The sequence below is a fragment of the Lytechinus pictus genome, chromosome 16, assembly GCF_037042905.1.
Source record: "Lytechinus pictus isolate F3 Inbred chromosome 16, Lp3.0, whole genome shotgun sequence".
NCBI lineage: Eukaryota > Metazoa > Echinodermata > Echinoidea > Temnopleuroida > Toxopneustidae > Lytechinus > Lytechinus pictus.
Genome location: NC_087260.1, coordinates 6677972 through 6822150, shown reverse-complemented (window position 1 = coordinate 6822150; position 144179 = coordinate 6677972). Strand labels below are relative to the sequence as shown.

Below are 144179 nucleotides of genomic sequence, written 5' to 3'. Positions count from 1 at the left end.
AAAAAATAAAATATTGTATAATTCAAACAATAAACAACAAAAAAATAGTGAGTGAGGGACATCATCGACTTTCTCATTTGAGTTGTGCATATCGCTGTTTTGTAAAAAATAAGCAAAACTTTAAAGTGTTATAACTTTCTTATACCCCTTTCATAAACCCATTAAAACCCAATTATGCGGCTAATAGCAGCATAATTTGGTCATAAAATCAGAGGAGGACAAGAGTTATCCGCATTATTCTGATGCTGCTTTTATCCGCATAATAGCGGCATCGGGACAAGATTTTGATTTTATGAACGTATTTCCAAATAATGCGGATAATTGCCATGGTGCGGTCACAAGGTCACCCTTTTCCAACACAACCGCATCGGAGGGGGCGTGTCCAGTTGTCATGACGATTATCCGCCTTTTTCAGGACGGGCGCTCGTAAAAATAATGCGGATAATTTTCGGAGTTTGTGAACGCAATTTTTATTGAATTATCCGCATTACTATTAGGCGGCTAATTGGAGGATAGGTTTTATTGGGTTTATGAAAGGGGTACAATTTTACATCCGATTTTGATGAAATATTCAGTGTTTTGCTAGCTTAATTTTTCTCTATTTATTCAAATCAACATTTCTCTGGGGTGAACTTGACCTTCAAAAGGGGAATGGAACTTTTGGAACAAATGGGCTTGTGTGAAAAAAGAAAAATCAAAGAATAAGGCCAAAGAAGGTTTGAGAAAAATCAGACAAATGATGAGAAAGTTATGAGCATTTGAATATTGCAATCACTAATGCTAGGGAGATCCTCCCATTGGCAATGCGACCAAGGTGTGTGATGACACATGTGAACAACTTTCCCTCTGATGGACTATAAAATACACCTCAAATGCCTCCTTTTGCTCTTTCTTATATTGATTCAAACTCTTTTTTTTTAATGTTTTCCTAGAAAATCTGTAGTACAAGCCTTCCTATAATAAGAATACATGATCTACAGAAAAAAGGGGTTAAAGAGGTAGTTAGAAGTGAAATATGTACAAATGTATTGCTGTACACACGTGTGGCCAAATTATTTCCAAACACCCCCTAAACAAGTATTTTCTCTGTGTGCAAGATAACCCCCTAAACAAGTTTTTCACTGGCTTTATTTACACAATTTGGCCCCTAAACAAGTTGTGCCAAACTATGACCTTAGGGAAAAAGCTTGGGGGAAAAAAATACCCTAAACACGTTTGGCTAGTCTTTAAAAAAAAAGCTTTGGGGGAAAAAACATACCCTAAATACGTTTGAACCCCGAGATTTACCATTGACCAGTCTTTCAAAACCACCCTTTTTCTTGAAAATCTGTGTTTTTGATACCCTTAACGAGTCCACGCGCGGACCGCGTCCAAAACTGAAAAAACACCCCTTTAAATGCGTTTTTTTGTTGTCATGCGTGTGTACAGCAATATATTTGACTGGCCATTCCGGGTGTTGTCCCTGGAGGCCCTACAACAAAAATACAAACATAATTTTGAAACTGTAAAGAAAAGAACAACACAAAGGGCCAGTTTACAAACGTAACTCTGTGAAATCTTGAATTCTGAGCTGAAAATGACCACACTGAAAAATGACCAACATGGAATGATAAGCACTAGTGAGACAGTGTTTTATCATTGCTTGGAAAAATACCCAACATCTGGCCAGAATGTCGCAATTATTTGGTAAATTTCTCAGCAATTACTCATTTTCTACTGCAATCATTTGACCCTTATTTTTAATCATACATACAGACTCTTTGGTAGTAATTCTATTGTATTCTGTTTGAACTCAATTTTGGACTGCTACCACAACTTGCATTCATGTTAAAGGATGTTGAGCTTTTAGTTTTTCAGGAATTGAAAAAAAGTATGTGATTGTTTTAAAAACTTTACCATAGGTATACTATAGCAAAGATGGACAGGTCAATGATAAAAGTAATCTGCTGTTGTTGTTCAAATCCCTTATTATGTTAATCTTCTTCTTAGCACTTCATAGGCATACTCCATGGTAATCAAAGTCTTTTTATTTTTCAGGGAATTCCCCCTTCTATGAGATTTTATTTTATTGAAAAATGATTGAGTGATAATGTTGTCCATATTTCGAGTGATAATCTACTCCTCTGGTAGCTGCAGGCATGAATGATCGGTCGCCAAGATCATTCAAATTCTTTGCACATTTACTGATTACTAGTGCTATATTCTTTGTGACTAGAGATGTGATGACTTGAAACATAATAGTTCCTACATTTCAGTTCAACATCTCTCTACTATAGTCATTTCAGTATGAGTGATTAGCCTACGGCCAGACAAGAAAACATCAAAACTTTCACTTTTCATCAAACCCTTGTTTGCTCGCTTTCCCCCGAAGCGGTACATCTTCATATTAGCCGACTGACGCAGGAATGTTTGGAACTAATTTGGGTACCAGCGAGCTCGTTGATGGAGAGATTCAGTCTTTACCCTGCCTTATGCCGACCAGACGAATACTCTCTTCAGCGTTGACTTCTTGGTAATGTCAGGGAGACTGGAATAACTTCCATCTTCGGCTCTCCTGCTTGATTCCTTGGCGCTTCTTATCGAATTCCATCACATTAACGGCCTGTAAACATTGCAGATTGAAATGTAAACGTTCGTGCTCTCTCGCATGAAGCTCGTCCGTTGCCGTGGTCTAATGACAGGATTTTAAATGAAGATGTATCTCTTGTGTAATTGCAGGAGCTCCTCAGGCCTCCAAAGACGACTTCCAGAACGATCTTAACCCACTGACCCCCCTAAAGTCTTTGCTTCAGAAATTCCCATAAGCTTAGTACCTGGTAACCAAGTCCCTGTGGGTATTAGGTTAACTAATGTAAAAGATGGTAAGGCAATAATGTCTACTGAAGATAAAAAAAAAGTGATTCTTTGATTGGGTTCTAGTTGCATCAAGCTTTATCTCTGGAACCTATCACTTTCCTTTGCTGCTCAATGTTTGTATGTATGTGTACCCTGCAAAAACGCCGGTGTTGATTTAACACCAGCCCGGAATCTATATATGTCCACACCAGAGAAGTGTTAAACTACACCAGTTTGGTTTCGGTCAAACACATAGGTGTTTATACAATACTGTTCAATACTTCTCTGGTGTGGACATATATAGATTCCGGGCTGGTGTTAAAGGACATGTCCACCCCAACAAAAAGTTGATTTGGATAAAAAGATAAAAATCCAACAAACATAACACTGAAAATTTCATCAAAATCGGATGTAAAATAAGAAAGTTATTTTTAAGTTTCGCCTAATTTCACAAAATAGTTATATGCACAACCTGGTCGGTATACAAATGAGACTGATGACGTCATCCACTCACTATTTCTTTTGTATTTTATTATGTGAATTATGAAATATTCTAATTTTCTCCCCATTGTCAAGTGAAACAAAGACTAATTCCTCCCTGAACATGTGGAATTTAGCATTGTTTAATATTATATGGTTTAGTCAAGTTGGTCCTTATTGTCAAATCTGTAAAATATGAAATATTGTATCATTCAAACAATAAAAAACAAAAGAAATAGTGAGTGAGGGACATCATCGACTGTCTCATTTGCATGTCACTGAGTTGTGCATATCATTGTTTTGAGTAAAATAAATGAAACTTTAAAATGTCATAACTTTCTTATTTTACATTCGATTTTGATGAAATTTTCAGCGTTATGCTAGTTTGATTTTTCTCTATTTATTCAAATCTTCATTTTTCTGGGATGGACTTGACCTTTAAATCAACACCTGAGTTTTTGCAGTGTAATTGAGTTTGTACTGATGTGTATCAATTAGAAATGATTATCTATGTATGGGATCAACCTTTATCGACTGTCACCATCCCACACTGGAAAAAAATTCGGTGTTAATTTAACACCAGCCTGGTATCTATATCGGTCCACACCAGAGAGGTATTGAAACAACACCGGTTTGGCATTAGACTAACACCAATTCATCAGGAGGGACTTATCCACACTTTCTTTAAAATTTTTTTGGGTTTTTTTAATTGCTGAAATGGAAAAAGCATGTCATGAATTTTCTTCTGGTACCATTCTTGATCGTAAATGTGACATCGTCATGACGTAATAAACGAAAACATTCAAAGGTGCTTTGCGCACATAGATGTGTCCTTTTTCTGGGAATTGGATAGCGCATTGTGTATTTTTCTTCCCGGAAAAGGGGTGTAAGGTATTCATTCTTAAGATTAGAAAGCATTTAAGCTGTTTTGAATAACATCACAAAATATCAATTAAGAAAAAAATGTTGCTTTGTCAGAAAGTTTTGAAATTAGGACAGAAAACAATACACTAGCTGCTAAACAGAATTAGCATTTTCTCAAAAATGTATGTTTTGTGCTGTGTGCGCTAAGTCCCCTCTTGCTGGAAGCCGACGAATTTGGCATTTAAGCAACACCAACTAGTGTTAAACCAATATCGGTTTGATTCTTAACTGATGTTGTTTCAATGCTTCTCTGGTGTGGACCGATATAGATACCTGGTATTAAATCAACACCGGTTGATAGCTGGTGTTAAATCACCACCTGTGTTTTTGCCGTGAAGAGATGTGACTAGGGCTTGAACCTTGAACCTCTGCATCAATACATATAACTTCTCCCATGTAGCTTGGATAACAGGCACATGCCAGAATGCCCTGCCATTGTGGATTGCTAGCTTCTTGGGCAGGGTTATACACGTGTATCAAACTTATTTGGCTTGTTGTGGCAGCGGTGGGATCAAATAATTTTTCACTTTATTACAAGAGCGAGTTGGCTCAGACAGTAAGGTGAAGTCCCAAGCCTGTGCTTCACTCGGGCAGAGGTATAATATCAAAATGAAAAAAAACCCCAGATATTTCAATTTCATATTAATCAGGCACCTGGTCAAAATATACTTTAAATGTAAAATTACAAAATTTACCCATTAAAATATGTCTTTATTTTTTATTCTTCACGTCATATATTTTTAGGCATAATACATACTATTCATATAATCTAGTAATTAATTCAAATAATGACTGCACTTTAGTGGGATTTAACAAATTTTAGAATAAAATCTAGAACGGCTCTTCCCGATGATGGATCTGATATCAGGGCCATTGCTGTTTTTAGAAAATTCATATCAGTAGTGATAAAAAAAGAAAGTATCTTTTTCAGGTTAAAAAAAAAATCAATAATAGAATAGTGACTGTCTAACCATTTGATATTTCTTGCTACTTAGTAATTTTGCCTTGTTTAAAATCATGTACAGTCTTATATTCTTGGATTTAAGGGTCCGCAGTATGAAAGCAATACAAAGCCCCATTAACCACTCAGTCACAATAGTAAAAGCATACATGTCAAAAATACCCTCCATACGAAATTACCTGATAATGGAGATGCATTAATCAGCAACCTTGAATAATATACTCTGATAACATTGTTGTGGAAAACTCCATAATTTGACAGTTATTAACTTGGATTGCCGCCGAACAAAACAACATTGCGCACTGGCATTGCATATCCACCGGGCCCCCTCAGGAGATACTGCTAATTTGATAAGCTTTTTTATTATATGTTGATTGCTCAGGATTTGATGATGTATTATGAGATTGTAAAGAGCCATCATCTGTTGCTTCTCACACATAAGGGGTGGACTTAAACTGGGTTTATCCTGGAGTTTAGGCAGTTTATTTATTTGATTTAGGGTGTGTTCAATGTCGGTTTCCAAATTTAAATGGCAACATGGATCATGATTAAAACTGATTACAAAACGCAGATATAATAAGAAACAAAGGGTGTGTTCAATGTCGACTATTCCTGGTCGTAAAAGTAAACGTCTTTCAAATCACAATACGGAGGAAAATTTAAACGTCGAAAAAGATGCGTGAATGCGATCAGCTCAAATTTACGACCTTGAGCATCGCAAATACGACAGTGAACACAATTGCATTTTGAAACGTCTTTAAATTTTCTCTCGCAGTGGAAGGCTGGAAGCCTACACAAACAGGTGCCACAACTGACCTTTCTTGTGACTGGTCAAACTGAGCTCTAAAGCTGCACTAACGAAAGCGGGAAATTTAAAGACGATCAACATATTAACAGCTTTTTATTTTCGACACTGAACGGTGCACTGCTGATCGTGTTTGGGTTCGGTGCTTTGGAATTCATTTTTCAATCACGATTCATGTTGCTGTTTAAATTTGAAAATCGACATTGAACACACCCTAGACTGGGTTTATCCCGGAGCTTAGGCAGTTTATTTATTTGATTAATTTTGGATATCATTTTGGCTGCTGATAGCTAACTTTGGACTCTGAAATTGAAAGTTGGCCTAATATCTAATCTCTTTGTAATGTGCTTTGCTGATCCGTAATTCATGTGGCACAAAAGAAAATTTACCCGTGGGGTTCTTTTCTCTAAACTTGATATCAATGACAAATACCAGAATTTTGTTGCAAATTTGCTTTGACGTAATCAAATGGCTCATTTTAGTAGCTTATAAGAGTAGCTTTTAACTTGTCGTTGATGATGATCTTTACATTGTGCATTTTGGTAATGTTATAGGGCCTTTTCACACGTGAATCTTGAGTCATCATTGTAATGATGATTGCAATTCGTCTTTAGAATCATTGGACCTTCCACACGCTCACTTAAAAACTGTGATTTGAATTCGAATTCCCAAGCGAAGGCGGTATATGTTCTTGGTGACTGTCAATCAAAGCACAGCATCGATACGATGAGTGCATGACAATTGTATTATCTACGAAAGTGCTTGAAAGATCACGTAAGCTCCTCCCCCAAAAGATGTTTTGGCGGTCAAGCCTTTCACACGTAAAATCCATCCCGTAATTTGAGTGAAACTTAAGTGGAATTCACTTCCGGAGTAGAATTTGAATTCTTGATTTTGATTAGCGTTCATGATTCTAGTTTGGTTTCACACGTGCTAAAAATATGTCATTAGCCTTATTTTTCACTGGAATCATCATTCAAATTACGATTTTTTTTACCGTGTGAAAGGGCGGATAGTCACACCAATTATACTGACTCCAATCCGACCAATGATTTGTCATTTGAAGTAATGTAATAGCTTTTGTCACTCTTTGTATGAATGAACTTGCAGTGTGTGCAATTCAGACACAATCCACATACACACTTATTGATTTAAAAATATGCAAGTACTACATCATGAAGAAATGTATCAAATTTATTATACAGTTTTAGCATTCCTCGATAAATTTGTGATACCTCTCAATATCGTTTCTTTTTTTTTCTGGCAGGAATTGAAATTAGGACCATATACTCTGTTGTCAAGGAGGACTTTGGTGGAATTTCTTTCAAGGTAAGAAAAAAAAACTATTAAAACACCTACAAAATACTGAAGAATACTAAAGACAAAAATACAAAGGGGAAAAACAATTGAATAATTTTCTTAAATGGGCTGTCACGTACATGCAATTTTTGCCAACATAATTATGCTGACAGTTAAGATAAAAACCATGTCATTTTCACCTAAACATTCAAAATATGCAAAAATTAACATGGGTTCATGTACTTGATTTTTTGCTATCAAACTCGGGTTATATGCAAAAAATAATATTGCATATTTAGACCCCACGAGATCACAACGTTCAGAAGCCGCCCCGCTCGCAGGACCCCAGTTACGAGACATGTCAGTTCCCCAGCCCTGCCAAAATTGTCAAGCACGAGCACTGCATGCGAGAGATGCACGTACGGCTTCGCAACTCCCTACATAACTAGTAGCCGCTCCATGCATGGCTAGCGCATTCACAGCACTATGGTGCACCGTATCTACAGTGCCACGATCCCGTTCCGTAAACCCTGTTTTTCACACTGCGCGGTATAAATTTAGTTCCCAAGACACCGTACTTTAACCTTTTAGTCAGTTCCTTAGACCCCCGTTTCAGAGTTTCGTGAGGCACACCCCCATCAAAAAATAATTTGAGTGCCCCCCCCTAGTCTGCAGGCACAGACCCTGATTGAAACTTTAATCAACAAGTGTGCCTCCATGCAAAGACTAGCACATACCAAACTTGCTGTTCCAATACTGAGTGAGTGGGCCTTCAGTACACAAGGCATGAGTAGGCTGCACATTCAGACCCTTACCTCGAATGAAGGGTTTGCCCAGCAGACTACGCCCCCCAGGGCATGGCACCTATTTTCAAGTAGACAATGCTGTCCTTATTGACACATTAATGGATAATAGCCTTTACCTACACCATCTCATAATGTATGATGTAGATAGTGAAAATAACCATGCTTAAGGCATTATACAGTGCGTCCCAGAAAAAACGAAACCGAGATTTAGCGATGATTTATCATAACTTAACCACAAATACAATAGACAAATGACCTACCATTGTAAAGCTTAGAATCTCCTCTTTCATCTGAAATTACTAAGATTATTTCTCATTCACGGATGAGTGAGCAAAAACAATTTGAAGAGGGGATACCAAAAAGTCATTTGGCGGGCTGTATCTGGGTTTCATAAAGAAAACCACATTTCTAAAAAGTTCAATATCTGCTGGGACGCACTGTATAGGGCACACAAGAGTAATTTATCCATGCGCAAAGCATGCCAGACAGGCGTATGTAAAGATCACATGACTTTATTGATTAAAATGATTTATTAAAAATGGACAAAATGTTTGCATATCAAAATAAAAATGATAGAAATCATGTCATGTTCATACTCTTTCAGTATTAGGGCCTTTGGGGAGGCTAGACTGCGTTTTTGTATTTCATTTTAATTATTATTATCCACAACGCAGTTCCGGTTTTTCTCGCAGTGAACTGAGCAAAATTATGGTTCATCATATTTCAGGCCATTTAACTTTCGTTTGAGCTGGACAAGTCAAGATCAACATATCTAGTTTTGCTGTACTGTTCATTGTGACTGATGTCGATGAATTAAAGCAAAATCTATCGTGGGATTGATTTTTGATGATTTTTTGATGATTTTTTTATGAGCTATGATTTAACACGTGAGTGAAATGGGGTCTGTAATACTCAAGTGTGTCCTATAGGGAGTGGGGATGGGTCGTTATAATGCATGGTGTCCCAGAAAAATTAGAATGGTGGATTGAATGTATTTGGCCTTTAAAGAGTTTGATTTTTTTTGTACAACATTGAATAAAAGCATCTGCTTTAAAGAACGATACCAAGATTATTGAATCTGGTGCATTTATTTAAAATCCTGTCATTTTCAAAATTTATTCTTTATGTGATGGAGTGTCAATCAAAATGGCTTTTTAGATAGATTTCCAAGGCCCTATATAATTCAAGTAACTTTTGCAAAACTATTACTTAGTATTGTTTTTTTTTTCATTCTGTGCAAAAATTAACCCCAAAATGAAAAAAAATTAAAAACTTAATTTATCTCATTTTATGTACAATTATTACCATTATCAGTATTTTTTGTCGAACAACATCAAGCTCATTTGCATGTATGGACATGTAAGAGTATGAAGTGGAAAGTTGTATGAAAATATGTTTGAAAATAGGGTTTAAGGCACAATGACATGTCATACAAAATTTCATAGGTCATTCTGTCAAGTTATATGTGTTGACTAAGAATTGGAATAGACATACTCTTGTCAGTATCAAGTGAAAAAGGAACACGCTTCAAACGTGACAAGATAATGAACACAGAGCAAGCAATTGAGATGAGATAAGAAACCAAGAAGCGGTTTATGATTTCATACGAGGATACTTTGCGTGTGCTTGTTACGAAACCATACATGATAATCTAATTGCACAGCTCAGCTAAGATTTCAGACATGACGATTCAACAATGCCCGCCTGTCACGATGACCACGTTTGCAAACAATTGTTTCTTTGTATCGTAGAGATGGGAGATCGTCATGAAGATGGAGTTATAGTGCTGGTGATTGATGTAAATTGTCATGTTTTTTTTTCTGCATGTCATCCACAATCCTGCATTTACTTCTTTATAAATCTTACTGGATTAAACCATTTTGTGTGTATGAAATGATAATAGTAATGACATCTATTTTTTATACATTGACCTTTGACACATGTGGTTATAATGATAAATAGTATGGTCCATTTCCTCTTATTTGGTTTAACTCTAAAGTTATGGTTTATTTATTGATAACCAATTGTGGCACAACTATCCATGAGTACATGAGTACAATTTATTATCTCATTTGACATTCCGATCATTCATAACTCTTTGGGTATAATAGTTTTATTCACCATTTAATAATAATAATATAGAATATTTCTAAAGGCGCCAAATCCACATTGACTGTGGCGAAAGAGCATATATTAAGCATAGGAAACATACAATGTGATGAGAATTGAACATTTTTGGTTTCCCGTAATTTTAGCACATATTTGTACAATTGACTTTCGAATACTGGCGTGTTTCTTCAATGCATAACAAATTATCTAATTCCGCCCCTGTTCATTTTGGCTACAAGAGATAAGCAAGAGAATCAAGATCTCATCACTTGGCTGTCTGAAGGCTACATTCAAATTATGGTTGCATCAAATGTTTTGAAAATGTTATTTTTTTTTGTTTCCCTGTAGAACTCATCTGAGTATTTCCTTTCCACTTTGGGAGTAAAAGAAGACAAGCTTGGCAGCTTTGCCCATTTGTGAATATCTGATAAATTAGATTGATTAATGCAAAGAGCAAAGTGTAGATTTGTATTCAAAAGAAGAAAAAAAAATGGACGAGAACTTGTTACTGACTAATGTGAACATTTGCAAACTCTTACCAATCAATATCTCCTTTAAAAAAGAAATCTTTGTTTTTTAAACTTTCAAGAGAAAGGGGCTTTTGTGTATGGCTGAGTGACAATTGAGTATCTGAGTATAAAAACAGCCCACGTCCAATTTTGGCGAAATTGAGTTACATGGGGGAAATTGTTCCTAAATACAATGACTCATCTTGTTTATAAATGATAAATCTGAAATCATCTCAGAAATGCCTTAAATAAATGAGGAAAATCTGGTATGATTTTAAGAAAAGCCCAAGTCCAGGACTTGGGCTTTTCTTACATTCATATAATAGCGCCCTCTCTCATTGCTTCTACTACTCACTACACAAGTCTACCATGTATATGAATGTAAGAATGACCCAAGTCCATATGATTAAAAAAAACGACCCAAGTCCACCAGACAAAAGGCCCCGCCCACAAGTAATGTGAATATTAATGTTCATAAAAAATGTACACTTTAATTTGTTTTATGATGTTCTCTGATGTGCATACAACTTTTAATATGCTTGTTGGATTTTTCTCTCTTTAGTTTTATCAACTTTTTGTTGGGGTGGACTTATCCTTTAATGAACATGCTCCCCATCACAAAATTAGTCCTGTCCTGATTAGGTCACAAAGTGGTTCTAGAATGAAGCGCATCATTAGGTGGTTTCAAACCGCCTCGATCACAAGAATCCCCATTAAATTACGAGAACATTTTTAGGCTAAAAAATACCCATTAATTATTCCTGCATTCACACCGCCCCGAAACATACATGTACCCTTCGGGATAAATTCCTGAAGTTAGGAGCGTGCGCAGTATGGTCTAATAAGCAGGCAAGGCGCGAGATTCAAAACCACTAGCCCAGCAGCCACCCATGGCGCCTGCGCCCAACGACACGTTGGGCTAAAAGTTCTCGTAAATTGCTTTCACATTGCCAAAATACCTGCGACCTTGGAAAAATCCCCGCGAAAGTTCTCGTAATTTTGCCAAGTACCTACTATTTAGCGGGTATTTTCTTTCGGGGAAATTACACGTAGTTTGCTTTCACATTACCAAAATACCTGGTATTTTCTGATCGAGGTAAATTTCCCGATCAGAGAATACCTGGAACTGACGAACTTCGAGGCGGTCTGAAACCACCTAAAGTGGTTCTAGAATGAAGCCCATCATTGTCTAGTGGTTATGACTCCCATCTTTCAATCAGAGCATAGTGGGTGTGAATCCCTGACATCGCATGTTCAGACCTGCTAACCAGTACGTTTTAGCCGTATTTAGTACGTTTTTGCAACCAAAATACGGCAGTACGTTTTTTCTTTTTAACTAAATCGTAATTTATTGAGAAAAATAATCTCTTTATGTCTCTATTTCATAAAACGTGCACAAATATGGTTATTAGATCAATGTAATTTCAGGTAACTTGTTTTTTTTTTCAATCATTTTGTTCAAACCAGGGTGAAGATATACACATGTTTTAATGTTTTTTTTTCATCTGCAAGAGCAGTGCGCATTTTAGACCAAAAGCTTCAGTCTCTGTATTTTGGTTGTTCCGCTGAACTACGTTGGCTCCACTCACCATACATAGACTGAAGGGGATGGGGCCCCGTACCTACAGCCAACGTATAGTGAACTAGCGTTTTATAGATCGCGATTTAAAACTGTTTTTTAAGCAAAATTGAAAGTTTCATGGTTTCCATTATCGGGGAAATATAAATAACTTAAGTAATTGCATACCTTGGGCCGGAGTTATTGAAAAAAATCATCTGGATGATTGAGAAATCTGTCATCTAAGACATTTTCACCTGACCTGACGGTTTTTCTTGCAAGTTGCCATCTTGAATGACGTCATTATTGTTATTAACTTAATGTCTCGAATCGATATATCGCGATTATAACTAGTACTAGTACTAGTATAACTAGTATCGTTTATCTTCGGTTTCGTTCGCATATGGAGCAGATCGTATAATATCGAAAGCAATATCGATATCACATTCGTGATTGTTGACGTTCGTTTGTAAATATTTTATAGTTTGGCTGCCATTTTGACCATTTTTATCGTGTTCAACCCAATTAAACATCGGTAAAGTATATTTTTCATGCCTTTTTCATCTATATCGTTTAAAGTATTTAAACATTGAAATATCAAGTGTTAAAAGTTTGTTGTTTATACATCCTTAGATTGTAAATTCGATGTGTAAAATTACATCAAACTTTGGACTGTGAATTGACAAAAGGGAGGGAATGAGAACACATGCGAGCCCACACGTACACCCTACTGTCGGTAAATGGGGATTACAGTAAAATGTCAGAAATTGTTGAATAAATCCCCAGAAACGACGGTTATTCCTGTCTATGCGCATTTTAGCTTGCATGCAGCGTGAGCGCCGCGATGAGCGAGTGCGCCAAGCATTTAATTATGAAATACACTTTTTTGGGGAAAAATACAGTTCTTTTATCACAGAATACAGTTTTTTATTCCCAGAGGTTGGCAGGTCTGCATGTTTTCCTTGAGTGAAGCAATGAATTTACCCACATTCTGCTCTTCTCAACCCGGGGGGAGGTGGCAGTACCTTGGGTGAACTAAGTGCTTGAAGCAGCAGCTCCAGCCAAAGCCGCTCCTCTCAACCCGGGTGGAGGTGACAGTACCTTGGGTGAACTAAGTGCTTGAAGCAGCAGCTCCAGCCAAAGCCGCTCCTCTCAACCCGGGTGGAGGTGACAGTACCTTGGGTGAACTAAGTGCTTGAAGCAGCAGCTCCAGCCAATGCCGGGGTAATATTAGAATGCATCAGATTAGATCTAAATGTAGACAAATGGCACTATACACCCATTTTAATTATTTACTAATAATAATAATAATAGGCATTTATATAGCGCCATCTATCTAGAAATATTCTATTCCGCGGCGCGTTGTTATTATTATTATTATTATTACCCCGGCTTTAGCTCGAGCTGCCTTTCAGTGCTCATGGATGCAAGGAATTAATCCTGCCGGGTACCCATTCACCTCACCTGGGTCGAGTGCAGCACAATGTGGATAAATTTCTTGCTGAAGGAAATTACGCCATGGCTGGGATTCGAACCCACGACCCTCTGTTTCAAATTCAGAAGACTTATCCACTGGGCCTCAACGCTCCACGTTTTCATTACTTATTTTTTCTTACTTGTACATATATCAATTTTGGTGTTACAGACTTAAAAAAAGTAACAAAAAACTAATATTTAAGAGATCCATCAAGAAAATTGTTGACGTGAAAGAAAGAAATTATCTCTAGACCTACAGAGACAAAAAACACTGGTAGCTGGTGAGAACATTCTTATAATCTACCTGTGTATGTAAAGGGTTCATCAGACATTAAAGGTATGATGAATGGGTGAGGTCCATCATGATGGAAATAGTTGATGTGAAAGAAAGTCTTTAAAGGTAAATGCCAGTTGTGGTAACGATATCAAGATGAGTTCGTACAGAATCCAATGAAATGACCACCAAAGTGTCTGTATAAATAAAACATATGTGCCAAAGGATTCTGGAAGAAATTGTGTAATTGCTGAGAAATCAGCAAATAAGCACAAGATTCGGGTCGAGCGTCGGGCCCGACATTCAGAGCAATAATTATATACACTGTCCCACGTGCGCTTATCTGTGTTGGTGATCTTCAGTGTGAACATTTTTCAGCGTAGATTTCAAGATTTCACAAAGTTCAGTTTATGTAACTGTACCAGATCTATAGATCCTTGATGATATACTTACAATTAAGCCTTGTTTTACAGACTTTCTCATGAAATCAGTGTTTACTGCAACTACTGGCATTTCTTTTTAATCTCCACACAACCGGCAACCGAGGAGCACTTGTAGCTGGTGAGACGGATCCTGTATATCGGACAGTCGAAATGTAACGATGCATCGGAAAGTGTGCCTGAAGACGTTATGCTTGAATGCATAGATAAATGGGTTCATTATTGAATTACATAGACTCAACTGAACTAAGTATTCTACGTATACACCTTCCACAGGAGAAAATGTTATTTTGATGAAATAGAATATGGCTGCGAATCCCAAGCATATGAAATATACCACCACCACGAGTGATAGTGTCTTTGTGACCATGATGTCCCGTCCAGCGGCAGCGGCCGGTGCTACCTGACGGTTCCTCATCCGGATGAACAGGGTAATTTTGACGGAAATTACTGTAATTGTGACAAAAACAAGTAAGACAACACTTGCGAGTATTGAAAAAAGTGAGTATATTGCTCTTGGCTGTGCATGGATAAAGCAAATCTTATGAAAGTTGCCATAGCCATAATAAACAAACCCAAGACTCCGTAGAATGACCAACATCAGAAATGGCAGACCCCAAGAGACGATAATCATCAGGACAATGTTCCTCTTAGTATATACCCGATTGTAGATGGTTTCCGATCGTGTGACTTTTAACAATCTATTCACGGCGATAAGAGCTAAAGTAATGACACTTGCCAATATTGCCAGAATTACGATTGCTCCTGCGGATGCACACAGCCACAGAAATATTTGGTTAGTTGAACCAGTCAGTAATGCGAAACCCTGGATAGGAAAAACAAAACAGGCTAGGAAATCTGTCACGGCGAGACTTGTGACAAATGCATTTGTTTTTGTACGAAGTTTGTTAGAGAAAATAATCGCCACAACAACAAGGCCATTTCCTGTAAAGCCAATTATTGTCATAGCAAAGTATATACACACACTGAGCATATTGATTGCTGATAGTTTTTCGTTTGACTCTGTTGCTGGTGTGGTTGCCATTGTTTTACTGTCAATTTAGTACAAAATTACCAGCAGTTTCGGTAAATTACACTCAAGCAATAAGGTGTTCATCTATTGGTAGACGTAGGAGAGACAGCGAAGAGACACTTGTTTTATTGTATGCTGCTGAAGTGAAAATAAAATTGTGTTCACCAATGCAAATATTTTATTGTAAATCATTCTCCTGAACTATGCAAGACCTTTATTGTGATACAAAACTCAACAACACCCACTTGAAAAGATAATTGTTGTGTCATTAACTGATGCCAACTCATAAAGCTCAATAACTATACAACATTGACTGAAAAATATAATTGATGTGTCATTAAATGCAGAAATCAAACCTTGTTTATGTTGATACATACAGCTCTAAAAACATTGACCAAATAAGTTAATTGTTGTGTCATTGAGCTCTCAAGAAGTATAATAACTTCCCCTCTCATGGTCATATCATCATGAGGACTTTCAGGACCTCTTCCAACCTGGTACTAACTTCAAATCACACCAGTTGGAGAAGTGCTTCATGAAACAAAATTAGGTGGTTTCAAACCGCCTCGATCATAAGAATCCCCGTGAATTTACGAGAACTGTTTTAGGCTAAACAATACCCATTAATTATTCCTGCATTCACACCGCCCCGAAACATACCCTTCAGGATAAATTCCTGAAGTTAGGAGCATGCGCAGTATGGTCTGATAAGCAGGCAAGGCGCGAGATTCAAAACCACTAGCTCAGCAGCCACCCATGGCGCCCGCGCCCAACTACACGCTGGGCTAAAAGTTCCCGTAAATTGCTTTCACATTTCCAAAATACCTGCGACCTTGAAAAAATCCCCGCGAAAGTTCTTATAATTTTGCCAAGTACCTTCTATTTAGTGGGTATTTTCTTTCAGGGATATTACGCGTAATTTGCTTTCACATTGCCAATATTACCTGGTATTTTCTGATCTTGTAAATTTCCCGATCAGAAAATACCTGGAACTGACGAACTTCGAGGCGGTCTGAAACCACCTATTGTCAGTGATTTCACTGACAATTGTTTTAAGCTACTGAAATCCTTGTATCTGATTGGCTCAGAACAAATAAGAAGGCGAAATCACAATCTGCAGCTTGCTTCGCATTGTAATTTTTGTTGACCAGGAAAGTGAGGTCAAATAGGGCGCAGCTTTTTCCGAAAGTTTTTTTTTTTAGTGTTGTATGATCGACTTTCATTCCAACTTTGAACAGCTTCCAATCTTTTAGTAATTCAATTCAATTCAATTCAATTCAATTCGGTTTATTATGAAAGACATTGTAAAACAGTCCGAAGACTGACACATACAAAGTTAACAGAAAAAAAGGAAAAATACATTAAATTATATACCTACGAATTAACAAAATATAATAAGAACATAATAATAAAATTAAATATTGCACTCGAGGTTCTACACATTACAGAAATGTAATTAAGGGGATAATGCTATATAAAGAGAAAATAGAAAATAATTGCATGGAGCTTCTTGGCATAGCCATAGAATTTCCACGAAGGTGAGGATAATATTAGACAAAATAAAGTATATAAGACATCAGTTATGGTTTTTGTTTCTGCTACTTGGTCAGCGATGTCTCCTCACCATAATAATAATAATAATAATAGTCAGTTCTTGTATAGCGCATAACACATAATGCATAACTTCTCTATGCGCTTCCAAAGGACTTGGATATTATTACCCTGGCTGTAACTCAAGCAGCTTTTACGCGCTCGGCATTTCAAGGAATAAATTCCTGCCAGGTACCCATTCACCTCACCTGGGTTGAGTGCAGCACAATGTGGATTAATTTCTTGCTGAAGGAAATTACGCCATGGCTGGGATTTGAACCCACGACCCTCTATTTCAAAGTCCGGAGACTAATCCACTGGGCCACAACGCTCCATAATCATGTTCCGTTAGATTGATCCTTCAACATTCGTTTTGATGACAGGAGTGTTAACATCTTTAGTACTTAATTTAATAAGAACACATGCAAATTGTTGACTGGCCATTATTAGAACCAGGGAGATGGGAGGTAACTCTTGTTAGAACCATGCGACTTTATTTGCACGTGGGAGCATGTACCAAATGATGTCATTTAAACGTGTTTATGATTGTGGTCTTGTTTATACTTCCTCAGAAACCCTGATTCTGGAAAACCAATGTTTTGAAATGTACCTTTTTATAAGTTTATGATCAGTGTTCTGAAACGTTGTTTAAATTAAAATAAGCATGGACGCAACCATGTTTTAAACCAATCACGTATGAATATACTAATTCTGGTCTGAAAAGTGGAAGCATAAACATGCCCTACGTCAGATACTATTAGGAGGAGGGGCAGTGGATGCTGAAGCAGTTTGTTATAAATTGAATTGTAAATGAATTGTAAATGAATAAGATATGACAAGAAAAGATGTTGGGAGAGGGAGGGGCGGGAGACAAGGTGAGGAGAGAGATGAAGAATGAGGGAGGTGCAAACAAACTAGGGGTTGAAAATGAAAGAGGGGGAGAGAGAGCGAGAGGGGGTGGGGGTGAAATACATGGGAGAGGGAAATGTGACGTCACAGCTCTTGTCAGCTTGAGAGTCACAGACCAGTCACAGACAAATCGCAAGGAAAATCGTAAAGATTTGACATGTCAAATCCTTACTACTTGATCGCAAGCTCAATCCAACTACCAGCCAATCAGAGAGCAGAGTTGCGACGTGTACTGTTCTACGACTGGTCTGCGACTGAGTGAAGGGAAATGTGATGTCACAGCTCTTGTCAGCTTCAGAGTCGCAGACCAGTCATAGACAATGATATGCAACGCGTATACGCAGTAGTAAGCGTCATTTTCTCAGCTGCTATGGCAAAAAGCAAAGAGCGCATGCGTGGGTCACAGACCGGATGGAAGTCGGATCACAAGGTTTGCGGTGTCGAGGCTTATGAATACCTTGCGATTCATCTCCTCTTTACTCAGTCGCAGACCAGTCGTAGACCAGTCGGATCGTAAGGTGTGCGGTGGCCTTTAGAATGGGAAGGGAGAGAAAGAGTTGAAGGTGTGAAGGAAGAATATGGACAGATAAGTTTGAAGGAAAGATAGAAATATGAAAGGTGTGGGGGGGGGGGGCAAAGTGAGAGAGGGAAAGAGAGATTGAGAGATGTGAAGGGGGGCAAGAGGGAGAAAGGGACTGGAGACAGAAAATTTGAAAGAGAGAGAGAAAGAGAGTGACAATTTTATTGAAACACCTGCAGTAGTGGTGAGCATGTAGCGATCCAATTTTATGAGTTGGTTTGATATCGTTACAAATGTCAAAGGTATGACAGATAGTAATATAAGTGCTGTATCATTTTAACATGGTATCTTTATATGATTTTAACATGTAAGTCTAGATTTGTCCCCTCCTATTGGTTAACTGAGCATATGAATGTTAGAATCCGTACAGTTTAACTACTTTTAGGGAGAATATTAACCTGTTGGCTACAGTAACCGGATGATCCCTGTACAAACTCAATGGGAATTACGGAATTTAGTAGTCAACAGGTTAATCTGAAGTTAACTGGAATCTATTGGAGTAGGAGTGGGGCACTCGGGGGGTGGTATGGAAAAGATATGTCACAAATAATAACACTTCTTACCTTTTATGAAGGAATGTTCTGATACTGGGCATCAGCCAACACAAATGAAAACCAAGAAAACTTTTTCTTTGTAAATGATCAGTTACACCTTGGTAGTAACTTTCATCAAAATACCTGTATGTTCTCATTAAGATACAACTAATGATTAGGCAGCAAATCTTATTCGATTAAACAAAGAATCCCATTGAATACCCATCCTCAATATGTCCATGCTTATTACAAGGGAAATTTGTTTTCTATGAATATATGGGTGGTAGGGAATGTCCTTGTGGCACTCCGCAGAATTAATGGGGTGGTAAGGAATGCCCTTGTGGCACTCCACATATAATATGATTATCACAGGAGTGATTTTATGTAGCATTGCTACAAGTTTCATGTATTTCTTAATCCATGGCTGACATATCTTCCTGATTTACCATGTATTAGTGGGTCAGTTCCTCTCTTCTCACCTTTCTTGTGCCCCCTTTTACGACAACAGCCAGTTCCTCCAAGGACTTGGTGACGGTTTTCTTTCAATTACACAGGAAAACATATCACTTTCAGCAGCGGTGCTGAAGAGCTGGAAGCGCAGAAATGTGTCGTGTTGACAGGGAGTGCTGAAGAAATAAAGATGCGGATATAAAGAGAGAGGGGTGAAAGAAAGAGATTAAAAAGGCAGAGAGAAGGAAGGAGAGAGGGGGAGGCACAAAAGTTGGATTTAGACAAAAAGGATCCTCTTGAAGGTCTTTCAGTCTGACCTTGTGATAGCCCAGAAAATGTGATGCTATCAAATATTCCAGTGTAAAGAACATATTCTTTAGCGCTTAAGTCACAGATTATCATTGTATGTTAGAAAATGAATTGATCAAATTTGATGCTGATGACATAAATAAAACATTGCACTAAACCGTTCATTCTATTGAGTTTCACAAGTCATGGTAATTACGATTAAGTCATTAGAATCCTAATTTTTTTTTAAATGTTGGCATTAATGTTCTAATCCTCGATTGGATACCATGAGGGGACTGTTTCATGATGCTAGTCATCGGTGATTTCTCAGTGATTTTAACTGACTAATTTTTTCTGAGACAACCAGATTTAATGATTTTTTTGTCAATAAAACAGAGACTATTTAGTTTCATTCCTGGGTCCCGTTGTACAAAGATTACTATTATGGTAACTGTGCCATCTAATGGTAGATTCCCATAGTAACGATACTCAACAGTCAATCAGAATCAAGGATTTTATGGAAGTTACCATTTGAAAGCTGCACAGGATCCAAGTAGCATATGCAATTCTTTTTTCTTTTATGCATTTCATGATCCAGTGATACGATATTGAATACCGAACAAATAACAAAGAAAATTTTTTCAAGATTATTTTTACTTTTTAATTATTTACACAGAATAAATTAAACAAAATAATACATGTTACATATCTTGAAGATTCAGTTCGGAGTTATTCCAAATGGTATATATATCCAAGTCACCTGGCAAAGGTTCCTTAAATTAAAGTCCACAATGGTGGCGATGATGAAATCTATGTTGAAATACAATGAATAATGTTACGAGTTGAAATGTCCGTTAAGACGAAGTTGATGGTGATTAACATTCAATTTCAGCAATCCATGGGTTGAAGCATGTTCTTAACAGGTCGATGATCTCGATGAGAACTGAGAATTCCTCTCTCAAAATAATTGCAAACAGTTCATTGATGGTGTGCGAATAATTCCACAGAAGATAAATGTTATATTCCAGTTGGAAATAAACTATGCTCTGATATAAAAGTCTGGTGTGAAACTCTGAGTTCTGATCTGATGTGATGATGTCCTTGAAGAAACTGCCATCTCTATGTAATGTATATAAGTTTCCACTATTCTGGAAGCTTCTAATATTGTCTTTAAAAAGAACATTCTGTCAATTTCTAGAGCAGTCCAATTCTAGAAGACTCTTGAATGACCTCAGTGAAATTAACAGTGTAAACAACATAGCTAATCCTAATACCCTTTTCACTGCAGGGTCTCTATTGCTAGCAGCCTCTATTGTCCAATACAAAAATATCCAAATACTAATCATTGCTTTATCTCATTAAATATGAATACCTTGCAAAGCTTAATTGAAGCATTCTGGAATATTCTTATCATGCAATGAATTTCCTTAGAGAAAAAATAATAAAATGACTGAATGTAATTTCTTCACAATTCTAATATATAACACCAGATATTGAAGATTTTGAGACAAACAGTCTGCAACAGTTCTTTTTTCCCTAGTACTCCTTCTCTTACTCTATGTAAATTACTCTGCAAAACCCTTCAAGGTATTCAAAAGGGTTGAAGACTTGAACATTAAGTGTATTAATTCTTTTGCCTAGTGCTATTTCTTGGGTAACTTTTCATGTTATTTGGTGGAAATTATTGTGCAAACCCCCAAAATGTGTATATGCAACGATTGTGGAAGGGTTAAAGACTTGTACATTAGAGCAACAGTTCTTTTTGCCTCGTGCAACTTCTGGTGTTAAGTTCTCCTTCAATTACCGGCGTAAAGCTATAGTTTCTCAGCTTGACTGGAATCTGCTAGAGGCCTTGCTATGTATCCGTGGTGACAGGACACGATTCACATTATCTTACTTTGTATGTGTAATTCAAGATAAATGGTAGTCTGCTCTCCTAGACCTTCAACTATAATGAATTCGCATGACTGGTTGAGTAGTAGCAATTTCGTAATTCTTTTTTGCATGAGCAGATGAAGGTTATTGGCCACAAATCTGAATAGTGCTTTTCAAAACATTGAGACGAGCATGATTGTTCATATGTTATTCAAAAATGTACTTGTCATACCGTTTAAAGAAAATCAAAAATTTGCTTAGTTGTGTGTGGCATTTGACATCAGGTCAATTGAAAGCCAATAGTTTAAAGTGGATGATGTAAAAAGAATATTTTACGATTGTTTATGAATGTATCATGCAAGTCATGCCCCCAGGGGAGCGTTTCATGAAAGGACTTGTCAGACGTTTTATCCTACAAGTCCCGTTTTATCTGCTAGTTACCATGGGAACAGTGACTCTCATCCAATCGAAGTCAAGAGAAGTTGTCAGATTTGCCAAAAAAAAAGGAGAAGATAATTTGTGAAAATTTTCTTTGGAGCTAATTATAAAATGGCTTATTCTATTTGACGAATTAGTAGCCATAGGTTTGATCCCTGGCTGAGTCATAACAAAGACTACCACCATGGCTATGACAAAATCTGACAACTTGTTGGACAAAATTGTTGATGAAACGCTGCCCAGGTCTATGCAGTAATTCGCTTATTAGAGTTGAATATCGATATATTCCTTTAAAGATAATAATTAACAAATAATTGAGTACCTGTCCAATTGAAAAAAAAGAGAGAAGAAGATCATTTGTGAAAAGTTTCTTAGGAGCTTATTACGAAATTCCTTATTCCATTTGACAAATTAGTAGCCATAGGTTTGGCTGAATCATGGCTACAAAACAAAGCAAAACAAAAGAGACACGTCATTATTCATTTTACTTTATGGTAATTTGAGATTTTATCAGCTTTTTTTAGATGCATAAACTGTATCATTTCCATCATAAATATCATAATCATTATTTTCATCTCCATGTTAATCGTAACATAGATTTCAATTTTCAGTTATTTCCATTCTTTGATTGCGCATCATGATTGCTGGTAACAGTTCCACATGCCGCGCGATAGCTTTTCATTATTTGTATATGATAAGAGAGTCTCGTGATGAAATTCCTTCTTATTACAGATTCATTGAATTCATCCATATTTATAGATTTGTTGTCCCTGAAAAATCCAGTATATAAATTCAATTTAGTTTTCCATTTTTTTAAATGTCTGTATTCAATGAGGGGAGGTTAGAAGTCAAGGTTACCAGCATGTCTAGCTTGGCTCCTAGCTTACCAAGCTCCCTTTGGGGATGACAACCCTAGCTTGCATCCGTACAGGCTGTGAGGGGAAACCCTGCTTTAGTCCCAGGAGCAAGTGGCTTCGGTCCCTGGTTATAATTTGTTTGGGTTGACTGCCCATTCCATCTAATTACTATTGTCACATTATTTAATTATGGTATATTATGTGGCAGTCATGGGCCATTTTTCATCATATCATGATGGCAACATCAGGCCCAAAGAACAATGTAAAAAAAAAAGAAGAAGAATTTTGCAACATTGGGTGATAACTAGTGTGGTATGCTATCCAATCTGTGCTTTAATCTATAATACTAATCTTTGCTGTCAGCCCTGAAGCTTCCATATTCTGATTTACTCTTTGGGAAGCTGTTTTCTCCTTGATCCTATATTTGATGTCAATTATCAAATATTCCATCCATGGTATCAAGAATTGCATTTTGTTAACAACCCAAAATATCAAGAATTCAAATTTTTTATATGAAGAGTAATTTGTGAATTTTGATATCAAGAAATAATAATAATATGCAACATTTACATAGTGCTTAATACAAATGTTTCTAAGCCCTGCATACTATTACCCTGGCTTTAGCACGGCTACCCTGATCGGGCGCATCGAGCATTCAAGGAATTCCTACCGGGTACCCATTTACTACACCTGGGTCGAGAGTGGCAAATGTAGATAAACGCTTTGCCAAAGGACGATAGTGCTGCAGTGGGATTTGAACCCGGACCTTGTGGTTCAAAGTCCGGAGACTCATCCACTGAGCCACAACACCTCTGGATGTAGAGATGTAGAGGTGGTTTGTTTGAAGTGGATTTGAGGAGATGGCTTGACAGAGCCATGCTAGTAGGCATACACTGGATGAAATGATCAGGTGTGACGGCACTGTGTTCTAATTTTTCATTTCCATTGTTGTTGTTTATTTCATTTTGTAATAAAGACTATACTCTTCAAACTTCCAGGATCTAAATACAAGTGAAAATGTTCTTGAAACTTTAGCTGAGCTGTACTGCCGAGAGCTAGCTAGCCGTGCACTTTTTGGCGGAGTCTTGCTTTGAAGTTTTTCTCGCGATTATTGGTGAGGAGGTATCGGTTACAAGGGAGATGCTTGAAGGAGTGTGGCGTGGTCGGAAGAAATAGCAGTGAAATCAATATAATAGATTGCATTAACCCTTCACCTTTTGATGGGAATCTTTCATCTATTTATCTTTATGGTTCATTTTCCCTTAATCTTTCCTTCTCTAGTCTACACAATATTTTTTTTATTTTTTCATCCATCTAAGCCTAAGATTTGTGTATTTTCTTTGAAATGTTTTTAGTGTTGATGATGATGCTGATGGTGATCAGGAAGATGATGGTGGTGGTGTTGATGGGAGTGGTAATAATGAAGAGCATTAACATCAACACTACCACCGCCACCACTATCACCTTTGTCACTGTTATAATCATCCTCCTCGTCATCATCATCATCAACACCACTGTCACCACCATCACTATCATCATCATCATCATCACTATCATCTTATCATCACCAACATAATTATCATCATCATCATCGTCATCATCATCAACATCACCACCACAACTGCCACCTCTACTTTCACCCTCACCACCATCACCACCATCATCATCATTATCATCATCATCATCATCAACATCATCATCATCATTTCTATTCATCATTTCCGCCGTTTCTCTTTATCTTACTCTTTTTCCTTGCCATCCTGCTTCTTACTCCCTCTTATCTTTAGGTACACTCTACTAAATCACCGTCCAATCTTACAACTGATGACCCCGACATCATCATTAGATATGAACTCCTCCTCTCACCCCTCCTCTTTCTCCTCTCCTCTGGTCATGAGAAAGTCCCACAGGGTTATCATCTGGGCCCTGTCTTACTTAGCATTACAATTGATCCACTCAATCTGAACTATGGAAATCCACATATCATGGCCCCGATGGGTGTTTCATAAAGCTGTTCGTAAGATACAAATGACTTTACGCACGACTGGTGATCCTTTCTTGTGCAAAATGATATCCCTGTATAATTGATATATGACCTAAGAACATGTTCCAGTCGTGCCTAAAGTTGTGCGTAACTTTACGAACAGCTTTATGAAACACCCACCCGTATTACAAAGATTTACGATTGATCCAATCAGTCGTAACTTAAGGAAATCCATCAGTGTCATAAGTTTTTAGACAGGAAATTTACAAAATGTCCTTTGTAAACAAAGGAAAACACACCAAATTGTCAAGAAATCAATGAATTTATGGATATACACTCATATCTAGATTTTTTTTTTGAACAAACATGCATTTTATATGGTGACTTTGCTGGCTTTCCATAGTTATGTTTGATCTGATCAATCGCAGCTCTTTGTATGTATGCAATGCTGCTTTCAAATTCAAAATAGAAGGGCACACTCGCTTATTTTCAATGACAATAATGCATGCGTGAGTATGCTTCATAGTTAAAAAACCCATTGAATGGTCGTGTACATTGTTGATATTGAGATTGGATTTATTCATACTCATAGTTTTGATTGGTTCATTGCTACTCTCTGTGAGACTGGGCGCTGATAATAAAACTGATATCTAATGAAGATATGAACTTATGAATCCAATGCTCTTCAAACTTGTAATATTTGTGTATAATAATAATAATAATAGCGATATATTTACCCAGGGTAGCCACTTCAGTTCCGAAAACTGTTCTCCCAGCGGGCCCTGCTATTATTATTACCATGGCTTTAGCTGGGCTGCCTAGGCGCTCAAGCATTCAAGGAATTAATCCTGCCGGGTACCCATTCACCTCACCTGGGTGGAGTGCAGCAAAGTGTGGATAAATTTCTTGCTGAAGGAAAACACCCCATGGCAAGTGTCAGAACCACTAGAACACATCCTATAATAATCCATGCTGTTTGATTGATCATCTTCATGAAATCCTTCAATTTTCTTAGTAAGATGTTGATATTAAGCGAGGATTTTTCCAGAATTACTTTCCAGCTGAATAAAATATTACCGTCAGAATTTATTGGATCTCTAATGTGACAGCCCACATAGTGCCCAAGGCTAGTGACAGAGAAAAGGCATACGTGTATCAAAAGATTTGGAGGCAGGAGAAATTTTTATTTTCTTTGAATGAAAATTGTGAATGAGATATTATATAATGCATTTGAGGTTTAAGATTATGAGGGTTTCTGTTTAGTATGGTGACGTGTGGTCTTCATTGTTAAATAATCTTTCAAAGGAGAAAGTAAATTACATTCATTATTGGATAGAGAGAGAAGGACAGAGAGATGGATAAAAGAAGAAAGAGGGAGGGAAAGAATTAGAATTGACAAGCGAAACAGGAGGTGAGAGACAGATAGAGAGAGATAAAGAAAGAAAACATGATAGAGATAGAAAATTAAGAGAGAATATGAGAGAGAGAGAGAGAGGTTGGAAGTTGAAAGTGTGATGATATCTTGATTTAGTACTGATATGAATTAAAGGTCAGGTTCACCCTTACAGACGGTTGATTTGAATATTAAATAGAGAAGAATAAAACAAGCATTTTCAAACAGATTTATCATAAATGACCATTGACTGAAGAGCTTTGTGAACATTACATGCAAAGTATTGTGTGGGACTGAAGGGGTTAAGGTGAGGCATTCTATGAGGACAGTTTGTGACCTATCCCCTAGAGTGAATCGAGAAGTCGTCAGCTTCATGAAAAGATAAACAATGACGGCGTGACGAGCGGAAATGGGCTACGGTCAGCGACATGGGAGGTTTTAATTGATGGCTTGTCCTGCTCACGTTCTGTCCATCTTTCTTTGTTTTATTCTTTTACTATTTTCCATCTTTAGTCATTCTCTTTCTCTGACTCTCTTGCTCTTTTTGGTTCTATGTCTCTCTCTTAGTCTCTATTGAATGGTGTAATAAGCCAAACAATTGGAGGGAGCAGTGTGACAAAACTGACAATATTTTCGTTTAAAGTCCAGACGAAGCAAACTAGACAGTGTAGTCCAGAAGCTTTCTGAAAATGTAAATTAATATATGTTTCCTCTAAGTCCATAATTTCACCTGATTTAGGCAATGGTTCCTCTGTTAGAGCAAAGATTTTGACCTCAAAATGCAAAGCGAATTTTGTGTTTTGTGATTGATTTTAATATGCTATTCAGAAAATAACATCATTATGCTTTTCCCTTCATTTTTTCTTTCTCTTTTTCTTTTTTATTTCTCTGTTTCCTTTTTTATTTATTGGTCGTTGAACTTTTTTTATTTTTTTTATTTTTTTTTTATTTTTTAGGGGGACATGGCCCCCAAGCCCCTCCATCTGCAAGCTCCAGTGTCACTGTCATTTCCTCTCTCTGTCTCTCCCTCTCTCTCTCTCTAACTATTCCACCATCTCTTTACTTTCTGTCTGTTTTGGAGATTTTAGGGTTTTTGCTGAAAGTGAAAGGTTTTTATTGCATACTTAAATTTCCCTCCCATTCATTCAGAAGCAAAATTTCTACTACCGACAAAGTCAATTTATCCTTTTAATCGGGACAACCCGCGTTTCATCGTGAACCAAAACCAAAACACAACCGAGTTGTAATCAATTTCTCAACGAGACCTGTATAAACCCAACCCAAAAGTGTAGTCGGAAATCCAAGCATGAATAAATATTTGCAGCAAATGTTTGCATCAAATTTTCATAGGTGGGTTGATGATGCAGTCATGCCTTGGGGGTGGTGTCGCGCATGGAAAATCTAAAGGACATTCCCTTCAGCGAGGTTTCATACGTGTACACTTTATGCACAATTCCTAAAATTGATTGGATGGAAAAGTGTATAAAAACAATTCACATGTCCAGATTATGTTTGTAAGGTTTTTCCTTTCAAGACTTACAGTTTGATGAACTGTGTCCATGTGTTAGTGTCATATTTTATTGCATTTTGATTTGGAGTGGTGTCTCCGATAAGCATTCCAGAAAAAAATTACATGAAGCAAGTCATATAAAAGATAGAGAAATTGGACACCAAAGTTATCACTGAGATTACCCACATCGGCTCCAGAAGTATTTAAAGAGCATGTGCATTCTTCCTGTGATGTTCTTGTTTGAAGTAAATTGTGAAAATGTGGATATCTTTTCTTAAGGAGGAAAGACCATCTGGGCATTAGACTGAGTGATATTTAGACTAAGTGATGGTTAGACCAAGATGCAATTGGACCAAATTGATACTTTGTACTTGCATCGATAGTATACAAATATACCAGGCTTTGAGTAAGTATAGCGGGAATTATTCATCCGAGGTTGGACTGGCATGACTATTTAGAAAAATAGTAATTTGGCCAGTACAGCCGAGGATAAATAATTCCTTCTATACTTTCGAAATAAGAGCCTGGTATATTTGTTTTATATCCTACATTTAATACGGTAGAACAATGGTCTATCTACTCTTGTACACGTAGTTCATCGTTTCTTAATCTGAACTTGAATATAGATAACGGGCTGCGCAGACTGATCTACTCTTCCCGAAACCACACGCTCAGCGGAACGCGGATTTGTGCCAGCACCATCCCTTCATGGGAGTTGCCCGGTAGAGTCAACTCGCTGACCGGTGCACCCGAGAGATTGCAGGATCTGTGTCAATGATGGAATAGTTGACTATTCCATCATAGACGTCACGGAAAAGCACATTTTCTTCGGTGGGCGTTTCATTTTCAACATCACCGCAAAATAGTGAGAATATGTTTGGTCACATGATGCTATTTAAACCAATCAGCAAACAGGATTTAATTTATGTAGGATATAAAAAAGAATAAACTGTCTTATGATGTATTGAATATCACCCCAACCGGAAAAGAGTTAAAGGGAGACAGAGGAAGTCATGGGTGTACCAAAGCTATCTTATGAAGATATTAACATGTTATTTTAGAACATTTTGAAATACTTGTAGAGGGGGAAAATGCATAAAGTCACTTGCCAGAGATCGGCAGGATGAATCAGCACTAGTTGGCCAGTGCATTATTTATTATTGCTTGGGAAAAGATCTGACACCTGGCTGGAATGCCAGGCTTTTTTGTAAATTTCTCCCCAATTACACTTATTCTTGCAGAATTAGATGGCACATATTCACATCCAAATACCTTGGTTAATTGCTACCTTATTGGATTCTGAAACTGATTTTTTAGATTCCTTTTCCTTTTTAGATTTTTTAGTTTCCACATATGGTATTTATGTTTAAACATCTTTCATTCCTGTCTTTGCGAAATCTTTTAAGGGACATTTGTTGTGAAGAAACCTCAATGTTTGGCATAATGTTGAATGGCAGGCATCTCTTGAGATGTCGGCGGATAAAAATAGCCCCCTCGTAGGTGACGGAGGGTTAATGAGTAGATGGGCATGAGATTGGTTAATAATCGAATGCGTGGTGCGGCGATGGAATGGTTAAATTATGGCCACTTGTTCTAATCATATTGCCCTTTATCACATAGGAGATTGCAACTAGTATATGGTTTGCTATAGACTTACAGTTATGTTTAATTGTATGATTGATTGTATGATACACGGCCCATTTGGTCTAATTCTTAGAACCTTGAACTCCACTGTAGCTACACCTACACGTATCTTACAATACAAAAAGCAGTTTGTTAACATTTGCTCTGGTGACAATTGCTCCACTTTGAATTTCCGCACACTAATCAAATGACCAACTTCAACCCTGAATTTAGCACTATACCCTACCCTAAACCTCACATAAAACCCTATTGCAACCCTTACCATACATCCTAGCTGAAGTACATCCAGAGCGATTATCGCAGGAGTATGTTGTGTTACCAGAAAAGCATATAATGAATTTTGAATAATTGTATCAAGATTTGTGACACAGAACTGCTTTAAAAGTACCTTATTGGCTACAACGCATCCATATTTTGAGAATCCTCTATTTTTTTCTTTAATCTCTGCGTGAAGAAGAGCATATGAATAATGAAAGCACATTCTACCGGTAAAGGTACATGTATATATACCATTGCCATCGTGATAATGGAGGATATATACGAGGTCATGTTCGAGCAGCCGTCCGGCCTGCTTGCTGGAAACCAATTTGGTCTCTCTATCTACTAACCCATCATGAAGAAGAGTCAAGAGCATGTACTTGGTAGCGTTTGCTAAGTGACTTAGCCCTAGGCTGAACATCCATGTGAACCCATTTCAGGTCCTTACACTCTCTATCTCACTGTCTCCCTCTCTCTGTCTCCCTCTCTCTTTCTTATTCCTCCGTTCTCATTGCTTCCATCTCTCCTCCCCCTCTTGCTCTCTCTCTCCACTCTCTTTCTCTGTTTTGATTTGTTAATGTTCTCTGGTTTTTTCTGTCTTATTTCCCCTCTTTTCTTTCCCACTTTTATTTATCTCCTTTTTTGTTCTCTCTCTCTTTCTCTTTGTCTTTTTTATCATCCATTCTCTCTATAATTTCTCTTCTCTGTCTCATATTCCTACTTTTTTTCTCCCTCCTTCCCTCTCTCTGTCTTTTCAAAATTATGTCTTATTATTGACCTTTTTTTCTCTAATTCTTTCCCTTTCGTTCTCATTCCATTACTTATTTTCCCTTTTTCATTTCTATCCTCTTCTTCGCAAACCACCTCTCCATCGATGGCATCCTTGTCTTTCTTCCATCACACATTAAAAGACTTTCCTTTTGCAGAGCAATTAAGGTAAATGGGGGAAATCCCATGTGCTTGAATTTAAAGTGGAATTCCATTACATTCCCACTGCAAGATTTAATAATCTAGGGAGGAGAAGCGAATAATACATATCATTTTACAGAAATTCATTGCATCTCCAGCCTGATTTGGAACTTAATCATGATCAGATTATTTAAGCTGAAAATTGGGTCTTAATGGTTTGGAATGAGTGACTATACACTTTTGTACTCATTTCTGCAGAGTCAAATTTGACTAACTCTATATGGAGTCAAAGTGACTCAGATTCTGAAGAGAGAGTCCATTGAAATGACAGTACTCTTTTTGAGTCTACATACCACTTTCGAATACTTTCACCAGAGCTGCTGAAACTTCTGATAAAGAAAATGTTAAGTTTTGATAATCCAGTATAATCGTGATTATTTTTATTGTTATTTTGGTTAATGAGTCCATTGAAATTAGCGTTTTTGATCCTACATATCATTTTTGAATACTTTCACAAGAGCTGCTGAAACTTTGTCTTCATGAAGAATGATTAATGAAATTTTCTGTATTCTCAAATGAAAACAGTCCTGGACACTTTTTCCTGTCTTCATTTGTTTTCATCTTTCATCATTATTGACTTGCCTCTCGTGGGATAGGTATATGATAGTGAGTGGGAATATAAGACATGGCTAAGAAGAAGAGCACTTATACATATTTCATACCTTCACAAATTGATTTGGAGAAAGTGAGCCATATGTGAAAAGAATAAAAACGAATAAAATATTATGAATAGCATTCATTTTTTACATAGCATATATCACGTTACCGCTTAAATTTTCTATCCATTCCCAAAGGACTTTGGATATTGCCGACCGTCAAAACTCTTAAATATGAGTCACAGATTTTGGCTGTGGGCAAAAGGGCTCGTCACAAATTACTTCATGCATGCACAGAGCTCCCAAATCTACTATTCTCATAGAGTTCACATAGCAACGAGCGAATCGAAAACTCCTTAAAATCACCCTGGCTTTAGCCTGGGAAACCCTTTCCAGCACACAAGCATTTCAAGGAATTAATTCCTGCCAGGTACCCATTTACCTCTCCTTTTACCTCATCAATTTCTTGCTGAGATAAATTGTACCATAGAATGTATCACTTGAAGAGAAACAATTTTGATTACTTGGAAATTTCTTTGTTGATAGGTGATCATTGTCTGCCTTTGATGAAAGAGAAGAAAAAGGGAGAATATTTTGAGTTTATTGCAATGTAATGTTTTTTATATGATTTTATAAGTCTTGTAAGAGGTAAAAGCTTCCATTGCTAATGTAGGATTCAAATAGATTCGCTACTCTGCATTTCCATGAAAAATAAGCAATAAAGAGAAATTAGTACACTGTATTTTGTAACCATGGCAACGCACGACTGATCCATGCCTTTTAAACCACGCTTTATCCCTTAACATCATTTCTCCCGAATAATCGCGCATCCGTCGTAAGTGGGTTGTAAGCGAGTTTGGATAAACAGTAGAGTGCATTTGGGATTTAGGAGTGGAGATTCGTTCAAAGAAACTAGAGATACGCTGCATTAAGTAAAGGAGTATCTGTCGAAACCGGAGAGAGTGGCTTGCCTACTCTTGTCATCTCATTTCTTTCATTTATCCCGTTTTCCACCCACATGGTGGTTTTATCATATAATTCAGATTTGTTTTCACTGGGGAGTAGTTTAATGTTGGTTTTGGTTACTATTCTCAAGTGTGTAGTGTAATTTTGTATTTTGCTTTGTGGATATTGAAGTACTTTGCTTGATTTACCGCCCTTTCAAACGGTAAAAAAATTGTAATTTGAATGATGATTTCAGTGAAAAATACGGCTAATGACACATTTTTAGCACGTGTGAAACCAAACTAGAACATGGTTAGAATCATGAACGCGAATCGCAATCACGAATTCAAATTCTACTCCGGAGGTAAATTCCAATTAAGTTTCACTCAAATAACGGTACAAAATTCGCGTGTAAAAGGCTTGACCTCCAAAACATCTTTTGGGGAGCGGAGCTTACGTGACCGTCCAAGCACTTCTGTAGATAATACAATTGTCATGCACTCATCGTAGTTTGTATTTGGGATGCAGTGCTTTGATTGACGCGTCACTAAGGACACATACCGCCTTTGCTCTGGAATTCGAATTTAAATCACAGTTTTCATGTGAACGTGTGAAAGGTCCTATGATTCTAAAGACGAATTGCAATCACCATTACAATGACGATTCAAGATTCACGTGTGAAAAGGCCTGGATTCTGATTCATTATGTAGTCATTTATTTCATATAACTTGATTGACACCAAGCATCCATGCTGAAAGTGATATTGTTATGATCTCTAGGGTGTAAGTTTAACACCTCAGGTAGTGATCCACTTGGGACACCAACTGGTGTCAATTTTAACACCCATTTTTTTTACAGTGTTCATTCTGGTCTCCTGTGGACAAACAATTTTTTTCAATATCATACTGGTAAATCTACAATTAACATTTATTTCATCTCAATTTTGGATTTGTGAATTTTGAATATGACCTCGTGCCTATGTATTGTCACTGAATTTCCAATTCCTGTACAAATTATGTGCTAAAATTCACAAAAAGTTCTGCATGATTAGAAAAATAACAATTTTAAAGAGATTTTTTCTTATTAATAAAACTATAATCATGATAATGTGGTACTGTTTTTATACTTTCACATGGAATAAGAAGAGATTTTAAAAAGTCTGTAAAAGATGTTATTTGATCTCTGTGGGTTCATTCCTTCCACACAAAGAACATCATGATATCACAGGTAATTTTATATTCTCAAGTAAAAAAATGTCTGCTTTGATTCTTTATAACATATTGTGGTATGGAGTTATAGTTCCCTGGTGTACAATTATTATATTCTTAACTAAAATAAGTTATCTGTATGTCCTCTTCCTGTCACTTTGATATATGTATTATATTTCATCTCTTCTACACTTCCTTTATCTATGGTGGTTTCTACCACATTTTATTATAAACCATTTGAGCTGTGGATGAGTTATACAGTTTGAAGTTGCATCATGGTCTAGTGGTTCTTACTCTTAATTTTCAAAGAGAGGGTCATCAGTTCAAATCCCAGTCATTGCATGTTTTCCTTCAGCAAGAAATTTACACACACTGCTGCACTCAACCCAGGTGAGGTGAATGGGTACTTCTTAGAACTATTGGTGATTCTTTTTGAGTTCTTTGGTGTCATGTTCCTATTGAAATAATTTAGCAAAATGTGTCTGATTAGGTGACCAAGCATTAGCATTATGGTTAACCAGCAAAAAATAGCAGCATCTATGTTTCTGCTATGAAATTGTTCTTGGAAGAATATGTAAACCAATGCAAAACTTAATGAGAGATGTAATATTAAACTTTAAACATGTTTATGATTATTAACACTTGTGTAAACTGTTAAACAACTTTAAAGTTCATATTGTAAACAACGTTATATAAAGATAGTGCTTTTACTTTTTACATGTAAACTCATCTGTTGTTTAAGGATTTTGTTTTTAAATGAGACCTTTCTAATATTAACTAATGTCTATTAATATGTCACTTGCTTCATTTTGTGAAAGTAGGTTAGAGTAGCGTCGAGACATTGACATATGAAACACTTAACATAGAATCCATGATTAGAACCTTTCCCCTACTTGCCCTTTTCTGATTGATGGGACCCCATTCTCTTTAAAATCTCGACTGGACAACCTTCACATAGCTTCTACATAATTCTCCCTACAAAAAGAGTATTCGTACTGCCATGGGGTTAACCCTAACCCTTTCACACGATAAAAAAAAAATCGTAATTTGAATGATTCCTGTGAAAAATAGGGCTAATGACCAATTTTTAGCAGGTGTGAAACCATACTCGAATCAGGAATGCTAATCACAATCAAGAATTCAAATTCTACTCCGGAGGGGAATTCCTGTTAAGTTTCACCCAAATTACGGTACAAATTTTGCGTGTAAAAGGCTTGACCTCCAAAACTTCTTTTTTTCATGCACTCATCGTATCGATGCAGTGCTCTGATTGACAAGCCACCAAGGACACACACCACTTTCGCTCGGGAATTTGAATTCAAATCACAGTTTTCGAGTGAGCGTGTGAAAGGTCTGATGATTCTAAAGACTAATTGCAATCATCAATACAATGATTATTCAAGATTCACATTTGAAAAGGCCCTTAAATTAAGAAAGATGTACATGAGAATAGGTGACAAAGAAAGAGAGGAGAAGAGGTAAGTAGTGAGAGTTTAGTTGTGTGTGGGTGTGTGTGTGTGTGTATAGTCGTATGTGTGAGAGAGAGAGCAGGAGAGATATTTTAATGAAAAAGTTAGGCAGGGTTCAGGTGCAAGAGTAGGGAAAATATGAAATAGGTGAGATCCTTTTATAATCCAAATATTCATTTTATTATTTAAAAAAACACTGGAAGTACTACAAGAATATTATAATGACAGATTTCTAATATTGTGCTGCAATGCATGTCTGTTTGAGCCAAGCTTATACATACAATTGAGGAGGATGGGCCAGCAAATGTTGAACAAAATTGGAGAAGAATATCTGAATGAACAATCCCTATACCTTAATTTTGTCAAATATTTGCCTTAGGGTGTGTGTGTGTATTTGCATCTAATTTTCCAAGCACTTTCTCTTTCAGGGAACGGACGAGTTAGGAAGGGAGAAAATAGTTTCCAATTTTGATTCCACCCAGGCACTTGTAGTATATCGGTTTGTTGTGTGTACAGCAGTCAATCAAACACTGATGTGATATATATTTATGTTTGCTTTTTATTATATCAGATCTTGACAGAATATGATAGGAGTACGTATTAAGATGCTCCCATGACATTCATTCTATTGTGTTTTTAGTTTTCAACCGAAATGATTGGAAAGGGAATTCTTTGATTTGTTGGTCAGTAAAAATGTGATGGAGCACAATAATCATCCACGTTCATTTGCACTTCCCTGAAACATACTAGTCTGTATAAAATCAATGGGAATGTTGATAGTGATGATGGTAGTGGTGATGCTGATGGTGATGATGATGATGATGCTACTGATGATGATGATGGTGGTGTTGGTGGTGGTGGTGGTGGTGGTGATGATGATGATGATGATGAAGGTGATGATGGTGAAAATGAAGGTGATGGAGATAATGATGATGATTATAATGATGGAGATGATGTTAATGATGATGATTGTGAAGATGAAGATGATGGAGATGATGATTATGATGATGGAGATGATGTTGACGATGATGATGATTGTGAAGATGAAGATGATGGAGATGATGATGATTATGATGATGGAGATGATGTGATGATGATGATTGTGAAGATGAAGATGATGGAGATGATGATTATGATGATGGAGATGATGTTGATGATGATTGTGAAGATGAAGAAGATGATGATGATGATTATGATGATAGAGATGATGTTAATGATGATGATGATTGTGAAGATGAAGATGATGGAGATGATGATGATTATGATGATGGAGATGATGGAGATGATGATGATTATGATGATGGAGATGATGAAGATGATGTTGATGATGATTGTGAAGATGAAGATGATGATGGTGATGATGATGATAAATATGATGATAGTTTTGATAATGATGGTGGTGATGATGATGATGATGATTGTGAAGATGAAGATGATGGTGATGATAAATATGATGATAGTTTTGATAATGGTGGCGGTGCTGCTGCTGCTGCTGATGATTATTTTGTTGATGTGATATTTTATGATAATCATATCTTGATGGTGATTTAAAAAACTTCTTTCATATTCACTGAAAAAAAATCAAATCATATACTATTTTTTTTTTTTTACTTAACATCCCTCAAATATTTCATTATTTTAGAAGTGTTACTCATAATTTAAGTTAAGATAATCTAGAATTGGGAATAGCAGAACAGTTCCAGGCAGAGATGAAAATGTAACTTAATATTATTCGGCGAGCAATCTGAAGTTACATTTTCTTTAATTTTCAATCCTGCATGGAGTCTCCCTTCAATCCTTAACCTGTTGCATCCTGTAACTGAAAGGTCCCTGTACAAAACCAAAGGGAATGATTAAATCCGGTAGTCAGCGGCTTCACATGAGATGCGGCCTTCATGCATTTTCAGGACTGCCCTAATTTCTTTCATGACACGCATCTCAAGTATCGGTCTCTCAAATATTAAAAGACCCCGGAGACATTGATCAATATTCAATTTTTCCATTGAGGGTAAGTGTAGAAAACATTCCTTCACTGTATTCGTTAGTATTCTGTCCTTGGGAATAACTTAATCCATTTTTTATGCTTTTCAGAGACAGATGAGGGTTTTTCATGGGGTGGGGGGGGGGGCTAAGTAGGGGAAAATTCTGGAAATTGCATAAAAGTGCAAGGAGAAAATGAAATAAGAATGAGAAGGTAGTGTATTCCTGCATATTTTCAAATTGTATTTTTTTTGTACATCGTATGTTTTTCATGGCTGAAAGCACAATTATAATAATGATAACATAAGTAATATAATGATGATGATGATGATGATGATGATGATGATGATAATGATGATAATGATAAAAAAAACAACGTCAACAACAACAAAATAATGATGATGATGATGATGATGATGACGGTGGTGATGATGATAATGATGATGATGATCATAATAATAATAGTAATAATACTGTTTATAATAATAGCAAAAAAAACATTGTTTATCCCCTTATTCTTTCTGGATTCAGGGAGAGGGGAGTAATGTGTCCCCCTTGTGCAATGATCTAGTTCATATCTTTCACTTAAAACCACATACAGTTACTACATGTCATTTTTCTGTATAGTATGTAAGTTTGTAATATAATTGGTTAAAGTGATGAGGTGGGTTGCCATGGTGATAATGACATTTGAAAGTGGTGTGCTTTCAACTTCTGGGTTGCCATGGACATTGATTTCTTCTAGAAATGATCCTTTAGCTGTCACGTTTTCCCCATTAACTATGAATCTTGACTTGACTGCATTGACATTGTATTCAGGATCTCCTTTTGAATAGGCTTATATTCACCTGGTCTACATGTAGTTAATCTATTTCTAAGATACTAGTAGTTGGTCTAATTGTCATTTGATCTACACTGTAGTTGGTCTAATCATGCTCATAGGGCCTTTTCACACGTGAATCTTGAATCATCATTGTAATGATGATTTGCTATTTTGATCGTGACTGTGATTAGCGTTCGTGATTCTAATCATGTTCTAGTTTGGTTTCACACGTGCTAGATATTCGTCATTAGCCTTAATTTTCACTTGAATCATTCAAATTACGATTTTTTTTTACCGTGTGAAAGGACGGTAAGTCTTATTATCATTCAGTGTAATGCATAGATTCTCTAATTTCCACTCTGTCTACATATTATTGTACTTTGTGAAATGATAAATTAATTGGGTGCGTCGTGGTCTAGTGGTTCTGTCTCTCACCTCTTAAACAGAGGGTCGTGGGTTTGAATCCTAGCCATGGCGTGTTTTCCTTCAGCAAGAAATTTATCCACTGTGCTGCACTCGACCCACGTGACGTAAATGGGAACCGGCAGGAAGTAATTCCTCAAAAATCTATGCGCACCAGAATCGGTAGACTAGCTTAGCCGGGGTAATATAGGAGCGCCTTGAGCACCTAGCAAGGTGGATACATGCACTATACACCTTATATTATGCATTGATAAACAGTTTAAAACATAATTAGACTGAATAGGGCTAGACCAAGTGGATGTACAATACACTTAGTCTAATGTCCAGATTATCATTTTTTTTTATTTTGTCTAACAAAGAAACACAGTGGCTTATCCTCATGGTAAGTCAGTGCAGTGCCTCTATGTGGGAACCAAGATCTTCAACTACAAAATAAGCCCCATTATTTTTGGAATTCAAAGGTGATATCGAGTGGGACTTGAGTTTGAGAATGTAAATAATCTTTTCATGAATAGGCCCTCAAATAATCCAGATTGGACGTGGCTCAGAACAATGGTGGCTTGGTAATAAATATGGTTACACTTCGTAATTCCGAAGGTTCGTAATTCCGAAACACGTAAATTGCCTATACCTCGATGTTCGTTAATCCGAAAATGTAAAAGGGTTCGTTAATCCGAACATTTGTGGTGTTATTCCGAAGGTTCGATAATCCGAAAACGAAATAAGGTTTGTTGTTCCGAAGGTTCGTTAATCCGAAAACAAAATAAGGTTCGTTGTTCCGAAGGTTTGTTAGTCCGAAAACGAAATAAGGTTTGTTAATCATTTTGTTTTCGGACTAAAGAACCTTCGGAATTTCGAACCTCACTTCGTTTTCGGACTAACGAACCTTCGGAATTACGAACCTTTGGAGATATGAACCTTAGGAATAACGAACCTTCGTAATATCCGAACCTTCGGAATAACGAAGCCTCGGAATTACGAATGTATGCAATAAATATTGCATTCATGAATTCAGTTATAGCTCCATGGTTATAGTCGGCAAGTCAGTCCTTTGTTTGAGCATGGGAACCAATACCTTCAACCAATATGAGAAACCTGTTTGTGAAGTAAGAAATAAGATCAGATGCAGATTTATATGCTTTTTCCACTACATTCTTAAACCCGTAACTATCCTTAACCTTGGACTATCCTTAACCCTATACTATCTTTTTTGGGGGGTTTCACACTGTCTTTCTTAACCCCATACTATTTGCTCAGCCGGGGTTAACGCCTTAACCCCCGGACTATCTCACAGCTCATGAATATTGATGATTTTACCATACAGAGCATGATAAACATGCAATTTCGACTTCTGTGATTTGCTAATGCTTAGCCCCACTATTCCTTAGCCCAGTTTTGTTTCACATTGCATCTCTTAGCACCGCAATTGTGGTGCAATTGTGGTGCCAGCACCACAATAAGCCGGCTAACGCTGCTTTTATGCAGGGCCAGATAGTACCGTACTATTTACCGTGCTAGCCCACTTTGCTAAGACGTAGTGTGAAAACAAAGTGGGCTTAGCGTAACCCCGGGATATTGGTGGGGCTAAGACCCACCAATTTCCAGGGGTTAAGGAAAAAAAGTGCAGTGTGAAAAGCATATTAGTGCAGCTCAAGTCCTCCAAAAAAGGAGGACTCAAATAATGTGGCTTATTCTGGTCTTTGACCTATCATTAATTGAGATAAGTCGCATCTGAATTGAATCCTTCCTCATCCATTAATGCATGAAAAGGAATTATAATGATGGTAATAATATAAGGTATTCATATTGTGTACATATTCACCTTGTTCTAGACACCGTTCTCACTACCTTCCTAAAACTAGTTTACTGGAAAATAATTTAATGTGTAGTGAGAACAGTGGAAGCGATCTTGGAAGCGATCTTCCAAACCGGTCCAGAAAACCACCTCACGATGTAGTTTTCAAGATTGCTTTGCCTCGTTAAACTGGTTTTAGCGTGAGCACACAACCGTTCTTCGCACATTTTGAGCGCGCTACTCCACATGACCAGTGTAGAATGCCTACGCTGCGGTTTTGAATTTTGCGCAAAATGTGTCACCCGACTGAGAGCATTTCCATAGCAACAAGGTCACTTTGGGTGAAATGATTTTGAAAACCACTTTCGTGTGATCAAGTGGGAACGCTAGCAAAGCGATCTTCCAAACTGGTTTCCTGAACCGGTTTCCAGTAAACTAGGGGCTTCTCTATTATCTCGGCTAAGCTAGTCAACCAATTTTGTTGCTCACAGCTCTGTGATGAATAACTTCCTACCTCACCTGGGTTGGGTGCAGCATATTGTGGATCAATTTCTTGCTGAAGGAAATTACAACATGGCTGGGATTCAAACGCACCGCTCTTGGTTTTAAAGGCGAAAGTCGTAACCACCACCAGACCACAATGCTAAAAAAATGTAGACTCCCATACCCCCATTCAAAGAATATCCCTCAACCTGGATAATATGTCCTCTAACCCTTCACATGCGATCAATAAGCAATTTTCCTGTTGCCGTTATGAAGTGCATCTATCAAGAGCATGTCGTTTGGCCTTCGGAACATCTTCCCATTATCGCTACGATTTTTTCTCTCCTCCTTCCCCTCATCCGATCAATGCCCCCGACGGAATCCAAAGACGTGGATTATTGTCTTTGAAGCAGCTGGTTGCTCAAATGGCCTTTTGATCGCCTGTCCCCGTTTCTCCTTTCTTTGATGTAGTTTGTCTGTATATTTTTCAATGCAATTAAAGAGAAGCTTGTTTACGAATACTGTTAGAGGTGTATAATCTGTAACCTTCTGCTAAGTTGTATGCATTTTGGATATGGTTCGAAAACTTTGAATATTCGAATGATTCGATAATCACACCAATGCTCACGAGACTTGGCACATTGATCTTGGTGTTAAAAAAAATGTGGAAGTCGCATGAATTGAATGGTCAAAATTGTACAGCAAACTACTGCCTTAGTTTTTGCCTGAAGCTCATTAGACTTGAAACATGCTATGATTTGGAAATTATGTAAAACCTGTTTATTGAATGTGTTGTAAATTATGTTACCATGTTAACAGTTATATTATGGCAATAAGGCCATCATCATGGGGCGGGATATTTCTAACCTTCATTGACATTTCTAATTGATAATAACAATGTTTAATTTTGCAGATTTTGTGAATTATAAAAATAGTATAGGATTTTTATAGCGCATGTATCCACCTTGCGAAGTGCTCAAGTTACTCCTATACTACCCCAGCAAAGCTGGTCTTCCGATTCCGGTGCTCGCAGCTTTTTGAGGAATTACTTCCTGCCGGTACCCGTTTACCTCACTTGGGTTGAGTGCAGCACAATGTGGGTAAATTTCTTGCTGAAAGAAAACACGCCATGGCGGGGAATCGAACCCAGGTTCGTCAGATTGAAAGACGAGAGTCTGACCCAGTAGACCACGACGCCCCCATGATTGATCATACATTGAACAAAGGGTCAGATTAATGTTCATATCCAATAACCATACACCTTACAATGCTATGCAAAACATCAAATGTGAACATGACCATCCAACTTACCTATCCAAAGGAGTGTTTTCATGAAGCAAGTTGGCAGTGATTTTCGCTGACTAAGTTGTTTTGAGCCAATCAGATGCTAGGATTTTAGTCGCTTGCAACAGTGAAAATCACTGACTATTGTTTGAGATGCCCCCCCCCCCTGGAGTATGTTTGGAATGCTCTTGTCTCTAATCCATATTGTCTTATGTCATCTGCTATTAGTAAGCTTTTTGTGTTCTGCAGTTATGTTTCATCAGCCTTAGCAGTTTACTAATGTGCCTTTGGTTCGTACTTGATCACGTTGTAAAAGTTTTGGATGTCGATGGACAGCTACAGTTAACATGCATTGGATTTTTATACCGAACACTGGTTGCTGAGTCATTTTTTGGGGGGTTTAAGATAGTGTCTTTGATTTGCATTCACGATGGTGTTATTCTATTTTATTGAATGTTTTTTAAAGAATCAGAGAAATGAGAAGAGATGATAATTAAATGAGAGAAAATAAGGGAGAGCGATGACTTCACTCTGGAATGAATTTTAAAAGAGATAAGCAAGTAATAATGTCTTCAACAGAACCTGAAATCATGCAATGGCAGTGAATGATGTAAATAGGTGAAGTGAGGAAAAAAGGAGAAACTAGTTGAGTTCCCTTTTTTAGAGTGAAATTTAACGGAGAATTAATGTAGCTAGATTGCAAGGAAATGTTTGTAACAAGAACTCTGGAATGGGTGCAATCGGATGGAGCGAGGGCAGCTGCACTGAATTTAATCAGGCATTCATCTCGAAATTGAAATTCATGTAAGTGCTAGTATTACGTAGGAAATCGGTTCGGGGGGGGGGGGCTTCTGCGTCGTCTCGTGCTTGAACTAGATTTTAATCTTTTGAACTTTTTCTGTATTTGAGAGGGAATGGATTGCAGGGCCACATTCGTATTCTGATGTAACATGTGTAATGTACAATATTGCAACACTTTTCATGTCAGGATTGAAGTACAATCTTGACAAATAATTTTTTATTTTTTCAGTCTAAGTTCATTTTACATGTAGTTTGGAAACCTCACAAATCATTCGGGGAGTCATTTTCCTGTGCATTTTTTCCTTCAAAACTTTCATCGTTATTATTCTTTGATTTGTTCTGTTTGATTTTGCCAGCGCCATAATGAGGCTGCGATGAATGCAAGGAATGCTCCCCAGGGAGTGTAAATTGTGCACTTTTCGTGCGGGATTGAAATGAATCCAATGACCGGGGTAATAATATGCTCTAACGCGCTTTGAGCCATTCTGGGAAAAGCACTTTATAAAAATTGACTATTATTATTATTATTATTATTTTCACACATGCTAACTTGTTGCAAGGGTTTCATTTTCCTTTAAAATGCAACAGCACTGTATTGATAGCCTTGGTCACCGGTGTATGGAACAGACACATGCTAATCACTTAATTAACATGAGCAATGCACAGCTCTATGAAGACCTGAATGTGTACCTATTGTTCTGGAGGTATTAATTAATTATATTCTGCTTGTAAATTTCTGATTGAAGCATATTTTAGAAGATATTGGAGGAGCAATTGTGCCATCTTTGTGCCCATGCTTGGTGAAAATAAGTCTTAATTCTGTGCGTTTTTTTTATCCATGGCCTAAGTTAAGAAGGTTTTTCTCTTCATCATGATCAATGTAGGTTTGAATTTATGTAAATGTGAAAGGGGCTGTTGCATCCTGATGTTTTATGCCAACATCGACACCATTCTCAATATACTTTCTAAAACTGGTTTACTGGAAACCGGTTCAGGAAACCCGTTTGGAAGGTCTCGTTGCTAGCGTTCCCATTTGATCACCCGAAAGTGGTTTTCAAAACTATTTCATGCAAAGCGGTCTTGTTGCTATGGGAACACTCTGGGTGACATGTTTTGCGCGAAATTTGAAACCGCAGCGTAGGCATTCCACATACAGTGTGAAATAGCACGCTCTAAATGTGCGAAGATCGCTTCCCGAAGAATGGTTGTGTCCTCACGCTAAAACCAGTTTAACGAGGCAAAGCGATCTTTAAAATTACATCGTGTTTAACGTGTAGTGAAAACGGTCGAAGCGATCTTCCAACCTGTTTCAGAAAACCACCTCGCGATGTAGTTTTGAAGATCGCTTGTTAAACTGGTTTTAGTGTAAGTGAGGACACGACCGTTCTTCGGGAAGCGACCTTTTGAGCGCGCTACTCCACACGACAGGTGTAGAATGCCTAAGCTGCGGTTTCGAATTTCGCGCAAAATGTGTCACCCCACTGAGAGCGTTTCCATAGCAGCAAGATCGCTTTAGGTGAAGTGATTTCGAAATCCACTTTCGTGTGATCAAGTGGGAACGCTAGCAAAGAGATCTTCCAAACTGGTTTCCTGAATCGGTTTCCAGTAAACTACTTTTAGAAAGTGTAATGAGAACGGCCTCAGACTCTCTGAATGCAATAGAGCTAATCTGATCCCTTATCAAACTCCTCTCAGAGTGAGATGAGGTACCAGTCATTTGGAGTACTTAGCATTTACATCATTTGAGAGTGGATTTACCTCTTTTTGGAGTGAAAATTCTAAAAATATACACTGTTAACTCCAGAAGGAGCTATATAATGCACCCTCAAAAGATGTAGCCTACATTCTTTGGTGTATGCTGGCTAAAACATTCAGTAAGTTGTAACAACGCATTTACAGATGGTGTGCATCAACGTATCAAATAAGAAAAAAAAAGGTGCTCTTATGATATGATTGTTTGCTATTTCGGTGATATGTAAATAACATGAATGTGAATTTCATATAAGTCTGGATGACGTGCATTGTAAGAGGTTGTCATGGAGTGATTCTTATGTCATTTTTAATTTCTCATGCATTCAAGACAAATTTGTTAGAATTGGATTAAAAACAAGATGTTGAAGATAGAGTTCATTGAAATCAGTGAGTCTTCAGGGGTTCAGACACCAACATTGACGTCACAAGAGCGATTCGTCCATCAAAGACGGAGACATGATATTGTTTTATTTCAGCTGTGTAACACAACCCCAAGTCCAATGTACCTCTTGCGTCCTCTTGTCGGTAAATGCCCTCCTATTTGTTCGCGTTGGGGGCGAAGTTCAGCTTAAAGCAGTGCCAAATTCTAAAGTCGGGGTGGCTCAATTTAGAAATCATCTTCAAGCCATCTAAGATGGACTCTAAATCTTGTTTCTTCTCTCTTTTTCTCTCTCCCAGGGGGGACGCAGGAAGACCCAGTGCCGCAGAAGACGGAGGGATCGTGTTTGCTAAGTGTAGCCGGTAAACAAGCTTCAAATAAGGTAAGTGGTTGTTTTGACAAATTTGACTCTCATCATATGTGATGCCCCAATGCTGTCTCACCTCTGCTTCAGGATTTGTATATCCTGTTATTTTTTTAAAGAGGTATCCAGTTCGGATTGGCTCATTCTTCATTATATAAGCTCTTGAAAATTTCTTTTTTTTTCTTCTATGGATGAAAAATTTGCCATTTTGTTATTATTTTATCAAATCATTATTTTTTCCCCTAATTGTTATTTTACAACTATTTTCAATATACTTTTTAAATATTATTATTGTTATGATGGCATCAGCGTTATCATCATCTATCATCAGCATCATCTTCAACATCTTCCTTACCATCATCATCATCATCGTCATCATCAACATCATCATCATCGCCATCACTACCATTTCCAGCACCATCGTCGACATTATCATTGTAATAATAAATAATAATAATCATCATCACCATCATTAACACCACAATGATAATAACAACAACAACAGCAGCAACAACGATGATAATGAAAATAATAGCGTGGATTTGTAGAGCACTCAAAGTGCTAAAATAACACTGATCTTGCAGTAAATGTAGTTAACTGTACTAATAACTAAAAACAGCATAAACTAGCATTCATGTATAGTTTTTGGAAAAAAGTCGGATTTTTCCTTTAAGATTTACTTACAAGAGTTGGACGAAGAGGGTGTAATATGTTTGTCTTGTCACAACATTGAAATGTACATCCCAGAACAAATAGTTCCATTTTGGTAAAGTTATAATATTGAATATGGACTGTTATTAGAAATGAAAATTATTTATAATTATGTTAATTGCTTGGGATAAAGTATACTTCTTTTTTTGAAGTTATATTACTTGTATATTATTTGTAGTACGGCTGGGTGACATGATAAAACATGGACACATCCCACAAAATGTGTCCTTATCCTGGGGTGATAATCAGATTTTTGTGTAGCAGGTAACAGGAGGTGCAGAAGAATCAGCTCGGTTATGCCTTGTGGCCAGAAGTGCCTCTTGTGGATACTGTTCCCAATTAAATGAAAGTATGACCAATGTTACTTCTGGGTTGGATTCATCCTTGTCCTAGTTATAGTCTTCAGTTTCAGTTTCATGAATAGGTTAAAAAAAAAAAATATATATATATACTTAAGATTCATATGAATATCTACCCCATTGGTTACATGGAATATTACAGATCAGTGTGATGCTCTTACTTTAAAAGAAAATATGTAATATCACGTGGACGCGTCGTGGTCGAGTGGGTCTGACCTCTCGCCTTCCAAACAGAGGGTCGTGGGTTCGAATCCTAGCCATGGCGTGTTTTCCTTCAGCAAGAAATTTGTCCACACTGTGCTGCACTCGACCCAGGTGAGGTGAATGGGTACCCGGCAGGATTAATTCCTTGAATGCAGGAGCGCTGAAAGGAAGCTCGAGCTAAAACCGGGGTAATTATGATAATACCAATGCGCCTCGGAATAGATGTTTCTGGATAGATGGCGCAATACAAATGCCTATTATCATTATACGTGTTTTTGATATTCATGTGATGTGTTTTGGTTGTTTTTGCCCTTGAATACTGCTGCCTGGAAGATGTTACTTCTCAATATTTCTTTCTAAATCTTGTCATCACTTACATTTTATACTAATAGATCCATACTATGAATACATCAAATTCCAAGTTGACTTGAAAATGTGTCAAATCGAGGTGTTTTAAGGCAAAGTGTTTAATAATAATAATAACAATAATATTTAACATTTATATAGCGCTTGATACAAATTTTTCTAAGCACTGCATATTATTACCCCGGCTTTAGCATGGCTACCCTGATCGGGCACTCGAGCAGTCAAGGAATTCCTTCCTACCAGGTACCCATTTACTACACCTGGGTGAAGAGTGGCAAATGTAGATTAACGCCTTGCCAAAGGAAGCGAGTGTTGCAGTGGGATTTGAACCCCGGACCTTGTGGTGCAAAGTCCGGAGACTTATCCACTGTGCCACAACACCTCTACTGTGTCACTTTTTGGACAAATCAACTTGCCTTTACATGAGTGACTCACTTTTTATTTTTTATGACTCGGCAAGGTTATTATAATCATTGTTAATCTAAGGAAATATCTTTGAAGTATATACAGTTCATAATTTAAAAAAAAATCATTTTAGCTGACATATTTTGGTTTATGAATTGGTGGTCACTGAAGGGCTTTAGACCAGTTGGGATTCTTTCATGGTTAATATTCTTTTGGTTTCGAGCAGAAGAGTTCTTTACCAGACTATTTGTCCTTGATGAAGCGTCGTCATCGCGTGGGTTGGAAGACTCCGTCGAGAGATTTTGAAACGAAGTCTGAAGTATTTGGTTTTAAATCCAGTGGGAAATCATCAAATTTTGGTCAGGTTTTTTAGAAAACATTCAAGACTTCTTTACAACCCATGATGCTTTTCTTTGCTTACCTTCTTATTCAAAGTAAAAAAAAGAGAGAAAGAATGGAATAAAGAGGATTTATGTGGAATACCCCAAGTGAGGTCTTATCGTCTGGCTGAATGTTTTTCGTATAATTTTTATCTGGAGCAAATGATGGAAAACGGGGGAAATGAACAAAAAGAATTAAAGATTTATGTTCAGTGGTTAGTGGTGTAGCTGAGAGAGGGAAAGAGAGAGAGAGAGAGAGAGAAAAGAGAGATAGTGAAAAAAAAGGAGACAAATGTATCGTTGGCAGTCATCCGAGCCATGGTATCACACAACAGTGCAAACCCATTTCAGAGAAAATCGACTTCAAACTGTACTGTAATTTTCCCACTTAGTTCCTCTACCTTGCAACATATTCATTGTTAGAAAAATACATGGTTGGAAAGACTAAGACAATTGCTTGACTGTGGTATCTTTATTTTTACACAAAACCAAGAATTAGAGAAAATATTGCAAAACAGCTACATGCTTGTAATTTCGGTTTGAGCGGTTCAGATTGTCCCTGTAAAAATACGCCATAGGTGATACAACATCCCTGACCGCAATTTCAATGCGCGCGGTCAGTCAAAACGTTGTATCGCCCTTTCACGTGCAAAGTCAATGCATTGTAGGGACAACGAATTTGCTGACCATGAATGCAGCTATTGTTAACTTTGCACCAGGTACACGTTTCCAATGGGATTTGCGCATTTCAGCAAAAATTTGTACATGTATGGCATCGCCTTGAAAATCCCCTCATAAATGAAAAACTGAAATAAATTGCTGCATAGAAATCTACTTATGTATAAAGAAGGAATTGTACTTTCATTTTCTGCAATAATATCAAAATCAATTTTTTTGACCGAAATCGACTGAAACTATGGTTCGGAGGAATGCCGACGATAAAATATATATATTTTTTTTCTTTTCTCACAGGTTGTCGCCAATGTTAGTCTAAGGCTATAGTAGTCTATCTAAGGAAGATATGAAACTATTAGATGTGTTGCATTGTAAGGCCAGTGCCCCATTGTATAAAGGTACTATTTTATTAACAATGGTAACTTGAATGAAATCCTTGATTTTGATTGGCTGCTGAGCATTGTTACGATGATAGGATGGTAAAGGTTAATATTGTACTTTATGCAACGAGGGTCATGACACCAAAAGAAGACGAGACAAGGTAATACAAACAAAGAATGAAGAATGAAATAAAGAAGATAAGGGAAGAATGAAGGAAAGAATGAATGACGAAAGGAAGAAACAAGAGGAAAGAAACACTGAATGTAGGGAACAAAGAAAGAGAAAGAAAGAAAGAGAAAGAAAGAAAGAAAGAGAGAGAGCGAGAGAAAGGAAGGAAGGAAGGAAGGAAGGAAGGAAGGAAGGAAGGAAAAAGAAAGAAAGAAAGAAAGAAAGAAAGAAAAGAAAGAAGAGAAGGGAGGAAAAAACGAATGAAAAAATAGAAAGTAAGAAAGAAAGGAAAGAAAAAAAGGAGAAAAAAGTAGAAAGGAAAATAGGGACATAGGGAGAAACGAAGGACAGAAAGAAAGAAATGAAAATGAAAAAAAAAGAATAAATAAGAGAAATAAAACAAAGAAAGAGTGGTGAAGAAAAACTATTGGAAAGAGTAGTTTCAAGGTTATTATCCCAAGATAGCCATACATTTTACCTGCTCTGCCATTCAGTGATTCTATATTACAGAATGCTCAATTATTCATCCATTTTATCACTCTGGTACTGTCTATTGTAATGCTTTCACTTACATATAAATCATAAAGGTGTCATAATGAGGAAGTGAAGCGAGCATTTGATTTCTCATTTCTCTGATGTCAAAAACAGAGTGGGAGACAGTAGGAGATGATGGGGGGGGGGGGAGAGAGAGAGAGGGAGATAGAGAGAAGAGAGAGGGGGAGAGAAAATAGTGAGAAGAGAGATAGTGAAGGAGGGGGGATTGAAGGTGAAAATGATAGAGAAGAGAGCAAGAAAGGGAAGACAAAACAGAAATAGAAAGAGGGAAAAATGAAACGAAGACAGAATAGAAAAAATGAATGAAAGAGAAGAGAAAAAGAGATCAAAAGTGAGAAAGAAAGGGGACGAGGGTTCGTAGCAGAGAGATAAAGCAAATACAGCATGGGACGAGATGAGAGGGAGAGAGGGAAAGAGGGAGATTCGGCGTGCAATGAAATGAAATCCAATCTTGATTCACATAGCCACGGCATCCATCACCATTATGACATCCAATGTCCGCTCAGGACGCTCGTATTGAAGCCAAGAGGAGCCGCCAGGGAGTCCCGTAGTTCGCACGGATGAATGGTCCATGCGGGTAGTAACACTGTGTGTTCACACTTCATAGAAACACAAAGATATTTCTATCGAACTTGAGCTTTTAAGCCCAATGAAACAGTTAGCAAACTCATTTTTACTGACATTGTACAACAGGAGAGTATTTCACTCTCAAAACACATGCAAAATCATGATGTTGCATCATGCCCGGCGGACCATCACACAGCTTGTAGATTTCAGTAGCAAGTAAATGTAATCTTATGACATAATAGATTTTTTATTAGCTCATGGGCATTTTCACGGTAACTGACGTTACACGGCACAATTTTACACACTTTTCATTGTGTGTATGATTATCTCTAAAACAACAAATGATTGGAGTTTGCTTTTAAGCAAACTCCCATCATTTGTTGTTCTAACATCAGTTACCGTTAAAATGCCCTCATGTGCATTTTTTGTCATCCCATAATCTTTGTACATTACCTATTGTGACATGACATCACCAGAGCTTTGCAACCAATTCTTCCCAAAATCAGGATGGAAGATTCAGGTCCTTTTTAGAGCTAATGTCAAGGAACTGCCTTGTTTTAAAGCATATAATATGTTTGATACCATTTATTTCCCATCAATTTATATCATTTTTTGCCAAAATTCATTTTCAACGTGTGTCATGATTCTTCAGTCTAGTTTAATGTGTTTATTTTGTATGAGGGATATCCAGGCAGTTGTGCTGTGTTCAGATGAATAACAAAGTTGTTATTTTTTTTAAAGCCAAGAGCGCCACCTGATTAACATGTCTGAATGGTCTTTGCAGGTAGTTACGCTGTGTTCACACAAAATAAAATCATTGTTCAGTCCGACGTTTGGTGTGGGGGAACAGTAGACCAAATCGTAGATATTTCATGGGCAATTTGGGTCAAACGACCTTTCATTTCTTTCATTATGATAGGCAGATTTCAAAGCAAGATATTATGTAAGCATGCCTTACATAGCAGGATGAAGAAATAGAATAGAATAGCACAAAAATGAACGCTCTATGAAGGTAATTGTTGCATTTCTACTTTGAATGCATTAGCATGTTGTTATAACAATTTATTCCCTAATTCGACTCTCAATCGTGAATAAATTATTTTCAGTCACGCCTCACTATCCTTAAGCACAACCAGTGCAACAACATCAACACCTGAAATAGAAAACATTTATATACTTACCTGTTTCGAGGGGAGCACCAAGCTTCGACGGCAAGACAGCACGAACGGTACTTACTGACGAATGTACTTGCTCACTCTAAGGCCTCCCTCTGAGTTCAGATCTCGAAGAACTCATCAATGTACTGTACATGTACATGCTGTAAGGCCTATCCATCCATCGGAATTCTCGTTGCTCTGCCTTCTTGCATCCAGTCAATCGTCGAGATATTTATCCCGAATAAGACGTCCGTACTGTGCTGTGTCGAACTCGGTCAGTGAATTCCGAATCGTTTAGGAATTCAGACACTCCTCACGCAAGCATTGTTATGCTAATCGGATACTTCTGCTAAGAAAAGAAAATGTATTTATTCCCTAATTCGACTCTCAATCGTGAATAAATTATTTTCAGTCACGCCTCACTATCCTTAAGCACAACCAGTGCAACAACATCAACACCTGAAATAGAAAACATTTATATACTTTACAAAAAACATACCTGTTTCGAGGGGAGCACCAAGCTTCGACGGCAAGACAAGCTAAACATATAGCTCCCTTTCTCAGTCAATCAAAGAACGGGTAAACAAGAAAATGAGTTACACAACGCAATCATTTCAATTTTAACCAACTTTTAATGTACAATAATACATGTCTCGTTCAACAATCTCATCGAACACCTACAATCCATCTTTAACAAAGTTATACGTATAATCATTACCCGGTATACAAATAATTCTAAAGCCCCAAGTTCATAGAAACTGAAAGACGATCCTTCATATTGTCTTTAATATATCCATCCTTAGCAGTCTCCGACCTCCACCTACCATGTTTCTTAAACAGCCTGTCTGGAACACCAAAGTTCGCTGCTGCTGTGGCTCCGCCACTTCGGAGGCTATGCATGCCAAAACTCTTTGGATTCAACCCTACTTTCGCCAACGCCTCTCTCAATAATTCTAAACATCTAGTATAAGACAACTGTCCACGTCTTAACTTGTGACTATTACTGGATTTACAGTAATTTAGAGGCCAAAAAAGAAATTCTTCATCAGAGGCATCGTTAAGCCCCGCTGCAATCAAATATTTCCTCAAAGCTAATACTGGACAGGTGGGGGAATTTGTAGCACCTATAAGAACCCATGCCCCTTGCCTGTAAATATCGGTTTTACTTTTCATGATGAAAATATTCACATGAGACAAATACAAGTCTAAATCACATCTACGAATATGTATCATTTCATCAAATCGTAGAAAGCCTGCGTAGGAAATCAAAATCATAGCACATAATCGAATATCTAATAGACTCGTTGAAGATCCATACTTCTCAACAACTGCTTTCAAAATGTCTGGGGTTATAACTTCTTTCTTAACGATCGGTTTGTTGAGTAATTTCTTTAAACCTTGTAAAACAATATGTATGAACTTGCGATCACAGGGATTAACATTCATCATTGGCTGGCAGTCAAAATGCCACTTAATGTCGTAAAAAGCCGACTCTATCCTAGAATAAGGAGCTTCTCTTTGATACAAATGAATAAGATAGCGACTAATATCTTCTGGTTCTGCTGTGTCAGAATTTGCCTTATTTTGCTTACACCAATCTCTCCAGGTATTCAACGCTCTGTTGTATTTACTCATAGTGTTATCAGCTCTCGAAGCTGTCAAGACCTTGTTCAAAGTTATATCATATCCTTCATGAAGAGAATTTCTGGATTTAAGAAAAATTAAACAAAATTAAGCTTGTACATATTTATCTCAATACAATATATTCAATTTGTAATAAATTCTCAAGTTCAGTCATTCTTCATTCAAAATTTAATCACTTCTAATATGTTTTACAGCCATGACAGCAAAATTAATTATTAGCTATGCAGCTATCCTCAAACCAGGTGGTTTTATATTTTCACTCAAATTTCAGTATGAAATTCATTTGATCAGTTCCATATCAGAATTCGTTCAAATCGTCTTGAAGGCTTAGCAAACAATAGCTTTGGAATTTATTTCCTTTGCGAAAATATTTATTTTTGCCTTTGAAACACTCGCAAAAAACTTTCTGAAACATTTTATTCTCAAGAATTCTGTAATTTGAGACTTTGAATGTTTTCAGTCATCACCAATTTCTTCATTCTGAGCTCCGCCGCCAGTAAATTATAACTAATTTGAGAATGAAATCTCATCTCAATTCCTTATCAACCTTTACGATGGTTATCCTTTTACATAATCACAATATTCTCCAATTTTTATCACCACTTCTTTGCTCTGCAGCACAAGTGGGTCCTAGCTATGCAGCTATCTGCCATGCGGCCGTGTAAAAATTACATGTTGCATTCCAACAGTATAATTTTGAATTAACCTCCATCAAATGGATTTATTACATACCAACATTCATGTCAACCATCTCTCACAAACCGTTAAGGCGTAGACATAAGACTGGGCTTTGGAATTTCTTCGTCCCAAAAATGGATTTTTTATTTCTGCCTTGAACGAAAATTCCTTGAGGATTATCAATTTTGAAGTATTCACAGGTTAAGGAACGAAAATCACTTTGTTCAGAGAAAAGAATCGGCCAGAAAGGTGCAGACGGCCAGAAGGGAACAACCAAAGTCCCCCTTGCAGAACAAACCTTCAGATGCTTAAGTACTTGTCCTATACATTCGATAGGTGGAACCAACCAATTATTCTCGCCCGACCAATCACATGAGAAGGAATCAACATGATCTGTTAGGGGACACCAATATTTAGAATTGAACTTCTTAATTTTGAAATTAAAATCGTCCGCAAATCTATCGATAGTGTGAGGGCCCCAGATTTTGTCTAAAAATCCGAAAAATTCATCTGACACACCCCAATCATCAAAATCTATGATGCGACTTAGTGCATCTGCAAAACGGTTCTCCTCTCTGGGAACCCAATGAACGTGAAGACTAATGTGGTTTCTTTTACACAACTCAAAGATGTGTAAACTCATCTCATGCAATTCTGCAATCATACTTCCTTTATTTACAATCGATTCTACTCCTTTATTATCACAGAGGACCTTGACAGTTTTATGTCTCAAGTGAGATGCAAATGATCGAAGTGCCATACTTACTGACTTGAGTTCTCTCCAAGTGGAGCTTTTAACCATTTCAAACTCAGTCCAATTTCTTACCATTTTCATGCCTGCGCATTCAGAAACCCAGGCCCCGCAGCCTGATTGACTCGCATCAGAATAGATGATTGTCTGTGGAACAGAATATGCAGAAATGATCTTAATGTTAAGAATATCTAAATTCTTCTTCCAGAAAAACAACTCGGATATGAGATCATTATCACTACTGATCACATATACCTTATCCCAGTGTACCCTCCGGATGATTTCGTGATGCATAAATCTGGTTTTCAATTGAGTAACTGCACCAAACACTGAATATAGTGAATTGATCTTTCCAGCTATAACTGCGATCTTTCGCGCTGAAACCTCAGGCAATTCTGCTTGAAATGAATTTAAACATAACTCAAGATCCTTTATCCTTCTTTCTGTAATCTTTATACAAGCTACTCTACTGTCCCATGTTAATCCTAACCAATCCAAAGACTGGACAGGAGTCCATTGAGATTTGTCAACATTTGGTACCAAACCTGCTTCAAGCAAGTCCTTTTTCACTGTCTTGGCCATAGTATCACATGAATCAAATGAAGGTGCACGACCCCATCCATCATCTAAATACAAAACAATAAAAATCCCATTTCTACGCCAGTGATTAACAATAGGCTTGAGGCATTTAGTGAAAACATAAGGAGCAGTTGCCAACCCAAATGGCAAAACCTGAAAAGAGAAAAACCTAGTGCCACTTCCAAAATCCCAACTAAAGCCTAAGAATTTTTTATGTTCTTGAAAGATCTCATAGTGATGATAACCTGACTTCAGGTCAAAGGAAAACATGAAATCTCCCTTTTTGAAATAAGACATTGCTACATTCCAATCTTCAAACTTAATTTTGTTCTTCCACAAGTGTTCGTTGACATAACGTAAGTCAAGGATAAGCCTCTTTTTACCTGAGCTCTGAATTGAAACTGAAAGGGGGTTTACAACAAGAGGTGCATTAGTGGATTCAACAATCAACCCCTGTTTAAGTAAATCGTTAATGGCTTCAGAAACGAAATCTTGATATGTCAATGCAGACTTATTATTTTTCATTTTTGTTTGAGGGGGTGTATGTAAAAAAGGTAACTTGTAACCGTGCTCAATGACATCTATAACAAATTGAGGTGTATCAATTGATTTCCAAAATTGTAAGGATGCCTTCAATCTACCTTTAACCAAAGGTTCTGAATTTCCTTGTTCATACTCATAATAATTTCTCAAATAAAAATCTTCCTCATACCCTGTCGAAGCAACACTGACGTTACTCGATGTTTCGCCGCAACCGCGACAAGACGATGTTTCTGCGTGTATTAAGTTAGAAGGACCCGCAGACGGACCAGGAGTATTCAAAATATTCCAGTTTGATTGGGCTGTTACATCTCCCTGTTGAGGTTCTTTCATTATTAAAGCTGGAATTAACCAAAATAAAATATATTTTCTTAACATATAATTATATTGACTTCTTCATCAAGATATAATTTTACTTAAATTATAAATTCCTTGATACACTTTTTGATCGTTTTCATGTACCACACTTCATCGAGTATATAACAAAACTGACATTTACCTTGTTCAATTTGACTATGATCAAGGGATCCCTTAATTCTGTTGGCCATCTCTGAAGGAAGAACCTTGGTTCCTGCCACCTGGGCAACCTCTCCTCCAATGCCCTTGTTTACCACAGGCAAAACAGTAGTCGGTAGGTCTGGGGCCACTTGCATACCCACGCCAACTGCTTGTAGATGGGTTGGTGCCACTCCCAAGCGGAAATCTATTTCTTGACCCAAAGCCACGAAAAAAGTTGTCAGAAGAAGTAGATGTAGAAGGACATTGAGAACTTCCAACATTCTTGGCCGATTTACCCTTGTTCGTTGACGAACGGGATGCCTTACGCTTTCTGGCTGCACGAGCCTGAGCTTGCCTAATTCTCTTTTCATCTTCTGAGTCACTTGCTAGTTCGTCACTCAAGTATTCATCTACTGCAGACCAACCTAAAAGATGAATATGATTACTATATCTTTATTATTTACTTAATCAATGTCCTATAATTAGGTAATGAAGTAATTCCGCCAAAAAACGAAAAACGAATAGCTTCAATTAAAAAACATTATACGCACAACCGTTAATACAATTCACACAGATAATTCATTCATCTTTATCTCACTAACCTGCTTCAGATTTATCTGCTATTCTGATATGCTTCTTCCTTTTTGTAATATCTGCGATACCTTCCTTCAGCAAAGCAAGGGCTGTAACCTGCTTGCCTTCCTCTAGTAAGGCAACTCCCTTCTCCAACTTCTCCTGAAGGTTCGAATTGAATTCGTATTGAACTTTATTACCTTTAAATCTGAAAGACAACTCAGACGCCCTTTTTAGTTGTTGAAGCTCCGTAGAAGCAGCTGAAAGCTTTTTCTCATTCTCTTCCTTTACCTGGGCAATGGAAGAGTCAAAATAATCTTTAAACGAGCCAAATGCCTCCTTTATTGCATTGCTTACAAAGGATGGCGAAAGAACTCCAGATTGTTGAGTAGAATTTTCTGAACCTGCCTCTTGATTCGACATTATTTTATAAAATTTAACATCGAATCCATACGTAGAGTTATAACAACAAGGCCTATAGACTTTAACACGTAGATAATAAGACGTCCGTACTGTGCTGTGTCGAACTCGGTCAGTGAATTCCGAATCGTTTAGGAATTCAGACACTCCTCACGCAAGCATTGTTATGCTAATCGGATACTTCTGCTAAGAAAAGAAAATGTATGTACTTGGCCAACTGTGAAATACCAGTTGCTAGTGGATGCATTTATTTTTATATAATGAAAAACACAATTCAAAAGAATTAATGAATAATCAAGACATCAAAGTTGGTGCTTATCTCATTAAATACCGGTTTTACAACCACCATGTCACTTTAGTACCAATGGCCTTCTTATGGTCATGCACAGAATGGAACTACGAAATCTTATATTGAATTACAAGAAAAGATGCCATGGGCCCGTATTCTGAAGTCGGGCTTAACTTAAACTCAGGTTTAAAGTTGTGGTTTAAGTATGGATAGCCAATTGTTGCATAAATCACTAACAGATATAATATTTCAGCTCATTTGGCTCTCAAATCATTCATAATTGTCTAGGAAGTATAAATAGATGATTGTCTTCACCATCGATGAATCAGGAAAGAGCACAGTGAACATAAGAAACATACAACTTAATAAAAATTTTGACACTTTTGGCTTCCCATACTTTAAGCACAGAGTTGACCATGGTCTAAGTTAAACCTGACTTCAGAATACGGGCCATGGAGACTGATGTTTGCACAGGTGAATTGTTATTGCGAGTGGTTGTGCTGTGTTCATATATATAAACAAATGGATCTTGTATTGAAGCTAGGCCTGAGCTGTACTGGGTCCAGTTGCATAAAACTTATGGTAACATTAACATATGATCTAGTGGTAACTACTATGGTAATAATACTTAACAGACTAATACAGTCAAGGACTCCATGAAAGTTACCCCTTGGGGCTCGTCTTTCAAAGAGTTGCGATTGATCCGATGATCCGATCAATCACAACTATGGAAAGCCAACAAAGTCAACAAATACAATGCATGTTTGCTCAATTTTTTTCTAGATATGAATGTATATCCATAAGTTCATTGATTTCTCGACAGTTCGGTGTGTTCTCCTTTGTTTTCAAAGGACATTTTGCACATTTCCTGTAGAAAAAATTATGACACTGATGGATTTCCATAGAGTAACGATTGATTGGATCAATCGTAACTCTTTGTAAGACGGGGGCCCAGGATAGCAAATTTACTATAATGGTAATTTTTATGGGACAGTGCAAAATTGAGAGAGCACAGAAAATGTTACTTGAAATACCATGTGACTTGCATAACTGTGTTAGGTCCTAATTTCTTTTGTGATGATGGCACTGTTAGTCAAAGTAAATGTTATAAATTTTAGTTGATCAAGAGGATGATTAAAAACAACGAGTTCAAATGAATGTATATATATACATCAAGATAGTTTAAGGAGTGAATATAGACAAAATAATTTACAACGACTTTATTATAGTAAAATTAGCATGATAGAGTCTCTAAACTTCCACTTTGAATTTATTCTATAATTAGTGATGATTATTTCTTTTCACTTTCATCATTAATGCAATTTATAAGGCACCTTGTCCATCTCTTTAGAGATGCTCAAGACGCACAAGTGAAGGGGGAGCAAAGAAAATAGCAATGAAACACAGAAATATCATACTCAAATAATTGATAAAAAGAATTATATAGATAAGTTTTTAGTTTGATCTTCAAAGTTACAGCAGACTGGTTATCACGGATCTCTCGTGAGAGGGAATTCCATAGCGAGGGACTTGCACAAGACGAAAGCACCTTCCCCGCCACTTTATTTCACATTTCACCCTTTTTTATTCACTAGATATTAACTCTTTGTCTAAATCAACTCTTTGTTTTCATTCTTTTTTTTATTGAGGAAGTGTAATTGTTCATGCTTTTTTCCTATGATAACTGACCCCTTGTGAGTAGGCATAAATTACTATCCCCTATGGCTTCGGGCAAGTAGAGGTATACTCAGGGTCCATGCTTGAAACCACCGTAAAAAACGCTGTTACTGCTTTGGTATGAACAGACCAGAGTCCAGCGTCCATCATGCGCGATTTCCGCTCGATAAGGCACGGGATTGATTGCAAACCATCTCGATTTCAGCCAAATTTTCAGGTGCATGTTGAAGATGAAATTATTGCGCGGAGGTGGCGATAAGGGAGCTTCTCCTCGGACACATTTTCCAAATTTTTATTGTGTACAGAGAAGCAGATGCATGCGTTGACGGCTGCAAAGATTGCCCCGGAGAGACTGGCCGGGATGGAGCGAGCGCTGTCCAGTTATCGATTGGACTCGTTTTTTTGCCTGCAGACGTTTGTTGGGTCAATAGTGCAGATAGTGTATTCAACGGTCATCATGATGATAGATTTTACTTTTTCTTTGCAGTTTCTTCTTTGATCGAAGGTAAAGAGTGCTCTGACATTTGCTTTAGGATATATTTCCATTCTTTTGGATTATTTGGAATTATTTATACAAATGTTTTGTATGTGTTGGACAGTGTGTGTTTTGTGCTAATTATATTTGTAGAGTGCTGAGATGTTTCAAAGCTATGGGGGGGGGGTCAGTGTTTTGGTTATGTTTATCATTACCTTTTACATATTCCATCTTTAAATTTTTCTAGAATTTTACTATAATTAGAAAGTAAAAAAGGGGCCTAAGCTTTCGATCCTAGCAGAATCTTCGTCGGAGGCAAAATGACAAACATATAAAGTGGAACAACCATAATATAGACCACAAACAAGCTACAGCAACACTAGAAACAAGGAGACAAAAGGGGCATTAGTGAGTAGAGAAGACCAATCAGGTTAGTGAAGGGGATGAAAGAAAAGGAGTTGGCAGACGCAAAGGGAAGTTAGTGTAAGTAAGGCCAGTAAAAGACCTCAAGCCAAGAGGGATTAAAATAATGAGGCAGGCAACATCAAACAGGATCTGGAACAAAACAGTGATAATGGGATGAAAAACAAGAGAATTAGTGAGAGGTGGGTCAAACAGGTTACAAAGAAAGGCTTAATAAACTGGTGCATAAGAGTGGGGGAAAAAAAGAAAAAGAATGGGGAACAACTGATAATGTGCAAAAGACATATAAGTATATATGATAAAGCATTAAACAAACTAAGAGAAGAAGGTAAGTGTAAATATGTATCTATAAGTGATATGTATATAATTGTCAGAATAGTGAAAGAATGGCCTATATACAGTAATTGGAACATTTAAAGTGTGCAAAGACTGTAACAGTCATGGCATTATCATTCATCATAGTGTAATGTTCATATCAAGGTTTTGATTCAAATAATCCATTCATAAAATACCAAAATAATACATCTATATTTTTATGATGGAATTTATTCAATGCATTTTGATTATCCATTTATTGAGAGTGATTCTGATTACTTTATAGAAGTTGACATGTTTGTAGAGTAAAAAAATTATGTGGGATAAATAAAATCATTTGCTATCTTGACTCTTTGAAAGTAAGAGTAGACTCTAAGTTTTTGTTGAAGTAATTCTTTAATTGTTAGCTAGCTAGTGCACCAAATGGAAAAGAGAAAATTTGGTAGTGTTTTCCTTATGCTAAGAACTGATAATTTAAACCTACATACACCAACTTTAACCACACCAGACACTTGACATTGGTGTTGACTTAAGGGCACTAGCGTACCTACGTGGGGGGGGGGGGGCACTCTGCCCCCCCTGACGAGCCACAACCCATACAAAATACATATCACTGCCCCCCCTGACGAACTTGAAAGACCTTTTATGCCCCCCCTGACGAGCGTGAAGACCTTTTATTGCCCCCCCTGACGAGCTTGAAGACCTTTTTTTTTTTTTTTTGCTTGTCAATTTTTTTGGCGGCCGATTTTGCCCCCCCTGTGGAAAATCCTAGGTACGCCACTGCTTAAGGGTGTTAGCTCAACACCAAGTCACTCATTGGTGTTATTATATTGCAATTAGTTATTATTTCAATTTTCTTAACACTATTTGGTCTTGCATGCAAACTCTGAAGGTATTTTGTACACACAATAAGTGAGGATAAGGTTATTCATGAAACATTAATTTGTGTTATTTAAAAAAAAAATTCACTCTAAATTATGCAATTTTAAATGAATCCAGATTGACTGTGAATAGTGACCAGTCAAAGTCTGGATGTAATTTGAATCATAAATAATTATTGTTTTAATCGTAAAGGAATTCAAATCTTAAGATTTAAAGTCTAATATTTAGGATTTTAATTCAAACCTTGGCGATTTAAATTCAACTCTTGGAGTTTCAAATTAAAATCTTAGATATTTAAATTCCAATCTTTTTACAATCTTTTCAGATTTAATCACATCCAGTGTTCTTCTGGTCATTACTGTCAGCTTTAACTAGATTGATTCCATTACCACATATATCAAGAAGTAAAACAAAAGAAATCAAACTCTGAGTAGAGTCATAATGGAGTCTGTTGAAATTTAGAGTGTAAGAAGTTTTATAACAGTTAAGAAGGCCTCTGTGTATATACTTCTCTGATGCTTAAATGAAAACCTGTGAAGAATTTAAAGGTTACTGTCGTGCGGAAGCATGAAAGAATAATTGGCTTTATGTCATGCTTTGCTGAACTTTGGAATGACCATAAAGAAAAAGAATGAATGGGTAGGATGGTCCGTTGTCCATTATCACCCTCTTGCCCATATCATCTGGTGGAGTGCATCTTATCAATTATTTAAATGAGCAGGTATCGTTAACTTGGTAAGGTGAGAGCGTATCTCCTCCGCTGCATCCTAGGATGCTCTCCAGAGGCTCCGGTAGCCTTGTATCCATCCTCAGTTGATTATTTCCTGGCTAGAAGATAGAGAATTCTTTGAAAAAGGTAGCCTTGTATTCGTCGGCGTTCATCCGAACTGTCGTATCAGTCAATTTTGGTTTAAAAAAATTGATTTTGGGATTTTTGCAGAAAATGAAAGTACAAGTCCTATTCTATTCCTAAGTTAATTTCTAGGATGCAATTCATTTCAGTTTCTGAGATATGAGGGGATTTTCACAGCGATGTCAATCAAATTTTTGATAAAATGCACAAATACTATTGAAAACGTGTACTGTAGCAGAGCGATACAACGTTTTGACTGACCGCGATTTCAATGCGTACGGTCAGCCAAACTGTCGTATCAGGACTGCATTGACTAAGCGATACGACGCTTTCACTGATCGCGCGCATTGAAATCGCAGTCAGTCAAAATGTATCGCTTTTTCCCTATGGCGTTTTTGTACAGGGAAAATCTAAACGGCTCAAACCGAAATTACAAGCATGTAGCTCTTTTGCGTGTAAAAGTAACGATACCAATGTCAAGCAATTGACTTGGTCTTTCCATGGACCTACTAATTCCATGGTCTTTCCAACCATGCAATATTTTTCTAGCAATGAAATGTCGTAAGGCTGGGAACTAAGTGTGAAAATTATAGTCAACTTTGAAGTCGATTTTCTCTGAAATTGGTTTACATCGTCGTCGTATTAGTGATACAACGGTTTGGATGAATGCCGACGAATTATTTCAGGGCTAGAAGAAGTTGTTTGAAAAATGTAGCCATGTATCAATCCTGAGTAAATTATTGTATCATAGAGTTATTAAGTGCTGAACCTGTGTATTTTGCATGTTATTTTTCTTATGAAAGTCATCTTTACAGATGGTTTATCATCTTTAGTGTGTAAGTCGATCTGCACAAAATGGCTGACTGCAAATATAACATGAATTATGGATTCATGATGTCATTAAAATCGTGTATTCTGCCTGTGTTAAGAATATTACGATCATCATATAACTCGGCTTTGAAGGAATATTTGTTTTGGCAGATGTTTCTCATCCAGATGTAAGAGAGTGTTGATACTCTTTATGCTTTTAAAACTCTGCAGCTGACTGCAGTGAACATGAATAATAAAATGATGAGTTTGTATCAAAATTGCACAAAACAAGATGATATATTTTGATAGCTGATATTTGCATCCCAGTGACGTGGACAATATAAAATGGGAAAAAAATTGTTGGAAAATTTTGTGATCTTACACGTCAATTTATTTTGATCTGGTGTCCAATCAAAGTGCTAAAACCTGTTTATATATATAGGCATAGTATAGGCTGATAACTTCTGGATGACATCTTTGTCTGCAGTTTCCTGATATCCAGTCACTATATTCATAATAAATGCTCAAAAAGCCCCTTTAAAAGTAAAAACATTTTGGAGATAAAGGGGCTAGATTCAAAATAACTTCCTTGATGAAAAAAAAATTAACTGCTCCAACACTTTTTGAAAAATTTCAATGTTAGATGAAACTCAAGTGCCGTACATATCATAACCCTACCAAAGCTTAAAACAGATTTTAACATGTTTTATTAGATTATGCTTCATAGTTTTGTTTTAACTTCTTAAGAGGGCCTTTTTAATAGTGGAACCATTTTTATGAAAATGAAAACTATTATGCAACATGAATTGACTATGGAGTTTTATTATAAAAATTGTATTGGTGACTTGTTTGTTATGCTTGTAGGATTTATTATGGTAGAGATTAGAAACGGTTTTAAACTTCCGTCACTTTATCTTAACGCCTGGCCTTATGAAAACAATTTTGGAATATAATGAATCTGTGTTCTAGAAGGGCAAATCCAGCGTTTTCAAGGAAGAACTCATTTCAAATTCTAGTCTCATGTTTGTGGTATCCTTTTACATCTCTAAATTATCATCCAACCATCAACTTTCAAGGGTTTTGCAAAAACAAAATATACCATCGTTTTTTGAAAGCAAGAAACCTGATAGCTGACTGCCATATTGGCTCCAATCCATAGACACCATTGTACAATTGTTGTTTAAAGCAGGGTTATCGGATACCTCCCAAACAAATGCAGGAAGGTGTCAGATCTCTCGCTTCCAAAACCGTTTCGCTCACCAAATCACAACAATTAAGGTGTTGAGTAATAGAGAGGAAAAACATCCCCTAGACAAATTTATTGATTTACTCCTCGCATTTTGTGCATGTTTTTCGTTGGGAGGCGAGACATTTTTCAATGCTTTGTAGAATTTCCACGGTTAGGTCAAGCATGAGATTCCCTCTCTCTTCATTTTTTACTTCATGCCATAATAATATTCAATTTTTGTTTCTTCATCATTTTCATCATCATCATCTTCCTCCTCCTCTTCCTGATTTTTGTCCATCTCATTATTAGATTATAATCGTCATCATTATTATTTACATCATCATTTTCATCATTGTCACCATTGTTATCATTATCACCATCATCATCATCATCAATACTACTACCATCATCATCATCATCACCATCATCATCAACCTTATTATCATCATCATCATTATCATCATCATCATCACCATCATCACTACTACCATCATCACCATCATCATCAACCTTATTATCATCATCATCATTATCATCATCATCACCATCATCACTACTACCATCATCATCATCATCATCATCACCATTATCTTCATCTTCATTATTATCATCATCACCATCATCACCATCATCATCACAATCATCATCATCGCCATCATCATCATCATCACCATCACCATCACCATCACCATCATCACCATCACCATCATCATCATCATCATCATCATCACCATCACCATCACCATCATCATTATCACCATCTTCATCATCATCATCATCACCATCACCATCATCAGTATCATTACCATCGCCACCACCATCATCATCATCATCACCACCATCATCTTTCTTTCCTTTTTTCCTTGTTTCTTCCCCTTTGCCTCTACCTCCCTCATACTCCTCTTCTATGTCACTTCTTCTCCCCATCCATCTCCCATTTTCCCTCTTTGTGTTTTCTCTCTCCTTCCTCTCCTTTTCTTTCTTTCATCTCTATCTGGACCCTGTCCATCTCCCCTTCTTTCACTCATCCCCCTCATTTAAAGGTGCATGATTTATATAATTTCTTTTTAGGTTGTTTCATGTTTCAATTGAACGCAAATGCTCTTCCTCATGCTTTTACATCACTATTCCAAAAGAATCAACATTTGCATACTTACCCTACCCGACAGTCGTCATTCTTTCACTTGCATAGGTTGAGAACAGTACTTAGGAAAAGAACGATAGTATATACTGGTCCAGTTTATTGGAATTCCTTGGATATGACACTTAAGCAACTACAAAATTATAATATTTTCAAACATCACTTGAAAGCAAAGCTTCTTCTTCGATATAATGAAACAAACTGAAATTGCTATTTATTGGCATGCTCTATTGCATTTTTGTCCATAGAGCTTATTATCCAGAAGTTTCTTAAATTCTGTTGGATGGCAGCTGCTTACTTTATTTCTTTTGTTTTTTTTATTTCTTCGTTTCTTTCTTTCATTGTTTTTTGTCACGTTTCTGTGTTGTGTTGTTTTTGTGGGTGTAATTTAATTGATAAAATGTTGTCACGTGTATTATTACTAAGTAGTAATGTCAAATGTAATGTATAAAAAAGGGAACCTTATCTACAAGCATTCTGCTTCTAAGGTTTCCTCCGCTTTTCCGTTTTTTATGTATTTAAACATGTATTAATATGTAGTGATTAAGAATGCTTGCTATCTATACTTATATAGTCTACGTGTGTAATGGTTGCTCAGCTTAGTTATGTCAGTTAAGTTATCAAAGTTTTGTAACATAACGGATTTGTGGAAATAAAACCTAAATGAAATGAAAAATTTATTTCTTACCTCTCTCTCTCTCTCTCTTTCTGTCTTACCTCTTACTCTTCCTTTCCTTCTCTTTTATCCTCCTAGAATTTAACCATCCCACCAATTTAATCTATCTCGATCCGAACCAAGCCAGCACAATTCTTGAAATACTGCGCCCCAGGAAAATGTTCTGTTCTCATTTTCTTTTTCTTCCCACCGTTGCACAGTTTCCATAACCCACTTCTTTAACACAAAATCAATTAAGATAAATCTTGACAAACATCTTTCATTCCATACCAAGATGACATATTGGTACCCGATCTCTCCCCTTTATAAATTATTTTCATCTTCTACATTTGTCTTTCATGCTCCAGATACGTCTGTAAGAAGTGTTATTTTATCATTCTCTTGATCTAGATACATACATATCTTTCTTTGAATTCTTTCTGCCGAGGTATTTTGACGGATGAGCCTCGGATTCAGTGCATTAATAAGTAGAGATAATAGATTTTGAGAGGCAGAAATAGGAGCACATCCAGGATTCATTTTAGGGGGGGGGGGTGATATTTCAGAAGTGAAACAATGAAAATTTTCATTCGTTTGGTCTGAGATTAACAAATGGAGAATTTTCAATCAAAAGTGAAACCTACTATTGAATATATTTCATGTTATGGTTGAATGAATTGAATTTGAAATAGTGATTGCAAGTTTGGATTTGTTTCATTCATAACTTTCCAGATTTTTTACGAAATGTTTGGACAATTATGATTGGGGAATTATTGAATAATTGAATTTGAAATAGTAATTGCAAGTTTGGATTTATTTTCATTCATAACTTTCCAGATTTTTTACGAAATGTTTGGAAGATTATGATTGGGGAATTATTAATTCAAAAGCTTATGGTTCTATCCACAACACACACTTGCTTTATTCTAGATACCTCCACACTGAGTGAAACACTCTATAGATTATACTTTTTCTCCCTTTTTAAACTCCGTTTGTTACAGTAAAAATTCATACGCTTTCAGAGTGAGTTATGTCTTTTTGTATTTTGATTAATTTCTGGAAAATAAATAAAATGAATGAATGAAAAGAGCAATTTTAAAAACAGAAAAAAAAAACATAGAGGGCACAATTTGAATGTTATGTTGAGGGTTCGGGGGGGGGGGGGTCTCAGTGTGGTTCTTGAACTGTGACATAAATTTGGTTAACAAACAGGGAACGTAAGAGAAGAAATTCTAGAGCAAATGCATCATCGGACATGTGAGAAATTATAATTTCGTGATTTGGTCATGAATAAACCAGTCCCACAAGCACGAGAGATAGGCACTCTGGTATATGTCAACATTAGGATTAGTTAAAACAGTGTAAATTAACATATTACAAGTCATTCAAACAAAAACCTTTTATTTAACCACAAGAAATACAATCACATTGATCAAACACAATGGGGCATGATTATTTCCTTACCTTCCATTTGTTTTAATGTAAAATGGCAGTTTGATTTAATTCACTTCATTTATGCCCTACTCCATATTCCATGTTTGAGCAATGTAACTGTAGCCATACATGTTAGAATAAAAAAACTGTTGTTATATTGCCTACCAATTACCTTCAATTTGGCATGAATATTACTTTATCTACCATGTTGTTTTCATTTAAACGGGTAATAAAGTGAATTGATTCTGCCCTATTGCAAAATTATATTATTAGCCTGTTTGATCATTTCAGTGTTCCATTAGAAGAAAGTCAATGTAATTATATTTCTTACCATTGAATATTTCTTTGATAGGAATAACTAATTAACGTTATTGCCCATTTAAAGAAAAATACCTAACATGGTAGGTAAAGTAATAAGACATAAATATTCACCTTATTGTCCTTCCAGAAAAATAACATAGTAATACTAAATAAAAATTCGCTTAATTGCCCTTTTAAAGGAAAATACATTGTAATATTTATTAATAATTCCCTTTTAAAGAAAATTAACCTGGGCTCCGTAACACAAAGGTTTGCGATGAATTGTAAATATGAAAGAACACCTATGATTGGTCCCTGGTAGTATTTTAAACCAAATGTGCGAGTAACATTGATATTGATTGGTCAATTCATTTAGCGATTGATCGCCTATCTATGTGTTATGGAGCCCTGGTTATATTGAATAAAAATAACTTTAATGCCCTTTAAAGGCAAATAACATGGTAATATTTGTGCCCTATACCGTGGACCTACTAGTAGTAGGTCCATGCCTATACTAAAGGAGAATGAAATGATAGGTGGAATAATTGCATTGATTAATGACAGCTGTATGGGGGTAGATGTAAACATGAGTATGTACATTGGAAGCTCACTCTGTGGGTTTGAATCCTTTCACAGCATCTTGAATCTGTCTATAGGGCCGCCTGCACCAGCCCGAGTATTCAAATTAGCGCGCTATTTCCGATCCGGCAAATTATCCCGATCTGAACAATCTCGAGTTTATTTGTAATGGAGACGCAATTATCGCGCTAGTTCGTAGGATTAATCTCTAGATTGCAATCCCAAGTCAACTTGGGATTATTTGCAAAATAGCGCGCCATTTTACGAATCATCCCGCTGATTTCGCAGGTGCAGACGCACTAGGGATTATTCATTCTCGACGTCAGACCACACTGCATCGATGCCTCGCTCGAGCAGGAATCGCTCTTCTTGCGATGGTGGAGATGGGGTTTCTTGAATCTCGAGATTAATCGCGAAGAGGGCCGATCGGGCTTAAATCTCGAGATCGAGCAAACTCATGCTGGTGCAGCACCACCTTATAAGGTACTCGTTCGAGATACGTATGCATCACTTCTTAGAAGGAGAGCCCAGAGTAAAGGCTTTGATTACATGATGAGATAGTAACATTCATCAGCTCGTATTGTAATGAGACAGGTTTATGTCACCGGTTGGTTTCCCACCATACCCCACACACAATCCAGTGGTGTTAAGTAATCTACACCACTAGTGTTATTTACAGAGGACCCCTTTAGGCATTCAACATCAGTGTAAAAAATCATGGTGTTTACACCATCAGAAGGTTTTGAACCAACCTATAATTTGTTTCAACTATGAATCTACAACTGATGGTTAAATCACAATTGCATGCGAAATGAATCTGGAGGATTTTTAATAAACTTCCTGATGGTAGGTTCATTTATTCTGGGTTGGTTAAAATATATTCTGAGAGTGTATAGTTCAAGATCCAATGGTGTTGTTGTGACACAATTTGCTTATTAATTGTAATAATAATAATAATAATAATCCGCTTTTATATAGCGCTTGATACATCGGAACAACATGTCTAAGCGCTTTAGAGAGATATTATTAACCTGGTCATTGGATTCAATCAGTCATTCCCGCACACAATGTATGCGCATCCTCCACTCCCTGGGGAGTATTCCAGTGAGTCGCCGGTGAGGCGCACACAGTACTGGACAAGCTACCATGACTTTCACATCCTACCTGGTACCCATTTAGCACCTGGGACGAGAGTGGCAAAGTGTGGATTAACGCCTTGCCAAAGGACGCCAGACCGCGGTGGGATTCGAACACACGGCCTTCTGTGTAGAAGGCGAGAGTCAGAACCACTTCACCACAGCTCCTCCATTGTAACAATATATGGTGTTACATTCATTCTCCATGCTGTTTTTTAACACCTGAAGGTGAAATCTTGTCGGGACATCAACTGGTGTATTTTATCACAGTAGCATTTGCATACACTGTAACAAATTTGGTGTTAACACCTGCCCGGTAAGAATCAAATCGATAATGTTTTTATCCTGTTGGTGTTGTTTAAAGTTTAAACACTTTTCTTGTATAGGCTGGTGTTAGATGAACACCAGTGTTTTTCAGTGCACCTGTTGCTAACCCACTCACCTAATTATTACAGTTTTGCATTGAAAAGGTTTGTTTATTTTGGAAATAATTGAAATGGAGAATATAATATTAGTATGAAATGAATTCCAAAGATATTTCATGGTTTATTATCTCATTTCAATAACACTGGGGAAACTTCATTTAAAAATGTAAATTCCCCCCCCCCCCCAAAAAAAAAAGGGGGAAATTGTAAAACACAAAATTCAATGAATTATTTGATAAGAATATTGAATAAGGAAGGTGAATTTCGATTTAGATTATATTTCTTATTTACTTTGGATATAAACCTGGTTAAACTACCACTCATTTTTTTCCTCCAATTTTCCTTCTTGACATCAGTTTTTATAACGCAATAAGTGTATATTTTATGATTTCAAACCATGATTTATTAATTTTAGTCTACAGCGTTTTGATTCTGCACACATTTTTGCTGGTATGTAATATTAAGTTGCAGAACATTCCTCATAAGTTGCTAATGGATACAATACAAATTTAGATTTAATGATTTTCTATTCAACTTTTAAAAATAACTTGGATTAATGGTTAAGAGATGGAGCAGTTTTTTTCTCAATATTTCTCTACCTTTTGACAGTTTTAGCTGCTGTCATTTCCCCCTGGGCAATGCTGTCCATTTTCCATATAATAACACTTTATTATTCACTATATCATTGAAAAAGTATGTTTGTACAAACTACATCAATTAAGTCTAGATCATTAGATTTAACAACATGAATTGTAAAACCTAATATATAAAAAGACAAAAGCAAATAAGTGTGACAACAAACTTTCAAGCAATCAACAAGATGATGAAAATAATTGTAAAACAAGTTGATAAAAAGATCATAACTCCATAGTTATATATAAGAAGAGAAATGATAATAATATTCTGCTTTTATATAGCGCTTAATACATCCCAACGAATACACAATCACATCAACAAAACTGGATTGTCTAAAAAATGGCTTATGTGAAGTGTTATTTATTTTAATGTAATGTTTTATTATTGATTTATAGTCTGAAGTGAAAGTTATCAAAATTGATTAACCTAATTATTTCCATTATAAAGCTGATATATCCCTCTAAGCATCTCATTTGATACCCATGATCACCTAGCCGATCATTGGTAGGCAAGCGTGGAATTTATTCAGCGCTAATCTATTGCTGTTCACCGAACAAATAGATCATTTGTGCTACGGCTTGTCAGGCTGGCTTGACGCATGCTGCTGTCCCCAGATTTGACTGGGATAGAGAATTACCTCAATCGTGCGTGCCGGATTTCATGTCACGACGTGACCGGGAACAAAACACGGCACATAAACAGAATTGTGGAGCATGATTTTTAACAGCTTTTGGGAGAGCGTATTGGATATTATTATGGATTACTGCATAAACAGAGGTGTAATTTTCATGCAATCATTGAATTAGGAGAAGGGGGCTAGCTTCTTTCAGTGCATTTGGAAATTAGGGTTTTGAGCACAGTAAACGGAAATTGATAACTCCCAGATAGAGGTAGCAAAAGAGAAGGATAGAATGAGAAGGAAGTAGAGAGGAAGAGAGAAAATAGATTGAGTAGAGTAGAGAAGAGAAAGAGTAAAGTGAGAGAAAAGAAGAGAAGAGAAAAGAAGAGGAGAGGGAGATGGAAGGAGGAAGTGAATATTAAAGGTCAAGTTCACCCCAGAAAAAAAATTGATTTAAATAAATAGAGAAAAATCAAACATGAATAACACTGAAAACTTCATCAAAATCGAATGTAAAATAGGAAAAATATGACATTTTAGAGTTTCGCTTATTTTTCACAAAACAGTTCTATGCTCAATTCGGTGATATGTAAATGAGAGAGTCGATGATGTCACTCACTCACTATTTCATTTGTTTTTTATTGTTTGAATTATACAATATTTCAATTTTTACGAATTGGACAATTAGGACCCCCTTGCTTAACCACAAAATGTTAAAATAATGGAATTCCACTTGTTCAGGGAGGAATGAAACTTTGTTTCACATGACAATGACGGGAAAATCAAAAAATTTCATATTTCATATAATAAAATACAAAAGAAATAGTGAGTGGGTGATGTCATCGGTCCCCTCATTTGCATACCGAACTGGATGTGCATATAACTGTTTTGAGAAATTAAGCAAAACTTTAAAATGTCATAACTTTCTTATTTTACATCAAATTTTGATGAAATTTTCAGTGTTATGCTTGTTTGATTTTTCTCTTTCTATTCAAATCAGCTTTTGTTGGGGTGGACTTGTCCTTTAAAAAAAAGGACAAATTGAGATTAATAGTGAAAATAGAAAGAATGTAGGAATGGAGAGGAAAGGAAGAAAGGAAACCAAGATGAAAGAATTAGATAGAAAAAAAATAATACAGTTTAATAAAATTCTGCGTATATCCATTTTCCTTTCAGTAATGATCTTTTTTTTTTCATCACAGGCAGAATGGAATTAAAAGTGGTCTTGATAACATAAAACAGTATTTCAAATCATGTTCATATAAATCCTTGCAAATTGCGTAAGATATCCATCCACCATAATGCATTTTCATTTTATTCTTTTTTCAAGTAAATAAATAAATGTTGTTTGGTACCTCAAAATCATAAAATAGCCCTAAAAACGGACAAACTGAAGCTTTTTCGACATGTGCTCAGCGGAGTAAAATCACATGAATGAACGGAACGCTAGAGTGAAGCAATATATAATAGAACTGAAAGAGACAATAGACGTTAAACGACGAGCTGTTCTTCAAATTAAATCACTTTTCAGCCAACCAAGCTGTAAGCAAAAGTCCATCATTTTACATATGTGACTCACCGGTATTTGCTCAGATGTTAATATGGGTCAGACTTTCCGTTGGTGGAATTCCCAACTGAAATTAACACTTGGGATTAAACATCCTGGTTTAGAAAGTTCACTTTTACCACCACCTTTGCTCTTTTCGAATTTCCAGACTAGATTTGCAACTGAATGTGGGGAAAGTGGTGTAGACTGTCACATTCGAAAAGTTGTGTAAAAAAATGGACGGGTTGTTTAATCCATAATCTCTCTTTCCTATAATTACAGGGATCCTATGTTCCAAGAGGAAAGAGTATATAGTACATGATTTTGTAGAACATTCTCATATAAATTTACTTACCTTTTAAACAATCCATACTTTACACAATGTTGTTTTAATGTGTAGCGGGATGGATTATATCTTTGGACATTAAGACTTTCATATCTAACAAAGATTTTGTGAGAACTCTCATTCTCAGCTTTGTTTGAACAGTTAATTAATTGTTAAAATGTATTACTGATGATTAATATGCCAGTCTGTTTTCAAATTGTATTACTGATGTGTGTTCGTGGATGTGTGGTCTTCACTAATAATCTGATTTTGAGTCACATCTTGAGCATATTTTCTCATTTTATGTCTTGAAAAATATCTTTTTTAACCACTGTATTTGAAAATTATGTGTAGCCCTTTGCTCTCCTGTAACCCAATGGGGATGTTTAACCCACTGAATGTATGTGATTTAAGTCATGCATGATATTTCATGTATATATTCTACCACAACATCTGTCAAAAACATTTTTCTTATTTCTCTATGTCCCCCCCCCCTACAGAATTTTTAAACTTTCTTGAATGATATGTAGTTTTAAATACTATTGTTTTATCTTTTTATCATTTCTCTCTCTTTTTATGCACAGAAAACTGATTTTCAAGTACTTTGGATGATATCTATATAGTTGGAGATACTAATGCATCATGGCTTCTAACGTTGTTTGGAGGATACTCTACTGGGCTGTAGTGGCTTGTGCAATTCTATTACTACTAGCTTCATTTTTCCAGGAAGTTTCAGGAAGTAAGTCATTATCCTTATCCATGGCAATCTGGCCTTGGCCGAGGCCTCAGTCGCTACACTGGCGATGGTGATGGTGGTGGTGATGGTGATGATGATGGTGATGATGATGATGATGATGATGATGATGGTGATGATGATGATGATGATGGTGGTGGTGGTGATGATGATGATGATAATGATGATGATGGTGATGATGGTGATGACGATGGTGGTGACGATGGTGATGATGATGATGGTGGTGGTGATGATGATGGTGGTGGTGATGATGGTGGTGATGGTGATGATGGTGGTGATGATAGTGATGGTGATGATGGTGGTGATGGTGATAATGATGGTGGTGGTGGTGATGATGATGATGGTGATGATGATGATGGTGATGATGGTGATGATGATGGTGGTGATGATGATGATGGTGATGATGATGTGGTGATGATGATGATGATGGTGATGATGATGGTGATGATGATGATGGTGATGATGGTGATGATGATGATGGTGATGGTGGTAATGTTGATGGTGATAGTGATGATGCTGGTTGTGATGATGATACTGCTGATGATGATGATTTTTGGTTTAGGAAATGTCAATTTTTTTTTTACACAATTAATAAAATGTCTTTGTGTCAGCAGTTAGATGTATAGGAAGAGTACAATGTTACACACCTTAAACTTAAGAGAGTATGATAGTATCTGTACATGTTCTCCTGGGAGGTTGGAGTGTAGCATACATCATGCTTTGGATGATGAAAGGGAAATCTGCAAACTGTTCCTTAGACAAAAGAAATGGGATATCCTATTAAGAATTATTAACATGTCAATAGATGCAGTCTGTAGTGCATTACTATATTCTGGTAGGTCAATTCATAATTTGATAATATTTCTTTTTTTGTCACTATCTTGTTTCCCGCCTGGGGTGATCATGGGTATAAATGAATCCTATCTCCATCTTAATAAGGTCACTGAAGGTTAAAAACTTACCATTAGCATAGATAAGTGTCCCCCAGGGAGTCGTCTGACTGGATTAAGAACTTTTTTGCTACCCCTGCCTCATATTGATGGAGGTCAAATTGATGCGCATCCCTAGACATCTAATCAAGTGGTAAGGGCAGATGATGGATTAACTTGTCTTTCTCTGATTCCATCTAAGCCCTGATATTGTTAACCAATATTTACACGGACAGCTGGTCTAGTGAATCTTAACCTTTTCTCTAAATCCATGTATTATACGTCGATATGTCATTGAACTAGATTTACGAGGATGCGTAGCAGTTGCGGTGTGCACAGGATGTTTTTACCACTTAACATTTTCAAGAGTAGTTAGTCTCATTATTCCAGTGCTTTAAAAAAAAAAATTTTAAGTCAGTGAGTCAAGTCAGCACTGAAAAAAAAAACACAAAAACTTCTTCAGGTATATTCAGTAGATGTCATAATGGTGATTTTGAGGGGAATGAAATGTATTCAATTTTTTTTTTGCTAGATTTCCTGCTTACCTTTATCAATCTCTCACATTTTGCATGCATGTGCCGGACTCCCCACCCCCCTTCCCATACCCTTGCATACATGCGCAAGTCACCTATCTTTCATAATATTCTTGCAAATTTAAAGTTTTTATTCAATGCTTATAGTTGGTTGCAAGCCCACTCAACATATTAATGTCCAGTGTTTTCTGTACAGGTAATCAGAAAGAGGTCATTGAGAAATTCTTCTTGTTGCAAAGTCTATCCATGTGACTTTTGAAAGCGTATCTAATACACAAGAGACATTTGGGAAATAGCGATACAAGACTATTTTGGTTTCTTAAATAATGTTTACAGTGTGTAAGCATCATGTTTTATGATACTAACTAGCGTGAAATGCATTGTATTGTATTAATTTGTGGATTAAGTTAGGAAGTAGATTTATGTCCTTGAGGCATTATGGGTAGAATAAAAATAAAAAAACAGACTCGGTAAGGTATTTTATTTATATAATAATAATCACAAATAATGGCAAAAAATGTATACATATGTGTGGTGGTATATTATGTAACCATGAAATGGTAATACAACATAATTTATATGACATAATTATCAGCATTGTGTTTCATATTTTGAAAGGAGGAAATTTTAAACTTGCCTCTTAAAGGATTTTTTCGTTGGGCATGACCAAATATAAAAAGAAAGAGAGTTCCAAATGTAAGGCCCAGTATGTCGAATAGATCTATGGGCAAGAGCTGTTCTTGGGTTTTCTAAATCAATATGAAAATAGGTTACACAGTAAAAAAAAAATTATACAACGCTGTTTACTCTATGAATCTTACAGTAATTGTTTAAATCTTAAGCAACAAAGTTTAATTCTCAATATCTTATCTTGAATAAATTAAACATGATTCTTTAAACGGTTAAACAAATACTGTAAGGTTCATATAGTAAACAGCGTTGTATAAAATCTTAAACAGCGTTTTTACTGGGTATGATCATTTAAGTACTGTAATAACCTGATATTATGAGAGGATTAGTGGGTGAAATAAAATATTGTTGCCAATTTGAGATCATTATGTGCTCAAATGAGCACTGGAGTACACATGGCTTGCTTTCGTTGAAGTGTTAATGGCCCAAAAATAAAATTAAAAAACATATTATTTCAAAAGTTATTTTTCACACTAGTGGGCAGCGGCAATACATTGCCATTTCGAATAATAATTCTGTATAGGTTATTGGGATAGATCTCTAGAAAGGCATCATTAAATTTCCTTAAATTGTGCCTCAGAGATGAAGTCTAAAGCGAGCAAATAGCGGGTTGCGTGTTGAGTCAGGATTATGTGCAGCTGTTCATGTAGGCCCTCGTGCTTTTTGTTGTTGACAAGTATAGGCATGTATACTTGCATATCGTGTCTCGTTCTCACTTATTTTGTTTTATCTTTCAAATAAACTGATGGGTTGTTTTGAGCTGATGTGCAGATTTTTGTTTGTGGCTATCTAATACTGATATGAACACAGAATGTCAGTCAGTCTTTTGCTTGCTATTTCACCTGTCAAGCCAGAACAGTAAAATTAGCAAGGTATGAATTACTAGCCTACAGGGGGGGAGGTCATCCCCCAGAAAGTTCCATGACAATTATAAAAAAAGAGGAAAAAGAAGGGAAAAAAAGAAACGAAATGTAAATAGTTAAAAATATGTTATTTTCTGATTATTCAGTCAAAATCTATCACATATTGGATTTTTATTTTAAAAAACCTGAAATATTTTGCTTGCTCAATTTGCTCACTCTGGACTTTTAAGAAATTTTACCACATGTGCCAGGTTGTGCCCCTCAAATTTTTTGGGCTCATTTTTGAATAACCACTTGTATTACTGGAATGACTCTTTAGTCTAGGCTGTTGTTAAGTGCTGTATGCGTACATTGCCATTTAGCTTTCACATTCTCAAACCAGAGCAGTGTGTGATTTGTAAAGTATAAGTGGACAAAGTATTTGTGCTGGGCTGCTGTTCAAATTGTGAGCTATCTAATGCAAATGTGAAAAATAAACAACAGTTATGTTCCGTATTCAGCAACGGGTCAAATTAATAGGTTTAACGCGAAGTATGTAATAGAAGCTTTCTTATTTGTATATTAATGTAACCTTCAAGTCATGCCACCTGGGCCCCGTCTTACAAAGAGTTATGATTGATCCAATCAATCGTAACTCTATGGAAATCCATCAGTGTCATAATTTTTTTACTGGAAATTTGCACAATGTCCTTTATAAACAAAGAGAAGCACAGTGAATTGTCAAGAAAGTAATGAATGCATGAATGTATATCATAGAAAATATTTTGAACAAACATGCATAATAGATGTTGACGTTGCTGGCCGTCCATAGTTGCGATTGATCAGATCAATCGCAACTCTTCGTAAGACGTGGCCCTGGTCTATACAGTGTTTCCTTCATTCGGGTTGAATATTTATATGAGGCAAGCTTGCATGACATTCTTTAGAAATTAATTAAGTACATTTCCATTGAAAAAAAAAAGAAAGGTCATTTGTGAAAAGTTGCTCTAGAGGTAAATACAAAATGGTTTATATGCTTTTAAATCTACTAAATAAACAAACTAAAGGTTTATTTTAATAATATCTGATAATGAATTGAAATATTGAATGTGAATGATCTAGAGCTGGAATTGCTAAAACTTGATAAAAGCTTTAATTCATATCTATAGAATATTGACCAGCTTTAATTCTGCTGTGAGGAATCAACAAATTTGAGATAATATTGAAAAGATGAATTGTAATTATTTTCTTCTGAACACCTACTCAGAAAGGAAAGCAACGTGTTAAGGTTGAGGAAAGGAGAATGGTTTGTGGACCCCAGAGAGATAGACAATCTTACAAATTGATGCGGGATATCCCCACGGGAGAAACAAGTGTCTTCCATAGATACGGGAGACTAAACTGTTACCCTTCGCTCTCGCACTTTAGCAGATTAATGGTAAACAATTCATCAATCGAATTACGCCTTAAACTGTGTTTCGGTGTGTCTTAAGTGGTGCAGTAGTGTCATGCAAGGGCCATGTTTGGTGAAATATTAACCATTTTCAAAAGCCTTCTCCCCGCATACATGTACAAAACAGATATTACCTCTGTGTTTGCTGTACACAATGAAACGACTACTTAGTGTTCGCTGAATGAAATGTTTGGAATAATATTGAGTGGGGGGGGGGGGTGGCATAAAATGGGGTGTCATATGTAGGTCTTGTGGCATACAGTTGAGGAGGGCAGGGCATGGGGCAATTGCCTCCTGAATGTTTAAATACCCAACAGAAAAAGAAAATTAAAGGGAAAATGGTAAAATACGAAATTATTTTCTTGATATTATGCTTAATCTAGGTCACAATATTAGCTCTTCATTCCAAAAAGGCAATGTTCTGCTCCATTGTTTCGCTCACTGAGGACTATTTTGATCCCCCCCCCCCCCTGTATGCCAAATTTGTACTTGGTCAAAAATTTTACTCATTAAGTCACTGAAAATGTACAATAATTAACCAGTAGTGGACGGTATGAGTACATAAAACTGAATAATAAAAATAATTCAGTTATGTAAGTATGAACCAATGTTGCACAAATTAGAAAGAGCATCACATTTCCTGGTATTCCATGAAGTAAAGTCAGCATTAAGTATGATGTTTATTGTTAACATTATTAATTACTGTTATCAATACTCCACTGGAAAGTGGAACATGTATAAATTCTGTTTAGGAAATATTCCTGTCTTCATTTAGCAACATAATAGTGCTGTTAACAGATGACAATAGTTTGAAAATAATCCATATGGGCCCCACTAAATTTATTCCTCATTTGATGAGGTGGTTTTCATCAGCATATCTCATAAAAATCTTCTAATCATGAAGAAACACCTGTTCTCGCACCGTGTCTCACGAACGGAACTTTACAGTTGCCCCCCTCATACTGATTATATGAGAAATCACGTTTCGCTCTACATATTGATTTATTTACCGAGGAAGATGGCTGCATTGGGATCAAGCTTTTCTCAAACTTGGAGGCAGCGTGGAATCCTGCTCACACATCCCCATGGCGACGGTTCTGGATCCTCGACCGACAGTCGTGCTTCAAGTGCAATGGAATGTTTGCTATGGGAATTCTTCCAAGTTCTTTTCTCTTGCATGTTTTTGGGGGGAATGGTTTAAGGGATTTTAAAATGGCCAGCAGATTTAAATGATAGATACAAATCTGGATGGCATGCAGAAGAACTGAAAGAAGGAGAAAGAGGAAGAGGGGGTGGAGGGGTAAAAAGAGGGGGATGTTAGAGGGGGAAGAGGAACGGGAGAAAGGAAGCAATATGGAAGTAAGAATGGGAATATGAAGGAGGATAAGGGAACGAAGAGCAAAGTAGAGGAAGATTAAAGAGGAGAAAGGCACGTAAGAAAATTTGATTTCGAAGAAGGCAAACAGAAAAGATAGCAAACAAAGATATGTTTGATAGAATCCCATCTTGTTAACTTTTGAGTATTCAGTTTGAAATTGCTATCACATGATGGATCTGTGTTATCATATTCAAACAAAGACGAGTAAAGTATGTTACTTAAGAGTTATATGACTGCTACTTGCGCATAAAACCTATCTCACAATGGTATTAAACTGTATATGGTTATAAAAATGTACATTGTAAACATGAATACTTCAATTGTCAATGTTTGTGCATCATGTTTGTATATGAATAAAGTCCATGTTTTTTAAATTGAAATTAAAATTGAAAACTGAAACCTGACTGATATAAAGCCAGATAGTCTGTCGAAGATATAATATTGTATGCTCAGTCCCACATGTCTATATTCATGTGTGCAGCTGCAGTCTATTGATTTTTCTCAGGCTTAGAAATCTGCATTAGACTGAATGTATGCGATCAATTAAAGCAATATACGAATATATTTGTACTGTACTCGGTTTTTTCGGAATGTAGAAATGGTCGTGAGCTTAGAAGTGAGTTTGTCCATCAAATCTTGGTATATAGTGTAGTATTTTGATTTTAACTCCTACTGGAAACTAGTGTTATTGGGTGTAGGATGTTTCTCATTGTTTATAATTATCTTCCCTTGTTAGATATCAGAAAATTATATATGTATATATATATATATATATATTGATAGATAGATAGATAGATAGATTTCTTCATCGAGCATCCTTTTATTAAAGGTATTGTTTAACTTTGTGAGCAGCCGATTTAAAAAATTTTCAAACCAAGATGAAACATGTGTACAAGTGCATGTATTAGAACTAATAAACCCTGAAAACAAACATTATTGAGAATGAAAAGCTAAAACTACAAGGCAAACCCCGATTTTGTAAATAGGCATCTTATAGACGCCTAAATAGTACACATAAGTGTATGGGATGAAATTAAGATGGTGTTTTCGGTCACTTTATATTTCAATTTTTGAAGCACTAAATAATAATTTTCGAACGCAATTTTTTCTGGGCTTAATTTTTGTAACATATCACAGACACAGGTGACAAGTGTGACCTTCTAGCTCAGATTTTTAAAAAGTCAAACCAATGTTAACCAATCACTTTAAGTAAATGAAATTCCATTTAATTTAGTTTATATCAATATATGCAATTTTTGAAAGAATACACTCTTGAGAAAATAACTTTTATATTTCAATATTGAAATCACTCAGCTGGGTTGTTGACATATTTTATGAGTTTACTTAATTTGTTCCTGTCAATTACTTCTCATCCATACTGCTCTGGAATCAATGATCATAATTGTTTTTCTCTCTAATGATGCTGTTTTCCATTAAGGAAAATTACATTTCCCCTTTTACTGCATTGATCCTAAATATCTATTACATGTATATAAAGCGATGATGCTAAAGCCTGACATTTAAAGTTGATGAAATTGCTCTTTTCTGTCTAATGGCCAATAAATTTAACTGCCAGTTGAGGCCTGCCTGCTTAGAATTTGCAAATTAGCTTGTGAAAGAAATGATACCTAGTAATAACTCGGTCACATTTGCTCGATCTACGGCGGCCGTTCGGCGAGTCGAAAACAGCCGTTTTATTCATTATTATTCATACCACCTATATGTAGCTATGGTTCAAAAATGTTAAAACGGCTGTTTTCGACTTGCGGTACGGTCGCTGTAGAGCAAATGTGACTGAGGTATTATCTGTGGCTGGCAGTTCAATGACATTTAATGCTGGCTTTGCGTGGTACTGCAAACAGACCATCCTATTTTCAGTCCCATGTATACTAATCCGTGTGCAGGCGGCGAGAGGATATCCTTCCATATAAATAGACATAGAAGAATGGGTTATCAACGTGTAAAGCCTCATAAAGCTCCTGTATCAAATAACAAACGTCAGATAGGAAACAAAATTGATGGGATAGGTGCCACACATGCTTTAGAACGCAATATGATCTTGAAAATAGACTGTTTTTTGCGAGCCTTCTCAGTAAAAGGTAACTGTCAGTGTCACTGTCCCCTGGCTTGGAGAAGGGTTTTAGGACAATTCCCATTCCTGTTGGTCAGGCAGAAGGGCATTAAGTTTTGCGTTCTGTAGGGTCTGGCGCAAGCTGCCCCTATGCCAGTCACAGGGGCCGCGGAACGGAGGGGGCTGAACCAAAAGTGGGGGGGGGGGGCTGACCATGTCAAAAATCACAATCATAAGGTCATTTTTATGTTTTTGTACACAGTTTTTGAAAAAAGTAGGGGGGCTGAAGCCCCCCCCCCCCCCCATGGGTGCCATTTTTTAGTACAGGAGCATATGATCTTAAAGGATAGGGACATTTTACAGGTAAATATCTTCAAAGACTTTACAGGTTGAGTCAGCTGTTATGCTGAAACTAGTGTGCACTGATATTATTCTTTAGCAGGTGAAATTGGAATGAATTTTTTTTCCTTTTATATATATGCTAAAGGCACTAAAGTAATAGGCATTAAGTTGATATACAAATAAAAAAAAATAGAAAGACAACTAGGATGAAAAAAGGAAAAGAAATTACCAAACATTGTAGGTACTATAAAATATTCAGCATATTTATTTACCCGACTCCTGAGGAGTGAAAACAAGATTGAAAATTCAATCTTGTAAAGATCTCTTTAGTATCATTGCTATTGGACTGCACTACCCATTCATACATACATTCATGTATTTGGTTGACTTGAATGATATACATTCAGGCGTCATGTTAGAAACATCAGCTTTAAGTGCATTCTTCAGGTTGATCTTGCAGCTGGTTGAATGTTTCACATTTAAAGTGGATGGCTAATGTTTCACGATGCATTACACCTCTCCGCACTCAACATTTAAAGCTTGAACCTCGAGAAGTTGTTGGCAACAGTGTCAGGATATAGTCTATTGAAAACGTTTGTTCTGGCAAAATCATTCAGTCTCTAATGGGGTAAACTGAGAAAAAAAATATGTCAAATTAGGCAGTCTGCCCCTGATCGAAACATTCGGGCACGGCCCCCTGCATGTGCCCCCCCCTCAAAAAGAAATTATAAACGATAAGAATGATTGAGTGTTGTGGGATGTCAAAGTGGGACGAAGGTGAATTGTCATCGTTAGTTATGCATACCTGTACCCCTCCCCCTCTCGACGATCAGTTATGGATGACGAAGTATGAAATATATGGTACTCATACTTAGTGGCGGATGTAGCTTTTTGCTTAGAGGGGGTCGTGATAGACAAGCATGGAACTGGAATTTTTCTGAAGGGAGAGCATTTTATTTGACAAGCCCCCCCCCCAAAAAAAAAACCAGGACATCACTCTCAGATGTAGGCAATTTTAGTTCTTCTGTGTGCTGAACATCTACCCCCCCCCCCCAGATCAGGGGCCGCGGAACGGTTTTCAAAGTGGGGGGCTGAGCCAAAAGTGGGGGGCTGACCATGCAAAAAATCACAATCCTATGGTCAATTTTACGTTTTCGTACACGGTATTCGAAAAAAAGTGGGGGAGGGCTGAAGCCCCCTGCTTCCGCAGCCCCTGCAGATCCACCACTGATACCCATTTATCGACACCGCTAACACATCTTTCTGCATAACCCTTGCAGTATTAATTCTCCATTCCTTGCAACCATCTCTTTAATGTCGATAGTATTGAATTCTATTTGGGGCAAGAGGGTTTTGACACATGGGAACCCCCTCCCATGAATAATGTACATAATACACGTAGGAGTGCGCTATAGTGAAGACTTGAGCGGAGCCTCTGACTTAAAAATCATGAAGAATATTTGCTAGCTTGAATCTTTTCAGAGGGACGTGTCCTATTTGTGCTAATAATGTGGCTATTTATGTTTATGCAAACTTTTCTGTTGACCTTTATTTTTATTTCTCTTCCCTGTATTATTTGTTTCTTTTTGTTTCATTTGTCCTCTCACATCTCCTTTTTTCTATATTTTCTTCATATTTTTTTTCACAAATCACAGCTTGATATTTCCCCCAATTCGAAAGCAGTTAATAACCCCCTTTTTCTTTCCTCTCTTTCGCTGTCTCCCTCTCTCTCTCTCTCTCTCTCTCTTCTATTACATCTCTGGCTTATGCTCTCCCTCTAAAAATCAAAGGGTGCTGTATTTTATGTATTTCAATTCACTTACCTGAAAATTGTGTTTTTTGTGAATTTATAAATTATGTCTTTCATGAATTCCATGAGTTTTTTTCAGTTTTGTGTATCACAGAAAACTTGGGACTCTTTATGAACCCTTTTTAGGTCAAACTTTTGATTTCTTTTAATCAAAAGACATTTACTCTGCCACCGATTGAAGTTTGTGTACAGTTGTTGATTTGAATAGAAACTCTTTATGCTCCTTCAAATTTGTGGCACAATCCAGAAAGTGCCATTAGAATGTAAACTTGCGTTTGAAGTCTTGCCTTTCGGAGCATTTAAGTAGAGCGGCAGATTCGTCGTGATTTTGGGGAGAATGGGAATTTGATTATCGTGAGAATATGCATGTTTTATTCATATGTCTGATTGATTATAGTGTGATTACTAAGAAAGCATAGTAAAAAAGTGTATATTATCAATGATGATTGTTCTTATAAAATATGGTATAGAGAGAATATGAGAGAGGAGGAAAAGGAGATGGAGAAGTAGACGAAGAAGAAGGAGGAGGCACTCTTATTAGCAGCAAATACTTTTCATAATATATAGGTTAGTCATCTTCTGAACTAAAGCAATGGTGAACTTGGAAAAATGAATTTCAATGTTAGATGAGGGATTGCATTGTATCATTGTCCAATAACTTCTAGTTGTAATATGGCCCGTGACATATTTTTTTATCAGAGACTACACTACAAACTCGAGAAGCTCTTTTGCCACCCCCTTTCTCCCCCCACAAAAATATAAATGATGGAGGAAGAGGAGAGGAGGAGGAGGAGGAGGGGAGGATGAGGGGGAGTAGGTGGGGGAGGAGGACAAATACAAAAAAGGGGAAAAGAGAGAGTGAGAGATGCATCAAATGATACAGGCCTGAATATTTAAATCTGTTTTGAAATCAAGAGTAGAGATTTTTTTTAAATGCATAGAAATAACTGGAAAGATTTCTTTGATGAAATAAACAAGTCTCACCTTTCATCTTTTGAATATTTAAGAATTATCATTTTCTTTGAAACAAAAAAGTGTTATATGAATAGAGGAGAGGGTGCAGTACACAGACATATAAGCCCGGGGGAGGGGGCACTTCCATTGACGAGTGGATACCATGCGCGACCATGGGGTCTTGAAAAGCACCCTAAACAAGTATTTTCTATATTTTGAAAATGCACCCCTGAACAAGTATTGGCGTGTGAAACCCTACCTTTAACAAGCATTGTAAACAAAACAATATTCTCGGCAAGAATTCCCTGAAGTGAACCCCTAAACAAGTACAGCGCGTCAGTCGTCGGTGTTACCTTTATCGGGTTTAGTATACGGCCCCACCTCCCACACCTCGCGCAAGTCCCACTCTAAACACGTAGTGTTGACTGTTGGGGCAAAAAGTACATCCTTTATGAAACATTTTAGTCTTTTTTATACCCTCGCAAATTTGACCCTAAACACGTAGCTTTCCTAGCGAAATACATACCCTTTTAAAATTATTTTAGTGTTTTTGACACCCTTATTATGTTACGTACGTAACGTGCCCTATCTTGAAAAGGACATCCTTTTTACGTGTTTTTTGGTCGCGCATGGTATCCTCTCGTCCTTTAACAAGTGCCCCCCCCCCTGGCACGTAAGTTTCTCATGTTTTTGAAAGCGTAGAAATAGCTTTTCGTGGCACTATGATGGATATTATGAACACATGCAAGAGAAAGGTTATACTTCTGTATTTCTCAGTGGGTGTTGAGATTCTCCTACCAATTTTAGTGAGCTTTAGGCCATGATGTGAACATGACAAAAATATATGTCTCCACATCCCTTTCCCGAAAACATTAAATGTGCATGAAAATGCCCAAGTACTCATTATCAAATTTCACAAACAATAAGATACTGAAACAACCTTTATTGAACATTTCATGCGTTATGAGGTCTATATTAAACAGTTGGGCACCCATGTAGTAGTTGGGGCGATGTTTGATTTTATTTCATGTGATGTGAAGATCAGATATATGTAAAGTGCCATTATTTTCATGTTATATATTTTTATAGCATTTTTGTGTCGCCCACCAGAGGTGATGGCGAGACTAAGAGATCCAAATGTCGTCCGTCATCCGTCCGTCCATCACAAACATTATGACACATAACTCCACAACCAAAATATGACACATAACTCCACACTTTTCAACCAAAGGAGGTCACATGATAAGGTCAAAGGTCAATTTCAGGTCAACGTTAAAGTTTACATGCAAGACTCTCTTATGACACATAACTCCGCAACCATTAGTCACTTTTCAACCAAACTTGGGTGGTAGATGTACTTAGGGGACCTGCATGTTATGCTGCAGTCGGAGGTCACCTTGTAAGGTCAAAGGTCATTTTCAGGTCAACATTAAAGTTTATGTGCAAGACTCTCTTATGACACATAACCCTGCAACTGTAAGTCATTTTTCACCCAAACTTGGGTTGTAGATGTACTTAGGAGACCTGCATGTTATGTTTCAGTTGGAGGTCACATGGTCAAAGTCATTTTCAGGTCAACGTTAAAGTTTACATGCAAGACTCTCGAATGACACGCAACTCCGCAACGCAAGTCACTTGTCACCCAAACTTGAGTTGTTGATGTACTTAGGAGACCTGCCTGTAATGGTGCAGTCAGAGGTCACATGGTAAGGTCAAAGGCCATTTTGAGGTCATTGTTATGACATAACTCCGCAACTGTAAGTCACTTTTGAACCAAAATTGGGTTGTAGCTGTACTTAAAATACCTGCATGTTGTGTTCAGAGGTCACATTGAAAGGTCAAAGGTCATTTTGAGGTTAACATTGAAATTTACGTGCAAGACTCTTATGACAAATGTTATTCCATCCAAGTTATTTTACAATGAACTTTTGATACAATTTTGTTGCGTGCCCTCGCAAATCACAATATTTCTGGTTACTTTCACAAGTGGGCGAGACACAATAAACAAATATATCAGGCTTTGAGAAAGTATAGTGGAATTATTTATCCGAGGCTGGTCTGGCAATTACTATTTTTCCCGAGGGGCGAAGCCCCGAGGGAAATATAGTAGTTTTGCCAGTCCAACCGAGGATTAATAATTCCCACTATGCTTTCGAATGAAACGCCTGATATATTTGTTTTATATCCTACTTTTAATAATTTATAACCAAAATCTATGCGCTGAGCTTGCAAATTCCGGTTACTTGCGTTGAATTACCTACTTTTCTCCGAGCCACCTGCACCGCGCTCAGCAGAACGCAGATTAGTGTCTGCGCTGACGCATCGCGCAGGACTTGCGCGCCCGGGAGAGAGAGTGCGCAAGCCGGTGCGCCGAGATATATCCAGTTTTGTGAAATAATGACGTCAGAATATTGGTATATCCAAAAATATATCGAGGTCTGACGTCACGCAACATCATAGTTGAAATATATTCGGTCACATGATGCTACTTGAACCAATCACTATACAGGATTCAATCTAGGTAGGATATAACATCGCTTATGCCTTGTTTGTTAACAGATAATAATGCTGGATGCTGTACTGTTATTTTCATAGTTTACTATTTAATACATGCAATGCAATTTTATCAAATTTGGGAAGTTGTCAATATCTGCAATTTGAAGTCTATTTTGATGGTATAATGGAAATGTAATGTTCTTTGACATTCGAAATGATTAATATAATTAAGTTTCTATACTTAGAATAAAGACTTCAACACAGTACAACGCACTTTCCCAAAGATAGTATACAGTACAATTCACCCCAGGGGGCCAGTCAAATATATTGCTGTTCACACGCGTGACTAAAAAACGTTTTTAAAAAATGTTTAAAGGGGTATTTTTTCAGTTTTGGACGCAGGCCGTGTGAGCACTCGTTAAGGATATCAAAAACACAGATTTTCAAAAAGAGGGGGTAGTTTTGAAAGACTGGTCAATGGTAAATCGCAGGGTCAAACATATTTAGGGTATTTTTTTTCCAAAGCTTTTTTTTTAAAGACTAGCCAAACGTGTTTAGGGTATTATTTTCCCCAAAGCTTTTTCCCCGGGGTCATATTGTGGCGACAACTTGTTTAGGGGCCAAAGTGTATAAATAATGCCCACAAAAAACAGAGAAAAAAAACGTTTAGGGGGTGTTTGGAAATAATTTGGCCATGCGTGAGTACAGCAATACATATGACTACCCCCCCTCCGGGCAATACACTTTCATGCAAATTTTAAGAACCCAGTGATTTTGAACTATACAGTCATCCCATGAAAAAAAAATAATTCTGAAATGGAGATGTTTCACAAGCTAGTATCTCTCTACATTTCATTGTAAAAACATGACACATTTTTCTCATTTACTTAGAATCTAATTCTACAGAGTTGCTTTCTTTTGTTATGGGTCAGCAGTATAGGTTGAATTTGTTATTTTGAGAGATAAGTTAAAAGCAGAACACAATTTTATGTTTGATGAATATACATTTTATTATGTTATTCATTGTCACCATTAGAACAGCAACAATCTAAGACACTGTTCTCACTACGTTCCTAAAACTAGTTTACTGGAAAATAGTTTAGTGGAAACTAGTTGAACACGTAGTGAGAACGGTCAAAGCGGTCTTGTAAGCAATCTTCCAAACCAGTTCGAAAAACCACTTCGCGATGTAGTTTTCAAGATCGCTTCACCTAGGTAAACTGGTTTTAGCGCAAGTGAGGACACAACCGTTCTTCGGGAAGCGATCTTCGCACATTTTGAGCGCGCTACTCCACATGACAGGTGTAGAATGCCTACGTTGATTTTGAATTTTGCGCGAAACGTGTTAACCCATTGAGAGCGTTTCCATAGCAACAATATCGCTTTACGTGAAGTGATTTTGAAAACAAATTTCGTGTGATCAAGTGGGAATGCTAGCATAGAGATCTTCCAAACTGGTTTCCTGTAAACTAGTTTTAGAAAGCGTAATGAGAACGGCCTCTAAGTATGGAGTAGCTAGAAATACAACATGATGACTACAACATTATTACAACATGCACACCTTGTAATATCCAAGACAAACAGCCCAACGCTACGGCACGCTCTCAAAGTGAATAATTTTCTCCGGGCTGTTATTCAAGGAAATTGGAGAAGAATGGAGACTTTATATAGTCAGAAATTAAGCATGCTTCACCGGCGATAGCACAATGTCGAGTGAAAACATGTTTTCCTTACTCCTTTGACTGGTTGGATTATGTTAGCCAGATTTAAGATGGTAATTAAGGATATTAACTTTATTAGGATGCAACTGATGACTGCTCCGTTGCTTTTCTTAGCATGTGAATAGGCAATGATGGATACGTTGCTACTATAGGTATTTACCACTTTGGATATAATTTTGAATTTTTTTCATACTTTTTAATGGTGTTTGAATGTTCATGTGGAACCTCTGTCTACTTTTTTAAAATAGTTTTCTTGGATTATGCAAATTAGATGATCGTAGACAATGATTAGAGGGGAGAGAAAGATAGAGTATGGGAGAGAGAGAGAGAGTTACAGACAGATAGAGAAGATGAGAGACATAAATATAAAGGAAGGTAAGGAAGGAAGGAAGGAAAAAAAAAAGAGTTACAGACAGAGAAGATGAGAGAGAGATAGAGACAGAAAGAGAAAGGAAGGAAGGAAGGAAGGAGAGAAAGAAAGAAGAGAAAGAAAGAAAGAAGATAAAGAGAGAAAAAGAAAGAAAGAAAGAGGGAGAGAGAGATGGACAGAGGGAGGCAGACGAGAGAGAGGGGTTGAAAAGAATTGATGTAAAGGGGGGGAGAAAATGGAAAATGTTAAAGTAAAAACCAAGAGAAACGGACCGAAAAATGAATCTTGCTAAGCTTGGTGAGTGTGGTTAGATGTTAGTGGTGTTTAGTTAGGGAGCCACAAGGAGTGATGTGGGTTTGTGTAATTATACAGCTACAGGTCCTGAAAACCACCTGAAACATTGCAGCAATGGTTCAAAGAACTCCTGACTGCATCTCACTGGATCTTAGTCCATTATCCTGTATCAAACACTTATGATATCATGGGGAATTATTTGTGCCGATTACCCCCCCCCCCCCCCCCCGGCGTGGATCTAGCCAGATTAGACACAATAGCCTGAATTCACAAAGGCGGTTTTCAAAACCATCGGTTAAACCTATGGTTTATGCAGATTTCCTGTATGAATTACACCTATTTACCGTGTGTATTAAAAAATGTCCAATGTTGATGTGCTCTTTTGTCACAGTGCGCCAAATTGTGGCCTGTTGCCATGGTTAATTATGCTATTTCATTCATGAGTCCACTATTTGAAGAGTGGACTCTTGAATAAAATAGCGTGGATAATCATGGTAACAGGCATAAATTTGGCACACTGCGACAAAAGCGTGCATCAGCATTGGACATGTTAAAATATACACTGTAAAAAAGCGTAATTTATACAAGAAATCTGCATAAACCATGGGTTCAGCCGATGGTTTTAAAAACCACCTTTGTGAATTCGGGCCCATAGTTTTGAGAGGCTGACTATTGCATAACAATAATATGGCCCCTGCAGTGGTACTGAATTTAACCTGGCTAAGATCCGTCACTGACCCCTCCCCTCTCCCCCATAAATAATATCCTGAAATCCAGATAAACTGTCATAAATTATGAAGAAAGAAAATCATGGCACCGATAGTCATGCATTAGTCCTTGTCACACATTTAATCAAGCACTCTATATATTTATGTCTTACTCTTAATTGCATGAATTTGATTCTAGGTTGGGATCATCTATGAGGGAAAGTTATTGTGATCCCACCATTCACCACAGATTTTGACTCCATAAATTACTAAGTAAAGGAAATATTTTATTTTTTACCCATCCCTGTTGCAGCTACCGCTCCACCCACCAACGCCCCTGACTCAGACCCCACAACTGGACCACTCTCTGGACCAGTCACCGATCCCTCCATCTCCACATCAGGATCGAAGGACAGTCCAGAACCAAGTCCTGATGCAACTACAAAGAGCAGTAGGGATGCTCCAGAAACATCAACCGTGAGTGCTTCAACACCCAAAGGGTTCAGCAGCACCCAGGACACCAATGCAGCTGGCATGATTGCAACAATGACAACAGTTTCTCCAGCACCCAATGGCACCTCGCCTGCCGTCATTGCAGCTGTGGTCATCATACTTCTCCTAGCTGTTGTTGCCATCGTACTTGTCGTCTGGTTCTGCAGTAAGTTGTTCAGTGTTTGGATGCATGGTTACTTGGTCTGTTGACTTCAAAGAAATTAGTGCAATTACCACACAAGGTTAAAGGCCACCGCACACCTTACGACCCGACTGGTCTATGACTGGCTTGCGACTGAGTGAGGGGAGATGTGACGTCACAGCTCTTATCAGCTTGAGAGTCGCAGACCGGTCAGAGACAAGTCGCAAGGAAAATCGGAAGGATTTGACATGTCGAATCCTTATGACTGGATTGCAAGCTCAATCCAACTTCCAGTCAATCAGACAGCAACGTTGCCTGACGCGTATATGGTATACATGTACAACGCGCATACGCAGTAGTAAGCACCATTTTCTTAGTTGCTATGGGAAAAATCATGCGTGAGTCGCAGACAGCATGGTAGTCGGATCGCAAGGTGTGCGGTGTCGAGGCTTATGACTACCTTGCGATTCATCTCCCCTCACTCAGTCGCAAGCCAGTCGTAGACCAGTCGGGTCGTAAGGTGTGCGGTGGCCTTAAGACTGCTCCACTGTGAGCATTGTCCTAGTCATTGAAGCTTAAACATAAAAGAATTAAGTTATTGTCAGTGAAGGCACAATGCTGGAAGTGGCAGCTCGAGCTCAAGCTGAGATAATAATGATAGTTCCACTGGCGGATCCAGGGATGGGGGTACAGCCAGCATGTGCCCCCCCCCCCTTTTGAGAGGCACAATTAAAATTTGTAATGTAAAAATGTTGTTAAATCACAAGTGTGCCCCGGCCCTCCCCCCTTTTGAAAGTGAAGACCCTTTTTTTTTTTGCTTGTCAAATTATCCTCGGGAAAATGTGCCCCCCTTTTGGAAAATCCTGGATCCGCCCCTGAATAGTTCACCTTGGAATATATCATTATTAGAGAGATGACACTATAGGTGCCTATTTTTAGACATTATCATTATTCTCATAATTCTATATACTACTAAACAGGCATGCTGTCTGTTCTGCCATTAAATTAAAAGTTTTTTTTCTTTTCTTTGTCATTCTAGGATACCGAAACCAGCCATGTTGTAAAGGTCATCGAGTGCGAGCAAGACAAGGATCAAAACATGAAAGCTTTACATCAGATGGAGGTATCAATGGATTCGGAAGTAAGTATCTCATTATGCCTCTGCCCGTTGTAAGTGGGTGTCAGAGGCATCACTGCCGGATCCGGGGGGGGGGGGGGCACATCCGGCCTGTGCCCCTCCCCCTTTTGAGAGGCAGAATAAAAATTTGTAATGTAAATAATGCTGTTCTAACACAAGTGTCCCTTTCCCCTTTTGAAAGTGAGGACCTTTTTTTTGCTTGTCAAATTATCCATGGACAAAATAGACCATAAATATTGGATGAAAATATTTTTTTTCATCAAAAAATTTGCACCCCCCCTTTTTGAAAATCCTTGATCCGCCCCTGAGAGGCATTATTCTTTAAGGTGTCCCTCTGTTTGTCCGTCCGTCCTGAGTTCGTTCTTGTAATAACAAAAAATTGTTTAACTGATAGATTTTAAACTTGGTCCAAGATCTCAGAGGTCATTACTTTAAATTGTTGAGAGATAGGTGTGCTATATTTCATATGTGGAGATGGCGGAGGCATAAATTTGACTGTGTGCAGTCACGAATCCATCAAGTGATTTTGGAGACGATGCAAACATACTGAATGTTATACACAATGATGTACAGTTGAAAGTGTGTTTTTAGTGGTGATGCCAAGAAAAAACTTTTGTGCATTCGCTTCAGATCATGGCAATAAAGCCCCCCTCCCCTTAACCTACCTGCTCCCCCCCAAAATAAAAAAAATATACTCCCAGTGTTTAAGTTAAAAGGATATATTCAGTTCAAGCAATACCTTGCTGCCAACATTTTGGATGGGCTCAAAGTTCTAACATAAGAGCAGCATTCTTTTCATAGATCGTCTCAGACTTGGTTTGTATACAATTTTCAGTTGTTGATGTGAGTTTGGGTGGTAGAAGTTAGAGTCCGGGGGGGGGGGGGGGCACTTCCATTGACGAGAGGATATAGATATACCATGTGCGACCATGGAGTCTCGAAAAGCACCCTAAACAAGTATTTTCCATATTCTGAAAATGCACCCCTTAACAAGTATTGGCGTGTGAAACCCTACCCTTAACAAGTATTGGAAACAAAACGATGCCTTGGCAAGTATTCCCTGAATTGAACCCCTAAACAAGTACAGCGATATTATGTCACGGACGTCGGTTTTACCTTTACCTACATCATTGGGTTTATAGTACGGCCCCATCACCTCTCACACCTCGCGCAAATCGGACTCTAAACACGTAGTGTTAACTGTTGCGGCAAAAGTACATCCTTTATAGAACATCATTAGTCTTTTTACCCTCTCAAATTTGACCCTAAACACGTAGCTTTCCTGGTAAAAAGATACCCTTTTTTCATTATTTTGTGTTTTTGACACCCTTATTATGTTACGTACATAACGTGCCCTATCTTGAAAAAGTCATCCTTTTTACGTGTTTTTTTGGTCGCGCATGGTATCCACTGGTCAATGTAAGTGGCCCCCCCCCCCCCCCCCCCCGGGTTAGAGTTTAGGTGAGCCACCTCTGCTTGCATGCAATCCTTGATAAAGTTACTTGAATGACCAATGTTTGCATTTTGTTCATACAGTGAGTCCCGTGCAGGCCGAGATGCAACCTTTCATCATGCGACATCGCTGCGACATCTTCATCCACCATCACGGCACGGATCTGACCCTTGCTGAAATGATGCGCTCCAAGCTCCTTGATCAAGAATCTCACCTACACGTCACCCTGTGGAGCGAGATCGCTGGTACGGGTCGCGATAGCCGCCCTAGCACCAAACGCCTTGCCCTCAGTCTCGTTCACAGCACCACGGTTGTCCTCTTAGTCTCTTGGAAGTACCTCCAGCACGAGTCACAACGGTTCCGCCTTGCGCTCAGTCGTATCCCCCGCAAAGTGGACTCGGTCAGAGGCAAGGTCGTCATCGTCCGGCGGATCGAGGAGGACAAAGTTCCGCACGACCTCAAGACGGACATTGCACACTCTCTAGAATACAACGTAGACACAGATAGTAAATTTTTCTGGCCGCGGTTTGACCGGGCAGTGATCCCACAAAGGGACGATATGCTTTACTGGAGGACATGATGATCTATTGAGTAACAACCTTGGACCTTGTTTGGGGGCAACAGCCATCTGTCTGGACAGAACTTAATGACCTCTGATATATTATCCATATTTTCATCATTTTTCAGTCACTGTGTTGAGCTGTGTCTGAATTAAGAGTCCCCAGCTGTATTGGGACAGGTTTATTAATTTGACTTGGATGTATAAATTTGTTCTTAACGCATTGGTTTACGTTAGTCGTCTATGTATCAAAGGACATTGATTTACAGGAGGAAGCACAGGATTAAACCGAGTACAAGATGGAAATGTCATGTAATGATCATCTATGCTCCTGTGTTAGCCCGTTGTTATTCTAGGCTGCTTGATGAAAGAGTTCTCATAGAACCGAGACCGAAGTCGAGATCAGTGAAACCTGCCAATGTGACGAGCCAAGACCCCACCATGGTATTACTGTGATGAATTTTGACCAGTCATGTAGTAGAGGAGAGTCCTAGAACTGAATGAGGGACAGAGGCATAATGTGCATCAGGCCTGATGTGCATGCCTTCAGAATCTTCTTAGGTATGAAAACTAGATGATCAAAGGGCTATCATGTCGATGAAAGGAAGAACTGTGGTTTTTAGGAAAGACACGTAAATATAAAGTGCTGTTTTAAGAACTAAATCAGAATTTTGTCAGTCAAGCTTACGACATGGATGTATGATCGACACGCAGAATTTGATGGCTATGATACAGGAAATTGAGAACCACTAGCAACTTGTGCAACTTTATCTGATTGGCGGTGGAAAAAGTGTGAAGAAAATCAAAAGATCAATATTATTCTGCAAAGCCTCCGATTACATGAAATATCTAGACTTTGGAGATGATTACAGCTTTGTATTTTTAAATGCCATTTGAGAGGAATATGAGCTTGACTTGAGCAACATGAAGCCCACTTTCACATGGAGTGACAACATCGTACTGCATCAGGGAAATATGTTGATATCATTTTTATGCTGGGAATTATATTCTCTTTTTAAAAGTCTTGATGAGTAAATCAAGTGATTTCCTTTCCTTCTGTCAAAGTCTTACTGTTTCAAACAATCTCAGGTTTCTGAATCAGAATTAGGATGAGCGTAATCGAATGAGAAAAAAAGAATCTGAAGATTGTCTGAGCTTGTGATTTAAAATCAATTCATTTTAATGATAACTGTGAAGACAGAAAGTAGCCATGAAAAAAAAGATGTATATTTGGAGGGGAAGTGTTGTCTTTCCTCTGTCATTCTCTACGTTGTTACAGGTGATCATGTTCCTGTTTGACATTCTGTTTGCTCTGCCAATGAAGAAGCAGGAAATGTGAACATAAATAGGCAGTTACCATGGCAACATGAGTCATGTTTGCCATCGTGTGCTTCTACAGGATAAAGGGTGTGTGGAAATGTAATCTGGGTTTGATGAACTTTACAATGAGAAATGAAACAAAGTGAAACAAGGATATGGTGAAGAAAAATACATGTAGTTGCTATGGTGGTGATAGAACGATGACTGATTTTTTAGGATTCTTGTAGATTTGAACTTTTATTCTTGGCAGTCCTTCTAGCCAGTGTCTTCTTGTAACGTCCTGTCTGGGAAATTCAATGGGGTGACTGGCAATTAAGTTGTAGTACCTGATCTTAATTGATGTGTGGTTTTGGGTTTCCTATATTAAGTCTTTGTTGTATTCAAAGGATGGGGATGGACAAGGTTGTATATGGAATTCATAGAAGTAGACCTTCACTAGGTCAACATGGTAATTATTTGGCGCCTTGTTTGATAATAAATTATTTTTAGTTTCATTCAGGTATTGATGAACTGAACCCTGTAACATATAACTTGGCGATTGATAGTGAAGCTAATTTTTAAGACTGATCATACACAGTAATCAATGCAATCCAGCATAGAATGCAGCCCCACAATTAATTTTTTAGCTCAAGTTTTGTTTAGGGGCCCTGAAAGAGAATTGATATAAGAAGCTCTCCATCCTTGACTCTTCAAATCAAGATTAAAAACATATCTCTTTAGTTAAGAAAATTTTCTGTGTAGACATAAGTAAAAAGAGCTCTGAACAAGCGCAGCTGAATATATCCATATAAAAACTGTGCTATACAAATTAATGTTCATTATTATTATTAGTAGTATTATTAATTCTCGTTCCATAAGAAACAAATGTTTTCTGTGTTCAGTTATGTTAATTCAATGGATAATACTAATAATGATAATAATGATAGAGCAGGGCCTGCTGGGAGAACAGTTTTCAGAACTGAAGTGGCTTCCCTGGGTAAATATATTGATTGATTGATTGAAAATCACATTTATTTCCTTCAAACAGATACAAAATAATATTTGACATAGTAACGAATACAGTATATATTTCGACACAATTTTGAAGGAGGCGAAAACCCGGAAAGCAGAGCTTGAGTTGGGGTCGCCAGATACAAATAAATAACAAGTTACGTACTGTAATGACATCATATGTAATTGCATATAAATAAGAAAGTTAAGAGTAGAAAAAGAAACACAGATGGAGAAGAGGGAGAAGAAATGTAGGCATTAGAAGATAAGTTCATTTGAATAACAGAGTCAACTGGTCGCAATTACGTAACATTGGTACATGTATAAAGAGCTTGAGTGACATTTGTCTAGCAGAGCAACAGGTAAGGCATGTGCATTAATTAACATTAGAAATGGAAGGTAGTTCAAGCATGTCAACATGTCAATGATCTCTGTCAGTGCGAGCATTTAAATAAAGTTTCATTTTATAAGAGAAAGATTGCAAAGAACGATAGTTTTGTAGGCGGGCTGGTAAACTGTTCAAAAATTTTGGCGCAGAGTAGCGAATATCGTATTGAAATCTTCAGGTTCTATGTTTTGGTAAATGAATTTACCTATATACCTATATTATCATTATCATTATTATTATAAATCATATTTACCCAGAGTAGCCACTTAAAGCTAAAAGCTGGTCTTCTATTGGGCCCTAGCTGCATAACGTAATATGGTATCATTACCCCTCGTAATCCCAATACGTCCGAGTGCCTGGTTACATGTAGATGGCAGAAAGTCCCATTTTTTCTTTAATGTAATTAGCCAGGCATTGAACCTACAACCTCCCATTCATGAGGCGGGCGCTCTACCACTGAGCCACCAGCATGCCATGCCAGTGCATTATGGTCACACGATTGTAAAAGAAGATTGAATGCATGTTGAGTGGCACGCAGGCAGAGGTATATGGTTTCACACCAGGATGTACAGGAGTATTTCTTTGAATAACAAAGATGTCGGTGTAGTGGATTCCGTCATCAAAAAGGGAATTAGTATGTCATTTAAAGGGCATACGAACTGGTCAACAGCCTTTATACCCCCAACTCAAGTCCTCAACTACTCACAGCGGGCTAGGTGCATTGCCCATAATGAAACATTCTGTGCTGTGCAGTCTTGTAATATAAGCCCTTCTCGAATGATAACACACTAATACACTACTCAAAACATTCATATTTTAAAGGAGGAGTGAACTGTGTGTGGTCTCTCATTGACTGTGTGTTATAAATTCATAGTCTTAAAATATACCTTTTCAGATTATCTACTAATACTACAGAGAATAAATTGACCTGTAATTGTATTTGTATTGAGAAACTAAAATGCTTTGAGAGGAAAAGTAATTGTTTTGCGACTTGGTAACATAATTATTGCCATACAAATGTATTGAGTAGTTAATTAGCATGTTATCATTTAAATGGGTCTATATTACTAGACTACACTAGCATTATGGGTCAGGAAACTGGCCAGGTAGTTGAGGACTGGAGATGGCGCTATTGGTTCGTATCTGCTTTAATAATTAAGTTACCAAGTAGCAAAACAGGTACCTTAATCTCCTAAAAAATATTTTAGTTTTTCGACAAACATATAAAAACAGGCTAGTTTATCCTCTGTATTACTGATAGTAATTTCAAAGGATCATTTTAAGACTAGCTATTTTAAAGACATAGGCCCGTATTCTGAAGTCGGGTTTAATTTAAACCCTGGTTTAAAGTTGTGGTTTAACTATGGATAGCCAATAGTGGCATAAATATCTATCGGTAAAATTTCAATGTATCTGCTAATTTTTCTCTCAAATCATTCTTCATTGTTTCGGAAGGATAAATAACAGAGTTTTCTTCACCATTCACGAGTTAGAAAAGAACATAGTAAATATATAAGAAACATACAATGTGAGGAACATTTTGACATTTCTGACTTTCCATAATTTTAGCACAAAGTTAGACCAAAGTCTATTTTAAACCTGACTTCAGAATACGGGCCATAGGCAAGGAGAAACAACACACAGTTCGCTCCCCCTTTAAAGCAACAGGCTTGGGAATTTACTGGTAGCATATCCTGGTAAACATTTCTCAGTATAGGGAAGGAAAGATCGAGCTGACTACAACTCGTGTTATGAGGATGTTTTATATTTTTTCATCTTCTTTGTATATTTTGTTTAAATTGAGGATGAATTTCATTTTTTGGTTCAAAAGATGGAAAAGGAAAATGACAATGTATGAATAGCTTGGGGATTTTTTCAAAGAAGTTTTGTGCATGTGCATGTGTATTGAAAAGAAATGCATAGCATTGGTATAATATTTTAAATATCAAACAACAAAATGTTGACATATAATTGTAATTGGTTCTGGGTTTTCGTTGTTGTTGTTGAAATTATGTGGGAATTGACATGTTTTATGTGACATTCTGTTTTTCTATTTGTTAGATTTATTATCTTGAATTTAATTTAATTGATTTATTTTTCAATTTTATTTATTTATGTACATGTATGTATTTATTTATCAATTTATTTATTACTTTCAAATGTTAATATTTTTATTTGCTTTTATTTATTTCTTATTTGTTTATTCATTTAATTATTATTATTATTTTTTTTTTTTGGGGGGGTATTGTTTATGATAACAAGATATTATATTATATACTCTCACTTGTAGATATGTACAGTACAGAATTTTATCTATTTCCATACACACTATACTTTTTTCAGTGTCAATATTCTTCATCATGAGAAAAGCCTATGCTGTCGGTTAATGCATATTAGTTCTAGCCAGCAGCGGTCATCTTACTTTTGAAAAAGTGGAAAAATAGCAAGTACATGTGGCTTAAACTGAAAGTTAAATGTTGTATATTTTAACGTATTATTTCCCCTTGCTCAAAAGCATGACAAAATATGATACATTCATGGTAGCCTGTTGTATATGCAAGAAAAGTAAATTTCTCAAAATTGTGTAATTTGTAGTACAAGTACGATTATTCTGATATTTTTTCTCCCACAGCCAGCTTTACATAAGGAGGGGCTTCTGTTGCAAAGATAGAGTTGCTTTTGAATACAACTACTCCCCCCCCTCCACAGAAAAAAATTCAAGCGTGACTCAAAAATATGCAGTTTTCATCAATTGAATATCAAGTTACATTTGATTGATTGAGTTGTAATTGATTGCAACTGCATTGGGCCTCCTTTACAAATTTATTCAGAATAGTTAAAATAGCGGTTACACTTCGTAATTCCGAAACACGCAAATTGCCTATACCTCGATGTTCGTTAATCCGAAAACGTAAAAGGGTTCGTTAATCCGAACATTTGTGGCGTTATTCCAAAGGTTCATTATTCCGAAGGTTCGATAATCCGAAAACGAAATAAGGTTCAATGTTCCGAAGGTTCGTTAATCCGAAAACGAAATAAGGTTCATTGTTCCGAAGGTTCGTTTATCCGAAAACGAAATAAGGTTCATTGTTCCGAAGGTTCGTTAGTCCGAAAACGAAATAAGGTTAGTTAATCATTTAGTTTTTGGACAAACGAACCTTCGGAATTACGAACCTCATTTCTCTTTCGGATTAACGAACCTTCGGAATTACGAACCTCATTTTGTTTTCGGACTAACGAACCTTCGGAATTACGAACCTCATTTCGTTTTCGGACTAACGAACCTTCAGAATTACGAACCTTCGGAAATACGTACCTTCGGAATAACGAACCTTCTGAATATCCGAACCTTCGGAATAATGAAGCTTCGGAATTACGAATGTATGCGAAAATAGCTTTGACATAATTTATACAATGGCAAATATAATTTATACAAAATATAATTCATGTGGTGTCATGTATGGGGGATTGTAACGAAAGGGTATTGGATCACTTTTGGCTTTATCAACTAATATTTCATCATTCATGTGATGATAATTTTTTTATAATCTTTATTGTAGAATATTATGAGGTTTTATTCAAGAATACCGTATTCAAATAAATAAGAATAAAATATGTAAATTATTAACATTCAAGATTTCACAAAAATAATGACTTTACTTTATTTTCACTAATTTTGACCAACGTATATATTTATGTTCAATGTTTAGAATGCGATTGCCCCCTAGCTTACACAGAAAATTTTCTGCCATTGGTTTCTCATGAAAAACTCTTTATCCATTACCTTAAATGCAACTTCACATATTAAGAAAAATGGGGGAAAAACAAATAAAAACAAAGAGAGGCACATATTCTAACACTGGACTTGTGAATTGTGATCTAAATCTGAGCTTTCCAGGAGCTAAATTTGTGAGTAATCTCAATAATATGTTAAATTTACTTATATTTGGCACTAAAACTGTTGGACACTGTCATAGACTTATAAGACATAAGCACAAGCGACATAAAAGAAATATACTATGTGAAAATATTTTGACAATTGTGGATTCCCATAAGTTTAGCTCAGTCTTAGATCATGGCTTGAATTCAAAACCGTTTTAGATAACGGGTCAGTGTTAAGATCTGGGAGTATTTGTGATAATTACCCTTGACTTGAAAAAAAAAATTGTAGGATTGTTTGGGTAATGAGGCAATTTACAGAAATGTGAAAGTTTTAACTGTGCTTTGTGCAAAGAATCATTTCTTCGTGAATTTTGTTGCCAATTTGAAAGTACTACATTATAATGATTTATGTCTACTACGCATTCCATGTTAATGTACATACATGTGTTAACATTCATCCTATGATTGTATAGTGTTCTTATGATGATGAATGCTTTTAAGTGAATTTACAACTGATAAGAAGTCTAACTCGCATTTCATGCACTGCTTTGCAATATCTTTTGTCAACTTAGATGTGGTGTATATCAGACTTATTTTTTTCTATTATATTTTTCTCAAGTTTTTTTTTCACCTGAGTATCTTTCTTTTTTCGGAGATTTCATTCCTTTGACACAGTTTTTTTTTGCATCTTCATGACCAAATATAAATTCCTATTAATGGATGCCTTAAATTCAGTTACCCATATTCTGAACTCTGTGTTGACTTAAACTCTGGTCTTATTTTATGTTTTAACGATTGATAGTCATATGTAACGGTACAGGTTCAGTTTATTGGCACATTTGACTCCAAAGTCATTCATACCTGTCTGGGAATGACAAATAAAATTTTTTTTTTTGACCATTAAAGCATGTGGAAAGAATACAGTACACATAACAAATATACAATGTAAACTAAATTATGACTTTTTTGGCTTGCCATAATTTTAGCCAAATAGACCATGGCCTTAGACCCGTATTACACCGGATTTCCTGCGTAGTCTCGGGGTGCCCCGAGACCAGTCTCGGGCAGGTTTCTTATCCAGTGTAAACGCACAAACCTTCCTGAGACCCCTTCTGAGCAAACCTATCTCGGACCACCTTGCGATGTGTTTTGAGATCAGTCTCGGGGCGCCCTGAGACTAATCTTGGGTATGAAATTCGGTGTAACGGGTAAAAATGGACTCCAAAATATAAGCCAATGACTCCTGTATGAAAAAGCTTTCAGAAAATAAAAAAGGATTTCATTGTTGATGTATTATGATGAATTATTATGTATTTGATATTCACTCAGTTTATGTAACCTGAAAGCGGTCACCATTTCCCCTTGAAATCCATCTACATGTACATTGAAGTGTTAGCATACTAATAGTTGTAAAATCTTGTTAATCGGAATGCCATGGGAAAGTTAAGTTATTCTAGAATCGGTCACTAAACTGAAATATACATCTTATTCTCTTGTTTCTGAATTATTGATATGTCTCTTGTTTGAAAAATTTTATCTGTATTATATTAATTTGTTCAAAGTTTGTTTCACATTAAGTGAATCACTAACTAAATCTAAAGGCTGTGGTTTTCACCTAGATCTTTAAAAGATACTTATGCAGGTGAATCGGAATGTGTGACTGGCCATATTTTCCTTTACTCACATTTCTTAATACTAAGCATTCCATTCTTGGTATAAAGAGCCATTGCGTTGTTAAAAAAGGCAATATTTGATATAAAGAAATGGTATTCAGAAAACAGCTGTCCATAGTCTATGTCTAAGAACATTGGCATACTGAGTAAAATGAATAAAATATTTAGGTGTGATGTCCTCCTTTTAGTCGGATAATGAAGTATTGCTTCGAAGCCAACAATGTGTTGTAAAATAAAAAGAGATCTTAGATTCGTCACAGAAGAGATACAATTTATTTTATTTGAAATAGAAAGGAGAGATCTTAGATTTGTCACAGAAGAGATACAATTTATTTTATTTGAAATAGAAAGGAGAGATCTTAGATTTGTCACAGAAGAGATACAATTGATATCATATGTGCGTCAGTTTCAATGGGCAAAAAATCTTCTTGATCACAGATAGTGTGGAAGAGATCTATGACAAGCAGACGTTTTGTAATGCCACTGGAAATTACCTTGAAGTCATTATCTCGCTTTCCTGGCAGTTGACCGAAGAATTTCTCGCTGGTACATCCAGTTTGCTTTTCCAAAAGAACTGTCTTCTGATAGGTATTTTCAATGCTTTGAAGTCTTTGATTTTGGGTCAGCCAATGATAACACACTCCCCATGAAGACCACCGTCCATATGACTTTAATATTAAAATTGAAATCATTCATTGTGAAATGGAGCTTTCATACAAAGAGCCGATCAGGAAGCAACACTTTCACTGTTGTCATGGTAGTTGACATTCCAGCAAGAGTCGCTATCAACTTCTTATGAAATGGGGCCCTGGTGAAGAACAAATTTGTTGTATGAAATTAAAATCTCATTGATGATGAACTTTCTGATGATTTGGGCAAGACACCTCCTTGCAATATTTTATCTAATGGACCTATGGTATATGAAGTCTGAGTGTGCTATCTTCTGCCATTTCATATTACTTTAAGCTTTTCCGGCCCAACTCGAGATAAATATTGTGCCATGGGCTGTATTCACATTGCTACGTACATTTAATCATGTGAAGGTTGATTGGAATATATTGCTACTAATTTCTTAGAAGAGCTTGTGTAAGTTAATTTTTTTATATGGTAGCTATAAATACATTTTCTTTTGCCCCCCTATTTTAATTGGTAGTGGTAAAATTTTGAGCAAAAATGTGGTCAGGCTTTTTTGTTTGTGTATTTAGTAATAAAAGAGGTATACTACTTCTGTGTTTGTTTTCTGTTTTTGTGTGTCATAGTGTGTTTTTTTATGTGGAATAAAGCAAATGTCAACTATTATGAGTAAGAATTATGCTTCTCACTTTTGCAGGAGTGCTTTCGAGAAGTCTCAGTTCAAGGAAACAAATTGATAGTTTTGTTTTCTATATTAAGATTGGCAAATGCTCACGAGAATGTCCAGGTGTAACAGCCCTTACCCTAAGGTTTATTTCCAATAGGTCTCATGCCAATTCATCCAATTACCAACTCGTCTACTATTATTTGGTCTACCATCAGTTCATTTACTATCCAGGGGAGCGTTTCATGAAAGGACTTGTCGGACGTTTTATCCGACAAGTCCCATTTTATCCGACAGTTACCATAGTAACAGTACCTCTCAGCCAATCAACATCAGAGAAAGATGTCAGATCTGACAACTTGTCGGATGAAAATGTTGATGAAACACTCCCCAGATGGTCTAATTGTCATTCATTCAGTCCACTAACCATTTCGTCTTATAACCAGTTGGTCCAATAGCCATTAAGTCCATATCATTTGGTCTAATTGGTCAAAATAAATGAAAATGAAAAGGATATAAGACCAACTGGTTATGAGATGAAATGGTCATCGATGAACAGGTGATTAGACAGAGTGATGATTGGACAAAATGGTTGTTAGATGCACTGGTGGATCCGGGGGTGGGGGGGGGGGCACAGCTGGCCCGTGCCCCCCCCCCCCCCTTTGAAAGGCACAATTCAAATTTGTAATGTAAAAATGCCGATAAAAAGGAAATGTGCCCCCCCCCCCTTTTGAAAGTGAAGACCTTTTTTTTTTTGCTTGTCAAATATTTTTGTACACGAAATTTCATTATTTTTTTCGTTGAGAAAATGTGCCCCCCCCCCTTTAGATAAATCCTTGATCCGCCCCTGGTTAGATGAAATATTGGATGGAAAGGCATTGGACTAAAAAAGGTAGACCATGTGATGAGTGGACGAGTTGCCGGTTCCATTACATTTGCTCCAATGAAGAATCTGCACGTTACGCAAAACATAAAATCTAACCCCCAAAACTAAATAAACCCCAATTTTAACCTTCACATCATTCTGAACCCAAAACTCTATTACAATCCCAACTCTAACCCCATGTCCTCTGAGACATTAAGACTGGAGCAAATGTCGCGTCACCGTGTTGGCAATAGACGAATTGGCAATTTGACAACCCCAAAGAGGGATGGGAGAGGGGTAAAAAGGCCCATTTTAAGAACCCTGTAATTATTACCATATCAAAGTCAGAAGGAACACTTGGGGCTCAACAGTCTGGCTCATCATAGTTTTGTTGTGTGTGAAGTCATTTCCTTTACGAATGACTCCACAGGACTAAGTGCAGGATGAGAACAGATGGGAAAAGGGGGTGAATGAGCAAAAAAAGGGGGGGGGGGGAGTTAAGAAAACACGGAGTGAGAGAATGGGAAGCTGGAAAGAGAGATAGAAAAAGGGACAGAGGAAAAGACAAGTGCGAGAGATCAAGGAAATAGAATTGGAGCAGAATGACAGAATATTAAGGCCCCAATTTACAAAGGTTTTGAAATCATGGTTCATACAGATTTCATGTATTAAAGGGAAAGTCAACCTGAAAAAAAAAGTAAGTTGTAAAATTACCAGAAAAATAAATATTGGTGAAGATTTGAGGAAAATCCATTTTTCAAGATTAAGAAAGTTGGAATTTTAAGTTTTTGTGTGGCGTCGAATACAGGCGGCTTTCCCATAAAATGCATTAATTTCAACTCTTTTATGGTTCACGATGACCAATTTTTCTTTCAGGTGAACAAATATTTGGCTGTTGATATACTGATGGTACATAAAAAAAACATTGAATTTTTTTTGTTGAAAATTATACGTCATTGATTTTTTACTACACAATATACGGGGAAGCTGCTCACACACGACATCACAATATAAAATGGTAAGAACTTATTAAATCTGATGAATTTTCCTCAAACCTTCAGTATTTTGTATTACTTTCTATTTTTTTACAATAAACTCTGTCAACTTCCCCTTTATTTACTGTATTTACAATGCCACTTCCATCACAGACCACTATGTTCACGCCTCCCACTAAGAATATTGCATTTATGAGCCAACTGTTTACATAAATTATTTTATTAACAGTGGACTAGTTAATGCTGTAACCTTAGTAACGAGTGTTAATTCAACACATGTCCCACCCATCTCAAACCACTTATCTTTGCCACTTTCACAATAGTTTCTTCCAAGCCCAACCTATCCAAGAGCTCACTTGTGTTCTCTCTACAAGATGTTATCATCATGGCCCGTATTCTGAAGTTGGGTTTAACTCATAACCCGCCACGGCCTTGCATGCCACGAGTTAGACCGTGGTCTAACTCTGTGCTAAAACTATGGGAAGCCAAACGTTTCAACATTTTGTTTACAGTGAATGCTTCTCATGTTAACTGTGCTCTTCACTAAGTAATAATTTAATGGTGAAGACAATTGTCATACTTATCCTTCCCAGGCAGTTAATGTTTTGGGAGTCAAAAGAGCCGATACATTGAACCTCTACTGTTAGAGATTTCAGGGGTGTGAGTGGTCACAAATAAAAAGATCTGAAAAAAGCTGAAGAGTGTTGAAAAAGTCTGAAATAGAAAGAGCTCCCATACTTTTTGTACAGAGGAAGGCCAAAAATAAGCTGAAATTAAGCTGAAAATCAAAACAAAAAAATCTTGAAATCAGATAAAAATCTGAACTCTCACACCCCTGAGATTTATGTAACAACTGGCTTTCCAAAGTTAAACCACAACTTAAAACCAGAGTTTAAATTAAACCGGACTTCAGAATACGGGCCCATGGCTCTTTCTCTTATCAACCTTCTTGTATCGTCTTCACATTCCATGTTTGAGAGTATCTTGCCTTTTCTTATCATTAGAGGGCAAGCCCACCCTAATAAAAAAATGATTTGAATTTAAACAGAAATATTAAACAAGCATATCACTACAAATTTCATCAATATTGGATTTAAAAAATAAAGAGACAATATTTAAGTTTAGCTAATTTCACACAATGGATCAGTAGTGAAAGCAAGGGAACAGAAGAAATCACCAACTATTTTTTTATATTTTATGAAATATTTCAACTATCTCCTCATTGCTTAAGTTTTATTCCTCCCTTAACATGTGGAATTGTCATTTTTGGGGTTGACATTTTGTGGGTCAATATAAAAAGAGGGACCTTAATTATTGTAAAATCTGTAAAAATTGACTATCATTTACATATTAGAAATAGAAATGTTTTGTGAAAAATGAGCGAATTCTTCAAAATATCTTAAACTTTATTTTACATCACATTTTGAAGAAATTTTAATTATGCTTGTCGATTTGTATTTTTGTCTATTGATTCAAATCACCTTTCTTTCTGGGGTGGATATAACCTTTCACCATCTACCAGCTAGGATTGAAGCCAGTTCATTGAACTTCATCCACCCAAATCTGCATCTTCTTGCTACTACAATCACTATTGATTCTATCTCCAAGAAATCAAAACCTATCCACCTTCTCAACGCATCTTCCACATCCCTTGTTCCTCCTCCACCACTCCAATACCGATCTCCGTTCATTTCAAAACTCTTAGCCATTCTTCAGTTGACGGTCTTCTTCACTACTCAAGCAGATCGTACATGAACCCATTTCTGATATGTGGTACATCAAATAGAGTTCTCCATCACTCTTGCCACGGACACCTGTACCATCATGTCAACTTTATTGAAACAGAGCCAATTGGACACTGAGATTGGGAGAGCGTCATAAAGTTATACACATGACATGGCAAACTGCCTTCCCATTATAACCCAGAACAAATTAATGTAAAACAGTTAAAATTGTCTTTTTATTCACGGTGATTATGCACTGGGGGTTTTCTACCAGCAAAAGTTTTGTCATCCCTACCAATTTGTTCTTTTAGAAGCAAACTAGTTTTATAATGCAGCATATCTGCCAATTCTGAAATTCAAAACCACAAAATAGGAACAAATTATGAAGAAATTTCTTGAAATATGAAGCCTTGAATTTTCTATCCGGAAAGTTTTCAGAGATACAGGAACACCCAAGTTAAAATGACATTTTTCTTCTCCCACACTTGGCAGGTATGATGCATAATTTTTTGTAAAATGGCAGTTGAACATGTCAATGTTTATATCTTCTCTCATGAAATATCACATCAGTTTTTTCCTTGTTCAAATGTCACAAGAAGCAATTCCAATACAAACGATACATAACAGTCTCGTATTTCATCAGCACATAAGTTCTTTATTACGTGATGATGGACCGATATTACTATACATTGACGATGGTTGGTTTAGATCTGAGATGGGTACAGCATCTGTAGAAAGGAGAACACAAGAGAAAGGGAGAAAAAGGTGAAAAAATATTAAAAATGAGTCATAAACTTGGCACTTTTCAAGGTGCATCAAGTTTGGTAAATTTCAATACATTGCTGAGCATGTGCATATCCCGCCCACTTTTCTATAAAGAACAAAGAACTATAATGATCAAAACAAATATTAGTATTTCAAAAAGAAAGCTGTGATATGTCAAAGTCAAATTCAGAAAAAGCGTTTCTTTTCAAGCTAGTTAAGTAACTAGTAAGAGTATGTTGCCAACCCAAAATGCTAGTAATACCAATTTAAAGGTGCTTGTACAGAGACCTGATTTGAAGAGAGTTCGCTATATCATAATAAATACATTCATATTCTTTAGAGAAAGTTAACCTTTTCAAACAGTATGGTAAACACAAGACTACCCTGTTGCAGTCAAATATATATTGTATTTCTCAACTTGAAAACCAAAAACCACTTCATAATTCTCAGTAGAGCGCATTTTATAAGAAATAAGATGTAAATTACAATTTTAATCACACTCTGCCCCAACCGGGTACTTTCTTCTTATCTGAAGTAAAATTGTATCTCTTATCCCTCAAACTGAACAGGTTAATGTCCAGTAAATCAAGAAGGATGTAGAGAGTTATTTTATGCCCACTCTGACACTGATAACATTGATGGAAATACAATGTCCAGCAACACTGGGGCAAGCTTCTAAGGTAAACATCAAATATTTCATATTAACAGATAAACAAAATATTATTCATAGTATCTGTACAAATTTGAGGGCATGTCCCAAGTGCCATGTCCAATCAAATATAATTTTATTTCAGCATGACACATCAACTTGTTGCAAAAAGAGGCACTTTCAAAGTGAATCATTTTTGTCATTTCTTATTCAAACTGCTAGATGGCCAAAAAAAAAAAAAAAAAATCTTTTATAAGATTGCATTTCAGTTAGTTATGTCATTCATTTTGCAGGGACATACATTCTACTAGATAGGCCATGTGGAAAAATCAAATGCTCCACCAAACCTCATGTGCAAAGAAACTTGTCTTACTGTAAACGCTGTTATTTTCGCGGGATTTTTTCGCGCTTGGCGGCTTCAAAACATCATAGCTGGTGTTCTTGAATTCGCGCTAGACACTCCCATAATCACAAAGTCACTTCCTTCTTCCCCATCTGTGAATGGTTTTAATTAACTTTTGAGCAGCGATATTGTACTTTCTGATCACAATTCTAGCTCTAAAGCAGCGTAATTAAAGGAGAATGAAACCCTTGAAACCAGCTGAATCCATATCAAAGAGAAAAATCAAAGAAACATATTGTTGAAAGTTTGAGGAAGATTGAATGAATAATAAGAAAGTTATGAGCATTTGAAAATTGAGATCACTAATGCCATGTAGATCCTCCCATTGGCAATGCGACCAGGATCTGTGATGTCACACACGTACAACTCCCTCATTACTTTAGTACTTATTTCACTTATATTCTCACTTTTATAGAGTCTATCACAAGGTGAGGTGTTCTCTTTATGAGAGGACAAGTACAGAGGTTTCACAACATTATATCAATGATGAATCGTTTGTCATATGATTAGAATGAGCAAAAAGAGATGTTTTGGGGTACATTTTCAGTGTCCAAAAGGGGAGAGTTGTCCAGTTTTGGACACTGAAAATATACACCAAAACATCTCTTTTTGCTCATTCTAATCATATGACAAACGATTCATCAATGATATAATGTTGTGAAACCTCTGTACTTGTCCTCTCATAAAGAGAACACCTCACCTTGTGATAGACTCTATAAAAGTGAGATGTTGTTGTTTGTTGGAAATTAATGGCAACCAGTCATATTTGACTATTACCGCCAACTCGTTTGGTCAACTATTATAAGAATATAAGGGAAATAGTAAAGTAATGAGGGAGTTGTACGTGTGTGACATCACAGATCCTGGTCGCATTGCCAATAGGAGGATCTACATGGCATTAGTGATCTCAATTTTCAAATGCTCATAACTTTCTTATTATTCATTCAATCTTCCTCAAACTTTCAACAATATGTTTCTTTGATTTTTCTCTTTTATATGGATTCAGCTGGTTTCAAGGGTTTCGTTCTCCTTTAAGCATTGTTTTGATACTATCATGAGCTCTTTTGACATTTAGCGCAACTTTTCTTTGCAGGGCAGACATCGGGGAAGGCAAAACAGAGGCGCTGCTGGCCTGGTATGGACGGCCAAGCACCGGGTAAGGATAGGGGGGATTACCGCTATTCAAAGTGCATGGGATCAATCAACAAACCTGGGCAATCGACAAGATACACTGCATCTTCTTAAAAACTTAACAGATCTAAACACTCACCAATCAAACAGTAAAAGCAACTTGTATTTCAACCAAAATCATAATTTAAATACCAATCTGGGACTGTTAAAAAATGATCGCATTGCTTTGGAACATATTCAGGCGATGCATATTTTGGAGCTCAAGCTAGCTTGCTTAAATGTCACCCTCTATAGGTCAAATTATGCAATCTCTTTGCCAAACGATACACGCAATTGAACCTCGTTTCAAAACTTGCATTAAACAGATGCTCATAAATTCGCGTGTTTTTTAATTTGCACTCACCGATCTTGCCGCGAAATCCACAAAAATTTTCACTTTTACAGTATCCCTTGCATGAAAATATGGATACAAAGAAGTGGAATGACCTTGTAATCTCGCTTGCAAATTTGTGTAACAAAATTTAGACTTAGTTCAAATTTTGGTGTTGCTGATGCTGCAGGCAAGACAATAAATATATCAGTCGGCAATCATACTGAAGATTTGAAATCAAACTGAAGGTTGTAACTCATACAAGGACTTGCCCCCTTTTTAAACAAATCTCCTAGCTACTTACCACCCTAATCCTCTTGCCGATAGCCTGGCCGGGAAGGTTGCTCTTGAACTTGGCCCTGCAGCCGCCACTCTTACCGTGTGTCTTGATGATCTTACCCCAGATCACACGGGTGTTGGTTGGCTTGTCCTTGCCGGGACACTTCGTCTTGCTGCGAAGAAATCAAAGGGAGAGTGTAGTCACAAATTGAGTCTTACAGAATTTACAAACAGTTAATTGACTCGCACATTGTGATTTGTCATGGAATGTGATAAAAAAAAAAGGCGAACAAGAAAAATTCAACCAAGCTTAGGATCGTCTTACTTTTTAAAAAGGGTTTTCAATAGTTTCTCTAAAACCTGGACTCTACCAGGTCTCACAGGGGAATAATTTTCCTGGTATCGCATCGCAATTCGCTCCACATTTTTTAAAGACTGCCATGCATAAAGTCTTTTGTATAGCATATTTTTACAAGGACTGTACATTACTTAGTTGAGAGCTTTTCTCTTATGACCAAAAATGCTACTCGAATTTGTAAAGCAAAATTATTCCATCTCATGGTTTTTATACACAAACGAACACCCTGTATCATGCTCATACAGTTCAGAGTAACTTCTGGTTCAACAGTCTATACCAATATCCCTTCCTTACTTCTCCCAGACATACTGGCACAGATTACATTAAAACATGCTCCAGGCTTGGTCTGCTAATGATTGACTTTCGATATTAACTGCTTGATTCATTTTACATTGCACATACTTTGAAAGATTGAGCATTAAATCATGAGACTTTGCATGGAATATTCTTGTATAAAACCTAAAGTCAAGCAAGTTTTGTAATACGCCTACTTTCCCCCATTCAACTACTGCACTGAGAAAAGCAATTTTCACTGGGTAATATTTCCCCAATTCATGGCTGACAAAAATCATTTCTATTTTTTCAAATATATCTTATAATCCTGCAACTGCTCTCTGTCACAAGAAAATTCTGCTCCTGACAATGACACCAGCTCTGTAGCACTTGCATCTTGAGTACTGAGATGCCAACCTTGTCAAATGAATTGCAATAGTTTGAGGGTAGAAAAACATTATTTTTAATTTTCAGTACGAGGACATTGTGAATAATACAATTCAACTTTGTGGAAAAGGTATTTCCATGGAACTTGCAATTTTTCATTAAAAAAAAAATCCCCAGATGGCATCTCTGGAAGTATCCTATTGAACTTACTTCTTGCACTTGTAGACGTAGGCACACTTCTTGCCAAGATACCAGGTGGCTTCCCTTCTGGATTCTACTCCCTCTAGCTTGAGAAGAGCTTGGTTTTCATGCTGGTTGCGGAGTCCTCTCCTGTAACCCGTGAAAACTGCCCTGCTGTATAACCTGTGTTGCACATAGACCAAGTCACACAAGACTTAACAATCAATTATGCTCCAAGTTAAATTCAAGGTAGCTGCGATTGGTTAGCAACAATTGTGCACAGTACAAGTAAAGTCACACAGAGAGAAAATTTAAATACCAAAATGTGATGTACAAATGTCTGCCTTGGGACCATAGGTATCTTCTGAAATACGCAGTAGAATACAGCTTTAACTTGGGCAATTGATTTTAATCATTTGACTTGTTGAAAGTTGCCTTATGCGAGCTTTAGTATGATTACCGTACTCTGCGCATCTCAATTATTACGACTAGCCCAATCTACCCTCTTATCACTGTTGCCTGTTGAAAATACTTGCATTTTAACTAACCCCATTTAGATAGAGTACACAATATTCCATAAGAGAGCATGTCTAAGGGCTCACTAAAATAAAACAAAATGATAGGGAAACAGGTTCTTGCTGCCTTCACAATTTGAAAGGAACTCATCAGAAATTTGGAAACTGACACTGACCTTTTGGATGCTACCATCTTGCCAACTCCAGCCAATAACTCTGTATGTAAAAGGAACAAAAATACACATTTAATTGAGCCATTATTTCATATCTGTCGCATGTGTGCCTCAGTATTCTGAAGAGTAAGATTCAAACTTGTGCCGATACAATGGTGCAATGTACATGCAGAGCTCTAATTGAGAGTGCTCAAAACTAGATTCAGTGACCTCAATTCCCCTTGGTTCACCGTCTGCCATCTTCCAATGAAACTGGATATGTTTACATTGACTAGCGCACTTAATTGGCGTCAGCACTTGACAGGTGAATGAACACAAATAAATTTCTTGTGTGGAGAAATCTTTGAAAACCCAGACAGTCCCTGAAAACTGGGACGATCCCAATTTTCTGACCAGCACCTCTAGTTCGGTCTGAGAATTTAAACGATGACGTTTATTAAGCGGTGGGCAAATTGTGGGGAAATTTGCTTAAAGGTCAAGTCCACCCCAGAAAAATGTTGATTTGAATAAATAGAAAAAAATCAAACCAGCATAACAGTGAAATTTCATGAAAATCAGATGTAAAATAAAAAAGTTATGGCATTTTAAAGTTTCGCTTATTTTTCACAAAACATTGATATGCACAACTCGGTGACATGTAAATGAGACAGTCGATGATGTCCCTCATTATTTCTTTTGTTTTTTATTGTTTGAATAATATGTTGTTTCATTTTTTACAGATTTTAAAAACAAGGACCGACTTGACTGAACCATATAGTATTGAACAATGCTTAATCCACATGTTCAGGGGGAATAAATCGTTGTTTCACTTGAAAATCAGGAGAAAATTAGAACATTTCATATTTCATGCAATAAAATACAAAAGAAATAGTGAGTGGATGACGTCATCAGTCTCCTCATTTGCATACCGATCAGGATGTGCATATAACTGTTATATGAAATAAAGCAAAACTTAAAAATGTCATAACTTTCTTATTTTACATCTGATTTTCAGGGGTGTGAGTGGTCACAAATAAAAAGATCTGAAAAAAGCTGAAGAGTGTTGAAAAAGTCTGAAATAGAAAGAGCTCCCATACTTTTTGTACAGAGGAAGGCCAAATAAGCTGAAAATCAAAACAAAGAAATCTGAGATGTTTGTGACTTCTATTTTCTTTTCCGCCGTTGTCAGAATATTGCGCGAGTTATATTTCTTCTCGGAGAACGGGAGTCCACAACGAAAGGTATATCACATACATTTCAACTCATCAACACCTCAAAACAATGTTAAAACATGTCCTGATAGATCGTACATTAATCTGAGATGTTTGTGACTAGTATTTTGTTTTATTTGTTTTTAATGGGTGATTTACATTTCTTCTTGGAGAACGGGAGTCCACAACGAGAGGTATATCAAATATATTTTAATTTTTCCAGACAAAAAGACCCCAAATTTTTTAGATTAACAACTTAACATTTCAATATTTTTGCCAATATCAATTTTAGGTATTGGTGTGCGCCGCCGATTAAAACATTAGGCCTACATTGAATTGGCAATGAAACTTGACTTTGGATCATTTAAAGCGCATGTGAAAATCAAAACATCACGTGCAAAATTGGCCACCACCGAATCGGCACGTTTCCGACACGCGTAAGAATAATCCTTGCAAGAACGCTGGCATGGCTGGGAGCACATTTGGGCCTATATTTATAAACGATGACCATATCTGACTGAGAATTTGAACAATGACATCGCATCGAGTTCGAAGACAAAAACTAAAGTAAAGGCAAATTACACAATAACAGGCTAGGCTAGCTTACACTTAGTTACAGCCTTTCCGGATTTCAATATTGAAAAGCAGTGGGCATATTTTATTATTTATTATTGTCTTTGTCATAACTTATTGACCTTGAAATGTGACTGTGACTGAGTGAGACAGACAGAGACGAAAGAAAGTCAGAGAGACTTGCCAGGCCCATGCACCGTTGGCCGTCACTGCAGTGGCTACTGCACTGTTGCGGCACTTTTTGCTTACAATTTCTGAATTCTGCATTTATTTTCTGGTGCGTGGTGAGGAAATTTTATCGACAAAGTCGGCTGGTGAGAAACAATACTATTAGAGCCAAAATGCCATGCCTCCTGACACCCCCCCCCCCCCCCCGTCGAATTTGCCAACTTGGATGTTCGACTTGGGATTCTTGGAAACGCAATGAATGAACGTCATCACACTTCACAGAATCCCGTATGACGTCGACCATGGTCCATGTACTAACGCATACAGGAGTTGATGGGACATGGGGGTATTCTCCACACAATCGGTCAAAATCTACTTCTCAATGCGCAATCATAAATGGTAGAACATATGACATTTAAGTAAAATAAAAAAGCTAACTAGTAAAGTTCATTCTTTGAACGTATAATAATATATTAGGGGGTATGAAGGTGTGAATTTTCATGTAAAAATGTGCATTACCACTCGTATGAGAAACAGAGGAGAAAAAGGCCAAATCTATAGTAAAATTATCTGAATTCAGATATTATTGATATAAATGATTTTGATATGAAAATAACTAAAATATTTATTTAAATTTTATGTTATATTAATAAAAGTAATTTACTAACAAGATTGATATTCATATGGACTCTTGTTATTTTTTTACATACTAATACTGATCGAGCCTTCGTTTGGAAGAGCTTGGAAACAACGTAAACAAGCAGGTAGAAAGGCCTACTTCCTGGGAAATCTCCCCAATTTCATGGTGTTGGCGTAAGGGATAACAGGTAGGTTTTCTCTAATAACTTAGAATATGTTCTTTCCTATGACTTCTGCGAGAATGTGTCTTTGAATAATGGACTTAAATAAAGATCTACTGAGTTTAGCCGAAAGACAAGTCGACAGTTTTGCCCGTGCGCCTCGGACCGTTGACGTTGTCGTGCTGGAGCTCCGCGGGCCGGGCTGGGCCCGCTTGCGCGGCTGTGCATGTCATGTGGAGCTAGCTGAGCCTGAGTAGCTCAGCCTCGGGCCAGGGCTCAGGGATCAGGCGCTGCGCTGGCGCGCCCAATTTTGCTCTTTGACGGGGTATTAAAAGGGAAGAAATAATAAAGATAAATTTACAGGCCTTATCGTCATCCAAGTCACTGGGGACAAACTTGAGAAACATCTCAAATATCAGCAATCTTTCAAATAAATAAATGGAATCCACGGTTGGAAGATTTTCAATTTCAAAAGAAATCTATTCGCGATGCGAAACGGTGCGAAGCTTCTCACTGAACAGGGACTTCCACCACACGTTTTCCCATTGACACAATAACAACTGACCCTGACACTTTCAAACGACAAAAATAGTCTTTCTTTTCTCTCCTAGACCTAGTCCTATGCTATGGCTGTATATATTCTTCCAAGTTGAAACAATGATAAAAAACACTAAATAAAACAAAATTAATCACACTAAAAACACTATTTAACTGTCTAATTACTCCTCGTGATCCGAGTCCCCTTCCCATGTTGAGACTACAAAATTCTCATAGGAGGGGACTCGGATAATGAGTGATAGCATATTACTCGTTATCCGAGTCCCCTCCTATGGGAAATTGGCAGTCTCAACACGGGAAGGGGACTCGGATCACGAGGAGTAATAAGACAGTTAAATAGCGTTTTTAATGTGATTTTCATTGATTTTAATGATTCTTATCGAAAATATTCATTTATACCTTTATACCGCATCTACTGGAAAAATAGAGTTGTTCCTGCAGTCAAGTGACTTGTTGTCTTCCTAGCTTGGATAAGTTCGAAAACTGAGTCTGTGCTATTTGTGCAATGTGCTGTGCCAATGTATTGAAATGAAAAAGGCACTATTCCCATGCGTGAACATAATGCCACTCAGACCAGAACTCATCATCTTATCATCTCTAGGAAACTGTCGAAGAGTGGTTTTGAAGAGGAGGGAAATGAGGGGTAGATGAATATCAACAGGTTAATTGCCGTTTTTTTTATTTTTAGGAGACGGTACTTGGATCACGAGTAATAGTACTCCTCGTTATCCAAGTCCCCTCCTGTATGAGAAATTGGACAGTCTTAACACGGGAAGGGGACTCGGATCACGAGGAGTAATTAGACAGTTAAATAGAGTTTTTAATGTGATTTTCATTAATTTTAATGATTCTTATAAAAAATATTCATTTATCATCTCTAGGAAACTGTCTAAAAGTGGCAGAGTGGTTTTGAAGAGGAGGGAAATGAGGGGTAGATGAATATCAACGGGTTAATTGCCGTTTTGTATTTTAAGGAGAGGGGACTTGGATGATGAGTAAAAGTACTCCTCGTTATCCAAGTCCCCTCCTATGAGAAATTGGACAGTACTTCAACACGGGGAGGGAACTCGGATCACGAGGAGTAATTAGACAGTTAAATAGAGTTTTTGATGTGATTTTCATTAATTTTAATGATTCTTATCAAAAATATTCATTTATCATCTCTAGGAAACTGTCTAAAAGTGGCAGAGTGGTTTTGAAGAGGAGGGAAATGAGGGGTAGATGAATATCAACGGGTTAATTGCCGTTTTGTATTTTTAGGAGAGGGGACTTGGATGACGAGTAAAAGTACTCCTCGTTATCCAAGTCCCCTCCTATGAGAAATTGGACAGTACTCTATTAAACACCGGGAGGGAACTCGGAGCACGAGGAATAAAGCAATGGAGACTGTTAAGAGGGAGATGCAATTTGATTTATATTTTTTAGTAAAAACGTGATAGACGAAATAAAGCATAATCATAAGAAACATATATATGAAAAGAGATTTATTTAGCATAAAAAGTACAACAAAATAAAGCTATAAGGACTGAAAAAGAAGTAGATGCAATCCTGATTTATTTAGTAAATTAGGAATCAACGAAATAAAGCAATGGAGACTGAAGAGGGATAGGGCCTATTGATTTATTTAGTAAAAACGTAGACGAAATAAAGCAAATTTTATATTGTGAGAAAAATAATATAATCCTGATTTGTTTATATGAAAAGTGCTAGTTTACGAAATTAAGCAATAGAGATCGAAAAGAAGTAGATGCAATTCTGATTTATTTAGTAAATTAGGAATCGATGAAATAAAGCAAATTTTATATTATGAGAAACATAAAAAGATTAATATAATCCTGATTTATTTATATGAAAAGTGCTAGTTTACGAAATAAAGCAATAGAGATTGAAAAGAAGAAGATGCAATTCTGATTGATTTAGTAAATTAGGAATCGACGAAATAAAGCAAATTTTATATTGTGAGAAACATAAAAAGATGAATATAATCCTGATTTATTTATATGAAAAGTGCTAGTTTACGAAATAAAGCAGATTGAAAAGAAGTAGATGCAGTCCTGATTTATTTAGTAAATTAGGAATCAACGAACTAAAGCAATAGAGACTGAAGAGGGATAGGGCCTATTGATTTATTTAGTAAAAACGTAGACAAAATAAAGCAAATTTTATATTGTGAGAAACATAAAAGATGAATATAATCCTGATTTATTTATATGAAAAGTATAGTTTACGGAATAAAGCAATAGAGATTGAAAATAAGTAGATGCAATTCTGATTTATTTAGTAAATTAGGAATCGTCAAAATAAAGCAATGGATACTGAAGAGGGATAGGGCCTATTGATTTATTTAGTAAAAAGGTAGACAAAATAAAGCAAAGTTTATATTGTGAGAAACATAAAAAGATTAATATAATCCTGATTTATTAAATGAAAAGTACTAGTTTACGAACTAAAGCAATAGAGATTGAAAAGAAGTAGATGCAATTCTGATTTATTACGCCAATAAAGTGGAGACTGAAAAGAGACAAGTGACACACAACTACGAGGTTGGTAGAGACAGGTAGGACAATTTTTACGTTGTGAAAAAATATCCGTGGATCCGAGTCACCGGGGAGTTGGATCACGATAATGCCAATTTATATCGAATACATTCAGCTTACCACCTTTCCAAAAAATATGAAATTAGCGAAGTTTGATGACAAACAGATCAGGATCAGTGATCCAGCCTACTCTTGAGGGCTCCATGATGATGATTGATGTTTTATCAATAATTTGACATCTACTTCTTCATCATGGAGTCTTGAACCGCCGGTCATATATGTATAAGAGACCCATGTAAACAAAGATGGATTTCCCTAGGAAATCCATAGTTAGAGGGTGAAATCGGATTGAAAGGTCGAATTTTATTTATCTATGAACCTTGATGCGCCTAATGCGTATAAAGGGATAAAAATTATTTCACTATAAATGGTAACAATGAGACGTTTCTTACCAGACCAATCTCCACATAGATCCCTCGATCCGTTTGTCAACAAAGCAAATACAATACAGCCTGACCCTTGAACCGCTTTGTTATGACGTACATCCGGTTAGCGATGCCGTTTTGAAGAACAATTTATAGATAAAAAAATTATTTCACAAATACTAAAATTTAATACGTGATTATAGATAATTAGTATAATACTACTAATTATTTATAATCATGTATTAAATTTGAAGTTGAGGACTCCGTGTCATTGTCACCATGATGATATTTGTCAATGTTTCGACATATACTTCTTCATCATGGAGCCTTGAAGTGAAGTTGAACCGCCTGCCATATAAGAGACTCATCAAAACAAAGATGGATTTCGCTAGGCCTAGGAAATCCATATTTTAAGATAAAAATCACGTAAATGTTTGTGATTTTCTTTATTTTTACGCATAAGGCGTATGAAGGCTTAAAAAATTGGGTAAAATAAAAGGTTAAAAATTGAAGGTTTCTTACCAGACCGGTCTCGTGTTGAACCCTCAATCCATTTGTCAACTAAGCAACCGCTTCGTTATGATGTACCTTCGATTAGCGATGTTACAAAATGCCGTTTTGAAGAACAATTTATAGATAAAATTATTATTTAACAAATACTAAAATTCAATACGTGATTATAAATAATTATTATAATAAACAAATATATCAGGCTTTGAGAAAGTATAGTGGAATTATTTATCCGAGGCTGGTCTGACAATTACTATTTTTCCCGAGGGGCGAAGCCCCGAGGGAAATATAGTAGTTTTGCCAGTCCAACCGAGGATTAATAATTCCCACTATGCTTTCGAATGAAACGCCTGATATATTTGTTTTATATCCTACTTTTAATAATTTATAACCAAAATCTATGCGCTGAGCTTGCAAATTCCGGTAACTTGCGTTGAATTACCTACTTTTCTCCGAGCCACCGCGCTCAGCGGAACGCAGATTAGTGCCTGCGCCGACGCATCGCTGGACTTGCCCGGGAGAGAGAGTGCGCTATACGCTAGCCAGTGCGTCCGAGAGTTTAGCTAGATATCCAGTTTTGTGAAATAATGACGTCAGAATATTGGTATATCCAAAAATATATCAAGGTCTGACGTCACGCAACATCATAGTTGAAATATATTCGGTCACATGATGCTACTTGAACCAATCACTATCCAGGATTTACTCTATGTAGGATATAATAATAAATATAACGGAGTTCAGCGGAACAACCAATAAAACTGAGACCGAAGGTTTTGGTCTAGCAATCACCCTATACTAGGATCTAACTTTAGTGTACATGTGTTACTGTTAGTTCACCTAATTAACAGCAAAAACTAATGATGGGAATATTGAAAATTATAGGCCTGTGGCTTTATTATCAATATTCAGTAAAATTCAAGAAAAGCTGATGCACAAAAGGTTGTATGATTTTCTAAATAGATTCAAAATTCTTATTAATGACCAATTTGGTTTTCGTAAAGATTTTAGCACATCTCAGTATATTGAATTTTACCGATTTTATCTTAGAAGAATTAAATAGAGGTAATTTTTGTTGTGGAGTATTTATGGATTTATCCAAGGCTTTTGACACCATCGATCACCACATTCTTTTGAGAAAAATGAATTATTATGGGGTTCGTGGTATTCCACTGCAGTGGTTTGCCAGATATTTTTCCAATCGTAAACAGTATGTGGTGATCGATGGTGTCGAAGCTAATCACATGAATATTGATATCGGAATTCCACAAGGTTCAGTTTTGGGGCCGCTTTTGTTTATTTTATATGTAAATGATATTCTTTTCTCATCAAAAATGTTTAAGTTCTCCTTGTTTTCAGACGACACTGCTGTTTTATGTTCTCACTCTAATTTACCTAAATTTATTTCTACAGTCAATTCTGAATTATGTAACTTAAAAGACTGGTTCAAATGTAATAAACTACAACTTAAAGGTCAAGTCCACCCCAGAAAAATGTTGATTTGAATAAATAGAGAAAATGAAACTAGCATAACGCTTAAAATTTCATCAAAATCGGATGTAAAATAAGAAAGTTATGGCATTTAAAGTTTCGCTTATTTTTTACTTATTATTATTACTAAACAGTGATATGCACAACTCAGTGTCATGCAAATGAGTCAGTCGATGATGTCCATCACTCACTATTTTTTTTGTTTTTTATTGTTTGAATTCTACAATATATCATTTTTTTACAGATTTGACAATAAGGACCAAGTTGACTAAATCATACAGTATTAAACAATGCTAATTCCACATGTTCGGGAGGAATTCATCGTTGTTTCACTTGACAATGAGGAGAAAATTAGAATATTTCATATTTCATGTAATAAAATACAAAAGAAATAGTGAGTGGATGACGTCATCAGTCTCCTCATTTGCATACCGACCAGGATGTGCATATAACTGTTTTGTGAAATTAAGCGAAACTTTAAAATGTCATAACTTTCTTATTTTACATCCGATTTTATATGAAATTTTCAGTGTTATGTTTGTTGGATTTTTCTCTTTTTATTCAAATCAACTTTTTGTTGAGGTGGACTTGTCCTTTAATCTTGAAAAAACAAAGTATGTCAGTTTCCATTCCAAAAAGAAAAGAATTGTAAGTAATATTGAACATGTTAAAATTGATGGCATTGCTATTGAAAGGAAAGATTGTAATGACTTTTTAGGTGTCACTATCCAAGAAAACTTGGAATGGAAAAAACACATTGATCATGTTTGTAATAAAGTTCTAAAATGTATTGGAGTTCTGTATACCGGTAGACTTAAGGATTATTTGCCCCTCAGCGTATTACTTAATATTTATTATTCTATATTATTTCCCCATCTTAACAATTGTAATATTATTTGGGGTAACACCTTTAAATCAAATTTATCTAAATTGCTTATTCTACAAAAGAAAGCTGTTCGTTTGTTAACAAATTCTCATTATATGAGTCCAAGTGCGCCACTTTTTGTTAAACACAAAGTGTTACCTTTATTTGAGTTAATTCGTTTAAATACATGGATTTTTTGTCTCACCTGCATAGCAGAGTGAGACTATAGGCGCCGCTTTTCCGACGGCGGCGGCGGCGGCGACGGCGACGGCGGCGGCGACGGCGGCGGCGGCGTCAACACCAAATCTTAACCTGAGGTTAAGTTTTTGAAATGACAGCATAACTTAGAAAGTATATGGACCTAGTTCATGAAACTTGGCCATAAGGTTAATCAAGTATTACTGAACATCCTGCCTGAGTTTCATGTCACATGACCAAGGTCAAAGGTCATTTAGGGTCAATGAACTTAGACCATGTTGGGGGAATCAACATCAAAATCTTAACCTAAGGTTAAGTTTTTGAAATGTCATCATAACTTAGAAAATATATGGACCTAGTTCATGGAACTTATACATAAGGTTAATCAAGTATCACTGAACATCCTGCATGAGTTTCACGTCACATGACCAAGGTCAAAGGTCATTTAGGGTCAATGAACTTTGGCCGAATTGGGGGTATCTGTTGAATTACCATCATAACTTTGAAAGTTTATGGATCTGATTCATGAAACTTGGACATAATAGTAATCAAGTATTACTGAACATCCTGTGCAAGTTTCAGGTCACATGATCAATGTCAAAGGTCATTTAGGGTCAATGAACTTTGGCCAAATTGGGGTATTTGTTGAATTACAGCCATAAATTTGAAAGTGTGTTGGTCTAGTTCATAAAACTTGGACATAATAGTAATCAAGTATCACTGAACATCCTGTGCGAGTTTCAGGTCACATGATCAAGGTCAAAGGTCATGTAAGGTCAAAGAACTTTGGCCACGTTGGGGGTATTTGTTGAATTGCCATCATATCTCTATAAGTGTATTGGTCTAGTTCATAAAACGTGGAAATAAGAGTAACCAAGTATCACTGAACATCTTGTGCGAGTTATAGTAGTTTTCAAAATCAGCACTGCTGCTATATTGAATCGCGTGATGCAGGTGAGACGGCCAGAGGCATTCCACTTGTTATGTTTAAATTTCACAAAGGCACCCTTCCAGAATATTTCTCACGAATGTTTCAAACAAACTCTCAAATTCATAATTACTCTCCCAGACATCAAAACAACTTACGTATTCCTTTTTCTAAAATTAATTTTATTCGTAATTCGATCAGATATATTGGGGCAAAAGAATGGAATTCTCTCACTTATGACATTAAAAACAGCACAACACTCTCACGATTTAAATCACTATCAAAGTCATTTTTGTTCAATTATTTAAACAACTCCAATCCCCCCTTTGTATTTTTTTTATCTTGTCTTCTATTCTATTCTATCTTCTGTGTTTTTGCATTTTGTGATGATGTTTGGGTGTGTGTGTGTTTATTTTTATAACCTTTTTTTTTTTACCGGTTATATTTGTGTATTTGTAGGGCCCCGGCTATAAGCAGTTTTGCTTCTTAGGGTCTTGACCATTAAGTAATTTGTAACCTGTCATATTTTGTATTACAGTAGTTTATTTGTATCATGTTATTTTTGTAAATATTTTGATGTCTTTTTAATGGTCAATAAATTGAATTGAAATTGAAATTGAGATATGATGCATAGAAAATTAGGTGGTCGATACAGGCTAGGTCCAACCATACTACATCAGTCTTTCACGACATACATGTATTGCTAGAAAGTTCATTCCAGTGGAACTTTGTGGAGCTACAAGATCAATTTTCTTGTCAAGTTTAGAGTTGTTTATAACAAATCTTTATTATTTTTCCTCAGATTGAGTCCGAATAGAGACCAAGATTTTACCATTCGGAGCTGAGGAGCAGAAGAAGGGAGTCGAGATGTCGGAGCTTACATCTCTTGATTCTGTGTACCTCAGCACAGTATTAGCTGATACAGTGGATCAGCTGGCAGTGCTGGGGAAGATTATGCCGTCAACTTTTGAAGGAAGGCAGGATGCAAATGAGGTAGATAAGATAATAATAGTATGTTCCATTTGTATAGAGCAGCTACCATAATTGCATATACTCTACTGTAGCGCTTGATACTTCAAGGAATAAATCCTACTGGGTACCCATTCACCTCACCTGGGTCGAGTGCAGCACAATGTGGGTAACTTTCTTGCTGAAGGAAAACACGCCATGGCTGGGATTCGAACCCACGTCCCTCTGATTGAAAGACGAGAGTCGTAACCACTAGACCACAACGCCCCTACGATATAGATAAAGACAAAGGAAACTTTTAAAGGGGTATATCACCCCAGTTGTTAGTTGGTTTTAAGAAAAGCAAAAAAAAAGAAAGAAATTGAAGTTTGGATGAAAATCAAAGCATGAGACAGTTTGGAATTTCGAAGATAAAAAATGAATATGAGGAATTAAATATTTTTCTTAAAGAAACTCTGTCTCTGATGATATATCCTCTGCACAAATAATTGAAAACTTTGAATTCTGAAAAAATCAATGTGATGAATCAAAATATTTTCCGTATAGAAACTATATTTCTGATGATATATCCCCTGCACAAATAAAATCACTTATATGTTTTTTATAGAAAATGTCATTAAAAAAAATTTTCATCACACACCACATATGGAGGGGCTGCTCTTCTGTGACATCAGAAAAACAAAACTTTTAAAATTCACAACTTTGTTATTCATTGACAAATCTTCATCAAACCTCAATAATATTTTTCTCTATTTTTCTAGGTTTTTATTGAAACCAACTTACCATATGTATGCACATCCTGGTCATTATGCTAATGAGGCAACTGGTGACATCACTCACTCACTATTTCTTTTGTATTTTATTTAATGAAATATTCTAATTTTCTCCTCATTGTCCTGTGAAACCAAGTTTTAATTCGCTCTGAACATGTGGAATTACCATTGTTTAACATTATATGGTTCAGTCAAGTTGGTCCTCATTGTCAAGTCTGTAAAAATTGAAATATTGTATAATTCAAACACTAAAAAACAAAAGAAATAGTGAGTGACGGGCATCATTGATTCCTTCATTTGCATGAGACTAAATTGTGAATATAACTATTTTGTGAAAAATAAGCAAAACTTTAAAAATGTCATAACTTTCTTATTTTACATCCGATTTTGATGAAATTTTCAGCATTATGCTTGTCTGCCTTTTCTCTATTGATTCAAATCAACATTTTTCTGAGGTGGACTTGACCTATGCAGCGTCACAGTTTTTTAAGATCTGCTTGTCTATACTTAAGATTGATCTAAAAAAGTTCTTCAAAGAGTTGAGGATCAATTTCAACTTATGCTCGATTTTAGTGGATATAAACCTTTTTTGGGGGGGTATACATTTAAAATAGCATGCTAAACCTATTTTTCAATTTGTGCATTTCATATTCATGCATGTATGTAGCACTCTTATTGTGATGTCACTCATACTAGTTAATCCTGAGAGGTGATGTCTTACTCAAGACCATGCATTGATTGATAACTTTTTTTCTTTCAAAGTAATTAAAAAACTTTACTTAAACATAGCTTTCCTGGGATGTCAATAGCTCCACTAATTGAGCCTTATTTTTTCTGACAGGGGCCGCGGAAGCAGGGGGGGGGGGCTGGGGGGCTTCAGGCCCCCCCATTTTTTTCTAAAACCGTGTACAAAAACGTAAAAATTACCATATGATTGTGATTTTTTGAAAACCGTTCCGCGGCCCCTGTCTGACCCATTTGTGTCTTAGGACAAAGTGGCTGTACCACAAGCCTCTCAAGATAATGTTGTTGACACATGTTTATGAAATAAATTAATCATAATCCATTCCACGTTTAACTTCCGATGATTAGATGGTTGGAGATGAAATCAGTCAGATCCTTGACAGTCAAAAGAACCTGGAATCCAAGTACGAGAATCTGATCCAGCAGAGGGCTGACCTTCGGGCGGGGCCAAAGCGGGATGCGGGCCGTCTCTACGACAACAACCAGGAGATCGGATCCGTGGTGGGCGGTCTGCGGACTGCCAATCAGACGTTTGCCAAGAGTTTGAAGCAGAGTCCGTTGACATCAGATAATCTTTACAAGATGCAGGATGATAGGTGAGAACCCTCCCTCGAGCTCTTCAATATTGGCAGATCTCTATGTTACGCATAAAACTGTTTTATGACAAAGTTTCAAGATGTCATAAATTTCTTTTTTTTTACATCCGGCTTCAATGAATGCTTGTCTGATTTCTTTCTCTTCTAATTCAAATAATGATGTTATTATTCGTGTGGAGCATTGTGGCCCAGTGGATTAGTCTTCTGACTTTGAAACAGAGGGTCGTGGGTTCGAATTCCAGCCATGGCGTAATTTCCTTCAGCTAGAAATTCATCCACATTGTGCTGCACTCAACCCAGGTGAGGTGAATGGGTACCTGGCAGGAATTTATTCCTTGAAATGCGTGTGCGCTGTAATCTTAGTAATTACAGCTGCCAAGCTACAGCTGGGGCAATAATATCCAAGTCCTTTGGAAGCGCCTAGAGACATTATTCATAATGTGATATGCGCTATACAAGAACTGTATATTATAATTACTATCCCCTCCTCTATTCTAAGTAAAACATGGAACGCCTGACAAGAAGACAGACGGTCACTTTTAAAAAAAGTATTTGGGAGGACGAGTTATGACTCCTATTCATCAGACAGGTGTTCCAACTTGTTCAATCAATACGATGATTGATAATAAGATGAACTCATATAGTGCAACAACCATACTCTCCTGTGCTTTGGTACTCCTCTTGCTTGTACTACACAATTGAAATAATGATCTAATTAACTCCTTCCCTACAGTGATGTGTTTTCAATGAAGAATGCAAATACCGTGAGATTGATAATACAATTTTACTGTCCGTGTATTCAAAGATTGTGTCCATTTTCTTTCCCCTCAGACAATTCCTTCAAGATGTTCTGAGTGCCACATTGGATGAGATGAATCGACAAAAGATGTTTACAGCCCTTGTCCAGGCTGTTACCAAGGAGAAAGATAAGAAGGCGGAGCTTCAAAACACTATTCTCAAGTAAGTTGAATCTAACGAATTCACAAAGGTGGTTTTGAAACCCACGGTTGAATCCATGGTTTATTCAGATTTCCTGAATCGACAAAAGATGTTTACAGCCATTGTCCAGGCTGTTTCCATGGAGAAAGATAAGAAGGCGGAGCTTCAAAACACTATTCTCAAGTAAGTTGAATCTAACGAATATACAAAGGTGGTTTTGAAAACCCACGGTTGAATCCATGGTTTATTCAGATTTCCTGCATAAATTACGCTTAATTTAGCTCGTATATAAAAAATGTCCAATGCTGATGCACGCTTTTGTCACAGTGCACCAAATCGACGCCTGTTACCATGGTTAGATACGCTATTTTATTCATGAGTCCACTGTTTGAAGAGTGGACTCATTAATCCAAAACAGTGGACTCATGAATAAAATACCGTGAATAACCACGGCAACAGGCATCAATTTGGCGCACTGTGGCAAAAGCGCGCATCAGCATTGGACAGTTTTAATATACGCGGTAAAATAAGCGTAATTTATACAGGAAATATGCATAAACCATGGACTCAACCGTGGGTTTTCAAAACTACCTTTGTAAATTTGGGCCTAAAAGGTTTTAAAATAAGATCTCATAGTTAAGAAAAAAACCATGATCTTATAGTTGGAAAGAAATTCTTATACTTAGTTGAAAACAAGTTTACTTTGAAAGAGTACACCTAGCACGACATCCTGACTTATGGATCCTGCTGAGTATCGTCTAAGAAGTAGAAGTACTTTATTATTCTCTGCCATTTTTGCTGGCATCTTATGTCAAGTAGAAACAATATACCATTTTATATCCTACATAAATTAAATCCTGTATGCTGATTGGTTTAAATAGCATCATGTGATCAAACATATTCTCACTATTTTGCGATTATGTCGGAAATGAAACGCCCACCGAAGAAAATGTGCTATTCCGTGACGTCAATGATGAAATAGTCGACTATTCCATCATTGACGTCACAGATCATGATGGCGCAAGCACTAATATGCGTTCCGCGCACTGAGCGCGTAGCTAAGCGCTTCAGGAAAAGTAGGTCAGTCAGCGCAGCTAGTTTGATTTAGATTGAAAAAAAGATGAACTAAGAGTACAAGAACTAGATTATCAAGATCCATTTCTATAACTTATTAAAGTAGGATATAAAACAAATATACCAGGCCTTTATTTCGAAAGTATAGAGGGAATTATTCATCCTCGGTTGTACTGGCATAATCACTATAGTAATGCCAGTCCAACCTCGGATGAATAATTCCCGCTATACTTACTCAAAGCCTGGTATATTTGTATTTTACCTAAGGGGTAGATTTTTATGTCTGCAACTAGAGAATATCCTCTCCTGAAATATTCTGTATTCTATCTGTAGATTGATTTAACAACATTTTCAACTAACCATAACCTGACCCAGTCTTCTAAAAAAAAATGTTTTATCTTATATCTTATATGATTGTTTTGTTTTTCAAAACATTTATGTTAAAAAATGTGATTAGTGTGGATAATACAAAATAATACCTGTGGCCTCTTGTGCAAGTCAATAATGCAACCAACACATTTTTGTTTCTACTCTGAAAATCGTTAAAATGATATACATGTAGCAAGAGACAGAAATTCAGATGAAAAAATAACATTTCCTGAATTTTTTTTTTTCAAAGTCCACACCTAGTTTCCCAGAATGCATATAGCATTTTCCATTTATTTGAATATAGGATAAAAGAGCACTGTCGATTGATTGCTTTGCTCACGGGCATAGGTGCCGTCGCGGGGGATCGAACCCCGGACTTTCAAATGTATAGTCGGCGCCTTAGACCACTCAGCCACGGCACCTCTATTAATTGGCAATTAAAAGGCCATTCAGGAACCCAATGGGTTGGTTTGTCGGTAGCAGTAGTTCAGTTCTGTGGGGTGCCGTTTATCGTTACAATCAACATGAAAAAAAATAATTTTAATCATTCAGTGGAATATTTGTTTTTTCCAATTGTTGTAAAATAATTTGATAATACAGTAAATGTCAATGAATTATTTGGTACTTTATCTTTGTTATGAATGAAACCTACCATTCCATGGAAGTGTGATCTGAAATTTAAGTTTAGTATGGAGTATGATACCTTCCATTGTAGGTTGTCGTATCCTGAGACAGGTTAAAGTGCAGAAATGTTTATTTGAATAATTGTTGAAATAGGTAAATTGCCAATTAGTCCACTGCCAACTCGTCCACTCAATACATGGTCTGCCTTCTTTTAGTCTAATGCCATTCCGTCCATCAACATTTGGTCCAATAACTATTTAGTCCAATCATCACTTCGTCTAATCACCAGTTTGTCGATGATCATTTCGTCTCCTAACCAGTTGGTCTAATATTTGCTTTATTTTCATTTGTTTTGTCCAATTACCATTTAGCCTACCGTAATTAGAGTCTATTAGACCAAATGGTACTAGTATATGGACTAAATGGCTTTTGAACCAACTGGTTATTAGACAAAATGGTGAGTGGAGGGAATGGCATTTAGACCATGTGGATAGTGGACGAACTGATGGTAGACAAAATGATAGTACAGGAGTTGGCAACTGGACGAATTTGCATTGGACCAAATGAAAGTAAGCCTTGAAATAGATTTGAGGATCGTAGTTCTTAATTTCTACACTTTCAAATAAGATTTCATTAACATTCGTAACATTATACTGTATATTGTGTATACTGTTATGGGGTGTTGCAAGAAACTTAAATGTTCAAGTGTACATGTATGTCCCCAAAATCAAGCACATCAAGCAACAAATTTTGATTGATTTGAATTACTTTGCAAATCAACTTTCTGGCAATGCCCATTATGCTTTGAATCTATTACAATTGAACAGATATCTTTTGCAGTGCCTCAACAGACTGTCATCTCTGGAAGTTAACCAAGTTTATTGTCAACATTCGGTTTTATTTTTGTGAATTAGAGAAGAGGAGGGTCGCAAGAAAATCAAATCCCTCCAGAAACAGATCGCCACGGTGAGGGTCGAGAGAGAGGAGGAGACTCAACAACGGAACCAAATGATTGCTCATTTGAAAGGTAATATGATAACAACAATGACAATAATAACAGTGTCGAAAGAGAAACATGATGATAACATGCCTTGGGTTCCGTAACACAAAGGCTAGCGATTAATCGTACGCTCAATTTACGATTGATTGCACATTGTAGGCAATGGAATCAATCGTAGAAAAATGTTCTACAATCATTGCTAAGCTTTGTGTTACGGGCCCCTGGAGTTGAGTACATTGTTGTCGACCAATCTCGCAGGATTAACGCGAAGGAGTGATGTTACAAAAATGGCACTTAAAAATAGTAAGATAAATTTGTATCGCACAACCACTATTTAAATATTATCAACTGCGCGCGCTTTGATAGAAACTTCTTATTCTATTATAATACATAATATACTTCCCTGCACTTGTGAGTCTTTCACAATGTTTTCAAAGTAGGAACAGACCATCAGAAGTTGGCTCTACAGCTTACAAATTCCGTAGCTGAATGCACTATCCCCAAGTTATCTTTGTTTTAGGACAAGGTATTTTCTGAAGGAATCTTTCGTTGTGCACATATTTATGAAATGCAATAAATTGAATTTGATTATGCTGGTCCATTTCAGATCAACTTCAGGAGATGAAGGCTAAGACTAGTATGGAGGGCAAATATGTACAGAAAGATGCAGAGGTCGCAGTGGGTCAGATGCAGAAAAGATGCTACCTCACAGAGAAAGAGATGAAGGATGAAATAGAGGTGAGATCGATGGAGGTGGTGGTGGTGGTGGTGATGGTGATGGGGGGGGGGTGATGATGATGATGGTGATGATGATGATGATGATTTTGATGATGATGATGATTTTGATGATGATGATGATGATAATGATGGTGATGATGATGATAATTTTGATGATGATCATGATGATGATGATGATTTTGATGATGATGATAGTGATGATGATTTTGATGATGATGATGATGATGGTGCTGGCAGTTGGTGGTGGTGGAGGTGGTGGTGATGATAATGATAAAGATGAGGAGAAGGATTATGATGATGCTTTTGGTGGTGGTCATGATGATACAGAAGAGATGCTCGTTCACAAAGAAATGAATGAATGATGAAGGTAAGATAAGATGATGGTGGTGTTGATGATGATGATGATTGCGTCATTGTTGATGATGATGTTGATGATGGTGGTGTTGATGATGATGGTGATGATGATGATGATTGTGTCAGCGTTGATGATGATGATGATGATGGTGGTGTTGATGATGGTGATGATGATTGTGGTGGTGTTGATGATGGTGATGATGTTGATGGGGCTGCTGACGACAATAATGATGGCGGAGGCGGTGGCGGTGATGCTAATGCTGGTTGTGGTGGTATTTTCATGATAATGATGAAGAGGATAATGGTAGTGAACTAGTAATGTTGGTGATGATAGTGCTGGTAATGAATATGTTGGTGGTGGTGGTAGTTGTCAAGACAACTATTGATATTTTCAATCCTGTTTCTTTTCTTTTCATCTTTCAGCTCCTAAAACAGAAAGTAGATGAGGAACAGAGAGTTAACACAGAAATAGAAACATATCTCAAGAGACATCAAACTGTAAGTGTAGAATTAATTGAATTTAATACCAAATCTCACAGACATTTATTCATTGTTATCAGTGTAACAGTAGTATTCGGCAATGGGAGCTAAGAAAACAGTGAAACGCTATTAAATCAAATATTCCCCCCTGCATATCAAATAGATTAAGTACATCCACAATTCATCGACATTTATAGTTGGTATCAATTCTTATCATTAAACATTACTCTATTTTAACATACATTTGTACTATTTACAGAACAATAAATTACCATCATTATTTACAAAACCTTTACAATGACCTTTCAATATTGTATTGATGCAGACATATATAGATTTTTTTTTTTTGCCGACCTTTATTATAACCATTTGAAAGACGTGACCAGGGCTTGAACCCCGACCCGCATCAATTCGTACCTTCCCAATGTAGCTTGGATTCCAGGCCAACGCGTCAACACCCAGTTTGTAATCATTGGTCTTTGATTCAGGCAACATTTTATAATTTGTGGAAGCATTTTCCTGGTTTTCTTTTAAACTTTCTTGTAGGAAATGGAGGAGAAGGTCGAATATTGGATGGAGAAGTATGATAAAGATGTTGAAGCCAAGACGCATGAACTAGAAGTCCTCAAGGCTTCAAAGGCTAATGATCTGGCAAGGCTTCAAGAACTCACTAAACTGGTAAGAACCAGGGTAGACTCTTTGGGTTTAATGTAAATTCTGGTTAAACTAGGGATAGCCATATGTGACACGAATCGCGAACAGTACAGGTTTGATTAACCAGCCCGTCTGCCACACTAATGGGGTCTAATGCCAATTCATCCAATTACCAACTCGTCTACTCTCATTTGGTCTACTATCAGTTCGTCCACTATCCACATGGTGTAATTGCCATTTTGTCCACTCACCACTTCGCTTAATAACCAGTTAATCCAATAGCCATTTAGTCCATATACCGTTTGGTCTAATTGGACGAAGTGTTACTTGGGCAAAATGAATGAAAGTAAAATTGATATTAGACCTACTGGTTGTGGGACGATTTGGTCATAGACGAACTGGTAATCAGACAAAGTGATGATTGGACCAAATGGTTATCGGATGAAATGGATGTTAGACGCAATGTGGATGGATGGATGGCATTTGACCAAATGAAGGTAGACCATGCAATGAGTGGATGAGTTGTGGAGACGTGTTGTGGTTCAGTGGACAAGTCTCTGGACCTTGGATCACAAGGTCCAGGGCTCAAACCCCACCACAGCACTCACGTCCTTTGGCAAGGTGTTCATCTACATATGCCACTCTCCACCCAGTACCCGTTAGAAAGGAATTTCTTGACTGCTCGAGCGTCCGATCAGGATAGCCATGCTAGGGTGAGGTAATAGTATGCAGCGCTTTGAAACATTTGTATTAAGCGATGTATAAATGTTGCATATTATTATTATTATGAGTTGGCAATAGACAAATAGGCAATTTACCCTCACAACTGAATTAGTTTTCTCCTTAATAATAGCCTGGTGCCGTGATGATAGAGCACAGTGAGCATTAGAAATATGCAATGTTTTTTAAAAATTTTGTGTATAATTTACATCTCCAATTTCATCCAAAAGTGCCTAACATGAGTGAAAACTGACCTGAATTCCCATTGGACATACACAAAAAAATCATTCCGCTTTTACTCAACTGTGCTTTGATACTTGGTATCATATTATTACCCCGGCTGTAGCTCAGCCACCATATTAATAGGCGCTAAAGCGTTCCAAGGAATAAATCCTATCGGGCACTCATTCACCTCACCAGGGTCGAGTGCAGCACAATGTGGATAAATTTCTTGCCGAAGGAATTTACACCATAGCTGGGATTTGAACCCACGACCCTCGGTTTTAAAGTCCGGAGACTAATCCACTGGGCCACAACGCTCCATTATGAACTATCTTTGAATGGGATCATTCTTATAGTCATCGTTTCTCAGTATTCATATTTGCTCATAGTTCTTACCCAGTATGGAACAATTTACAAACAAAGTAACATAGAGCCAGCAAAGCTACATACTTGACTGCATGAATTGTCGAATTCATAATATTTCCTTCCCTTTTTGTCTTTGACAGTACGTAGAATATGAGCAGGTGTGTGTTGAAGATAGGATAGAGAAAGAGAAAGCGAGACGAAAGGCAGAGCAGGAAGAAGAGGAGCTCAAGTCATGTGTCTTGGTAAGAGACTGTATTTCAATAAGACAAGATTAATTTACGGATAATAGGATCACATGATCTTGGAATTGGCAATATTAACCTCTGAAATAAATCAGTCTTTCATTGTTGCATGGTTGAAATTAATATCAATTTATTTATCATTTATTTTGGTCAAAATAATGTATCACTTTCAGTGCTCAATAAGAATGCAAGTTTTGTAGCAGTCTACAAGTCCGTTGTTGGCCTTGGTGTTGAAATTGGGATTGCTTCACATTATTGACATTTTTCGGGACCATCTTCATTTTATGTTTGGCGTTATAAATGTGTAAAAATTGACCTAACACCAATACCAAAAGGTCAACATTGAACTTGAAATCACCCATTGCATTAGTTAGCTGCCAGGAAAGAGGTCAGTGTAGAATTTATCCCTTTAGCCCTGGATGAATGAAAGCTAATGATGCACAAAGAAGACTGGTTAAAATGCAGTATAAGGGAAAATCAACTAGAAATGATAAGTGATGTCTTAATTGGGAATACAAAGTCCACACTTGTTGAAATGTTGCGAATTGCCAAAGTTTGACTTAAAGAGCAATGAACTAAACTTATTTCTTGCAAAGTTTGAGGGCACCGATTGCCAGAGTAGCATTGTTTTTTGTAAAGGTTTGTCGTCAAAAGATGTTTCAATACAGAAATAGAAAATAAGGAAGAGAGTGATCACTTTATTAGTTTGTGGGTTTTTTTTTCGGGGGTTAATATAAGCAGCAATTTGATTATTTGTTTTTTCCTTTTTGTATTTTCTCCTTACAGCTTCAGTCTTGGTGGAGGGGGGTGATGGTCCGGAAGCAGTTGGGTCCATACAGCAAGAAAAAGAAGAAGAAGGGGAAGAAAGGAAAGAAGGGGTCTGGAAAGAAGAAGGGAAAGAAAAAGAAGTAGATCACTCATTCTGTCCAAGCCAGAGCCTTATCAATTCTTTACATGATTTGTTTTCTTATCTCACCGCCTTTCCGTAAATTTTGATGTCGATCTGATGATGAACATTTGCAGAGATATAGGGTGGAAGGTATTACAGTGATGACATTAAACATTCCAAATGGTCAATAATCGCATGCAAAAGAAAAGTTCTCCAATTCCTAGTACTGACTATTGTTGGATCCCCTCTAGTAACACTAAATAATACTTTGGTTTACTGAAAAATAAATTGTGGTGATGCAGATTTGGGAGAATGTGGAAAACATGTCTTTGACCTTTAAAGCCATTTTATGAAGCTCTTCGTAAGTTATGCTTGACTTGTGATTCTTTCTTGTTCTAAATGATAAACGCCAACATTTCCCTGCATTTACATAAGGGTAGTTATCTTTCTACAATCATTATCAAATCTAGATAAAACATCCAACTTTGCATTCAGTGCTTTTTAACAATGATTTTAATCGACATGTACATAGATTGGAATTCAACTTAAGCTTATGAAACTTCAAATTATTAAGAATCTGATTTATCACAAGAAAGGGTCATTAATCACTCATTGCTTTTGCAGGACAAGTTGTTCATAGCTCGCACACTGTTTTTGTGAAACTGGGACACAAATTGTTTTTTCTGAACCTTTGGGGTTACAAGTGGCTTCACGATTAGGAAAATGTTATAATAATATAGGGTTTATTCGATCAAGGACTATGCCTCATGAATTTTCTTGAAGACTAATATAAGGATATAGAATAATTTTCATTCTTTTTGGCAGGTTTTCAGCATTGGGCAATGGTATAAGTCTATGTGCTTCCAGTAACAAGTCTTAGGGTGTGGGTTCCAAACTGGCTGTGGTCCTGAATCTGATTTACGGATTTTCATTTCTCTTGTTTAAAATTGACATGAGAATTTGAAATATAAGTCTTAAGATATGTTGCTTGGTTCAGAGTGTTAGAAAGGGTTTGAAACCCCAAAGGTTCAGAGAAAAAATACTGCAACTAGGCCAGCCTCCAAGGCCAAGTAATTAAATTTCATCCCATAAACTTTGAAATTTTCACCAAGACCAAAGTTGGCCTAGGTCCTGTTGCATAAAAGTTCCCATTATGATAACTTTTCCATGCAATTGTAACTTGCATTAAATCCTTGATTTTGATTGGCTGTCGATCAGCGTTACCATGGTAGTAAACATTGGATGGCAAATTTATCATAATAGTAACCTTGATGCAATGGGCCCTGGGGTCTGTTGCAGAAAGAGTTGCGTTTAAACGCAAGTCAAAAAATCAATCGCAAGTCCCAAATGCGCGCTGTTGATTGGTTGAAAATGAAGTTACGCATGATTTTTTAGAGTTGCGATTGATTGCAACTCATTCTGCAACGGGCCCCAGGGCCCGCTGCATCCTTCATTATCAATAAAAAGGAATATGAAGACTCTGAAAATGAAACAGAGTGAATGAGAAGTACATTTTTGAAATATGATATTGATGCGTCCTTTGACAAAGGAATTTATTGATTGGTAGGTCCTGAAATGCAATGTCAGTTATTTCAAATATATGCACAATATTTCCCATGAATTAATGCTGTGTCAAGACATTGGAGCGATTGATTACAATATATTTATTCTTAAAGAGATACACTTTGATTTTATGCATTTGAACTACACCCCATATATCTTTTGAAGCAAATACATTAAATCACCTTTCTATTCTCTTGTCATCTATTTAAATAAGATTAATTAATTTATAATGGAATTTAAAATGGACTATATACATATGTATATTTATATTCTTGATGTCTGTTTTCTCCGTCCATTATGTCATGTAAATAAACTATATCTCTACTGTATAAGCATCGTCATATGAGTTCGTTTTTCAAATAACTTCAAGAAAATATTTTTGTAATGTACAGGAACATTTTTTGAAGTGATTATTAGATATTACAAAGATCTGGGTACCCCGAGTTGATTTGAAATACCATTTAAAGGGATGGTCCGGGCTAAAAATATTTATATCTTAATACATAGAGTAGAATTCACTGAGCAAAATGCCAAAAATTTCGTCAAAATCGGATAACAAATAATAAATTTATTGAAGTTTAAAGTTTAGCAATATTTTATGAAAACAGTCGTCATGAATATTCATTAGGTGGGCTGATGATGTCACATCTCCCCACTTTCCGTTTTCTTATGTTATTACATAAAATCATATTTTTTTCATTATTTCATACTTGTTTGAATGATATGTCTCCTTATAATGAAATAAGTTGCAGCAATAAATATTTAATGCACTAAATCAGTTATCAATCCAAGTTTTCTAGTTCTTGGAGGTAAAAATCTGAATAAACCTAATTTCATATAATAAAATACAAAAGAACAAGTGGGGATGTGACATCAGCACACCTAATGAATATTCATGACTGTTTTCACAAAATATTGCTAAACTGTAAAATTCAATAACTTTGATATTTTTTATCCGATTTTGATGAAATTTTTGGTATTTTGCTCAGTGAATTCTACTCTATTTATTAAGCTATAAATACTTTCAGCCCGGACCATCACTTTAACACTTTGACTACTGATGGTTACTCTTCCTGAGTCCCCCTCTTTCTTCACTTCTCCCCTAAGTTTCTTTCTAACCCCAACACCCCCCCCCCCTCCTTCCCACTCTCTCACCATCTCTCTCCGTCTCAATCGCCCTCTTTCATTATTACTCATGGCTTGCCTCTTGCCCTCTACTTCTGACTTTGTTACACAACCTATCCGCCCCCTCCCCTCCGTATCTTCTCCTCTCCCCTCCGCTTCTTACTCCCTTCCTTGTTTCTTCAATGCTCCCCCTTTTCTTTCTAACCCTAACACCCCCCTCCTCTCCCTCCCACTCTCTCACCATCTCCCTGTCTCAATCGCCCTCTTTCATTATTACTCATGGCTTGCCTCTTCTTCTGACTTCGTTACACAACCTATCCCCTCTCTGCAGCTCTGCTTACTTCCTCTCATTTCTTATGCCTTTCTCTGTTCTATTTTCTTCTTCATTCGAATATACCAAACATTCACGATATCACATTCCTAAGTAGTTTCAATCCGTTCAGATCAAAATTCTGTTTTTAAACAAAAGGCATGTCTCCCATGCCTTCGAAACTTTTCTTTCAATTCTTTGCATTCAATGTATAATCTTATGGATATTCTTAATGCATATCTATGTTATGTGCAAATTTATAAAAATGATTACTGTACCGAAAAAGATAGTGCTCACGCAAGTGTAATATTCTCTAAGAGTGAATTCCAAGATATGATTGCAAGGTTAATAAACCAAACTTTGTGCTAAATAGAAAACATGAGCAATAAAATTATACACTGCAATGCAAAAATACACCAATATGACGTCACAACGAGCTTGAGTTTCTTTTCCTTAGTCACACGAAGTAGGAAGCTTGCACACAAAGAACAGGCTACCTGTGCAAGACCAATCATTCCATCCTGCAGCATACGTATAATAATGAGCGCAATCTTCTTTATCCCCGTGACTTGGTTCATGCCGAGCCCACTTGGTGTAGTCGACCGGTGTCTGATCGGACCAAACAAAGGGGCCGTCTGGGTCGGGTTTGTTAAGCCCGATCCAGTAACCATAATGCCAGGATACACAGTCACTCTGTAGGGGAAACAAGAGAGGAAATGAAAATATTGGGGTGGCAAACATATTGTTTTGCCACCCCCCACCCCCCCCCCAATAATTCTGGATGTGCAAAAATAAGATTTTAATGTTACACAGAAATCAGCAAGCGAGATTGAATTACACAACTCGTTCTTTATTTAAAATCGTGCTCATAATGCATGTCCGCTTTTCAGATTGGAATATTCGCGCTCAGTTCGTTTCTTTAGCAAAAACCCATACTTTTCATGATTAGATAGGTGAATAGAATGTCCTGTTCTCAGTTCTAAACCTCAAAAACTCCCGCTTCGATTTGCAATGATCTCTTCAGTGTTGGATATAATCTTGTTCTTTATTAAAAACGTCCATTAAACTGTCAATTTTTTTTAGATCGAAATATAAAACTTTTCAGCTCGCGCACTTTGCCCCTGCATCTATTTTAGATACCCATCTTAATCATTGGTACCAAAAATGCTTAGAATATCAAGCTTTCAGGTTAGAATATAAAGAAATTTCAGCTAGCTCTCGGCACTTTCATTATCTGTGTAGTGAGATATGTGTCCTCCTCATGAGTTACTATATACAAACAGTCCTAAACAGGTACCTTTTCCTTGTATACAGGTCAGTATACTATTTGTTGGTGAGATATGTCTCTTTCTCATGAGTCATATATAAACAAGTGGAATGCCTCTGGCGGTCTCACCTGCATCACGCGATTCAATATAGCAGCAGTGCTGACTTTGAAAACTACTATAACTCGCACAAGATGTTCAGTGATACTTGGTTACTCTTATGTCCACGTTTTATAAACTAGACCAATACACTTACAGAGATATGATGGTAATTCAACAGATACCCCCAATTCGGCCAAAGTTCATTGACCCTAAATGACCTTTGACCTTGGTCATGTGACGTGAAACTCATGCAGGATGTTCAGTGATACTTGATTAACCTTATGTTCAAGTTTGATGAACTAGGTCCATATATTTTCTAAGTTATGATGACATTTCAAAAACTTAACCTTAGGTTAAGATTTTGATGTTGATTCCCCCAACATGGTCTAAGTTCATTGACCCTAAATGACCTTTGACCTTAGTCATGTGACATGAAACTCAGGCAGGATGTTCAGTAATACTTGATCAACCTTATGGCCAAGTTTCATGAACTAAGTCTATATACTTTCTAAGTTATGCTGTCATTTCAAAAACTTAACCTTCGGTTAAGATGTGGTGTTGACGCCGCCGCCGTCGGAAAAGCGGCGCCTATAGTCTCACTCTGCTATGCAGATGAGACAAAAACAGGACAGATTTGAAAAGTCTTTAATTTTTTTTTTCCAGTTATGATGCCTATATTTTGGTGTTAATAGATGCTCTAGAAGTCTTATCTTTCAATTGCTATCAAAGCTTTTAGCTTCGTTCATGCTTGAGCAAACACGAAATGTTTTTGTTGGGGGTTAAAAGGAGGCTTGCGCCAAAATGGCACAAAATGATAAATATGATGATTGGACTTCTTGCTGATCAGCAGACTTCCTCTTGTAACCTTTTTATTATCTTTGCCATCTGTTTATTTGCTTGAATAGTTCTGTTGCTGTTTCTTTTTTTTAGCTTTGAATATTCTTTCTTTAAGCAAAAACAAAAATTAAACTGAAGTATGGGAGAGCTTGTATTTTGTTTTCAAATCCTTTCATTGTGTGCTACAAAGGGTATGGTGCCTTTGAACAGTGGCATATAGATGGGCAGGGGCTCAGGGGTGCCCCCCCCCCCCCAAGGAAAGATAGAAAGTGAAATATGATTTATTTTCTGAATATTATGTCAAAGTCTATCACAAAATTTGATATTTCAATAAAAAAGTGGAAATTTGTGCTTGCTCGCTTTGCTCACTCACAACTTTTTAATACATTTTATCCGATCTGCCATATCTAGCTCCTTCGAAATTTACTCAATACACCATGAATCCCTTCCTGTTTATCCTGTCAAGCATATAATTAAACTTGGTCAAGGAAGCAATAACCCCTTGAAAATAGGATTCAATTTTTTTAAAGGTACCATAACATAATTCGTTTCACATAATAAAAGGATTGGAATACTGACAAGTTCTCCCAATTAATAATGCAAATCTTCTTGCTTGGGTCGACAAAAAGTCTTCGTTTCTTACTTATGAAGGAAAAATTCAAAGGTTAAGAAGTATCAATGAAAAAACAAAATAGTTCAAGTAAATAAATAAATTTGTAAATGAAATTTGACAGCATAATTCGAAAATCATGGTAAAGATAATGCAAATGTTAAGCGGATATAGAAGCCTGCTGATTAGCAAGAAGTCTGATCATCAAATTTCTCATTTCAGCCATTTTGGCGCAAGCCTCTTTTTGAACCCCCGACAAAAACGTCATGTGATTGCTCAAGCATAACAATTTTTTTTTTAAATGGCATTTCAAAGATAAGATTTCAGAGCATCTATAAACATCAAAATATAGATATCATACTTTTCAAAATTGTCCAATTTTTTTATACGCCCTGTACAGGCCTATGAGGGTGTGTGGGTGAGTTTGTCAGTTTTGTGTGATCGAGCGCCTTTGGAACGTTGATTGATGACCCCCCCCCCCCAATCTGAAAAGTGGATCGATGCCCCTGGATGGTGAACCTAAACCTCTATTCCATTTCAATCGAAAACTCACATGTTTGTGTGTGGATATTTTTTTAGTTTTTTCAGACATGTATCGATCGATTACTTACGTCTGAAACCGACCTTTAACCAGGGGCGTCGCGAGGCCTTTTCCAGTAGGGGGTGGGGGTAATGAGGCCCGATTAAATATTGGTACTGATTACAGACGTCCGACGACTTCGAGTCATGGTAAAGTTCCTCATTGTCCTCAGTCACATTTTATTTTGTGATATACACAAAGGCAGATCCAGCTTTCATGAATAGGAGGGGGGGGGAATATTTTCATTCACATTTTCCAGGTCGCGGCTGCCAAAATCTTTTTTTTTCTAGGGGTTAGTCCTAACTAAATTTGATTCTTAGAAACAAGATAGGTATTTCATGAGGCCAGAATATAAATTACCATGCGAGCACGAAGCGTGTGCTCAATTTTTAAAAATATTTTATATATACATATTTAAACATTTGAACATTTTGACCAGCTTTAATCATCGATCGACTAGCTTCATGCGTTCCGGCAGCCCAGGAGATTTATTCAACCGAAAGCCGGACAAGCAAATGACCCAATAGCTGGATTGCATGGACCCTGAAGTGTACAAAAATGCATTGCTGCCGGGTTTTATCAGTGGTCTTCCCGCCGAAATGACGTAATATATGACGTCACTACAAAATGGCCCTATTTCACAATTTTTTTAGACATTCTACACATAGCATGAAGTCAAGGGAGAATATCTCGGCCAAACCATGCTTGCTTTTTCTATGAAACTTTCCAAATATATTGTTCAGATAGTGCACAAGAGACATGCAAAATTTCAGGAACAGAACTTATTGTTTACATATGCAAATTAGGTCATGCAATTTGCATATCATTAGTTTGGGAGATTTCTTGCTTCAAAAATTGTCGAAAATCGATTCAGAATTTTTCTTTTCTTTTTCAGTGTACTTTCTTTGATATATTTCCTGTCAAGCATAATATAATCCTCTTTATCTATATCTCTACTTTTTGAAAATATATGTCAGTAATTGGAAATGACATCATAGACTGTGTTTTCAGCCCCCTTTTCAATATGGTGCGTACATAGAAATCATGCATTTTTAGACAACCGAGAGCAGTACGATTATAATTTTTTCGTATTTATTTTTCGAATTACCAGTATTAACTAATACCCATTCCAGTTCATAGACATCATATTGGGGGGGGGTACACTCTCAAAGTACCACAACACTGAGCATTGGATTACAGTGCCATATTATCAAGCAGACACATGATCGTAAATTCAAATTTCAAGAGGTGTCAAAAACCTGTTTATATATACTCACACTATTACGACATAAATCGAATGTGAAATCTTGTTCCTCTTTGCTATGAATAGAAACCAAGTCTCCACGACATGACTGTTCATTGGTTAAACTACGGCAGGCAGACAAGGAGTCTTCAAAGGTAAGACGATAGCAAAACAATTTGTAGTAACTTCCTCCAAAACGCGTCCATGTTGAATTCGGGCATTTATCTGAAATTTTAACAAAAAAGATAAAGAAAACAAAATCAAGGCCTACCTTAATTTAAGTTAAGTTAGTGATGTAGGGTCTAGAGTGACGATACATTCATCTCCTGAATTCACATTGTCGTGCAAAAGCATCCGGTAGTAGCGCTTCGTGTTTGCCCCACATAATGTTGTCGAGCTCATCAACATCGAAAACATTTACATATATATTGAATTAGGCATATACTCGGTGCGAGACTGCCATACTCTCAAAGCGACCTAGAAAAATATGATGACGCATATTTTAACAATAAAATATTGGGAGCTTTCAACGAAAATATGATTCTGCAAAACGTGCACTGCAAAAACTCTGGTGTTGATTTAACACCAGCCCGGAATCTATATATGTCCACACCAGAAAAGTGTTAAACAACGCCAGTTTCGTTTTGGCCTAACACCAGATAGGTGTTAATACAACACCAATTAGTATTAAAACATCATCGGTGTGATTCCAAACTGCATTGTTTCAATACTTCTGGTGAAGATATATATATAGATTCCGGGCAGTGTGGGTCTATTTATACCAGCTGGGTTTGTTTACAATATACCATCTTCATTTCGAACATTACTGACAATTTTACTGTCCACTTTGTGGTGAATTTTTATACATACCAACTTCACATGTTGGTCCTTGAAACCCAGCTGGACAAGAGCAGTTAAAACCTCCCAGTGTCTCCATGCATGTTCCTCCGTTGAGACAAGGGGTAGATAAACAATCTGAGATCGAGATTTGGTTACATGGGAAGTTAACATGATAGGAAAAGAAAATTAATACAGTTTGTATCTTCCCGATGCCGCTATTATGCGGATAATAGCAGCATCAGAATAATGCGGATAACTCTTGTCCTCCTCTGAATAGGTCTATGGATTTTACGACCAAATTATGCTGCTATTAGCCGCATAATCGCGTTTTATGGGGTTTATGAAAGGGGTATGAGAAACAGAGGCGAGACAGGGAGACAGACAGAGAGAGGGGGGGGGGCTAGAAAGAATTAAAAAAAAGGGAAAAACAGCACCCTACACCATCCCACACCTTAGGGGGTGTTGCAATAAAACATTTGCACATTTCAGTTGCAAATTCACAAGTGATAGAACAATTTTAACATGAGTAAATCAATCTACTGATACAAAAAGCAGACCAGGGTCCCGTAACACAAAGGTTAGCGATTGATCGTACGCTTGATTTTTATGATTGATTGTACATTGTAGTCAATGCAATCAATCGTACAAAAATGTTCTACGATCATTGTTAGCTTTGTGTTACGGACAGCATAACAAAGTGGACAGTAAAATCAATGGCAAATAAGCAATTAATAGCAAGACTAACAGTTGCTTTTAAAACCCGAAATTTACTTGCAAATTATTAGTAAAAAATAGTCAATGATAAAAATCGATTTTTTTTTTGTGTGGATATATTACCAAATACTACAAAATATTCAGTCGCTGTTGCTGTGGTAAAGCATACCCGGGAGTTTGCAGATAAAGATGGCCTTATTTGAAACAATGCTCTGTATCCCCGACCAGTTGATGTCATCCATGGTAATTAACTTCGGTTCCAGAGTAACGGTGACTCCTTTTTGAAGTGTTGCGGTGCCACACGTTATCTCCAATGCCATGCCTGACATTAAAACTGTAATAACAGACAATATTGACATTCAATCAATATAAGCTAAGAGGGCACAGAATGTCGTGCCCGCTTCACTTGGAAAACATTTGAATGTTGTCATAGTTCGGTGCCATATCTCATACCGTGTTTTTTATTTTCATTTCAAATTTCACTCGGAAAAAACGACATATTATCTTTCTCTGTACTATTGTAAGCATGCAAACATGCCTCCAGTACAATCTCTTTGTGTATATACTTCGTTTAAGTTTCAAAAAGATTTTTGTTTATCGGTTACATACACAAGATCTGAATGTCCGTGCCTATGACCATCTCTCCATTATTCGCAAATGGTCGAAATGAATTTATGATTCAAAATAGCTCCATTTGTAGACCATTTTACACTATTTGACATGGGCTGTAAACATATAACGGATACAATTCATGTACTTTAAGCAAATCAAGCTATTGCATTATTATATTACTACTGTAGA

At 36.8% G+C, this 144179-nt stretch overlaps 3 protein-coding genes across 3 annotated transcripts; 2 read left to right on the top strand and 1 right to left on the bottom strand.

The window, feature by feature from the left end:
* Nucleotides 1-72142: 72142 nt before the first annotated feature.
* Nucleotides 72143-97129, top strand: LOC129278931 (uncharacterized). Its single transcript, XM_064110884.1, has 4 exons — nt 72143-73187; nt 90106-90450; nt 91466-91567; nt 93101-97129. Exons 1-4 carry the CDS (start codon nt 73091-73093, stop codon nt 93595-93597), a joined length of 1041 nt encoding a protein of 346 aa, XP_063966954.1. The 5' UTR covers nt 72143-73090; the 3' UTR covers nt 93598-97129.
* Nucleotides 97130-107344: 10215 nt separating this feature from the next.
* Nucleotides 107345-114680, bottom strand: LOC129278934 (large ribosomal subunit protein eL33-like). Its single transcript, XM_064110885.1, has 5 exons — nt 114644-114680; nt 112197-112236; nt 111536-111688; nt 110333-110480; nt 107345-107438 (listed from the first exon to the last, which is right to left on the bottom strand). Exons 2-5 carry the CDS (start codon nt 112211-112213, stop codon nt 107415-107417), a joined length of 342 nt encoding a protein of 113 aa, XP_063966955.1. The 5' UTR covers nt 112214-112236; nt 114644-114680; the 3' UTR covers nt 107345-107414.
* A 155-nt stretch (nt 114681-114835) lies between these two features.
* On the top strand, nt 114836-137607 carry LOC129279283 (dynein regulatory complex protein 9-like). The gene is made up of 10 exons (XM_054915378.2): nt 114836-114951; nt 123239-123429; nt 125271-125518; nt 126350-126478; nt 129439-129551; nt 130132-130262; nt 131040-131114; nt 131643-131774; nt 133199-133300; nt 134087-137607. The coding sequence occupies exons 2-10, from the start codon at nt 123304-123306 to the stop codon at nt 134210-134212; spliced, it is 1182 nt and encodes a 393-aa protein (XP_054771353.2). The 5' UTR covers nt 114836-114951; nt 123239-123303; the 3' UTR covers nt 134213-137607.
* The last annotated feature ends 6572 nt before the right edge of the window (nt 137608-144179 follow it).

Bases quoted from the DNA above. Each gene is read 5' to 3' on its own strand.
- LOC129278931 (XM_064110884.1), top strand. From the start codon at position 73,091: ATGGCTTCTAACGTTGTTTGGAGGATACTCTACTGGGCTGTAGTGGCT. The intron at 73,188-90,105 runs GTAAGTCATTAT...TCCCTGTTGCAG, and splicing joins TTTCCAGGAAGTTTCAGGAA to CTACCGCTCCACCCACCAAC. The intron at 90,451-91,465 runs GTAAGTTGTTCA...TTGTCATTCTAG, and splicing joins ACTTGTCGTCTGGTTCTGCA to GATACCGAAACCAGCCATGT.
- LOC129278934 (XM_064110885.1), bottom strand. The intron at 110,481-111,535 runs GTAAGTTCAATA...ATTTCTTCGCAG, and splicing joins TACGTCTACAAGTGCAAGAA to CAAGACGAAGTGTCCCGGCA. The intron at 107,439-110,332 runs GTAAGTAGCTAG...TCCTTTCTACAG, and splicing joins TCGGCAAGAGGATTAGGGTG to ATGCTGTACCCATCTCAGAT.
- LOC129279283 (XM_054915378.2), top strand. From the start codon at position 123,304: ATGTCGGAGCTTACATCTCTTGATTCTGTGTACCTCAGCACAGTATTA. The intron at 123,430-125,270 runs GTAGATAAGATA...TCCGATGATTAG, and splicing joins GAAGGCAGGATGCAAATGAG to ATGGTTGGAGATGAAATCAG. The intron at 125,519-126,349 runs GTGAGAACCCTC...CTTTCCCCTCAG, and splicing joins TACAAGATGCAGGATGATAG to ACAATTCCTTCAAGATGTTC.